The sequence below is a fragment of the Temnothorax nylanderi genome, unplaced genomic scaffold (assembly GCF_030848795.1).
Source record: "Temnothorax nylanderi isolate EJ_2023f unplaced genomic scaffold, tnyl_v1.0 TNYL_tig0101_pilon, whole genome shotgun sequence".
In the NCBI taxonomy this organism is placed as follows: domain Eukaryota; kingdom Metazoa; phylum Arthropoda; class Insecta; order Hymenoptera; family Formicidae; genus Temnothorax; species Temnothorax nylanderi.
Window position 1 is genome coordinate 566,679 of NW_027249163.1, and position 132,391 is coordinate 699,069.

General features: G+C 37.7%; 7 protein-coding genes, 1 long non-coding RNA gene and 1 pseudogene across 18 annotated transcripts; 3 read left to right on the forward strand and 6 right to left on the reverse strand.

Moving 5' to 3' along the window:
• Nucleotides 1-6,802: 6,802 nt before the first annotated feature.
• On the reverse strand, nt 6,803-64,475 carry LOC139775586 (membralin-like). 4 transcript variants are annotated; one of them, XM_071711674.1, is made up of 13 exons: nt 64,253-64,472; nt 63,197-63,604; nt 62,809-63,044; nt 62,481-62,706; nt 62,083-62,212; nt 61,620-61,854; nt 61,396-61,486; nt 58,963-59,020; nt 53,600-53,683; nt 46,703-46,835; nt 21,481-21,580; nt 16,743-17,145; nt 6,803-7,349 (listed from the first exon to the last, which is right to left on the reverse strand). In XM_071711674.1, the coding sequence occupies exons 2-13, from the start codon at nt 63,461-63,463 to the stop codon at nt 7,339-7,341; spliced, it is 1,974 nt and encodes a 657-aa protein (XP_071567775.1). In that variant the 5' UTR covers nt 63,464-63,604; nt 64,253-64,472; the 3' UTR covers nt 6,803-7,338. The 4 variants fall into 4 exon arrangements, with proteins under 4 accessions (XP_071567775.1, XP_071567774.1, XP_071567773.1 ...); XM_071711673.1 differs by lacking the exon at nt 6,803-7,349 and adding an exon at nt 12,880-15,812 and having other exon boundaries at nt 62,481-62,703; XM_071711672.1 differs by lacking the exon at nt 6,803-7,349 and adding an exon at nt 12,880-15,812.
• Nucleotides 55,650-58,057, reverse strand: LOC139775588 (cytochrome P450 9e2-like). Its single transcript, XM_071711678.1, has one exon. It carries the CDS (start codon nt 57,969-57,971, stop codon nt 56,424-56,426), a length of 1,548 nt encoding a protein of 515 aa, XP_071567779.1. The 5' UTR covers nt 57,972-58,057; the 3' UTR covers nt 55,650-56,423.
• Nucleotides 64,476-65,330: 855 nt separating the features above from the next.
• Nucleotides 65,331-68,067, forward strand: LOC139775582 (rho guanine nucleotide exchange factor 39). Its single transcript, XM_071711664.1, has 8 exons — nt 65,331-65,637; nt 65,726-65,856; nt 65,936-66,157; nt 66,402-66,588; nt 66,686-67,098; nt 67,182-67,319; nt 67,542-67,796; nt 67,876-68,067. The coding sequence occupies exons 1-8, from the start codon at nt 65,541-65,543 to the stop codon at nt 68,017-68,019; spliced, it is 1,587 nt and encodes a 528-aa protein (XP_071567765.1). The 5' UTR covers nt 65,331-65,540; the 3' UTR covers nt 68,020-68,067.
• A 398-nt stretch (nt 68,068-68,465) lies between these two features.
• LOC139775585 (E3 ubiquitin-protein ligase Topors) lies at nt 68,466-75,345 on the forward strand. Of its 2 annotated transcripts, none has more exons than XM_071711669.1 (7): nt 68,466-68,715; nt 69,660-70,118; nt 70,247-70,474; nt 70,600-70,871; nt 70,949-71,152; nt 71,777-71,993; nt 72,157-75,345. In XM_071711669.1, the coding sequence occupies exons 2-7, from the start codon at nt 69,697-69,699 to the stop codon at nt 73,295-73,297; spliced, it is 2,484 nt and encodes an 827-aa protein (XP_071567770.1). In that variant the 5' UTR covers nt 68,466-68,715; nt 69,660-69,696; the 3' UTR covers nt 73,298-75,345. The 2 variants fall into 2 exon arrangements, with proteins under 2 accessions (XP_071567770.1, XP_071567771.1); XM_071711670.1 differs by lacking the exon at nt 68,466-68,715 and adding an exon at nt 68,731-69,115.
• LOC139775594 (probable dimethyladenosine transferase) lies at nt 75,109-76,925 on the reverse strand. Its single transcript, XM_071711694.1, has 5 exons — nt 76,745-76,925; nt 76,313-76,679; nt 75,669-76,014; nt 75,419-75,525; nt 75,109-75,231 (listed from the first exon to the last, which is right to left on the reverse strand). The coding sequence occupies exons 1-5, from the start codon at nt 76,800-76,802 to the stop codon at nt 75,189-75,191; spliced, it is 921 nt and encodes a 306-aa protein (XP_071567795.1). The 5' UTR covers nt 76,803-76,925; the 3' UTR covers nt 75,109-75,188.
• Nucleotides 76,926-78,172: 1,247 nt separating this feature from the next.
• On the reverse strand, nt 78,173-104,120 carry Wun (wunen). 4 transcript variants are annotated; one of them, XM_071711690.1, is made up of 8 exons: nt 103,620-104,120; nt 95,023-95,174; nt 90,597-90,701; nt 90,170-90,372; nt 85,158-85,215; nt 84,362-84,538; nt 83,784-83,891; nt 78,173-78,817 (listed from the first exon to the last, which is right to left on the reverse strand). In XM_071711690.1, the coding sequence occupies exons 1-8, from the start codon at nt 103,678-103,680 to the stop codon at nt 78,725-78,727; spliced, it is 957 nt and encodes a 318-aa protein (XP_071567791.1). In that variant the 5' UTR covers nt 103,681-104,120; the 3' UTR covers nt 78,173-78,724. The 4 variants fall into 4 exon arrangements, with proteins under 4 accessions (XP_071567791.1, XP_071567792.1, XP_071567794.1 ...); XM_071711691.1 differs by having other exon boundaries at nt 83,774-83,891; XM_071711693.1 differs by lacking the exon at nt 78,173-78,817 and adding an exon at nt 80,478-83,694 and having other exon boundaries at nt 103,620-104,119.
• Nucleotides 104,121-105,638: 1,518 nt separating this feature from the next.
• Nucleotides 105,639-118,986, reverse strand: Raptor (regulatory associated protein of MTOR complex 1). 4 transcript variants are annotated; one of them, XM_071711668.1, is made up of 23 exons: nt 118,626-118,986; nt 116,265-116,367; nt 115,315-115,556; nt 115,070-115,216; nt 114,801-114,976; nt 114,475-114,534; nt 114,288-114,388; nt 114,079-114,212; nt 113,550-113,933; nt 113,373-113,447; nt 113,017-113,274; nt 112,521-112,664; nt 112,186-112,444; nt 112,043-112,084; nt 111,678-111,823; nt 111,503-111,600; nt 111,315-111,420; nt 110,964-111,118; nt 110,684-110,854; nt 110,323-110,567; nt 109,957-110,121; nt 109,523-109,805; nt 105,639-109,345 (listed from the first exon to the last, which is right to left on the reverse strand). In XM_071711668.1, the coding sequence occupies exons 2-23, from the start codon at nt 116,365-116,367 to the stop codon at nt 109,156-109,158; spliced, it is 3,684 nt and encodes a 1,227-aa protein (XP_071567769.1). In that variant the 5' UTR covers nt 118,626-118,986; the 3' UTR covers nt 105,639-109,155. The 4 variants fall into 4 exon arrangements, with proteins under 4 accessions (XP_071567769.1, XP_071567766.1, XP_071567767.1 ...); XM_071711665.1 differs by lacking the exon at nt 118,626-118,986 and adding an exon at nt 116,527-117,130; XM_071711666.1 differs by lacking the exon at nt 118,626-118,986 and adding an exon at nt 116,539-117,129.
• Nucleotides 118,987-119,612: 626 nt separating this feature from the next.
• Nucleotides 119,613-127,843, forward strand: LOC139775599 (uncharacterized). Its single transcript, XR_011718879.1, has 5 exons — nt 119,613-120,408; nt 120,681-120,731; nt 126,126-126,231; nt 126,331-126,455; nt 126,718-127,843. It is a non-coding gene; the product is annotated as an uncharacterized lncRNA (long non-coding RNA).
• LOC139775591 (uncharacterized) lies at nt 127,455-131,258 on the reverse strand (annotated as a pseudogene).
• Nucleotides 131,259-132,391: the final 1,133 nt, after the last annotated feature.

Below are 132,391 nucleotides of genomic sequence, written 5' to 3' on the forward strand. Positions count from 1 at the left end.
GGCACGGCGCGGCGGCGCGACGGGGGAGGTGTCACACGTTTCCTCGCGCGAATCTATGTGTCTTTCGATGAGTTTGTTAATAATTCGCATGCTTTACCATTACGTACATACATACATACATATCTCATCGAATCCAATCAATGTGACAACAAATGAGTGAGCATCGACGATTATTCTCTCAATTTGCATTTTTATTTCTTCCTTCATACAATTCATATAATTCTAATAATTAAAAAAAAATAGCTTTGTATACGATGCAGCGGTAAAGCTGGCGAATATCGATAATTCTCATATGAAAGACGTACTCATGTACGCATAAACACGTCACGTACGCACTTACGCACGCATATATACTCGCCACTCGGGAGCACGAAGCGTATAGTAGGTATGCGAGAGAGAAACGCACACGCACAGATACGCACGGTCTACTTACGCCTTACGCGGGACTCGGGACACGTTGCGGTTCACTATAGGTATGTTACGTCCGTCGCGATGTCGCGTCGCGTCACGCGTGTACTCGTATGTCGTATCGTATATACGGGCACGCGTGAATGCACGCGTGTCACATAGCTCGTACGCGCAATATACGAACTGTTCGCGCGGCTTAACGCGATCGGCCACGGCAGTTTCGCGAAAGGAAGAAGGGACGCGTTGCTGTTATAAATAAAGCGCCACACCACCTGCTACACACTGATAAACTCGAAAGGCCAGTCATGCGCGAAACAAAGGTTAACTTCGACGGGCACTACCCCTATATGCGACTCGTAGCGCTGAGAAAGAGTACGCTCTCGTACCGGATGTATCTTTCGATAAGTATTATAGACGCTTCCGCCTGATGCCATTAATCCGTCGACTATGTAATGCCACATTTATTTACGCCTTGCACTCACTCGCCGATCACTCATACAGCGCAAAATGATATGTTAGTTTCATATAGATATTTGTGAAAAGAAATATACATATTTATATTATTCATATTATACACAATGCTCCAGAATGCTCCAGAATACTACAGAATTGTGGCGATACGATTAACAGAAGGATAATTTCTAATGAAAGAATTAATCGCGAAAATAATATGGAAAATAATAGGATTTCTTTTGTGAAATTTCATTTTCGAGTTATGCTTTTTTGAGAAAGCGTCTCCCCCCCCCCTTTTCGATTCTTTTTTTCAAAGATACTCTCAAAAATATTTTCAATCAATCGTCAAGTACCAGGCAGAGCTCGCTTCACGTGCTCCAATTGTTCTTCATCTAATTGTTTAGTAATATCCTTTTCGATCGACTGTTTTTCTTCCGTTTATCATATAGTCGCTCATTTTATCGTATGCTAATAATTATACTTATCTTTTGTATTGTTATTTTTCCATTTTCTCATATTGTAGCATTGTGTCTTGTGTTTGCATAAAACTCGACAATGCATTATAGCAATAGCGCAGCGTGATTTTTCGTGACGCGTGCACTCACTTTAAAGCACTTTCTGAAATGCCACGGCCATATCGCGCCCACTCTGTCGTGAATTCATCCGCATCGCACATACGCGTATACAGTAATTTGCACGAAGAGTATGCATACGACGAAGGTTGACCACGGGTGAAACCGGTGATCGATTAATAGTAAAGTGAACGGACTTAAATTTCGTTAGACACAAGTTGGAGCAAATATGCGAACGTAGATCGTGATGCGTGAACCCTTCAAGATTACGTTTTGCCGATAAGAAATAGAACTAGAAACGAAACACCGATCGTTTGCCTAAGCGATAATATTTTCCATTTCAGCGCGTACGAGCTAACGCACGACGACGCGTCCACCACACGTGACTGCTTGATTTAGCGCGTCTCTCTATGCGGAAAACATTATAAATCGGGAATTTAATGCAAAACGCCGCTCGACATTTATGCGCAAATAGAATAAATTTGCGGTAAATCGATGGAAGAGACACTCGACGGGAGGACACAATCGCGTCTCTCGTTAATACACACATTTATAGGAAAGCTGTATAAAAATTTCATAAATTAATAATAAATTCAAACGATTTTGGATATGCGTCTACAGATAATTTCTTCTTATTCTTTTATTTTTCTAATGCATTGTACTTCGTTACAATAAATACTTTCCTGTTTCTAGTTTTCTGTATTTTCAATCTGACGTTTTTTCATATCAAAGGCACAATTATATTATAATGCATGTTGCATAATGCGCCATAATGTACAATTTAACAGCTCGATTAGCGTGACGAAAGAACGAATCGTAAAATATCGCGCGCTCTCCGTCAGTCCGAGACAACCGATTGCGTCAAACGCGAGTGTTGAAGAGTGTTGAGTACAACTAGGTGCACCATAGATCGTAGTTTGGATGCAGCATGGCACACATAATCATATTGGCATTCTATTAGGGGGTGTCTTCTCCCTCTGCCGGGGCTTCTGCTTCCTCCCTTCCATCTAACGCGCACCCTCCTTTGCCTCATACCAGGCCATCCTGCAACCCTCCAGCATACGTCAATCGATAGTGTACAACATGATTATAATATCTCGTACATCGAAATAAGAAACTGTCCTGTTTTTTTTTTCGGACGTCAATTAATAAATTAACATTTACGCAAAAGAACATTATTTTACATTATCGGGTTAATAACTGGAAAAATGGTGCAAATCGAAGATTTCGATCGTTAACTTTTTTCTCACAGATCGGGACCGATGACATGCATGCGCACAATCTTTCTATCTCTTTTATATATAATTTATGTAGTAAATAGTTGTAGTATTTATATAAATTATTTTATATAAATGATTAATTTCTCTTTATCAACACATTCAATCGTGTTTATCATGTTTGGAATCCTAATAAGAATGAGAAACACCTTCTCAACGATATATACAATTATTTAGATTTAGAATACGTTGATATATTAAATTCATTTAACTATCAGAGCAACAAATCGATATGTATGAAAGAGAAGAAGAGAAGAATCGAAACAGAGCAGTATCGGGATACACGGGGGACAGCAGAATAGACACTATAATATGCGTTAGATATAAGCGCTTCCATTACGCGTCTTCTTTCAAACAGTTCGAAATGTGGATTAACGTTAGGCGGAATTATTAGGTATAACGTGAATGATAGTGTTAACTTGCTGGATGCATGGATTATTAACACGGCTTACATGATTTACGGTTAATAGCTAATAACCACGTATTACGTAACGACGTTGATGCGGTTACCATCTGCTATTTTGGTCTTGATTGCTGTCTATGTGCCTCCACAACCAATTCAGAGGTATGATACTATAGCGTTAATAAACAACAATTACCATGGAAGATAATGTAAGATATTTGTGCAAGAGTCACAGCTTCATTTATCACTACCTTCTTCGATACGTGTTTCTTTTTTTTTCAGGTATGTAAGCTCTTTCGATCTAAATGAGACTAAATTACATAAGAGTATTATATAATTCTTGTATATTAAAGTGCTCAGTCGTATGCTAATATGAGTTTTATCTCTTACTCACGTAAACGACCAAAATGTTTTCATTGCGTAACTGCTCGAATGAAAGGAGTCGATAAGACAAATTTATCAAATCCAAAAAGAAATCGCCTTTGAACCGGAGCGGCACGAGTGCAAGTGTACGCAAATAATAGCAGCAAACATTCGCCGACAAATGGACGTTAGAAGTTTGGGAGGAAAGTGATGAACGACGATAAACGGTATTTAGTAAGATACACATTCTCTCGACCGCATCATACATAATTTAACGCAAACACGCGCGAAGCAAGATCAAAAGTCAGATACGTAATTTCACGCGATGAACGAATGCATATATAGGGATGATTACAGCCGAGCTAACATGAACTATGAGATTCCACCAATATAAATCATCTTTCATCTCTTTCATCTCAATGTACATAAGAAAATTACTAAAATTTGTCTTTGTTTGAAAAAAACTGGGAGATGCATTGAAATGATAAAAAATTCCGAGATCTATAAAGGTGTCCAAGCAGGAAATTCTTTCTCGATTATTCAGTTATCTATATATGAAATAAGGCAAAGAGAATTTCATTTATTGAACGTACAATATTATCTGCCTTAAACGTAATTGTCGATTGCATTACGAGTCCGCGTGCGTACTACGAAAGAGAGAGAGAGAGAGAGAGAGAGAGAGAGAGAGAGAGAGAGAGAGAAACAGAATACAAAGGTTAAACGGAGTGTAACACGCGTGGGTTGAACCGCGATAGAGTGGTGGAGTTGAAGAAAAACGAGAGGGAACGAGTAGAGAATAGAGAGCGAATTCATACGATCGACTGTGCGTAAAATTATTCCAAAACTTATTACTCCTGCTGGCTATGACCGTAGCTATGGCAACGAGACGCGGATATGAAAATTAATACGCACTGGGAAAACAGAAAGTTTTCAGAATGTTTTCCCATTACCGGCAGCACTCGCGATGTTCGTACCGATTCGTTTCTGACTGGCAACTAATTCGTCCGTAGTTGTGTAATTAGCTGCATTTTTATAACGATGCGACGTCGTTCGTGTCGCTTTTTTCTTTGGAGAAACACACATCATCTATGCTATATGTCGCCGTCTCAAAATCAAAACTAATACGACTTTAAAACTTAACTTCAAGTTACTTGATTGTCAATTATATATATATATATATATGTTTTAATACACGCAAACTTTGTCAAACTCCAGCCGGATAAGTTATTTATTCGTAAACTAAGAATTATCAACTAATGATCAGAACGACACGTGCTTTAAAAGAACATTATATTTATATTTATTGTTGAAATTACCTCAATCACGTTAACAAACTCGTTATACACGCTGAACATTTAATTCGTCCAAATCGTGAAATGCAATATCTTTTCACGATTATGGAATAAATCTATGATTTACTATGTAACTCCAAATATATTTCAGTGCGCATATAACGGTTACATTGTTGATTGTCAATTTTATTCTTTTAATTGTGCGGATACAAATATAATGGCTTTATGATCCATCAAAATGGTAGAAATATTTGACAATTTAAACTTTTATAATACAGGCAACAACAGCTTTCGTAAATAATTGAGTTAATATTTAAATGTGTCCTATAAAAATACCATAGATTGGAAAATTTTATTCTTTTCAACTAATAATAACAAAAATCATTTCTAATTATATATGTCATTTTATGCAACAGAAATAAATAAAAAATCTCTTAGATCTGTATAGTTTTTTAAATTAATTATTATAAAAAATACAATTAAATACGGAATTCTGCAAGTAAAAAGAATTGTAATGTGTATGGTAAAATGAAGCAGCGTTGAACAACTCAACGTGTATTCGTGCATCGTGAAAGTCGCTTGAATATTTTAATCCCGAGAAAATGATAAGTGATTTTAAAAGGCTTATAAATAGACCACGTTTTTTTTCAAAGACTGCTTAATGTTGCTACATTCTTTCTGCATCTTGGAAAATACAAAAATTTGTCGTATAATTTTTAACATAACGCCAGCAGCAGCGGCGACACCGAACAACGAGAACGAACTAAAGTGACGTGAATCGATAATCGAACGCTGAGAGAGGGTGAAGCACGTAGAAATTATATTATCTTTTTCTTGTCGCGTACTACGTCGAACCTAATAGCCTGACGTCATCGATGGGAATTTATAGTCTTTCATAACGGAAGATTTATTTTTAAAAATTATATGTCCTGCATTTTGAATAATACAGGAAAATCCATATTGATATAAATTTGTTTATAATTGAATTTATAATGTAGATTTATCTCATGATGTATTATAGATAGATTCATTTTTTTTAGTGCACTATAAACAATTTCGAAATGTATTAACAACAATCAGCTGATTGCGTGTGCAGTACGACTTGATTAATTCATGAACTTATTTAGAAAAGTTAATAGGAAGCTCAAGATTCAAGCATTGAGTGTTAGATAGAGGTGTTGTTTGAAATTTGCATACATTAATAATATAACAACGATGCGCGGCGACACTTACAATTAGTGAAATACATTATAATACGTGCGAGTTATTAATATCTAGATACTGTAAAGATTATTTTAATTGAATCTTAACACAATATTGAATATTTTCATCGAACAAATAATCGTATGTGATACGAAATATGTAAAAAACAATATAAGCAATAACTCTAGATTTTTTTAGGCCCCAGCAGTCTTTTCATATTCAGAATTTTAGCCTTAAACACAACTATCTCACATATACATATATTTTAATTTTGTATATTTCATTCATCTGATATTCTTGAATACTTTATGAATACAATGCCAACAAAAGATAAACATTCTTGACACAAGATACATGACCATGAATAGGATATTGCGGCATACAAATTTTCCATTCTAACAGAAGTCCAAGGTCCGATTTTCGCTTGGAGACAATTGAGCTATATACATTATGTTTATATATCTTTAAATAAAGGACAATATTGTCTCGCTTTGCCGATATTTTCTGTTTCCCTCTTTTTGTGTATAACTAGTTATCCTACTTACCCTATATAAGCTTTATTTCGTCGCAACTGTGCGAAGTGACGCATCTGCAGAAGGCAAAGCTGAAACTGGTGGTTGAATGGTGGCAGTAGCGAGAAAAGATATTTAGCATGCACGGGAAGCGACCGCTGCTCATAAAGGATAGGAGGAATCCACAATGAACCGATAAGCGAATAATCTCGCGAGAAAAAGGGAAGAATATGAAGGGGTAATGGAGCAGGGAGAAAACCTGTCAAGTTGAAGCAAGGCGGAGCGAGTGCTTTAAATTCAGGATCGTCCCCCTGCCCCCCTAAATTTTTTCAAAAAATTCATTAATATTTAATACTCTGAGATACATGTCATGTTGTCACAATATTACTATACTACATATAACTACTACTAAGTATATAATATCTTTTACAAAAATATGCACAACCATAATAATTAGGCAATATCGATAATAAATATAAACAATAAGACCATTCGTCTTTTACATTTTCGAATTATATATACGATCATTACAAACTCCGACAGTCTTATTACAATCAGTATGAACGAATAGTTTTATATAATATATAATGGCAGATAAATGTGAATACTTGGAAAGATTTATTCGAATATCAAACGCACCTCACTGTCGCGCTCTTCGCTTTTTCATCCTCTCGATACACAGTTTTTTGCTTACATACGCACACATTGGTATTATTCCAGCGTCTTCTTTGAAACGTCAGGCAATTATATTTATCCTTCCACATCGGCACCGAGAGATGCAGAATTGAGCTCCTTGCAGAATTGAGCGCAAAATACTTTCTCATTGGATTAAGAGGAGGATTTCCAGTTCAACGCTCATGCGTCACCTGCGTAAGAGAGAAAACGACGAGTTTCTATAGAAGAAAATTCATCCAAACACGGAACGACTTGTCATTATAAAGTCGTAAAAAGAATCTGCTTTCCAGATTTAAAAAAAAAACTAAGATTGCGTTATTGTCTCATTTTGGTCACGCGCCTGATCGCGCCGGATTGCGCCGGAAAATACGTACATTTCATTGATATTTTCAACTGCAACTAGCGATATTTAATGACCGCTACCAATGCTGACGAAAATAAATCAATATGCAATAACAAAAATGAAAATCTCAATGGAAGAATGATGTATAATATCGTTGTCGTTTAAACATGATTATTCTATATTCGTTAAAAAATTCACACGTGCATGAAGCGAGTGAATAAATGCTTTCCGTCAGTATGTAGCATAATAAAGTATAATAAAAACTTGTACGCTGATTCAATTTAGTCCATAATCTAATTAACAATAAATTATAACTAATGAGAAATATCATGCCTGTATTAAAAATTCCATCGCGTTCCGGGAACTGACGCTGTTTCAGTGCACAATGAGTACTTTATAATTGGGACATAGCGTAACATCGAACCCCATATAATTTCGCTGAGGCTGAGAGGAAGCCCGGCGAATAGAAGTTATACTTGCCAGAGGAGTACCTCGGATATGTTATCTCCATTAAAACATTGCGAGGATTCGGCGTGAAATTCGTATTCTAAAAAGTATAATTATAATTTGCATATATAAAACTCAATCTCTTGTCTATTCAATGTTTCATTCGCTTTATTAAAGGAGCGTACGGACCATAAAAAAGAATATACTTAATGAGAAGATAATAAATCAACTATATATACGGCACGTGTATGAACATTTGAATGACAGTAATTGCTTATGATGAGAGTAATTGCTTATGATTAATTCGACATAGCACCGACAAGATATTATTTCGTACGCAACTTGTCATTATCGAAAATTTCTGGAAGGCAAAGACTTTGATACGTAATTGTAGACGTGGCGATTATCGAATTCAGCACTCTTATAAGACAAATCTCTATCTGCGGTAGAAAATCAATTGGATTGATATCATCAAATTAATTACGAGTGGAGATCAGAACTCGTCTTCCCACAAACGTTTGACGCTTTAAACGATCGTTTGATGTAATTATACAAATTTACTATATTGTGCAGCTATTCTCTCGCGCTCTTGAGGGATCCTGTTACTTATAAAACTTATAAAATTACCATACGCGCGTTTTTAATGACACGTCTGTCGATATAGTATATGAATCTTTATCTCTTTCTTTTATCGTTTTAATAAATACTATAATACATTATTATTTTATGCAAAATAATTATAAAAAATTTCCTTTCATAAATCATACAATAATTTCAAGTAACAAAGAGACAATGTTAAAAGTAATAAATACAAGTTCTATGTAACTTACCTTTGAAGCTATTAAATATTTGCTTTAAAGGTATCGAAGATAAATTATAAATGTAAATCTATTATAGCCGTAGCTTGCAATATTAGAACACGATGAAACCATGTAGCGTTATATTGCTACACTGACGACACTGACGTCATTGCAAATCAATAACATTAGTGTCAAATTGCAAAACAATTGAGATAGTATAATTCTGAAGAGCGATGTACTGTTTTATTCTGACATGTTATTTTAGACCGTTTTATCTCACGCGCGATTTTTATTCATTTTCTTACAACGCTGCATATGCAGATATTACAGACGCACATCCTCTGTCATAAGAACATTACAATAGGATGTAGAACCTAACAAATTGATTCCTCGACATATATACTCGAGAATGATAAATATATATTACGTTTTATTGGATGCATATGTATGTATTATAAAGCATACGATACGTCTCAATGGTTTACGTTTTGCCAATTTGTTATCATGAATATTCGAGATAATTGGGTATTACTAGACACGTTCAGACACGTTCGAAGCAAACTGTGAAAAGTATCGATACGGTGTTCCCTGAAAACAGATCGCATGTGAAATTAGACGATTCAAGCAATTTGATTAAATTGGAAATGGATTAATTCGATCAAAGCAGAATCAGGTGATACAAAGTTAGTAACCTCTGGAAATCAAGGGTAGGACTCCTTGGTATGAGAATAGGCAGCGTAAAATACGTGAAGTTATATTATGCAATCGTTATCTTTATTTTTATATGATACCACTTGTCAATTTTAGCTTTGTGTGTAAAAATTTATTGTAAAAAGGAGAAAAATCTAATGGTAAAATCACTGATTCATTTGTCGTATTACTAACAAACGAATTTGCAACCATGACAATTTAATGACACACAGAAGTAAGAAGAATACTGATACTCGTTGTATGTACCATATGCAGCATACATATACCTGAGAAGACTCAGAAAGCCATTAGCTAATTAATGAGATCTCCTCCGGCGATGCTCGGCTTAAAGTCCGGAAAACACGTACCTAATGCCCCTCGAAACTGTGCAGCCGACTTTCGAGCACCAATGAAAAAGAGACACAGAACAAAGATACCTTTTTTTTTACATTATGCTTCCAAATGAAATGAAGATACAAACTCATAAAGAAATGAACATCATCATTCATCCTAGCAGCTAGCTCAAACTATTTAAAATATGATGACAAATTTACATCTGTAGTTAGAATTGTTAGAAAGGCATCAACCTATCAAGCATCTTATCATAGTATCTTATTATTTCTTTGCCACTCACATTTGCATTGCTTCAAAAATAATATAATTATCGTATATCTTATGCATGCGCTTACGAGGTTCGATATATATCAAAGAAAGCGGTCTCGGTGTTATCGAGCGACGCGTCGCGCCGCGCCGAAGCGTGGAAAGGAAACAACGCCCCAAATATAAAGACCCAAGAAAAGGTCAACTAACAATAAGATTTAGCGATTCATTTTTATATTTCTATACAGTTATCATAACTTTAATATTCGTTTTTATACTTGAAAATTAAATTCTAAAATCACGTAAACATTTTTAAATATTTTAAATCATTTCCATACCATACATTTTATTTTTCACACTTTATTTAATCTTTTATGACTTTATGATTTAATATAAATCTTAACTGATATTTGTTTTTTATACATTATTTTAAGCAGAATGAGAATTCAAACGTAAGATATACAAATGTATAGAAAATATATGTATGGAAAAAATAAAATGTAAAATGTAAAATACAAAATACAAAAACAACTGCAATAGCAATTGTTTTTGAAAATCAGTTTTAAATTAAAGGAAAAAATGTCTTTATCGCTAAGTCTTATTAAACAGAAAAAAAAACGGATTTGATCTGATTTATGAAACTTGCAATATCTCATAAAAATCAATAGATCGCTGGCATCTCGTATTTTTATGTGCCATCGCGAGTTTTTTCATTATGGCTCGGAGCATGATAACGCGTTTCCAAGAATTAAGTTTTTAATTGCGTCAGGAAGAAGATTTAATTTCAGGTACGCCGTGGAACTTGAAGTGGCTTCGTATTAAGATACCTTGTTTTAGCGCGTAGCGAAGTAAAGCTAAAACGGCTTAACTCTTAGGAAGAGCCGAATGAACGAGCGAGCGGACAAGGTAGGTATTCTCACGAAAGACAAGCCACGATGCCGCGACACCACGTGCTTGACGGTCCTGCGAGCGACAGTCCATTGTTTCGCGGATAAGCCGTTTTTATTAAAACGGATGATTATTTCGACGTTGAGCATCGTTGCTGGACAGGACGAAAGCCGATCGATGCCTCTGCCATTATCATTACTACCATCTTGGCCGTTTTCACGTTTTACATCCGATCAAGCAACAAAGTGACGACATAGATATCTAGATATCTTTATTCCTGCAGCATTATATATTTGACTTATTATCAAATGTTTGGGTAATTTAACATTGAGTACACATCGCGCAGAAAAATCTCCATGTAAAATTTAGTCGAGGACAAATATTTGTTATTTATTTCCTATTGAATTTTAATTTACTATTCTAAAAAATATCGGTTATCAATTAGAATTAATCAAAAGGCACGTTTGTGAATTTTCGTCAGTTAATTAAGAATATCCTCTAGATCAATTTCTTCAAAAAGAACGCTCTAAGAACGAAGCTGCTTATACATGATTCGTTAAAGTGCGTTTTTCGCGACCATCGTCGATATGATTCCGATAGGAAACCTATCTAGTGGTGAGCAAAGTGGCCGAAGATGAGAGAAAGAGGGAAAGGGCAGAGGGACAACTCCGAAGAAACAAAATGACAAGAAAGAATGAGATGGAAGAAGTAAAAAAAAAATAAGACGTGGACGGAGAGAGGGAAAAGAGAAACACAGAACGATCCGTGTAGGTTCGTCCATGTAGGGACAGAAGGCAGCCCTGCGGGCAGCCAATCAAATAAAGTAGTCCGAGGTTGCTTTGCCGGATGCAAATTTAGCCCCTGTGGGCTTTCTGTTTCCATCCTCCTCCTCCTCCTCCTCCTCCTTCTCCTCTTCCCGCTGTCGTTCTGCAACTGCTGAGCTGAGACTCTATACGAGTTTCCGGGACATACGGAAGTGGCTCTGTAGCTGTTCACCGATACACAACCCACTATACCCTCCTGCTTCTCCTTCGCGTCTCACCCTTTCGTCAGATTATTCATTCTGACCCTTTCCAATCCCGATCGTCGAAAAATCGCTATCACAAGGGATAGCGTGGAATCAGTTGCGCCTTTATATGCAACGATCAAATCTTTTTGTGACACTAAGAAAAAAATGCACATAATCAGTTATATAATTTATTTGCTTCAAAAGAGATAATCACACAACGATACTATAACAATAAATTCCATGACAAAGAAGATAATCTCTTGATAATTCCTAAAGAAAATGCTATATATATATATATATATATATATATTCGCGACAAAATTACACATCTTTGAAATATTAAGCTCAAATGGTACCAATGCGGCGTGTCACGATATGCTCCATACCTATATACCATACAACGGAACAGTGATACAACGGAACGGAGGAGGATTCGAGCGACGAATCGGATCGCGATGCGACTCACTCCTAATTATGTCTTAATGAAAATAAATCGCTACATTTGTAGGAGCACCGTGTCTCTTTGGGCATTTCCACGAATCACCCGTACCTCCAACCTTTGCCCACGCAGTTCGTCTTCCCCTCCACCTTCTCTCTCCCCCCCCCCCCTCTCTCTCTCTCTCTTTCTCTTTCCATTCTATCGTGTTATCTTCGTACTCCACGCCACCTGTTTGATTCCTTCAAAGGGATACCAGTGTCTATTTGTCTATTTCGGTTTGTCCCGTCCTTCCCCGCCAATCCCATCCACACGACTTGGACGGAATCCAACACAGTTCTCCCTATCCACCGCGCATCCTCTGCCTTACGTTCCAAGTTGAACAATCAATTTCAATTTCGCAAGAATCGCTTTTAAATCTCGAATTTGCCGTGCTGTTCGAAGCAACGCGATAGCATAGGGATGGGACGAGTTAAATGCTGAATCGATAATAAATCAAGACGAAACATAGAATAAGATCTCTGCATTTATTTATAATCTAATAATAACAGCAGCAATAGTAGCACAATAGGGATAATAGTAACAATATTATTTAATAATATATACAACCAAAAGAAATAAAATATATAAATAATAAAAAAACATTTTTTCAGAAGCGCTCGTCTACAAATGTGACTCGGGAGACAACAAACAAAACGATAATCGGAGCTTTTACAGTCGATATTCTTAAATAATCTTCTCTTTTCGAGCTTCTTTGTATCTCTTAACTGAGCACATTTGTATAATTCGCGCAATTGTTTCTTACTTTTCGTTATTATGTCATTCGTCGGAATATCGCTTAGCTCAGCATCAATATCATTTATAGTACGCTGATGCACGCCAAAATCGACAAATTACATTAACAATACGTGATAAATACATACGCATCATTTGTTCCTAACGTCGGTCTCCAATGAGTGTGCTAGCTCGTCTCGTTTTCCTTTGCACGAATCGTTTCAATATTTCATACATGTCCCAGTCCACGTAATAAAAAAAACATGCCATTTCGCTTACCAATGATACATAGTATGTATCACTAAATGACAAATCTCCGGAACGGATAAATTATATCACTGTAAACTTACATTATAACGATTATCGTTAATCCTAAGTAACAACGCATCAAGGTGGAGAATGCGGCATCGGCGATTCCGTCAGAAGCGGTTTCTTTCGCGATTTATATGTTTCCGATCCTTCTCATTTTCTTCATCTTTATCTTTATTTATATTAATAGCACGCAACGTTTTGTCATTCCAGCAAACGGCAATTGCAACTTAAGCTAATTAAACCCGCGTTAAACTGATGGGTTAATTATAAAATAATGAGTTAGAAATATCCGTGGAATGAATGAAACATTCGAAAAAATCCCAGATCCCAAATACGCTATATCATAAAGGATAAAGGGGAAAAAGGGCATGTGAAAGATATACTATCGATTTTACTCGTTTTATCTCGCTACATCCTTATATATATAGCGTTGTCGTCCGAATAATTTGCTACTATAAGCACAAGACAAGATTAGCTACATATGAATTTATACCAAGAAAATATTCTTACGCAGTCAAACAAATTTTTACATCATTACACGAGTATTCGATAATTTCAAAATGTTTATTAGTCAAAATTCGAGATTGCATGTCTATTCCATACCTATGCCTCTATCAAGGCAGAGTCTAATCGAGCGAACACAATCGAGCACCGAAAAATATTATTAAGAAAAAAGAGAAAACACTGCAATTGATCGCATAATGATCTTCATGTACGATTTTACTTATTGTAGTTATGTCCGTTGATCTAACATTATTGATATAATTAATACATTTATCATGACATAAACCGAAGAAATCGCTTTATAATATTCTCTAATGACGCGATCTTTGTTCGATACTTGTTTAAAAAAATTTACTTGCGAAAGTACTTGTTAACTACTATCTCATCTCTATTTCGGTAGGTCGTAATGTATGTGTAGAACAAACAAAAAAGGGAATCAAAGAATATTCAGAGGCATTCTAATCGTGCTGAAAAACTGCAATCTTAGCGGTCTCGCCGACAAATGCTTCCCTAACATTTTCAAAAGACGAAGAGTGCAGAGACAAGTGCAAAGAACAGTTCAACGTTTAACTATCTCGCTGTAAGAATTTGTACATAAAACTATTCGTCAAAAATTTTGGCGCGTTCCAATCAATCTCAATGTAAATATAATTTCCAGTAATCTCAATTCTAAATATAATTTCTTGTAATCTTTTACTATAGTCTTTCGAAGTTCGATAAAAGTAATAATTGTAAATGTTTCTTATTTTAACCATGTTACCTTTGCGGGATACAAGCGTAAAAATTTTATAGTCACCAAATGAATGAGACAGAACAAATACGAAGAATAATTAAATAGAAACATATATATATGTGTGTGTGTGTGTGTGTGTGTGTGTTTGCGTGTGTGTATACATACATGGAAGAAAAATGTCAGAAATTATTCACTTCATGCAATAAGAGAAATATATTTATAAAGTAAACAAATTACAAATTAACAAGAATCTTGAGACTACTCGCAAATGTGCATTTCAATCGGAAGATAATATTTATCGTAATATATTTTGCATTCGTGTTTAACATATCTTTCAACAAATAAGTACAAAAACTCTTGTATCTTGTATCATTAAATATAAAATAATCTTATGGAATATTACAAAAAAAAATTACACGTATTACATTACAAAGAATCATTATATAATTCACGTACAACCGCGATAAATTGAAAACTGAGTTAAAATGTTTTATCATTTCTGAAATTACTATCTGAATTCATACAGGTAACTTTGCTATTATACTTGACTTGTAATGAATCTAACATGGAAACGTGTAACTGCATAAAATCAAATCCGATCGAACCCTGATATTCCCATATATTACTACCGTAGAAAATTTATTTCTATAATTACATCACTGTAAAAATCTTTGCCTCTTCGTCCATTGTTTCTGATTTCGAAGCGTGATATTTATGACATTTTAAAAGAATCGGTTTCTAAGTTTATCCTCATTGAAATTAAACATTGAACACGTATCTTGTTCATTCTCTTACATAAAGAGACCATATTACTTTATAGTTAAGTTCCCTTGACAAAGTAACTGCGCCGATTTTCTACGGAAGGAAATCGACGGAAGCAGTCATGCGGAAATGATACACTCTGTGCTCTGACTGTCACGCACTTGGCATGATTAAAGTCTAATGTTTCTTGTCTTCGACAGACACTTCCTTGCATACCACTTCGGCAGACTCGATGACCTCGAATCCTTCGGAGGACGAAGTATCGGTGAAGGAACTCGTAGCTCTGGGCGCTGAGGGCACTGCTTCCGTTTTCGCAACGGAAGCCGATGTGGCGAGCACTGCCGTGTCTTCCGACACTGCGATTTAACGCAACAATTGTTTTTTATTATATACCGCCACATGAAGAAATATCATACTTTGAAGATAATACAATTTAGAAGTTTTATGATGACAAATATCCGTAATAAAAGTCAAACAATCGGTGTGGTATAAAGAGCGCGCAACTGTAAGTCAAACCGCAGCTGTAAACAAACTGGTTCCCGACGCTCGGTAACGCTCGCGCGCGTGTTAAAACGATTATCGATTATCCGAGCCACGAACGCGAAACGAGAGGTGAAATTAAAAGCCCAGAAAAATAATCAGTGCTAGTTGGATCGTTCGAATTGAAACACGATAGCGCGGTATCGCGTGCCAAACTATGTAGGCGCTCCAAAGCGACGAGTGTCAGTGACACAGGATCTACAAAGTGCTCATTCAAAACTCTAAACCGATGAAACGCGCGCGTGATTTCGCGAACCGGCACGCGGAATGCGTAATCACGGAATTATTGTCGATTACAATACGTTATACGATATCTCAAAAATTACTCAATATTTCTCTGGTATCGTTGAAGCCCCAAGAGGATCATTTTTCGGCTGTCGGCTTGTCGTGCCAACATACAGTTTTTTTTTCGTCGTTCTCAATAATGTGTAAATCTTAATATGCCTCATAAAATTAAACTCGCGAAAGCGCAAGTGTCATAGAGGAGAAAGTTTTTTTCCTGTTGTATAAAGTTGTATAAAAGTTGAAATAGCTATAATTAAATGTACCATTTTTTAATTTGTTTCTCTACATTTATAGAAAAAGTATGTTGGGTATCGAAATTTGATCAAATATACAATATCAAATATCCGATATGGTACGTTTAATTCTTTTAAGACACTAGGAAATAAAATTTTACTTGATCTAGCCGGTGACTCAATGAGAAATAACGCAAACGCAAGATAAAAATATTAAAATTGACTTACCTCGGACAGAATTGTCTCGACGGTCAGCCGTTGTCGCGGATGTTTGCTCATTATCCGCATTCGCATGTTGTTCCTCCGCATTGCTAGGTTCCAAGTCAAGCTGAGAAAGCTCAGTAATGTAGTTTTGCTGTGTCTGTTCCGTCGTCGGAGGTATCGACGGATTCGGACTCGACGAAGGTGAAGGCGAAGGCGCCGCTGACGGCGACGGCGACGACGACGGCGACGGCGACGGCGTTGGCGAAGGTGACGACGACGACCCCGGACCCGGGGTGGTTGGGGCCGTACTGGGCGTTGCTGGTTGCGCTTGAGGCTGAGCATGATTACGAAACAGGAGCTGCTGAAGCTGCGCCTGCTGCAGAATTACTGGTAGCTCATAGTGATGAAAGAAGTATAGCATTGAGTGCTGAAACAAAAAAAAGAATGACATCTATAACATGCATGGCATTTTGTCTCTCTGTCGCCATATATAATACGCTGTAAGAATTCGCCACTCCCCCTGCATCCGTGTGTCGGGCACCGTTGGAGAAACCGAAAACAAAAATTCACCTGGCGAGCTGTATCTCCCGGCACACGTGTGGCTCTATGCATTCGTTTATTCCGTGTATGTGAGCCGTGTGTGCCGCTCGCGCCTAGCAAATTTATATGGAAATTCGCCAAATTCGTTCTACATCAGCGCTCTCTTTCTCCGCAATCGCTTCGAACCTTGTCTCTGCCGATCGGTATCGATCGTGATACGTGCATCGTGATAACGACGACTGCACACACAATAACGCAGCTTCTCTTCACACGTACCGCGCGGAACCAAATCCTCTATTCCTAAATTGCAAAATCCTACTACTTTATTAGGTAATTTAGGGACGTCTCTTGATTAAACCAAGCACGCGAGCTGCGTGCAGTTGGAATTATTTATAGAATTGAGACGTGACAAACTGTGTCAACGAGAACCATCCAATCGCATTTATTTTGACGTTCTCTCTTTTCAAGATTGAAAAATCTAAAATGAACAAATAACACGGAGGTAGAGGGGCAGAGGCTGCAGAGGCTGCAGAGGTAGGAGTGAAGGTGGCGAGCGGATGAGCGAGAAGAAAAATCCTGGATATGGAAAATAGATATCTCGGGTCCGGGCACCTGTCGACGACGCGGAGGAAATGGTATTCTCGGTGATTCGTCGGCAAGAGCGGAACGATTCCGCACCGTTTGAGAAAAAGAAGACTGGTGGGAAGATTGGTGAAGAGCGGGAAGTGGATCCCCCAAGGTGGATGGGAAAGAATGACGGGGAGCGGAGTGGAGGAACGGTTGCGGGAACGGGAACGGGAGCGGGATCCGGGTATATCGAGTTTTCGTTTGGTGGATAATCAACGCCAATGACACCGATATCGAATCGGTGTATAATCACGCCGCGGGGCTAATCGGCTGAACTCCGACCTACAGCAACAGCCGGCGAGAGCTTTGCCATCCGGGAATCAAAACGATTCTCGGCCGACGTGCCCCCGGGCTTTTCGAATTTTGCCGCTGCACGGTATTCGTGAACTCGTTGCCAGGAAATAATTGTCGCTCGTTAAACGGTCGATCATGTTAACGAACCTGTAACCCGCTTGTCGAGCAAAGACTGTCATCATCGACGTAGGCTTAAGCCGCGGTCTATTTACAGAGCATACTTATATTCGATCATATTCTCAAATGTGTCGACATACTATTTTTACCTGGGCGCTTTTGAAAAATCACTACACCACATACGTTTGATAATATTCTATAAAGTAAAAAAAATTATTAAAAATTATTGAAAATAAAATTATATAATTAAATAAAGTTATAATGTACAAACAACAATAACAGATAATTGTTGTCGTAATACTGACATTGAATTTTAAATTTTAACAGATATAATCTGAAAAATTATGGATTATATCGTGGAATACATTCTGAAATAATTATCAATTTATTTTATAACGATAAAAATAATTGCGAGAAAAATATGCAATTTTTGATACACTATGTTTCATGTAGAATTTTGTCAAAATTATCGCGCTTCGACAAATCTTCTTTACATTAGGCTACTTTTTAGACTAATTTTCAAAATAATTGACAATAAATATGTTCAACAATTGAATGGCGAATACGACTTAGTAATGTAATCTTTTTCCCCAGCGCGTAATGATGCAGTATCGTGATGCATTTACACCTTTTATCGAGTGAATTAACCACTCCATTAAACTTTAATGGTATTCAGTTTTTACGCGTGAAATGTACACAGTACATATCGAATGTAGTTATTAACGTAGCGGCTATCTATCGTAACGCCGTTATAATAATACCTGTTAATACGGCCATCGCGATCATCTAATTATAAGTTATTGCGTTATCAAAGTACGCTCTCCAATCAGATTACCCATCGTATTATTGGCATAGCAGGCAAATTTGTTTCTAAAATTCCGGCGGCTTATAGCAAATGTTCTATTACGATCGATCGTTTGTCGTAACTCGATAGATATACTTGACTTATATGCAGAGAGAACGCACAATTATAACCGATGACTCGTCAACGTTGAACATGACGACGCGAAATGCAAAGACCGAAAAAATCTCAAGTATATATAAATTTTTCACAACACCTCTACGGAAAGTTCGACTTTCCATGCCTGTAGAGAGGGGCGAAAGCGGTCAATTTCACGCCAAGGCGGCATAGCGGGCGGAAAGTAACCACTTTCCTCCCTAGGGCGGAAAGTGACCACTTTCCTCCCTGTTTAGCGGGTGGAAAGTGGTCACTTTCCGCCCTAGGGAGGAAAGTGGTTACTTTCCGCCCGCTATGCCGCCTTGGCGTGAAATTGACCACTCTCGCCTCTCTCTAGGCATGGAAGTCGAACTTTACGTAAAGGTATTGTGAAAAATATCGTGTGCACCTCGGGGCAAAAGCTTTTTCAGACTCGTGTGATTGCCGCCCTCGCCTTCGGCTCGGGCGGCAAACTTCACACTCGTCTGAAAAACGCTACTTTCGCCCCTTGGTGCACAATATACTATTGTCGCGAACAATGTGATACAAACGTGATACTGATGACTGATGACAAATGAGAGCAGTAACAATCCACTTTATAGTATAGATAAAAGACAATAGTAGCGTGATAAATAAAAATAATCCTAAAGTTGCAAATGAGTAAGTTTTAAGGTCAAGAGCATTAGCGTATACATATTCCTAATGGAACAGCCAATGGGAAATGACAGTATCTCACGGTTACTTAACGGACCGTGTTCTTAATGGAAGAAACGGGACACGCCCTTCTCGATGAGAGAACGAGATTCCCGCATTAAAGTATCCTTACGCGCATTTGTATATGGAAAGTGGAAACCAAGAAGCCGCATTAAATTATTTCTATCGATCGAGCTGTCAGGAGCATTGTCCCGGTTGCGTTTACGTAACTTAAGTTTGAGCGATAGCGGCTTTAGGCTATCCAGTCAAGCGACCACGGTCGTGGCACGGCTCGTTCTTCGTCCTGCTACCGTTGCTGTCAATCGCAGGACTCCCAACGGTAGCCGACGAGATCGCATGCAAAATATGCTCCCATTCTCCCTCATCTATCTCGACGCGATTCCTAAAAGCGGAAGTGCAAACTCCGCTTTTCCCGGGTCACACAAATCGGACTCACATTCTATTCTTTATATGGGCTCGGGACATAATTACATCGCCAAAATCGATAATCAAAAGACGGTTTCATGATACGATTGTTCATCATCGTCATTTTATTATAAACGCTGCTATGCGATGGATAATTAAATATAAAGCTTTTTAAATAAACAGCATATTTTTTCAATTATCTCAACGTCTCTTTCATACAATTTCGGAATAAACTTTTTAATCCAGCAAAGTTTTATGTTTTTAACATTAATTAACGCAATGTAGAAACAATGAAAAAGATTAATGTTGCAGGCGTACCATTTATTTTATCGAAACCACACTGGACAATAAATATAATCTATATCTCTGATATTCTTCGGTATTCTCTCTTTAATGGTTCAATTCAAATGTGATATTTATATTGGAAAGCGCAGCACTATAAAATTTGATTTCTTTGTTGGCAGATTTTAATTCACTCTTACTTCCCAATGCACGAAACTTATAGTCGCTTATTTAAACAGATTATTCAGAAGTGAATGTAACGTTCATCGATCTAAAGGTCAAATATCGTCTAATTAACGACATTCTACGTAATGTAGAATGCCTATTATTATTGCTCGGAAAGATAGACAAAGAGTACCCATGACACAATTTTTCAACAGTTCAATTGCCGCAGGAGTTTCTTGCTAAACTTAGCCCGACCATATCGACTAAAGTATTCGCAAGTAGGTCACGGAATATTCGTGATCAATGTCCGTTTCAATGCAAAAGAGCAATTTTTCTTGGGAAAACTTTTCTATTTTCCCGTAGGAGTTTCTTTTCTTTTATTATTTTTGTTTTTTAACGCGAAGACGATTGATTCACGATCCGACGGCGCGCCACACTTTAATCCCAAAATACACCGCATAAATACTTGTGCCTTACCAAGTACTCGAGTTCGCACACTTTCACCAAGCAATTTATTCCCAACCGCATTCTTCCTTGATCATACTTTGCGGGACCGTATCAAGGGTAAATTTCTCAAATTTAAATAGAGATTTAATAAAAGGATCTTACCTATATCCGCCGTCTATCACTCTGACGTTTAATGAAATGACAAAGATCGATGAACGACAACGAAATACTCACCTGTATAAAAAGCCAAGATGTGACCAGCGCCAAACTGCTGTACTGTCCATTAAATCGATAATGATAGGCGTAAAAAGAGAAGTGATACAGGTAGAAGAATCTGAAACAGAAACGGCATGTACGGCTTAGACAGCTCAGAAATGAGAAAAGAGCACCTACCTAGAAATTAGTACGAAATAAAATACGAGCTTTTGTAATATTGACGAGACAAATAATAATCGTTATCACGAATGCACATCGCAACAATATATGAATAAATAGCGAATTAAAGCGCCGCACGTACATACGTAAAATTACGGAATGCAGCGAGATTTATCCGTTGATGTACGCAATAATCTCTAAAATCCGTAACAACATCAAGCCACTTAACAGGTTACATAACGTAACGATATACATGGCACGTTTCCACCCCGTGGCAACAATATGGACGAACTATCGATCAGATCGTATCGAGTTTCAGCCTATTGAAATATCGAGGGTGACGCGTTGCGCGGCTAGCGGCTATGCGCCGTTATTACGTCCGAAAAAAATATCGTAGGTAACGCAATATACGTTATCGAACCATAGTGACACGCACAATTCTCATAAAAAGTCAAGTAAAAAGTATCGAAAAGCATTGGAACAATTCTTCGATCGGCATGCAAGCACGAGTATATCGTATTATGAGTAGCTGAATAGTAGCTGAATTGGTATAACTTGGAGGTTTTAGAACTATAGGAATTAATCATCTTCAATTTGTGTTCACAGAATCCATAGACAAAATGAAGCTAATATCTAGACCTTCTTTTTAAGGATTTCTAATTAATGTGATTAAACAATTCTACAGTTCGATTTAAACTCAAAAACTTGTCGTCAATTTCATATTCCTAAAAATGAATTGTAAAACATCTCTCTCATCACGTTGAGAATTAATTCACTTTTACGGTTCTACGATTAATAAAATGTCAAAATGCGATCTCTTAATCTTCACTTTTGTTACGCCATTTTCTAAATCGCTTTTCAGTCACGAAGCGAAAAGATGCTTTCTTCGTAATCATCGTTCTACATATTATTCGAACCAAACTAGCCCGATTATTAAATCTGATTATGACCATCAGCGATTATTTTAAAAGTTAAAAAAGATGGAATTTAAACTAAAAAATTCTGTTTTTGTCATAATTTTGTCACGGTTAAAATTATATACACGAATAACGTAATCTTTTTCACTATATTTTAAATAATTATATAAAAAGAAGCGCTAGCGCCTACTTTTTATTGCAATTCTCCGTTGATGAACGACGTTTGGATGATGAAGGGAGGGGTTGTAATCAAGTGATTTTTACGAGGAGCTGTTACGGGGTCGCCAATATTTACGGATCAGGGCGAGGTTGAGGCAACGCCACCACCCTTAACCGAAGAAAGAAAAGCGATCAGCAGGGGTGTGGTGGAGGATGATAGAAAAAGAAGTCCAGGTTTGTAGGTATATCCCTTCGACGAGTACGACGAGTACGACGACTAATTTTCTAGAGTATATGACGAACCTTTAGTGTCTCAATTAACCCTTATATTGGTTACGTGTACCATAAATTATTGTTACATATTGTCACACTGAATAATATTTTACACTTAATAAAACATTTTCGCGATAAAAATACATATTATTTTGTAAACACTGTCAGAGAGATTATAACAGAATTAATAATACATATAAATAAATACATATAGTACAATATGTAAATTTAATTTCATTTATAATAGCATACAAAAACTTCTAACGACATTACAAGAAAAATTAGAAAAAAATTAAAAAATAATAGCAATAGCAATAGTAATAGAACGTATAATAATAATAATTAAGAAGACAGTTATACAAATATGCTGCATGCGTCGATATCACGAAATCCGAAAAAAAAACCGCCAACATTTATATGTATATGGTATATGCGTAAAAAAAATATTAGATATAATATGCACTTGGAAATTGAGGATCTTCTTCTATTCCTAAGTTACGATAAAATCATTTGTCCTTAAATAACACGTACGAAATGCATTTGTGAGTTCGAAATCTTATGATGTGTAAATTTATGTACGACGGGCGTTGGTTCGTAAACGTTTTGCATTACGTTTTACGACGCTGCCAGTCGTAAAGCGCAGTTTAGGCGGCTGGTGGTGCATCCTATTTTCGTTCGCGACGACACAATCCTGGACAAACATCCAATAAACCCAACCATGTTTTGTTAAGATCAGAAAGGGCCAACAAAATATCGCTATGGTTAAAGCGATGCGTTGATATCGCTTTTTAATTGGTTATTGACATAAAGTGGAGTGTTGTTAAAAACATTTAAGTAAAATATTCATTGTATTCTCTAATGTAATGTCGACAAGTTATATTTTTACACTATAATACGGCGGAATACTGATCAGGCCAGTTCATCTAACTCAATAATGAAAAACTTAATTAATTAAAAATCTATAATTTCTATAACTAGAAATAATACGATAAAAATACTATTCGAAATACAATCGTGAGTCTAATAAATGTGGCGCGCTTGCATAAGAGAGAAAGATGATTTTAATACCCAAAATACTGAAAAGAATCGCGGCGAAATAAAAGGTGGAACGAATGAAGGTTGGCAGAGGGATGAGAAAGAATGCGCCATACCGAAATCCCACGTTACGTATTCCGGGGACATAAGCTCTAAAGTGTCCCACGCTCAGGGAACCGCAACCATCCGACGACGATTCATACGTCTTTTCTGGAAAAGGGGGTGGGCAAGGAAGGAGCTGGAGACTCTCCAAACGCATTCTGAATTCATTGAATAGTGCTACCCCACCGAAGAATGGCAGGGGTTACTTTCGGACTTGAAACGGACTCTGAACAAGTCCCAAGCCGCCCGGCCCGCGCCCGATGCAACCGAGAAACTTTTCATACCGCGTAATGCTCAAACCATAGTTCCATTAATGTCGGAAATCGCTATCGAGAATGCAATAATAATTATCATTCGATTACAATTCGATTAATCAAGTTAGTAGCGCAAAATCGCTTTATCGACTAATTGTGTTTACTGTAACGATGTATCAACGCTTGCCGCGTTATTTACTTTGTTAAGAGTAGGATTCCCACTGCCGAGTGTTAATAGGAAATGTCTATCACATAAAAATGTATATGCATTTAAGAAAGGAGGATATCTTGATAAATTATATCTTCAAAACGTTTAATTTTAATACGTACATCAAAAAAATGTTTTTGCATGTCTATTTTCTTCGTCAAAGAAAAAAGCCTAGTATATAAGATGTAACGTGGAAGAAGAAACACTTATCCCCGAAAATTTACGTCATCGCTCGGAATGGTCATGAATTTATGATATTATAGGTCGCAGATCGTACGAAAGAATATTCACTAGGGCATACTTTTCTTATCCTCGCCTTTGGCCGGATGCAGTTCGTAACAATCAGTTTCGGCATACGTGTGACAGATTTACAATATAAGATTTACAATACGAAAGGTATAGAATTCAAAAGAAGCATCGTAAAATAAATCCAATAAATATATTATATTTCAAGAAGCCCTGCATTCTTATTGGAAAAAGAATTAATAAATAATTAAACTATATATTATAGTTCATTATATGTATAACAGAATTAAGATGAAATGCCGCACAATCATAATTATAATAATACTAACAACCAAATAATACGACCAACCAAGAATTCTAATAAACTCCGTTCATAATAATACAAAATAAGTTGTCGTAGGTAAGCCATATTCTTAAAACTGTTTTAACTTAAAGCTGCAGTTTGTAAATTATATTTACAAACCTACCAGCTACCACTACCAGATCAATACTATTATCTTTAGTACACAGATTGTTTCAATGAAAAGATTAGAAAGTAATTGTATTATATTTGATTAGCACATGGCGCGCATCCGATCACGAGAGTAAAACTGTACGCTTGTCTAAGAAATTGCTCGTGTTTTCTTTCGGAGAACGGTATCTTTCGAAAATCGCTTACTTTCACACAAGTGAATGAACGAGGAAGAGCGAAACGAAAGAAAAGGAAGAGTAGAAAGATTCCGCGGCGATGTTCCAGCGAACAGAAGAGGGTCGCGCTTTAACGGCGGTGGCACAGGGTGGAAACAGGAAGACGGAGAGGGTGTAGCAGTCTCCATAACTGTACGGTCCACTCGGCTAACGTAAGTATATTGTCAATCAATCCATGGTATAAAAGCAATCTGAGCTTCGGACGACGGGGTGGCGGGTTCCCGCGGGGCGTAGAACCAAGGGACTAAGGTGAAGCGATAGAAGAGAGGTGAGTGCAAACAATCCCCCACGCGTTCGTTTCGAAGAAAAGGAAAGAGGATGACGAGGAGGGAAGGAAGAAGGAAGGAAGGAAGGAAGGAAGGAAGGAAGGAACAAGTCCTTTCCTCTGGCCACTCGAAAGACCCTATCCAACAAGTAGGATGAAACGAAACTCGCAGCGCCCCAGTATCAGTCTCGTACACATATATGTACACACATACGTCTGTGTACGCGTATATCTATATGTATACAGGATGCCTCAGAAGTTATACGCTCTTCTCGACCATAAATAAATACATTGGATATTGTACTGTATGAACAAATGTTCACGATGAATGTTAACAATTACGGGGATTAATAATTTCAAATAATTCTCTGCTAAGAGAAACTAGGACAAATTAAAAATGTCTGAGAGAAAAGAGTGAGTGATTCCTGAGCGATCCTGTATAATGTACAGGTTTACGTTAGTGCAAGCGAGTCTGTATGCATGTGTACGTGTGCGGTCAACCCGGCGTGACCGGGCGGATGTGGCCGATGCGCGATGGTAGGATATATCCGAAGAAGCTGGTAGAGGGTCCTAGCGTTCTCAAGGCGACGCGGTGTTCTGTTCACGGGAAAGCCCCGAGTGCTGAGAAAATATATCGGTCTGACCGCCAAGAGACGACGACGACGACGACGACGACGACGACGACAACGTCGCTGTCGTACGATCGGATTGATAGATCTTTCGAAGAATCTTCCTAAAAGTTCCAAAAAGCAAGATACTGATATAAAAACACGAAAGAGACTTTTGGCAGAGTCTATCTATATTTTAAACGGAAATATGTCATTAAAAATATTAAAATCTTTGTTATTAATTATATTGAAAAAATCTCATAAAAAAATGTAGCGATAATCTAATTTCAAACTAACTTTTGAAAACCGAGTAAACGACCTCGCGCGTTCCTATTTAAGAAAGTCGCAGAGCGATTCTGCCAGTCCTATAAACGAATTTACAGTTTATCGATCCTCGAGTGTACATCGGGAAAACACCAGTAAATGAACACAGCCTTTATCTTGGTCAAGACAGCGGGGGTGGTCGTGCACCGGTAAATAAGGTTACGCCCCCATTGTGGTCCGATGGGAGACCGCCGCGTCGCGTCGCGTCGCGTCGCGTCGCGTCGCATCGCATCGCATCGCATCGGTCCCGTTGTGTCCCGGGACGGCAGGACTAGCGGAAAATGAAATAATATCGATGTAAACACATGGGATCGTACGGACGAACGCCAAAGAGGTCGTACGTAAATAGGTAAGAGAGTTTACGGCTATAATACAGAAGGGAGAAAGAAGAGGGACATCGAGGGATAAGGAAGACAGAGGGTGGAAAGGAAACGTCGTGGGACACCACCATGTGGCGAATATCCCCGAGAACCGCAGATTGTCGATAACAAATCTGGATAATGTATTTACAAAATCCCATGTTCGATCCTTCTCACATCGAACCGACCAAGAGGAAATGATCAAAGTAACGTATCGAACAAATTGAGTTTGCAGATATTTGGTTAAATACTGGCGGGTGTTACCTTATTTGGTCATCCTCGACGAGCTCGCGCGTAGATAGTTGTTCAGAACAAAAAATTGTCACGCATCCCGGATTACTTGGATCAAAAGTCATGGGAGACACACAGTCCATTCGATTCTCAAACGACCGAGAGCCCATGAAAATTCTAACGCGAAAGGGAGCCGTCTTAACGACACACGGAGAATGCTGGCATATATTGTTCGGTCAGCATTGTCACGGTATTCTCCCTAACGCATCCACGCGGCATTATACAGCGTACGATAATCCCGCACTTTGCGGAATAAGCAACGATTTTCGAGTCCTATTCTATATTATTGCGGCACGGAGAGAAATGTGTGTATAAGCAGCATAACGCGGCGGACGCGATGGGCTGCATTAAAGGGCGGATAAACCTGCCAGGCATACAATAACGCGCGCGCGCGCACGCGGGCTTTGGAGATCTCCTCTCAATGCCATTCTCGCTCTTCTTTTTCGTCCGCAGGTGGAATCGCATGATTAACGATCCTCAACGACGCCTTACTCGGCCGGCTCACTCGGAAGGGGATCATTTTATCACGCTCAGCGGATTTCGCCGACCGGGAGTACGTATTTTCGTAATTCTCGCGTAGGAAGCACTCGGCTAGGAATTCAATCAGCAATTGTTGAAAAAGCCCGAGTCCATCTACGACTAATATAAATACTAGTATAGAGAGAATTCTGTTTCCTAACATACAGTATCTATAATATTAAGCTTCAATGTTAGAGAGATTTTGCTTCTTTTATTCGTAATTTACGTGTTTTCTTACGTGTACCTCGTGACTAAACGTCTTCTTCCGATAAGATTCCTGCACTATCGAACTAGGCGTCAGAAACCCGCGTAACATCTCGACGTGGTCATCGGAGTTACGACCAGTTACAACATCCAAAACTTTCTCGAGATTATTTGCGATCGTCGACGGACCGTTCGTGTCCCCGCGGAGTGCGTTGATTACATGGATATGAACTCGTGACAGGCCGGTAAAGCAAATTTCGAAAGGTCGTCGGAAGGTCGTACCAATCCCGATAACCGGACTAGATATCGTTAATATTTCATTTTACACCGGCGAGAAACTTGACGGAAATACGTTCGCTACTAACGATACCGATTTTCGTGCTTCCTGACGGCGCGGCGCCACGTGGTCACGTGGCTCGTAACAACTCATAACCCGCGAGCTGTATTTGCCACGTGAGTACTCGGCGAGATCTACATTTGTAACTGCGCTCACTTTGTCGGTCCTCCTTTCGAGAAATACTCTACGATTAAACTATTAACTACCGCGAGTTAGAATACCTTTACCTGACTGCCCGCCTAAGGGGATAACGAACATAGTTTCCTTTATGAGTTCCATTTGCATTCACGCGTCAGTTAGTGTATAAAATATATAATTAGTATTAGATGATAGATATATGACGTTACAGAATTTTTCGCGCTGATCTTTTCACGCGATTATTTGACAATTGATCGCGTAACGAAGTTGCAGGTTGCAGAATCGAAGAATAAATTAGCGTAGGTCGGACATAATACAAGCTTGTAATAAACATGGGAAGGACGCGCTAATGGTCTCGGAACGTTATTTAATCATCTTTAAACTTTTGTGCTATTCAATTAACGAGAGTGTACGGCTTTGTAGCTGCTTTAATTATATCGAAATAAAATATTGCACATACCGCGCTGTTTTGCAATTTCATAAACACCGTACAGCTTTGAATCGAAAAGATCACTCGAATTACGAATTACTGATGAGAAATGTAAACCAGTCGCCTTCCATCCGCGGGGAAATGAGTATTAATGTCGAAGCTTGACTGCGAATTGACCTCGCGTTTCGCTCGGATCGACTACGTCGCGACCGAATAAAGAGGGAATTGCTTATTTTCCTTCCACAGTGGCGGCGAAACGATAAAATGAGTCTTTTAGGTGCCATAGTGGCCACTTTGCGGCGCGGGCGGCCACTATATGTGGCTGAATTAGAGTTTAAGAGATCGCTGGCTATTGGCAGGCAGCTCGTGTAAGCCACGGATGGTCTCGTGTAGGTCCGAGGACCTACACGAGACCGCGCGCGTTCTTTTCAACTATTAAAGATACCAATACCCGGACATGTACCTATACCCGGGCTCCACGTTTATTATTATAAGTATAACGCGAATTAAAATCAAAGATAAAAGTATTTTTTTCTTGTAGTTTGAAACTTCAGTTATAATATCCAAACGTTTATTTCCATAAATTTATATTTTTTTAAAGGTATCCAGACACAGGTACGTGTCCAGGTATTGTTACATTTCCTACGCTTAAGTGTCCGGGTATTGGTACCTTTACCTTAACAATACTTTGATGTTCCTTTCACGTTTCCGTTCAGAAATGTTCATTAAAAATGAACATTCTCGAAAATAAAAGTACTGCGAGGAAGGGGAAAACGTAAAATTTATATCATACATTTTATCCGCATTTAATCTGCGATCTTCGTGTCGTCGGTGCGCAAAACAATGAAATAATATTGGTTAAGTTTCAGCGACGTTAAAAGAATACTTAACAGTCTCTTAGACGTGGCGCGCTATATGTTATTGCCCGCACAGATAGGCGTCAATCGCGCGCTTGTATCCAGATTGAAATGAAAAGAGCCGATCGACGGGTGGCCGATGGAGTGACACGAATGGTGCATTACCTCGCACCCCCCGAAGTACTTTCTCCAAGGACTCCTATTGCGCACGAAATCGATATGCTATTCCTCGGAAAAAAAAGACCGTCTTTTACTTGAAACAGTTATTGCAAACGAAAAGCCCACATATGCTATAATTAATATATATGTATAATTGCTACAAGTCGTTATAAAAGTTACGCGACATGATGTAAATCTTAATTTAATAAATATTGAAAAATATAGATATATATCTTTCTTATTAATTATTATCACCGTCGACACAAATTCGAATAATTGACGAACGGCAGTATTACTACATAAAATAAGGTACGCGCATGTAGATATACCGATCAAAGAATCAAAGAAACAATGATATTATCGAGTACAAAAATGGATAAACATTAAGAAGCGAAAAAGAAACACCGCGCGATCTCTCCTCCGCCTAGTTACCGCTGGCGCTGTGCGAGTTATTTTCAGGATAGATGAGTAGAGGGATAGAGAGTCGGCGATAGCAATGGCGAGAGCGACGATGGCGATGACGATGGCGGTGGCGGCGACGACGGCGACGGCGACGGCGACGGCTACGGCTTTCGTCGCGACGCGATACCACTCCACTAATTAGGCATTAGCGCAACAAACAACCCCGAGGTACCGTGTACCCTGCCTGAGCTCCGCCGTTGCCCCGCCACCGCCCTGCCGCCCTGTTTCCCTTAGCCACCTCTAGAAACCACCCCGATCTCCTGGACGGAATGCTCAAGTTACAAATTAACTTGTAGAGATCATCCGTTTCCACCTCGTGCGGTTCCACGAACCCGCCCCCGTCCACGGAAATTCAAATGCCGAGATGCAGAAGAAGGAAAAAAGTGAAAAACAAATGGAAAAATTCCCTTTCTACCCTGACAACGTTTGAACCGTCGCGGTCGAAATCCACAGATGCTCGGATTACAAATAAACTTTGTAGAGTACATGATTTCGAATCTAACACAAGCCTTGTTATCTCGCAGCTCAAATAAAATCCAAAGCTGCATGATAATAATTTTTGACTTTGTGAAGAAAAGAAAATTCAATTCGGCATTCTCCATGACCATAAGTTACAATTATCACGATTCCTATATCACCTGTATCACCAAAATAAATCGTTAAAATAACGCAACATGTTTGAAAAGGGATAAAGATAAAAGGAAGCTATAGCATTTTTTCCCACAAGCGGAAGCATTAGCGGAAACTATTCGCCCCGTAAACGTTAAATCGGCTAGATGAGATACAGCGAATTTTCTCGCTTGGAATCTCACGACCGTTGGCGCGAGCATTTCTTTCGCGTCCTTTATTTTCGCTTCTCGTTTTTCTTCGTTACGCGAGCCAAAGGAAGCACTCGTTAAGAAGTATCGAGCTAGGAAGGTCGGCCTCTCCCCGCGAAATGACGAATCAGCGAGGCGTCTCGATTACGTAAGAAATCGGGAAAGTAACGAGGTCTCGACGATACACTCTGATCCCATGGTAACGCCGCCCAATAGACATCCTCGTACGCTTCGTAGCTCGAGGCGTTTCGAATCGTCGCAAAGAGGAGAGGAAAACCGGGATGAAGCGTCGCGTCGGCGTCGCGGCAGCGAGCCGAATGTTACCAATTATGAGGAATCACGCCTGATCGATTTCAGGATGTGAAATCACGCTGTACGGCTCTTGCTACATCTTGTTAAGGGTCTGAAATTGAACGTCGCGAGAAACACGAAAGACAGAGAACAAAGAGATAAGACGCGGAGACGAATTCGGGGACAGATTCGTCATGTTCTCTAATCTTATTAAGTTTGATTTTTACACATTCTAGAAAACAATCCGTCACGGTTCCGTCGTCAATTTAAAAATATCTTGTTGTCAAATAAATAATTCTCGAAAGGAATCAAACATATCTATATGTATATACATACAACCTTAATATCAGATCTCTTTCATTTTTTATTAGACTGAATTTTTAAATCTGCACGCGATGTTACACGCGATATACAATTAAAGTTTCGCAATTTAACTCTATCTCTCGGTCTAACTAATATAATAAAAGTTTAATAAAAAAAAATTTACTCCAAGAAAAACTACATACAAATTTCCAAAGTCGAGTCGGATTTGTCGATAGCTTTAGAAGTCATCGCCGAAACAAGCAAGTAGATCATAGAAAGTCGAGAATAACCCTTCGAGAAGAGTCACGAAAGGCAAGAGTTTCCGAATCGAGTAAATGAAGTCCTTTAAAGTTCGAGTCCCGTCAAGGAGTAAGAAATTCGTACTTCCTTGGCTCTCGCCTCGAGAAATATGCTAGTTGTACGGCGGCAAAGTGCCGAGCGCAGACAAGTAGACGATGTAATTCCACATTTCGCGAAACTTGCTACCGCGAGCAGGCTCTGATTCCGTCTATGATACGCGAGAGGAGTTGTAATTTCTTGGCGATAATCGCGAGTAAAATTTCCGTCTACAAATATGAGAAGCTTTCAGCTTTATTTACATCGTTAGTCTTCTCAATGTTCGGGCATCGATTATGTTATAATTGACTTGTATACCATAAATATAACATAGATTTGATGCCAGCGACTTGTTGAAAATAAAATTATATATGCGCACCTATTGTATTACCTATATAAATCAAGTTTATTTCCACATTACAGAAGGAAATTATCGTTATTAATCGGTTATAACATGCATAACATTTTTATGTATGATAATTAACTAGAAAGTAATTTTTCTTAAATTTATTATATTACATTATTGTTGCAACGTCTCTTCAAAGTTTTATTATTCTACGCTGCATCCTAAGACGATTTTCACTCGCATAGAGAAAAGCGGATTAATAATGATATTTTTTGTTATAAATTTCCCAATAAATAATAGCCACAAAATTTTGGAAAGTTCAGGATTATTCGTCGATTCGATGCGGAAAGAACGTAAAGTATGAACAACGTTGATAGCGGAATTAAAGAACACGAGACGACCGAGTTCTTATAATTGGAGGAAGCTTCGATTCCTTTGGGTGTGACGGTAGCTTGGCAACCAAAGAAGACGCAGAAGATGAAGGAAGATAGTATGGAGAGAGAGAGAGAGAGAGAGAGAGAGAGAGAGAGAGAGAGAGAGAATACAGGATTTCCGATACTTTTTTTATTTCCGATAATCTTCCCAATCTTCGCAATCATCCCTCCGTAATTAACCTCCATTATGGTTGTTTTCTGTGTATTTTTTCTCTCTCCGTTCATCGGCCCGCGTGAAAGGAGTAAAGTAGCTGGTTTTCTAGAAACATCACAGAGAGAGCGAGTTATCGGTCATAGTTCATTGTCGTCATAACAAAAAGCGAGCGCATCGTTCCTGCCACCTTGATCGCCGTTTCTACGTTTCCCCGTTCGACATTTTCGCTCCTTTCGAGCTCCCTAATTATTGCGAACTTTGTCCCGGGATGTGCTCTCATGGGGAGCTAAGACGGAACATCGCGGATTTTCGCGACGAATCAAAAGTGAGAGATAATTAGGATTACGATGAATAATTGGAGATCGCACCTAGTCGCTCCAGCGAGCACCGAGTCTGACGTTCTGTTTCTTGCTCGAGGAAAACCGGTGCCGTTTTCAATAAGATTCTAATTATCACAAATATCCCGCTTCGCGCGTCGCGTCAGGTTTGTACAACTTCCTTCGCTCGACTCAATCCTAAACTCTCAAGTGCCGGAACTATAACTGGAACGCATCTCCCGAGACAATCTCCCGAGATAGCTAATTTCCATTCACGATTATTTCGAATTTACGTTGTTTAATTTCGTAACGCGAAAACGATGCTCGATTTAAATCTTGAGCCTTTTTCAAAAGGACCTGCACATCACGCGCACGCGAGTGTTATTATAACGATAGTCGTTATAATAGTCGTCATGATGTTCCGATTTGTCATTAAGCAGCACAATAGCAGCTTCAAAACTCGTTGTAGCTGCTATCTGATAAGATAAAGTTACTCTCTTATATTCGTAATCACAAACTGTTGCTAGATACGACCAAAGATATCATATTTCCAAGACAGCTTGTCTCTTAACAAACGACGAACGACGTTTTATGAGAGATATACATTTCGAGCAGCGATTACTGCAAATAAGCAGCTCATATCGAGAAATTCTATCGAATCGTCGCGAAGCAATTAGCAACGATCCTGTGCTATCATCTACTTGTCCATATTCGCACATATATTCACTGTCGGCAACATTTCCCAGAACATCCTGATATTATCAACTCCTGACGTTATTAATACGCTCGTTTGAGTTTCGGGCATCTTCCGTAAATTATCGTATCCTATTACGAAATGCTACTAACTGATAACTAACAAATGCGCCATCAATCTCAAGATCGTTAGCGTAAAATGATATACAAGGAATGGAGAATACACAGTATACACAAACTAGAAGAATCTGACAACAACTATTTATATGTGTTTATTATAAACATGATAACTTGATAAGTTGATAACTTGATAAGGCATTGCTCGAATTGAAAATAATTGAGAATGATTCAGAAATTCGACGTGTGCAAAATATACGGTAGGACTTAAAATCTAGAAAAACCAGATTAACGCTGATCCCTCAAATTTATGCAATGAGTATTCTCGTAGAGTGTTTTCCAGCGAGGAGAGAAGCAAGCGCTTTCGGAAATCTTTCACGGCCACGGGAAGGAACGAGGAAGGCTTCGTTTCAGACGGACGGCACTTCCTATGACAGTCCGCAGCGGTATTTATACGTAAAGGGGTTGGAAGGAAAGCGACGCGCGGCGCCATTACTATGCAAATAGATTCGGAGTGACACGACGAGAATGGGCTATACCATGGTGCACCTAACTGGCGCCCGTCAGGACACCATTTAATAGTGTAGTTTCGCCTGCACACGCCACTGCGCCCTCCACTACCACCGCATACCATCAGCAACCCCCCAATACGAGTAATGAAATTGTCCATGCGCGAACCAACGGGACGGGACGGAACGGGACGCGAAGCGAAGCGACGCGACGCGACGCGACGCGAGGCGAGGTGAGGCGAGGCGGATGCGACGCGACGCGACGGGCTTCCGCGATCGAGCGAATACGTCGTTGCGTGCCTTTTGCGCGCCGAACCAGATTCACGAGGATTTGTTGGAATTTCAGGTACACAAATGAGTGCAGGTACGCCTGTACATTCACAATGGATACGCAACATGTACGACACAACCATACCTCGACCGCGATACGCAAGGTCAAAGTAAACGTAATGGTGATACGAATGATATTATAAGCGCGTGGAATTTCTGATGGCTCAACTACTATTTATCTGCGATAAAGATATTCCAGTTTTACGAAATCACAATTATAGGTACATATAAAGATCAGAATGCATGAAAGGTAAAACTAATTATTCCAAGCTGAATTAACGTTCTTACAAGTTCTTACAACACAATGGAAAAGCTTGGAGCAGTTCTAGAAATTATTACATACAAGAATAGATCTAACAAAAATGGAAAAATAATTGTCATGCTTGTCCCTCTCTCCTCGTAAAGAATAAATATCCCATTTAGTGAAAACAATGTAAAGAACACAATAATCCCAGAGAATAATTCATTTAATATTCACTATATGTATAAGGAACATTGGAAATGGACGTACGTCCCTCTAAAAGTGTCAGGATTAAACAAATGAGTTCTGTAGCAGATACGCAGACACGCAAATACGCACATAGGCAAATACCAATTAAACTTATAATCTCAAAACGTACGATCTCATGTGAAACTGTCCACACGTGCCATTTGCGTTCAGCGGCAGATTCGCGAGGATTTGCTAGAATTTGAGATACATAAATGGCTAACTATATGCGCGTACGTTGTACGATGGTAGTGGGCGAATACGCATCGACGGGCAACGGACATGCGAAACAGACGAGGTGAAAATAGATGTGATAAAAATACAAATGGAACGACCGCGACGAGAGAAAGGAATCACGACCGGTGAAACAAATATCGTGGGAAATGTTTCCCGCTAGATTTATCGTGTATTTACGCTTGCATTATATTTTTCCGGTCGGTCTGCTTTTATTTTTATATATATTTACCAGCCGCAATTTTTTATCAATTTCGGTATTCGATTTTACTCGAATTGCAATGCGTCCTTAGATTTTCGTAGCGAAACTTAGGGAGATTTCCTCTTATATATGAGTTACTTTTATATCTATAAAAAAAATTAGCACGTCACTCATATTATCTCTTGGCATTTTGACATGTTTCTATTTTTTCGCCATAATCTTCCGATAGTTACGAACAATAACAATTCAACGCGATATATAACGTAACAAGGTCTTCACTGTTTATTAATTTTTATACATAACACATTTTGAAAGTCCCAAGAATTGTCGCATAGCATCGCGTAGCATCTCCGCATAATTCCCGCGAAAATTTAACAGTTCTCCCTTTATCTTACGATATTAATTAAGCGGAAGATATTACCATTCCTTTTCCTAAAATACGCTTCGTAAAATGTTGACAAAATATACGTAGCAACGACCATTTATGTTCTGTTCAAAAACCCGTTTTGAATTACATATGCCGAATGAAAATTTCATTTTGACAACGTCATAAAACCAACCTTTGGCAAACATGCGCTGAAACCCAGTTTTAATGACACGCTGAATTAATACCCGCATGACGCATCCGTCTTCTCTCTGTTGCTTTTTATTGCCATAAAAACCCGTGTATGTTAAATCTCACATATGAAGCTTTGCACACTTACGGAAAATACAATTATTACAAACATTAAGAAAAGAATAATTTACGTATCATAAACTATAATTATTAAAACTGTATAGGGTAAACTAAAATAATAAAACCCGTTATAGTTTAAAAATGAAAGTTAAGATGTCTTATTTTAAATAAGTTTAAGGTATGCTCCTCGATATCAAAATGTGGAATATCAGTTATCCTATACGAAGTAGAACTCAACGAGTAGATTTACTCACGATAGAAGCATCATATTTTGCAAATTAAGAAAAAAATCAAATGTGTTACGCGAGTCGATTTACTTTTTGTGTGTGTGTGTGTGTGCGTGCGGAACATGTCGAAATATATTCGGTTCGCTGTTTCGTGCCTTTTTAGAGTAGCTTAAAAGTTACTCAGTTGAAAAATGGGAAAAGAGTCAAGGACGATCAGAGATTTAATATTAAGTGGCGAAAGGATGCTTAAAAGTGCACGAGAAAGTGTCGAGAGTGCTTAAAGTGCGGTCGGTCAAGAGTACGCCCAAGTTTCGAGAGTGATAAAATTACCGTGTTGAATGGCGATACGAGTTGGCTTAGGCGACCTAACCGATCGAGTTGAGCGAGTGTGTATAAAGTGTATAATACGACGATAATAGTCATTTATATAGATCACAGAAGAACATAAAATAAGTAACGCTTACGATAGGGCGCCTAAGTAAATAAACTAGCAATAAGACAGAGAGAGTTTATTCCTGAGAATTTCTCGCATAGTAAACGTATATATATATACACACCGCGCTTTTTGTAATCTTTATTGATAGTTAAAGCAATGCAGATTTGTATTCATTTTACAGCAGCATAGAGAGCGGTCTGTTCGACCGATCACACGGAGAAGGCGGTATCAAGGCGCGCACAGATTGCTGTCATCGTCGTTAATTCTCATTATCTCTTAATTTTATAAGCGCGTCTCCCGCGCCTCCCGCCACGTTGGCGCGGCGTTCAGTGCATACAACCGCTTCACTTAGGATACAAAATTGCAAATTTCTTTGTCCTTCGTTTCACTCTAGACTCTAGACTCTAGACTCTAGACTCTAGACTCTAGACTTTAGAGTCTAACGGAATATCTCGGTCTTCTTTTGTTAATTTCTTTCGCCTCTTGTTTCCAGGATATTCGACAACAACTTCCGCAATAAGTGAACTAAAGTCACATATCGTTTCTTTCGATATCAAGGAATTAAGTTTTCACAATAAAAAAAATAACGGTAGTTTTATCACATTTCTAATTAAATCCGAGGAAATGAACTATTAAAGTGTAGAAGCGATCAGCTGCGAAATATAGCCAACTTATTAGAATCTACCGATTACTAAAGGGTGTTTCGACTCAAGATTGATGTTTCTTCGCTCTGTAGTTCCAGCAGATTGAAACGTGAAAGCAACACCCACTGTTACCGCCAAATCACTCTATCGATTAACCCTATCTCGTATCAAAATATGATTAGTCCGCCTCGATGATGAACAAGTGTACTCGTCCACTTATTCCGTGCATTTTCCTTCGTATTCGCATGTTATCGATCAATCTGGTTATCGACATAAGGAAAAACGTGAGACGAAAAGCATCAATAATTCCAATGTTTCGTAATTGAAACTTAACTTTCTCTGCTTATCCGTAAAAAGAAATTCTAAAAAATCCCAAGAATAAAGTCTTTCTCCTCCTCCTCCTATATGTAATATAATCATGTACATAGATACGTAATACAAATTTTAAGAAAGCTTGCGTTTTAATAGTAGAAAGAACAAATATCGAAAAAATTGTTGTATGTACGTAAAATCTTTTCATGTGCGTATTTAAAAAATCTGTTGAAATACAAATATTAATGCAAGATTTAAAATTTAGGTATAACTCTCGAAAATATATTAATTTGAAGTAACAATGGCAAAAGAAAGATAATGAGCCTTCAGCCGAAAGACACATTTTTCTGAGCACGGATGACAGTCTGTTTAGTATTCCAAACTGTGTGGTTGGGAGTCAAGACGATTAATTATACTGGTTAATTATCTCACGAGGACTAATTTTCTATCCGCTGTTTACGATTAATCATGCACCTTGTCACGTGGCAAATACCATCCCGACTTTTCATTTTGGACGGAATACCGTAAAACGTACAGTGCCGTTAAACGATATTAATCACGAGTTATAACATAATTGTTTCTTTCAGCGCGTTTGGCCAACCATTAATGGCAGAAAATATATTTTCGAAATATATAAAATATTTCAAATACGTTATTGATAAATAAATAACATAAAAAGATAGATTTTAAGTTAACGTATAAATTTACGTATGTATTGTACATTTCCAAAAGCTAAATAATTGATATAAATAGTAACAAATATGCAAAATATTCTTTAAACCATTTTTTTATTTGTAAATACACATCGATCCCAAACAAAAATGTTATTTGATATTTCATTAAACTTAAGATTCGTAACACTATGAGTTTAGCATCAGTTTTGCATTAATATGCAAACTAGCGTTTTTGTGATAATAATGGGTCTTTGTTATTACGAATAGACGAATCAATAACAAAATGTATAATATTATAACAAATGTTAACTATTCTCTAGTTTTATATACGTCATACTTTTATGAAATAGAACCGCGAATGCTGATTTCAGACTTATATTGTTGAACTGGCGCGCAAGATATTAATTTATTTTAAAAAAATTCATGTAATTTTTTGTTTCTCGCATAATAATTTGTTTCTTGCATAATAATTCAATGTGAGTGAGACAAGGAAACAAAGGTCTTAATTTTCGATTCTCTATAATTTTACGAACGATTTGATAACGATTTGGTTTATGACTCGGCCTCTGATTATTCCGTTTAATGTTTTTCAGTTTTTGTTTTCTGATGGACATACTAAACAACAGATATTCCTTCTTCAAGCGTCAAACGTAAATGTAGATCCATATATAGGTATCCATATAAAGATAGCATGAGAAACCTCCATAGAGACATTGTACTGTATTTCGGCACCCTGTCGCGAGGACAAAAGTGGCGACCGATCGCGTACGGTCGACGGAACGGGAGGATGAGAAGACGGTCCGCGGAAAATAAAGTCAGTTCTCGGTTCCATCAAGCGGCCGTCAGGGAGTCGATCGCCTGTACCGTTCGCCTGGCGCCTGTCTGACGCCCCCTTTTTACCACCCTTTCGCCCATCCTCTCCGTCCCTTCGCCCCTCCCCACCCCCCCCTCTCTCTCTCTCTCTCTCTCTGTGTTCGAGATATCCGAGACCGAGACGAACGGGACACCCTGATTAAAACGCCAACTCCCAGGATATCGAGCTTCGCGTCTAGTCTTCTTTTTTTTCTCACCTCCGTCTTTCTTTCTTACTTCCACAGTGTCCACCTTCGGAAAGTAAATATCGATAGAATAGAAAAACTAATTATAGTTCCTCAGACGAACGTTCCCGCGCAGTCGAATAAAGAGACATGGCTTAAGGTTTCACTGTTGAAATCCGGTTGCCGCAACGGGGTGTACTCGTAAAATAGAGGAGTGGCCTAAGATCGCTCGCGGGATTAAAAGTAGAAGCTAAAAGAACCCTGAGACAGAGACCGATTGTGGGTGTTCCAGGAAAATATTTTCCTACGTTCGTCTCGCTTCATTCTCTTCGAAATACTAAGAGCGTATAGAATCTCATCGCAAATGTAACGAAATTATATTATTTTTCAGAGAGAATTATACGTGTAACGATATGATTCTATTTCTATTTTACTTGGGCAGAAAATCCGTTGAAACAAATTGTCCAATCAACTTTTACAAAAATCGATATCATAAAGCAGCTCTTAAATGTAAAAATTATTAATTACGACAAAGTAGACGGTATATACGTAATTGATCTTATTAAAGTACGGCGTGGAAAATATCATAATCGTATGATATTTATTACCTTAACTTGACCAACGCTACAATATCGTCGAATCCTCGAATAAAGTCCCACAGTCTGGAAAATCTCTAGGAAATTATTCGCTGATAGACGAATCGGAATCGACAAGACGGTATGACAATCGTGCATGACGCAACGTGCAATTTCGAGCCAACAATCAGATCAGTTTGTCATGACAAACGCGATAAATGTTGAACGGCGGACACTATTTTTTAATCGATTTACTCCGCAGCGTGAGATATAATTTGGCGATGCGGCCAAGATTTTGTAAGCGCGAGCAATTGGAGATGATCGGCCCCGCCTAACGCGGTACACCGACAAACGCGCGACGTACCATGGCCTCACGTCACGATATATAGGTATATACGTTATGTTTGCACTGTAATTTTCCACCCAACTCGTGTCGGGGCGCTCCCGGTCGACGGAGTGGCGGAGCCACCCGACCATCCACCCTTCACCCATAACGTTGAAATAACACCCCACGCAGCCGCGTCGCCACTCGTGCTATGTGTTTACGAGTGCCTACATCCGAGCGTGAGCGCGTGTGTACTGGGTCGTGTGTTATTTATATAATTGCTCAATAGCCTCAATTACGGACCTTATTCAATCATAATCATCCTCCGGTGTTATTTGCGGACAAGCCCAGCTGATTGTAAGCACTCGACGCTCCGCTCGCGTCGCGCCGCGCCACGCCGCGCCGCGCCGTCGATCGACGCGCGACGCGTGGCGTCGTCGCCGACGCCTGCGGGGCGCGAATATAGGCCCTTCTGTGAAACCCTTCCAGGGAAGGTATAGAAATTTATACGCGTCATCCCGTCGTTTCACTATCTCGTTTTCACCAGATTCATCTTCGTCTCGCTCAATCTCCTATTGAATAGTAAGAAGAATGCTGTTGCTTATTATTCATTACTCTGTACTATACTTCATTTTCTTTTCTACGCAATTGTTTATCATATTCAAAATGATCGTTCACTCGCTCACTTTGGCCTCGTTAATAAAGAGAAATTAATTTGTTGACAACTCATCCCTCCCGTGTTCATAGGACATTCCATGTTCTATTAGATATGTCCGTGAGACGGAATGCGCGAAATGATGCAGCGAAAGATATTCTCTCTACCCAAGTTCAAAATGGAACTGAACGTGCATGCGTTCGAATCAAAACGAAAACCGTGAAAGATCCTGGTCTGCATTATGGATCTAAAGTGCAAGTCCCTCTTGGTTCTACTCTTATGGTTCCACGTATCGCGAAACGTTTCACTCTTTCTTTTCCCTATCTCCGACCGTACTGCTGCCGTACTCTCGTAAAATGGACACGTCCTAATTCCATCAAGGAAGTGAAATAATCGTGGGTATAGAGAAACCGCGCACAGCCGGATGAAGAAAATATTACACCGCATATACATATGTGTGACGCTGAGATAATTTTCCTTAAGAGGAATGCTCCACAATACCAACGTGTCGTTTCGCTAATACCGATGAGAAAAAACACACACACATACACGTTCGATATTTACTCGGTATATATTACTCAATACTCACAAGTGCAAACGTCATCCTTTATACTTGTTCATTTCTGCCGAATTTATTCGCAGAAATATTTCTGTTTATATAAATTTATTCGTAACCTCGTTACGTAAATTTATAGAAGAATTTTCAAGAATACTAGTCGTACCGTTCGGCGATTAAGAACGCAAGAGTGTACATACCCTGGCATCCATCATATTCAACGATCCATTCACTTCAATCCTTTGTGAAGGATCGTCTGACTTTTCTTATCCACTATTCACTTGAGCAACTTCACTTGAAATTAATTTCAATCCTTAGATCTATTAGCAATTACATCTATTTGCAATATATTAGAAATTTACAACAGTAATTTTCAGGTATTCAGAATACTGTAACTTGATATTGTCGCGTTTTGGTAATCGCAAGCACGATGAAAACAGAATTATATTTCTACGAAAAAACAAGCGAGAAGAGAAAACGGCTGAGAAACTTGCTTTGGCGAAAGATAATAAGAAAAAGACTAAAGAGAGACCTATAGCGAGAAGCTCTGCTTGAATTAAATTAAAAATACATTCTTTTCAACTACCGAGCACCTAAGACCATCTCCGTCTTCGGACGTCACAGTGGTCGTTTATAAATTCTTGGTTGCATCGCAATGCATTCGGAAAAAATTATATTTCTCATGAAATAAATCCCACTTCGTGCTCTACTATCGCCGTGACGTAATACGCCGCAAACGAGCAGAAAAGTGAAGAGTCAAGTCAGATGATTGGAAATTTATCATGATAATGCGCGCACTTGTCAACATTTTTGTTAGCTTTTGTTGTGCAATGTTTCTCAGCAAATACGAAAATCCACAAGTGCAACAACTTCCTAACCGTGCACAGTTTTTTATCTTTCAAAATAAAACTCGATCTAAAAGGAGAAATATTTAACGAGAGATACAGAAATCATAAAACACAATAATTATTGTATCAATATCAAGAATAATCTTCCAAAAGTGTACCGAGTAAAAGAAAATTCACTGTGTGTGTGTGTGTGTGCGTGCGTGTGTGTGTGTGAGAATAAATGTGTGAAGTGACAGAGACATTAATCCGCCGAGTTTATTTCAATCAAAGTCGAGATGGTTTTTTTAACAGATCTCGTGTAACGAAAGGCACGTACGATCAAAATATTACAAAATATCTCAACAGAATTGTTATTTATAATTCCGCTTTTCAATCCATGATGAACAATAATAAATGTCTCGTAATTTATCACGTGCAATCTTTATGAAAGCAAACATCGATGTTATATACAATTAACTTGAGTAAGATAACGATGGATTCGAGATTATCCAACGAACTCCAGCGAAACTTTAACTTTTCAATAAAGCACTTTTCTAATTGTTTTCGAGGACGAACTCCGCGCGGCTTCGCATGTGTGGTATAGTGAACCTCCGTCGAACAAATGGATGAAACTCTTACTACAGGGTTGAGGTTTTAATGCCGATCGTATAAAACCAATTGTTCAATTGCATTTACCCTACAATTTCTCGGAGAAATAATTCGTAAACATTCAATAAACAATTAGAATGTCGTGCCTTTTGTCCAGCATCTTGCAACGCATCTTTGATCAAAATAAGACGAAATAAGACGAAAAAATTCTTTTGGCAAAAAACTTTAGCAAAAATTAAATCATGACATTCCCGACATTTCCTATATTACATTGTAGTAATGTAGTTGAATAAGAAAAACATAGGAATTAGGAATGCCTAACTCGCATATCGATATCAGGGGACGCAATCATTGAACTTTCTCAGTACTATTCGCCCTTGGCAATATCTAGCCGCCACATCACGCATGGTACACGACTTTTCCTCTCGTATGCTATTCTGACTTCACTTCAAGAGTTTTATTTTAACCCATAAGAATGACGTCGGCAGAAAAAACCAAACTTACCAAGTTTTCTACGATATATAACGCATACAAGTGATATTCAAGAAAAAAATAAGAGGAAAAAATCGATCTGACGTTCTTATCGTATGTAATTGTAGTGCAAAAAATGTAACAAAAATCAAATGTACGTTCCACACAGACTTTCATCAAAATCTATATGAAACGGCAAGTTTCAGCTGTCAGCGTGAATTAATCCAAAATATCTGCTGCATTCGACATGCATATTAACGAAGATCGTTATGCATTTTCCAGCTTCTTTCCGTTCAACGCAATTTTTCCTCCGTCGTCTTTGCGCGGAGATTTTAGTTTTATAAACAGCAGCAGAAACATAATAGGAACTAAATACGGACTATTTGACAAACCGTTCGTAAGCGGAAGTCGGATTTCTAATTAAAAGCGGATGACCCGTGAAAACAGTCGACGGATAGTATTCATTGCATTGGCATCCTAATGCACATTTAGCGTAACTCGCGCCTAATCCGTGAATCGCGTTTAATGCAAAACGCCGTGTACGGAAAGTCCGCGATGCAATTACGCAAATACTTCAAACATGGGGAAAGTCGCATTAGTCGACTTACAGAAACGAGTTGCCACAGATACTATAACGCCAATCTGACAACGTCAGATGCTCATGTCGGAAGATGGTACTCAATAGCTTCTCTGCATGTACGAAAGATGTTGGTGTTCGGTATTTCATAAACCTTGAGTGAAATTTATCATTTATTTTTAATATTATAGTATGTTTGAAAAAATTAGTGTAAATCAAGATATAGATACTTTCGTTATAACTGCTAAAACTGATGATACCAAAAATTTCAATCCTGCTGAATGTTATAAAACGTTTAAGGTTATTGTTGTCGGCATAATCGCTGCTCGCGATCAAACTAGTTTTCTCTTGTTTTTTTTTCTCTCGCAATCAGTCTTTTATATATCGCACAAAGTGATAGTAACATAATGATCGTTTCGTTACGTGAGTGACAACACGTTTCACGAGACAATTCGATTTGTCTTGCAGACACGCGTCGCCCTCGATAACGATCTCGATTACTCCTGCCCGAGACACAGCTTCGCTCACGCGATTAGAATTGATTCTAATTAGACCTCAGTGTAAATCCCGTATTAGAAGACTACGAAGCAGGACGCGCGACGCGTACTTGGGCTGTTCGGAGACTCGAATACTATTACCGGCGTCAGATCTATTTAATTGTTGCTAATGCCAGTTCTAATGATCCGTTTCCAATCTCCAGTCCGACTGCACATCCAGGTTCCACCGATTCTCACCAAGCCCGAATACAAATCGAAAATAGATCAAGCGTAAATTTCTCGTCTCGCAAAATTTTGTGAAACGTTGCGTTGATAATTTTCCAACGCAAAGATCCAACGAGAAGATGTGACTTTGGTGACATTTTTAAAACAGTACTCTCTTTAAAATATTTAACTAAATATTTAGAATTAATTGCATTTTTTCATGAGATGCAAGCAAAAAAGTCAACGAGAGAATGAGTTTAAGAATTTCTTGTATTTACTTCAAATCTTTAGAAGGATCTATTTAGGACTCGTAAAAGTAGCTTCGTAAAAGCGGACCAATAATAATAATCCGTATCATAGGAGTTGCGTCCGAGTGGAAATACAGGATTCCTGGACCAGTGTAAGTTTGTCGTTGGTGACGGCTTTGTTTAATCGTCACCTAATGTCTCTAATGTCCCAGTCTAACCCTTCGTTCGTCCAGGGAAATTGCCTCGCGGTATAGTCCTTCTGGGAGATCTAAGCTATACCGAGCGTAAAGCCCGATCTCTATTGTGAAGTTCTCAGCTCAACCTCGCTTTGACGTCTCTACGTAGGATCAACTAGATTGTTGAATCAGCGAATTGCTGTTCGATGTTTGCGGAATGTACATCGATCGTCGTACGTTTATAACCACAGATCAACGGGCAGCCCCGTACAGAAAGGACGTTCAAATCCGATCGAACTCGACGGTTAATCGCACATCATCAGAATACATCAATAATCAAATATAAAATACATTCGTATGTATTCAGCGAATTGTTAATATAATCGTAGTTTTAGGCTACTCGAATGTTTACGGAATCGAGCAAAGCTCAGGAAAAGCAACAAAGAGATTACGGGTAGATAAACACATTAAACATTATATTTTCTTTCGAATATAACTATATATATAACGCAAGACATATGCCTCATGTTTCATATTTTCACATAAAATGCCTCTGTTGTTCAAAATATATGCACCTCTCTCCGTTTTGTGCAATCACAATTATAAGAAGGATTCAATTCCCTTAAGATATTTCAAATATATAGTTTTGAAAGCCTGTGCCGGAATAGGTCGTGGCAATTTTAGCCGTGCTATTGGATTAAAGCGAAAAAGGTTGCTCGCTAGCAGGTTAGCTAACATATCCGACACGCAAAGCTCACTTTACTTAGTACAACTTAATCCTATTTAATTAAATGCCCTCCCGATCATCTTGTTTTTCTACCGAAAGCACTCTTTTAGAGATTTTTCTTTTTTACCAATAAACCTTCTACTGCTCGCGATAACCGAAACGCAAAATACGAAAAAGACATTCGGTGTTACTAAAATTGGCGAAATTAATCATAATCACATACCTTAGCCAGTGTCTCTTTGTAAGAACCGTGTGACAGCAGATAGCATCGTATTGATCGGCAAGCCACACTATCAAGATTATGTAAAACGCAGTGGTTGTGTCATTGAAAAATTCAGACATAAGCGCCTCCATCCCTAAAAAAATAAGCAGAAATATCTAATGTAAGTAATAACAATTAATGAAAAGCTGTCGCTCTTTTCCGATATTTTATATTAAATAATTTCTCTTTTTGATATTTAAAAATGGTTTAACACTTATAAATTACAATGATATTGTATTTCGAATTCAAAAATGCCCAAAATGCCAAAAAGATAATCGATCCCGACGTTATCGAATGGATACGAGCATGTCCTATTAATATCGGATAGTTTCCACGCAATTAAAACTCCGACAGTGTGTGAGATTCGTTCTACGTAAATTTACCGTCAATGCATGGCCGTTATGTTCTAAAAACGATGTACCGCATCGATTCTTCTTGTCGTTTTACAAGCGCTAAACATTCAATCTTTCTTAACGAGTCAAACATTATTGTGAATTAGAATATCTACGGAAACACAATGAGAATGCAAATGGAAATACATATATGTATACATATACAATATATTTGTCAGGATGTTTTCTAATGGCTATGTAACGATACCAGCATTCGTGGGAAATCATGCGAAAGTGACAAAAAAGAATACTTAATATGATCAACAGCGATCAACGGCGATTAAGAACGAGAACCAAAGGAAAGAATTCGTCCTTGTGTGCGATTATCGCCCTTTATTTTCGCTGGTGCGCATGGTCGAACCGGTATTGGAGTTAGTCAGACTCCATTTAGTCGATTTTCGAAAAATGCTCTCGTAAGTCGGAAAGGAGTAGACATGCGCGTACATTACGCGAGAGATCGTCGTGGCAGTGCTAGATGAAGGCGCACCAGGCGCGCGACCAGGAAGGATGGATGATCCCGAGACTAAGGGCGCGACGTTAGATAATTAGTTTCTCGATCGGACACAACGCGACGGAACATGGAAAGAAAACAACGCCGCGGGAATGCTAATGAGCGGGGCTCACGTCGCTCGTATCCGAGCCGGGACGTACGCAACACGGGCCAAGATACAGAAGTACAAATCGACGAAGAGACGTGGTCTGACAGCGCTCACGGGGGTGGCCCGACAACGTGAGAAATTACTTCTTAAGAGAGCAGGGCGGCCGATTGTTTCACGAAGAAAAGGAAATCACTTATGCCGCTATTGTAACAAAAAAGTAATGTTTGCATTGAGATTTTTACAAATATACAAATGCTCTGCCTACAAATTATCGTGTTTATTTTTATCTATAGATCCTTCGATAAATCTGGGGTCGATTTATCCCTGTCAAAAATTCACCGAAAACGATCGCTCAACGCGATCTTTTCATTTTTTTTCTTTTTTTCATCCCACAATGTCAAGCACCTCGGTGAGAAAGCCACAAATAAAAAATTTCTGTTAATCCTTAATAAAGTACCCTTGATAAAATTTCGTATATATATATATATATATACCCTGGAGCTTAAATTTTATTTTCCATCTCTCGTTTATATGAAAAGTAAGTAAATAATTAAAGATAATAATTTCAATGCAATAATCTTTTCGCCTATTTTTCATGTTTCCCGATATCTTAGATAAAGTAATAAATATTATATTCGAAAATTGGCCGTAAAAAGGATAGAGAAAAGACATAATTGCATCGACTTTTTCCACGTTACACCAAACTAAGGATCGAAGCAACTTTGGGATCCAGTCATCCGACTTGGTTAATAACAGGATGCGCGTGAATTAGTTACATATTGACCTGTGCCGAAAGGATCGTTAACATCGGATAATGCGCGGATAATGCACTCGTTTAAATGCATACTAGTCGAGCATTACCTCACCGCGTAGGTAAGCCTCTAACCTTTAACGCGATATTTTGCCGGAGAACCATCTAACTCTCGATCACTCGATCCTCATTCTCCTTCCCCCTCAATTTTTATAAAGACGCTCAAATTCCGGATACGACGAACAGCGACTACGTACGATCTACGTAATGTCCCAGTAATCTTTCAAGATTGAAATTGCACTTGGTAACGTTATAATTTATATCTGCCGGTATTTTTCTTGCGATAAAACGTACTATATTCACTTGTGTGTAGAGCGTCTATTTTCCTTTTGACAAGAGCGTAATTCGCCCCTTGTATTCAAATCGCAGTCAAGCTTGAAAGCTTCAAACAAAAGACTTGAAATTTATGGTATCACCGGCGGAACCGGATATTGCTAATGAACGTAAAACATTGCGCAAAACATCGTGCTCCAAATTGACGACGGAACGGCACAGTTACAGTTATAGTTTCCCAAAACTGCTGACTGACAGCTGACAGCGGGTTCATGAGTCATAACTAATTCGAGGCCGTGAGAGCGCGCACGGCCGACACGGGCTCACGCGTAATTGAATGCGTGTATGCTTCACGCGCGCCGTCCACGGCTCGCCGACGCCGACGCCAACGCCGACGCCGACGCCGACGCCGACGCCCAACGTCGATGTCGGCTGATCGAGCGTAAACTTGGGCCTTATAAATAGGCAACAGTTCCAAATTAATACCTCTGTTCATTTTATGTGACAATACGAGAGCGGTGGAAATGCCAAACGCTTCGAACACGAAATCTTTATCTCGTCTCATAAATCCTATAAATCTATGGAAAATTTACAGATAACAGTGAGGTAATTTCACAATTTCCGAGTACGGTTATACTACAACGACTTTTGTCATCTCCTTCCGTATCTCCTTTAGGAATGTCACGTTTAAGATAGATGTTTGAATATCACAGGCTATCAGATTTCGAAAATAGCTTCTATTGGTAATTTTTATAAAAGTAAATTATAAAAAGTCAAATGTTACGTTATCAGGCTTCTAAGAAGGAAACAAAATATCAGTGAAATATTATTATTTAATAGATAGCACGCACCGTTGTCCCAAGCTCATCCATTAGTCGTGCGATTAGTCGCGCGAAGAATTATGCGTATTCGTGTGTATAACACGTACGTAAATACATATCTGACGCAACGCGAAATAATACTGGAATGTACGTCGCGCGCATATTTTCTGAAGAGGCGGTAGCTAATAATGTGGTTAATCAATGGTCAACTGTGTACGGCCATCGCTCACGTGTCATCAGCATCGAATCGAACTTGGCCGGTGCCAATATTGCGCGCAACTCGGCAGAATTCACTCCCTCTCCCTGCCCCTCCCCCTTCGCTCTTCCCATCTAATGGACATAATATTTCCCGTTGACCGACCACTGCGAACACGTTTGAGCCTGATCGAACGCGAGATTCGATATATTTGATCGAATGCGAATAAATACGAGCGGGTGGATCCTTACGGAATTCTTTTGCCAAAGACTATACTGTCAAAAATGTCAAAATTTCGACTCGCTTGCCAATGTTACTCATCGATCTCTTGTTTTTACCGTATTAATTACCGTATGAGCCGTATCCCAGACGAAAACTAATCTCATTGTCAGATAAATTCGCGAGTATCATGTGCGAAAGAAGGAAGCTGCTGTTACAACATGTAGGACGGACCTTGACTTATTCGATCTCATAATCCGACGACATAAGCTGTAAATTTCTTTGAAATGAGTTTACAAAGCTAATTGCGGATCTGTTACCTAGATCTACTGGCGTATAATTGTTAGCCGCTGCTGCGACTGTAAACTATACGGGTTCTATCTCCGTCGAAGACACGTTCGCATCTTGTATAACGCTCGACTGTATAAACTCGCAGATCTCCTTTCGCCAAGTGACTGTTGACGAGATAATTAGGAGCGAAATCGTATTCGTCAAAGCATGGAAGATTTAATCAAGGACCAATCAGGACTCGCATTAACCGTCGTATGTCAGAAGCAGAGAGCGGTATCGTGGAGCGGCGAATCCCGGCCAAATTATCCGCCGCTATACCAGGATGTACCAGGATCTTCGCCGTTGATGCTATATTGTGCTTTCAGCACGGCGCGGCGCGCGGGCGGGCGGCAGAAGCGGTTTTAGAGGGAGGCAGAGGGCTATAGACTGCCGAGGCAGGGGGCTATAGACTGCAGTTTAATCTGCTCTAGCGCCATGATCTAGCCATCCCATTGCATACGTCGGCACCTCGCATACGCGGAACCGTAATCACGCTAATTTGCCTAATCGTAGCATTACAAGAGCGAACTATATTTTACATTACTAACATTACGCGTGATATTGTGAAAATCACACGAAAAGCAAACTTGGGGAGCAAGCTTGCTTGATACGTCATCGGTCATATATATGTAAAGAAGACGCGTAAAGATGCGCGCCTGGAGATATCCTGCTTTCAATCATTTTTGGGATCGTTAATTTTTATACCGTTTACACCATGACTCGTTACCGCATAACCCGTGATTATGCCATATCCTAAGCATACTTGGGAATTTTGTGATCCTTTTATCGCGATGACAGTCAAGCTAGTCAACTTTATTAAAAGCTATTTATCCCCTTTAATCCACAAAGGTTGCGACGCTCGCGCAGACGCTCACGCGCCTGTACAAAATATGCTAATATGTATACGGCAGCTTCGCATCGACGTTGTAAGCAGATAAACGGAATGGCTCGACGTAGTGCAACGTGTTCTGACCGTCTCTGAAAATGTGTTTACGGCATGTTAGGCGGTCGATCATGCGTCACTGATGCACAGAGGCGCCGGTGTGCCTTCGTTCTTTGACGTTCCATTATGCAAAATCGTCTTCCACGTCGTACCTGATGCCAAATGCCGAACGACGCGTGGACGATTTGACGTGAATTCACGCTGATGATGCCGCAGGCACCCGCCAGACAAAATACTGCCCATCAACGGCATAAACGCAAGGACGAAAATTGAAAAAGAATATACCGAGCGTTTTGAATAGCGTTGAGAAAACATTACGCAAGATATGCGATATCGAATGTAACGTGTAATCTAAATGCTAACCCGTAAACAATGGCATACATTGTAAGATTATTTTGAAAATTACTAAAATACAAAATACAAAGGCGTCGATGATTATAGAGTTATTTGCGCTCGAAAGTTCAAGGGCTTTTTTATATTATAAGGCGTATTATATTATTGCAAAGACATTTCAAGAATATTCATAAAACTCAAATTTTTTAACCAAAAAAATTCTACAGCATTGCTGGATGGTATGACTATATAATGCTTTCCAACTTTCCATGCTTCTGATTATCATAATAAATTGGGAAAAATTGAAAAAGAATTTAAAAAATACAGAAATACGAGAAAGAAAAGGAGTAACGATATATAGCCTCTTTGACCGAAAAGTAACGTGCGACGAAGGAGTGAAGGTTCAGAAGACTGAGAGAGTCACGGGATGACGGATGGAGAAAGCAGGAAGCGACATAGGAACCGGAACCTATTACTCCAGATAACAACTTCCCTAAGACTCCCTTCCCTTTTCCTACTACTCCAACTACGTTACATTCGATGTACATACGTGCTTGTATATATGGAGGGGTAAAAACCAGGGGTAAAAATTTTTTAAAATATTTTCTCGTGTGCATAGATGCAATCTCTACAATATATAAATTGCATCTAAGCACACGAAAAAATATTGTAAAAAATTTGACTTACACCACTCTGATTTTTACCCCTCCATATATACATACACACGCGCGCGCGTAAAAAAAATATATATATATATCGATTTTTGTACAGACGATCCTCTTGGCAATTCCCGCAACAGAGGGAGAAGAGTGCGGATCCGGAAATTTACCATTTCTGTTGCCATTTCGCTTGGCTGCCTGCTGACCACGCAACTGGTGGTATACGTATAAATGAATGGATTCCCTACTGGACTGTATATAAACAGTTTTTATCGTGAAATATATAGATAGAGTTGCGATCTTGATCTTTATTTAATCAAAATTAATGACTAGCGTTGTTATGACATTGATAGATAAGGTAGAAGAAAATATCATCGATAATGCTGCGAGCACACAAGCTGAGATGTATTACACTTGAAATATATTACAATTCTCTGTGCTTGTAAGTGTGCAGTTTTATCAAAGATAAGAAATAAGAAGAGTTCAGATTAGATGGTAAATTGAAATAGTATCTAATGTTTCAATATATTATGTCGAAACAGACATGAAAATTCGTGGGATAAAAACGGATTAACCAATTGAAACTTGAGAACTGGAAATGATATATTTCTCGAGAGAAATAATTTATTGTGTACAAAAGTATCGCGATGCTTTGCGTTGGGTGGGCAGAAGGATTAGAGACGTCGTATTTTATGCAGATCAATTGGACCATTGGTACCAGTGGACACGCGAAGCGTGAAGAGGAGATATTCAGGTCGAAATGGAAATGGGTGTCGCGCAACGTCGGCGCCGCGGCCACCGTCACTGCTGCTAAATGGGCTCCGAGCGGGTTACCCAACTGTTGCGCCTTCATCAGAAATTTATGCAGAATCCTGGGTTAACCGTCCCGGCCAATCAGCTTTGTAACCGAGCTAACGTTCTACCGGCGAGAATACGAGAGAGCAAGGGCAGTCGTGATTTAGTAAAAAGGTATTTAATATTTCACTCGCACATCGTGCGTACCAAACTCGCAACGTTTTCGCTCGAGAATTCGCGACCGATTGATTATTCTAGCTAAAACGAATCACCTCTCATCGAACCGTTTTTCACTTTCAAAAAATTCGCAGTATAAGAAATAAAAATAACGCACGGAAATCTAAGAAACATGTTTGCATATAAAGTCCGATGAATGTAAACGCTATTCAACAATATTTCACTTTCCATGAAACATGACAAAAACAAGAGTAAAATATACTAATACAACTAATTAAAACTGAATACCTAAAAGATATATGAAACTTACCTACTAATGCCAAGACCACTGTCAGTAGGGAGGCAGCTGGCAATGATACAGTTAAATTAAACTCCAGCATTTGTATGAGATCAACTGAAACAAATAGAAGAAACGAGTTTTTAAGATATTTTCTATATATATATATATATATATATGTATACACACGCACATGCCGTCGCATAAGTTTATCGCAAGGATAGAACGCTATGTGGAAATCGTTATTCCGGTCGAAGAACGGCTTGAATTTAATATTTATCAGGCACATCGTGGCGAAGACTTCGCGAGCAGAAGGTTATTACGTAAGTTTAACAACACCGTGAAGGAATCGTGTCGCGTTCGACGAGTCGACTCAAAGCTTGATACGAATTAATTTCGAAACTTCATCAATTCTGATTTAAATTCCACGAAACTTTCTATCGACGCTTTAAGCACTCCTCGCACACTTAGTATTGATTTATTTCTCGCGCCCATCTTGCCAATAAATATATCAGTAGGTATACGTGCGTAATCTCGCATAATCGTTCAAAAGCATTCACGTAGATATTAATAAATCTAGAAATTGATGCTGATTTAGGGGCGCGACAATTTTGTGTTTACAACCTGTTCGGATAATCTGCGACACCGTCTTGCAAGTCGATGGAACCAAGACTCGAGGATAAATTAAAAATTCATAATCGCATCGTTCCGTGCCGCGCCCGCCATGGGTGCAACAAAGCAATTAAAAAGTTAATACCGTCACTCGTCCTGTGGACGACCCACCGCGAGCCGCGCCTTCTTTATAGGATACGCAGTGTCGTACCTTACAAATTTGCGCGACACTCTTGGCGGTTCAATTTAATGAATTTTAGATTTTAACTTATCATCTACTAACTCTCTACCCTCCGGTTATTAAAACTTCGCCGCAATCCTTCGTCCTGTCCCGCATAATCCCCTCTCTAACCAACGCCACGTGTATCTCTTACGTTTATTTCCTTTTTCTTTTCTTTTCTTTTCTTTTTTACATTAACCGCTCTATCCGTTTCGCTTCCGCTCTAATTAGACCGAATATATATCATTGAATACATTATACATTGTACATTATTATATGCAGAAAGCAGTTGTAAAATTCATGTCTTAAGCAGCTAAATTATATTAAGCTTCAATTCATCGATACCAATAAAATCGTAATTTGTTCAATATCGAGGAAGTTTAATACAAAGTTTACATAAAATTATGTTTCTTTAATTTTTGCAAAGAACATACATTTGACTTTTCGATTCAATCACGTTTTGCATTTGACAATCTAAAGTAAATTTCTTAAAGAAACATTAAATACGAAAAACAAAAAAATAATAAAAAATAATGTATTTCAATATATATATCCGACATGAAACACCCAAAACTCGCAAATGAATGAAGGAAGCATACCGCCTTTCACGCTGTTTTTCTATGCAAATTTGTATTTCAAACGATTAACCTGCGAAAATAACTTCCCTCGAAGCTCCTGTTTAAACTTTCAAGTTTCTCTTTCTTTTTTTAAGCTAATTCCCGAACTGGCCATGAAAAAAATCATCAAGCACACACCATTTTATCAAACTTACCAAAAACAGCGATTAAATTAAAATCAAAACTCTTCGATTCATCGATGATATTAAGTCTTTTCAAAGATCACTTAATAAATATTGTTCCAGAAAATCATATATTACAAAAAATATAACTTACCGATTACTTTCAAACATGATTTAAGTACAAAGTGACAAGTTTTTGAAAGTAATTAAAATTGAGAAAACTTCATAGTTTATGGAAAGTAATTAAGAAAATGCGAATGTTGAACGTCTTATTATTTAAATTACAAAAAATATTATCTGAAAATATTATATAAATAGCAATAAATTATTATTTTTTAAACCGGTTTTTAAGTTGATATATCAGGCTAAATCAAAACAATTGAAATTCGCTCGAAATTAATTTTAACAAAGTGACATTTTCAATAAAGAAATAAAAAAAGTACGATGTATACATGTAAATCCTAATTACTAAAAAATAAGAATGAAAAGGAAGATAAAATATACAACGTATATTTACGAAAGAATAAGTTGCATTTATATATGTAGGTGGCTTTCCAGAACATTGTTGCGATAGGAAGTCTTAATTTGGTTCATCTTATTTTCATTACCTTATCATTCTCGCACGATATATCATTCGATAACAATATGACAAAATAACATTATATTTATATAATCTCATAAAAAATCCCTATCAACATTAAAAAGATATCTCAGAAATATCGCAACCAATAACAAATTTTTATTTGTAACGTTTGTACTGATAATTAATTTAATTTAATGATTATCTGCGCATTTTACACTGATTAGATATAATGGGTTGTTTTCCTTTATATATATATATATATTTTTTTTTATATAATTTAAATAAGAAAATTTTTTCGAAAGAAAAAATAGTGCGAAAGACGTTTGTGCGATAGAGATATTCGTTCTTACGTAAAGAATAATATCAACTCTATTATTTCTACTATACTTTTGGCGACAAGAGGAAGTTATATAAATCATTAAAAATGACTGACAGTTAACACAATCGACTAGACTTGAGAGTCTACGCAAGCTATGATGTTTATCGCAAGTAATTAATATTTAATTTTTTTAATTCCTCATTAGCAAAAACTTGGTTATTCGCTTTGAACATAATGACGTAATACATCGCAAATAAATCTTATTATATCCTTCAATCATCTTCCAAAGTGCATACACGCGTTGAATATCTTGAAAGTTAATAATGCGGCAATATTGTTCCAAACACAACTATATCACACGATAATGTATTGCGTACAAGATTTTCACGTTTCTCTCTTCTCCAAGCCGATCCAGAATCCGCCAACAGGTTGCAATGTAAATTCCTTATCGTATACGATTGGATTGACGGTTCGTTCTGTAGCCTTCAGAGTAAACTTTTGTAAAAGATGAGCTATCAGAATCTTAGCCTCCATGAGAACAAATCGATTGCCGATACATTTTCTAGGTCCATGACCAAATGGTAGATAAGTGTACGGTAAAATGTTGTCTTTGTTCTCCTCGCTGAACCTTTCGGGATCGAACTTATCCGGGTTCGGAAAGTACTTCGGATCGTGATGTAAAGCATAAACGGGTAACACCAACACATCGTTAGGTTCGACGATCACATTCTTGCAGCCTGGTTGCGACGGAGGCAGTTCATATCCCTTAACGCAAAGCCTATCGAGGAAGATCACCGGTGGATGCTTTCTGAGAGTCTCGGAGATCACCATATCCATGTAAGACATCTTCGACAGCGACTCGTAAGAAATCTTACCGTTTCCTTCAGCAAGATGCTGTTGTACCTCCTCGCGCAAACGATCTTGTATATCTCGGTTAATTGCCAGCTCCTGAGCAACGAAACACATCAGCGTCGAAGTTGTGTCGAAGCCAGCGAAGAAAAAGCTAAAAGCTTGCGAAACAATGTCATCCAATGTCATTTTGTGTACATTGGCACCTTCTTTGTCCCGAGCCTGCATTAATAAATGAATCATATCTGGTCTGACGATATCTTGCTCTTCCCGCGCTCTAATGGTTTCCTCCACGATCTTCTTGAAAAACTTGTATGTAGCCGACGGGAAGAGGGTCAGACCAATGGATTTATTAAACCGTGGACACGTACGTATAAATGTAAATTTGACGATCGCTAGCAGTCCAGAAAAAACTTTGCTAGCTTCCACTCCTCTTAAGTAAAACTCATTGTTTCGATCTTTCATAGAATTCACGCTTATGCCAAATGCTGCTGTGGCGATTACATCATTGGTGTACCGTCTGAAGGCCTCCTTCGTATCGATCGTATGACAGATTTCCGGATGATCGACCAAATAATTAACGAAATCGTGAGAGCATTCCGATATCAAATCAAACATAAACTTCATTTTGCTGGCGGTGAAAGAGGGGCTTAATGTATTCCTCATTTCTTTCCAACGGTCTCCGCGCAAGAAGAAGGTGTTCCTGCCAAATAGCGGTTCCACGCTTTCGTCAACGAAACTGCGATGATCCGGGAAATATTCAAAATCCTTCACCATGACGTCCTTAATCAGCTCAGGATCGCGCAATAACACATTAGGCGTGGTAATATCCATCATTCCCACATATTTTGCGTCCGGGAAGTAATTGTATATATATTGGCTATAATCGACAAAACTGATGCGACCCAGAAATACTTTCCAACCCGTTATAGAAGATGATAGCGAATCTGGCAGGTAAGGTAGACTCTTATTCTTCCAGTAAAAAAACATATGACGCAGCGCAGTGAAAACTTTCAGGATGCCGATGACGACCAGAGTAGTCAATAATAGCGCAAACGGCGACGAAAGCAACGACGAATCCATCGTGATATACGATATACGACAGTATAACAGACAAACGAGATACTTGGTCGGCCGTCGGGCGCGGCGTAGAACGTTATAAATACGTGTTGCGCAGATCTTATCGTGAATAAAACGAAGATGGGAGGGAGAAATTATCGCGGTATCACCGCGATGATACATGTTGCATCAGTAATTGCGCAAGATTTATTAGTCAGTTTAAACGCACGAACTTTTGAATATATCGTGACACAGAAAAATCAATCATTAATCTAATTCAAAAAAATTTATTTCATATTTCAATAAAAAATTAACGACGTTTTCGACGCGAAAATAGTTCCTAATCCTAATAATCATAAACACATAATCGTTACTAGATTCATCATGCGCTTCTTGCACTTGCGTATAGTGGATTTACTATCTGACTGGGCCATAGAACGAGATAGAAATAACCAATACAGATTAAAAAATAGCGAAAGAGTATGAAATAAAAGGTTTCATTCTCTTGCTTCATTCTCTAAATCGTCAATCGTCATTGTTTGAGAAAAGAAACATAAATATGCCAGATGACTTTTTTATCTCTGTGAATTTAGATTAATTTTTTATTCGAAATCGCACAACGCAACGTACACGCAAAATACTTATGATGAGCATCAATGTTAAGCTTTATAATATAATCCTTATAATCTTATTAATGTACTCATAATATAACTCGAGTTACCTAATCTCAAGTTTAGAATCACGCGGATTTTAAATAGCTAAACCCATTACGAAATAAGAAACGTCATTCGATTAACTGAAAAAGGTAAGCTCATAAAATATGCTAACTAAACGAATATAGAAATTATCAAACTTGGATCTTTACCTCTGTTACTCATATAATAAAACTTTCAATCAATTGTCATCAATTTGTTTTGCTACTAAAATACACGTACACATTCTCTCTGTTTCTCTCTCTCTCTCTCTCTCTCACATGGCAAAAATAAATTAAAATGTTTAAAATTTTATCACTCACCGATGAAGACAAAGATCTGGTGATGCGAGTAGCGCAGTAACATTGAGATTGACACCGTCTGAAACAATAAAGAGTAAAAACTTTATATCAAATATATCTGAAAATACAATCACGTCGCAATTAGCACAGACACGATTGATATTGATTAAAAATGTCAATCGGCATTATAAATTACTATTTTGAAATTTTGCCCGAGTAACTTTGACAAAGTTACGGCGTCACGTAAATTGCGAACTGGTCGCTCGTAGTCGGTTAGCGCGTTGAGCGAATGTTGAAATTGAATTGCGATCGGTTCAGATTGAACCAGCACCTGACACCCTCGAAGATAATCCGTTATTTGCAACAGGCAACCTTACTACGGTCGTTCGATTCCATCTTATACGAATGCGCAGATGTTATTTAAAAAAAAAGGAACAAGAAGAAAGCAAAAGCAAAAGAAAAAGAGAGCTAATAAAACCTATTACCTTCTCCGAAAGAATGATAGCGATGTAGTAGCTTGGCAATTATTTTTCCACTCAGGCAAAATATCATATTATTAATATACAGAGTAAGTGGTATAGTGGGATGTACTAACAATAAGTAGATACTTATATACATAGATACACGAGGATTTTTGCAAATCAAATTTTCGAAGTAAAAATGTAATTCGGAATAAATATCTTTATCTCTCCGCGTCATATTTGATTTGATGTAAACTGCATTCTTCGTATTCTTCGTATATCTTTTTATGAGTTCTCATTAAATTAATATTGTTCTAAATTAAATCCTCTTTCGCTTTTTTTTATATCGCGCGACTAATAGACATCTCTTTATGGTAAATCTGAGTATTCGATGGTATCTGTCACGGTACGGTCAATCGAATTCGATATTAAGAGATGCGAATTCACCCCGGAGGATGGAGCACGAATGCGAGCGACAAACGCGCAAACACAGAGGCAAACAAGGAGAAAGATAAAGGAAGAGGGAATAGTATTTCATACTGGATCATATTGTAACGGAGCGCCGGACGTCGCGTGTACATGACAGAGGAGATACACGATGATACATGCACGACGACAGTCGTGTGCACGTGACTCGACGGCGGGCCAGCGGGGGGGTGGCTCAGGGTGAACCCTCCAGGCAGCCGGGGCTCGAATTCACGTGTCGCGGCACGAGCGCGCAACCCTTTATCCGATATCGGCGCCGCATTCGCTCCGCTCCACACTGTAAAGCGAACCACATTGTTCGATCTAAAGAACAAAATATCTCACCGCTGAGCGGCAATCCGAGTCACCGAGTTGTACCGTGGACTGTGGAGGCGAGGACGCGAACCCTATCATAGTCTGATGGGGACAGCGAGGAGAATGAGCTCTCCCGTGACGTTCAGAGGCATTCAGCTCTTATAGTTAGTATGATAGAAAAATCTTGGAGAGAATACCTCCTTTTATAAATGCCATTATTAGAATCTGTGAGTTTTTTTTTTTTGTTGTAGGCAAAAAGCAGAAAAAAAGAAAAGAAAAACTCGCGACTGATGCGTAATTGTAAAGAGTAATGATTTTAATTATAATCGTTAATATATCGCCCGAAAAATATACATTACTATTAAAAGTATCGTGTCATCATTAGGAGTTTCACACCGGTGATCTCGACCATAGTATGCCGCAATCTATTCCACCACAATTTGATACAAAATTACCGACATGGGGCCACTACGACGAATACGATGCCTCTAATAACCTTGATTTATACCCGACGGTTCAGCTCCAAAGGGATCGCGCGTGGATGAGGACACTGGGGATAGGAAAGCTATGCGCAGACAGGTTACTTTAGTGGATGGTTAGCTTGGATTGATTGCTATATCATTTTACACGTGTTAGACTGTCGTATAGGTGAGCGTGAAATCGTTTCTCTGATGGCGAGAAATTTATTATCGCCAAAAAAAAAAAAGGACACGAACTTGCAATTCGATGGCACAATGATCTTAGAGTTTCGTATTTTCGGCAAAATATACCGTGTACTTGGATGTACTCATTAATTTTGTACAAAAAAATCATTGTATTATATCAAGTAAAAAAACTCAGATTTGTGTTATCGAACATAAATGATAGACAGCTTTCGTTTGCAAACTGATAATTTAGCCATGCAAGCATGCAAGCATGCAAGTGCGCGCGCGCACGCGCATATATATATAGCCTAATGATAAATTAAACTAGAAAAAAAGACTGATATGTAAAAAAAATTTAGATTCCAAATTTCTAATGACTATTTACTATGGTTTGGACAATTTCTTCCATTTTATATTTTTTCGCCAATGTAATGTTTCACGTAAATATTATTTAAATATTTAAATGTATATATATATATATATATATAGGTATATATATGTCAAATTCTATAAATATATACACATACAACTAATCGACAAGTCAACCATAAAATTCATAAAATACTTACAAATACGAGCATAACGAAAAATGCAGCTAAATATGATGTTCGTGCCATCCACATGCTCACAAATCGATAATGTTCTCCCGTTACCACGTTCCTGTCAAAGTGATCAAAGTTTAAACAAATTACTTTTTATCTCAATATCTGTGAGTTTCTAACACGTTTTAATACATTTTTAAAATGGTTAAATAACCATCATTGTATGTATTAAACGTAAAAGTCATGCCTACCGTAAAAAACCTTTGTTGTCTTCATGTTCTGCTAGCGTCTTGATACTTGCCATCAACAAATCGTCATATCCCAAAAATTCATCTAATATCAACCGCGAAAACGCATCACCAAAACATTTGTCGTTCAATGGATCCAAAGTGACAATTTTGACTGGAATGTTTAGTCTTTGTCGAGCCGCTGGTGATAATCGTAAAAAACCATATTCCAATGAATATTCAACGATATATCCATCCTCTGGAATATAATAAAAAATTTGCGTTAGTAAAAAAAACATTAATTTATGTATCCCTATATATATATATATATAAATTCTTGTTTTTTTCATATGTAAAGTATTTTTGTATTAAAATAATGCCATTTAGAATCAAACACACATGCGTAACTTAAATGTTAATTACATCTGTAGTAAAAATCTCGCAGTTAAAATTATAAATAATATATTTTACGTCCGATGTTATTTACCTATCCTAGTTGTTTTATCAACATCTGAAGTACGATCTTTTAACTGTACAACATTATCTTCATTTAAATGATCAGGCACTTCCGTGGAGTTACCTTCCACATTCGTAAAAGATGACTTTTCTCCGGATGACTAAAATAAGATGTATATAAATATTATTTCATATTAGCAATTTATATTTATTGTACATATTGCTTTTCATATAAAAACGTTACATGTTTATCTAAGTTTATAAAAAATAAGTATCAAACATTAAAAAAAATGATTGTGTTCAAATTGTTCCTTAATTATAAAGTGCTGTAATATTCCAAAGTTTTCAATGTTTCTATAAAATTAAAAAATCTTTTACTAAAGTATCAAGTATCGTTGTTAATATCTTTAAGACAGAAGACATACGTACTATTTTTTTAGCTATATTTAAACCATCCCAAAGCTTTGTTGACAACGATGGACTCATTGTTGTATTTGATGGGCTTAGGTCAGGATTTTGCGTCTCTCCAGAGATTGTCGCACTTCTCATCAGATCTTGCTCAAGTAATGTTAAATTCTCATGATTCCCGTCGTCAGAGGTGTTTATAGTGTCCCGTTCTTCATCAACAGCCGATGGTTCAATATTTATAAATCTGCTACAACAAATAAACAAAAATACATGTTTACTCTCTATACACAAAATTAACAAAAGCATTAATGCATTTTTATATCTTGTAAATATTTATATTTTAACTTACCCATTTCTGGTTAATAATGCTAAAGCAACAGAAAAATCATGAACATTTCCTTGTCTCAATTTCTCCTCTTTGGCATAACTTTTCTCTATGCTATAATCTTCACCGCCATTCCTAAGAATTTCGACTCTCAATATACCATCCCGTGGCCAGGCGTCTCTCATATGTTCTAAGCAATTAGTTGGTGCGCGTGAAAATACTATATGGATATAAGCCAACACAAAAAATGCCAATATAGCCTGTAAACAAAAGAGATTTATGAAATTTTTTATCAATATCTGTCTAGTTTATCTTGTCCACTTGTCTTATTTATTTATATACAGAAATTAGTTTGGTGTATGTATATACATATATATAATACAACTTTAATAATAAATAATGTGTCTCGTACCTTTAAAAGGACTACAAATTCTATAAATCTCCTGACAGGCCTTGGAAATGTCCGTGCATAGGCTAGCGCCGCTTTGACAAATAACGTATGAAATAACCTATCCCGTACATTAATCAGCGGATTTTGATTATTGTTATTTCTAGCTATATTCATGTTATTGTTATTTAGGACTGGTCCTATGACACCAGCAAGACTGTGAAGATTATGTGCTATCGCACCGTTTTGATTATTAGGCACTGCGACAGCAGCACCATCTCCTTGCGACATTTTTAAATATTACATAAGTAACTCCCACAAATATGAGAATTCAGAAGAATTCATATAATCGAATTATTATCTACATAGAAATCACCATATTTACACATACGTAATTTGTCACTTGCAGTTAATGCGACAAAGCATTGTATCCTGAAACAAATAAGAGATTTCCAATTAACAATTTAATTAGCAATATCAATAAATTCCTTAGATACATGTGTGTGCGCACGCGCGCGCGTGTGTGCGTGTGTATAGATTAAAGTATAAAATTTGCGAGTACTAAGATATGAGAAAAATTCATTCCCGGTGAAACAACTCGTAAAATAAGTAATGTTCACGGTGCATAACCTTGTTATTTTGCATCAACATCAAAATATTTGGAAAAGAGAGATAAGAAAATCTTGAGAAACGACGCTTTAGGAATTGATCTTTAGGAACAACGAGATTATTTGTATAACCACATTGAATACCATATACAACGAAACATAAGAAGTCGCATATATAAAAACACATATGCAAAACAGTAAGTAACAGTGACTGCTGTTTATCACGTTTGTTATGTAATTTCCTGGTCGAGAAAAAAGAAAACCCATCAATCGTCCAGACTGAATATCAATCGTACTATACTATCTCCTCTCGTATGATCTTCTCAGTGAATATTCCATAGAAAGAAAGAAAAACCAAAAACCGTGTTGGCAATCAGCATATGACATATGACATTTGGCGCTTGTCAAGACATGGTCAATCGTCGCGAAATTTTCAGCCGTCTTTCAGAAGAACGAATCTGGCATGTCATACCTCGTGACGAAATCGCGATAGATACGTCAACGCCGTGATTCTGAATTCCGATGGAGCACCGTCGCGTCTTCCACTACTGTAAATCGAATCGTCGCGTCGGTGCGAAAGTCGCGTCTTTGCCTAGCAGCAAATAGCGTTATTTGCGAAATTGTCACTTCATCGTCGCATATGTTTTCATCAGTTTTGATGTGCCCCGAACATACTATATACCATAGATCGTATTCGCTAATTCCTAATTCGCTACACGCGCAGGTCTACCAATCGCGAAATCGAGACTTTACCAATAATTTGCAAAGGGAACCGGGAACCTTGCTAAGTTGCGTTCCAAAATTCACTCTGGATTACTGAAATCTATAGTTTACGCCACGTATGTAATACACTATAGTATTTTAGTTAACTCTAGAGTGAATTTTGGAACGCAGGTTCCAAAAACCCTAGGTAGACGGTTCTGGCGATTTATGTCGCTCATTGCTCATTGGCTACAATTGGCTTGCCTTGAGAACCTTGAGCTGCCTTTGAGGGTCTTGAGCCTTCTTCCGTATCGACTGTCGAATAAACATGTCCAATAGAAGAACGCGTTTTCCTAAAGCTCGTATCAGGGGGCCTATTACGTATCTTTTCACGAGGTGAAAATGCGAAAAGTGAGAGAATTTACTAGAGTATCTACGATTTCATTGGTCGAAATCTAGTAAATCTATTCACTTTTCGCATTTTCACCTCATGAAAAGATACGTAAAGCCCGTATCAGACTATGGATTAGGATTGAGATTGGATTGAAATTTAATCAATCAGAACAGAGAAAACTGATCTCAAGTTTAGTAAATTTTGCTCTGATTGGTCAAGTTTCAATCCAATCCCAATCCCAATCCGTAGTCTGATCGGGGCATAATAGGCCCCCAGACTACGGGATTGGGATTGGGATTGAGAATTGAGATTGGATTGAAATTTGACCAATCAGAGCAAAGTTCACTAAACTAGCAGGTGTGTCTGACGAGCAGTCGAGCACCATTTAAATTTTTACCGGTTGTATGCACATACATACGTACATTGCATACATACATATATACACATACACACTGTGTCAAACTGTAGTATAAAATATAAGTAGTATTATTGTGTAGTAACGGACGTAACGGTAGCGAGTTACGTTTACTCGAATTTTGGAAGGAAACTCCATAATACTACTCACTCGTATTGTATTTTAAGAGTCATAGAATAAAACACACAAAGTTTTATCATATTGCTTGTTTATTTACTTTCTAAATACACGAAAGTAATTGGTACGATTATGTATTCACCATTGTCGCCTCAAGCCAGCCTCAGTTCAGAATTAAGACAAGTTATAAATGAAAGAAATATGTTGAGCATGCGGAGTCGTATGAAGGGTATAATTTATTTATCATATCTCTTTTATGTATATTCTTTTAATTGTTATTATTCAAGTCCAAGTTCTATATCATGATTTTTTTTCAGTTCTACACGCTTTGAATAAGGATAATGAGAGGTGCGCAGAGGAAAAGGAAAGAACTCTGAGGTCACAAGCTATTCGAGAAATATTAACCACCGAAGTTACTTATTTACAACAACTGGAGACCTTAGCAGAGGTATAATTCTTAGTACATATTTTTTATTACAAAAATTATATAATATTATTATATAATATGTATGTGTGTGTCCCTTCAGTTTTTTATACAACCTATTCTTGAGAGAAAGTTGTTGGATCACCCATTACTCGCTACTCTGGGTGAGAACATAAAGACGTTGTATAATGTGAGCGGCGAACTGGTGGCAGGATTAAAATGTAATCCTGATAATATAGCTGGAATATTTCACAAACTCGCACCATTCTTTAAGTTATACTCCGTTTATGCATACGATTATACACAAGTACTAAATCTACTACAGGTAATAACCACAAGTATTATGAAAAAATTATTTGTCAAAATTTATTTGCATGCGATTTCTTGAAACTCACGGTGCAACGTATACTTTACAGGTGCTTATATCTTATACATACCTATATACATTTTTTTTAAATATGGATATGAATATTTGTCCAAAAATTTTAAAATAATATTTTTATTGAGAGTAGAAACAAAAAGATGGACTTTGATATTAAAGTTTGTCTATAAAAGTTATCCTTTTTCAGACAAATCAAGAGAATGATCCTGCCTTAAAAAAATTTATTTGCGATCAAGAAACAAGACCAGAGGTAGGAAGGAAATTGTCTTCATTGTTAATTACACCAGTGCAAAGAGTACCGAGATATCAGTTACTTGTTAAACAAGTGTTACAACATACCCCTTATGGACATAGAGAATATAGACATTTGCAGGGTAATTATATCATTATGATCATATTTACCAGATAACTTATACATATTTGAGAGTGTATATTTTTTATCTATAATTTTAACTCGGCCCTTATTTGTAGCATGTTTGGTTGAAATTGAAAAATCTGCGAGACACATAAATACTTTAATCGCACAAAACGAAGAAACACAAAAATTGTTAAATCTTCAGAAGTGTATTGCTACTTCGATTAATCTCGTGAAGCCTGGTAGAATATTAATCAAACAAGGACCATTGATGCGTGTTTCAAGACGAGGCAATTCAGCTTATAGGAGATATTTTGTTCTTTTGAATGATACTTTACTATATTGTAAAGGCGAACCAGGAACATCGTTGAACATATCTTGCGTTCTACCGTTAAACAAATGCAGTTTAACTTGTGTTCTGAGTAAAAAGCTGTTTCGTATAACGTGCTTACATGAAACATTCTTACTGTACTCGGAAAAAGACGATAGCGACGAATGGATACAATCTATACAAAGCGCTATTAAAAAAGTATTTGTTATGTTATTAAAAATGTAGATATCTTGATACTTGACTTTTCTATTAAACATATTTATGTACTATTTTGTTTTCAGTATACCGAATGTAGGCAAACCTTGAGAAAGGAGAGTAGTTCAAGGAAGCCACTTAGACATAAGAATATTAACGAATTTTCGTCAGATAATATACCAAAAAAGTCTATTAAAAGAAAAAGATGTATGAAAGATGAACAGGTAAACATTATTATTTCTCGTGTGTATGTTACTAGTACTACTTTTGAAACATTTAATACAAAGTGCCAATTAATTTAAAATAGAGTGCGTTACAGATTTATATATATATATCTCTCTCAATCTGTAACGCACTCTATTTTAAATCAATTGACACACACACACACACACATATCTTCAGAGAATAGTAAACTCTAGCATAGATTTTTCTATATTACGTATTAGGTATCATTGGACACTTCCAACATAATATATTTTAAAAAGGATAATGAAATGGACGAGGATGTTCAAAGCGATAATACTTGTTTACCTCGTTGTACTAAAGCCAAAAGATTTAAACAAAATGAGTATTCCAAAGTTGGCCAAGTTGCTCCTGCAGTAAAAAATACGAAATTAAAATCATGTAAAAACGATAGAAATAAACGGTACACATCTGCATATAGATGTTTAAAAAAGTCAAGTAACCGCAATTATAACGAGGTGAGTAGAAATTTATTTTATATAAATTTAGAAATGTACGCTACGCATTTACTGAAATAACATTCGATCCTTTCTTTAGATTCCAACGACAACGAGGATATGTGGAACCAGTTTATGTTCGATCACGTCCAGCGCCGAAGAACACACATCGCCCTTCCAAATGATCAGTGATTTTTTTACATTCATCGGTGCGACAATAAAAGATTTTTTCACATTCAAATAATACAGATGTTATATATGTATAAAATAAAAGAAATTATTTGTGTCATAATTTATAGAATTATAAATGAGTGGGTACATTATATTTTATTTCAGATTCACAGGTAACTAAATTTTTTACCTGATCAAATTTTCAAGAAACTAAAATGAATGTAGCATTGAATAACATCCATACGAATGATACGAAATAACTGAATTGGACTCGCACTAATTTTATTCATTGACACTCACTCAAAAGTGATTCAAAATACGTAGCGAAAGAGACTCTCCTCAGTACATTTGAATTAAAAGATTTTTATTTTCTATAATTTATAAAAGAGAGAGAGAGAGAGAGAGAGGAAATATCTCCCTAGATTGAGACAAAATGCACGCATGCTGCGCATGCGCAGTAGCGTCAGCTCGTCGGACGTCGTCGAGTAGTGAAGTTTTTTCCTCGACCCTGGGAACATTGCGTTACACGATACACGACTATCATCGTAGTCGTAGTTTTCGCTTATGGCTAGAGGCTGGAGCGGCTGGAGTTACCGTATAAAATTACTGGAGGTTACGCGTTACTGTGAGACTGTGAGAAGTGTGAGAACGTATTTGTTCGCGCAGGTAGGCAGGCATCACGGTGAAAACGGAATAATCGACATTTGCGAATTTTTACGCACAGTATCGTATGCCTAACACCGGAAACGAGAGACGAGAGCAGTAGCAGGTAAGGAGGCAGAAGGGTGGAGAGCAACGCTCATATACAGAATACAGAAAAAAGTCAGACACCGACGAGAAAAAACATCGACGATGACGATACGTCATACATCACGAACAGTCAGTACTGTCAGGTCTGTCAGTCACTGTCAGTAGATTTATAACGCTTCTTCTCTATGAGGATTATATTCCTCCTATAATTATCCACGGTGCGAGAAATTATATACATGGATGATCGTTCCATATGATTTCTAATCGGACATTCGCTGCATCAAATCTGTCACTTTTTGTCTCGTTATGTCTGCCATAAAATGAGAAAACTCTTGTGATGCACAGATGAGCATGACTAGACGCTCTATAAGCGTCCGTCTCTGATATTGTTTCCCTTTCACGCACAATACAATACCAAGGTATGTCGTAATACACGCGAGATATAGGCTGACTCACGCGAATCAAAGATTTGTGAAAGAATCTTGTAGAATTTTTTATGCTGCAATAATTGTAAGTAAGTTTTGAAAATCAACAAACAAGTTAAAAATAGGTTTTACTGATCGACTCTATGATTTTTTTTAATAATCAGATTTACATTTTATTATCACTAATTAATTAATTAATTATTATTTTGATATATATATATATATATATATATATATATATATGTATATATGTGTGTGTATGTATATTATATTATACATATAGATATCAATAATGACATTTTATGTTTTCACAATTTTAAATATACTAGTCATCTTTTATTTATTTGTATACAACTTGGTTTTGCACATGTCTACTTAACATCTTAACTTATTGTGTATTAATAGTTATGTGATTTATTTGTATGACTGACTTTTCTACAAATGTCTTTCAATATTAACTTGAATTTTCGATTTCTAGTATTCTTGAATAAAAATTACCGTTGTATATTTATATATGTGCACCTTCTTTATTTTACAGAAATTTCTTTACGAATGGACATTTGTAATAGATAACGATGGAAGGCCCATTAGAAATAAAAAACTCCAATGCAGGCATGGAGGAGCCTATAAAATCCGAAGCTCCCGTACAAAATTCTGATAATAGCGAACGAAACGACAGTGCAGCCTCTCCACCTCCAAATTGTAGCATTTGCCTGGGAAAGCTAATTAATACATCCTTCACGGATAGTTGTCTGCATCAGTTTTGTTTTACTTGCTTACTTCAATGGTCCAAAATTAAAACGGAATGTCCTTTGTGCAAGCAAACATTCAAATCGATTATACACAATGTGAGATCGGAAGAAGATTACGATCAGTATCATGTACCGCACGAATTGGCATCGCAAATTCCTCAGCCACAAGTGACTGCTACTTTGGATGTCAACTTTGATGTCGATTGGGATGTTGCCCCTCTTGCCCCTCGTCGATTTGTTTACAGGTACAATTCATATTGCATATACCAAGTATGATTCATGCACCATAGTAGAATACTTGTACTGTGCATTATAATTTGTTATAATTTGAGTGCGCATTTATAACATAATTCTATATAATACAATGTCTCAGAACAACGATGACTGGCAATCGTCGACATGGAGTGTTGTTAAATCCAGAGCAAGTTACAAGACGCGAGCAATTGCCCAGTATAGCACTTCAAGTCCCAAGGGAAGAACGTAGACGTAGACGTGCTAATCCTACAGATTATCGTCGTACTATTTATAGGCATGGTATATGGGCTACTTCATTACCTGACATATTTGGACGTTTCCGCGAATGTAGCCCTGAATATTATAGGTAAATAAATATTTCTTATAACTTCATTTTTATCATTCCTTAATCCAAAATTATAAATCTGCATCTAATATTTTAAAATTCTCTTACGCGTAATACTCGAATTTTTTTTGTCAATTGTATTACAGAAGACAACCACAAGAATTAGATCGCCTTATACCATGGCTAAATAGAGAGTTGCAAGTTTTACTTGATAATGAACCAACCCATGTTGCATATGTGTTGAGCATAATAATGGATGCCTTAACTCAATACGATATTAGAAGTTCAGAATTTCGGAATATTGTGCGGCCCTTTTTCGCTATACATACAGATCATTTTGCACACGAACTGTTAAATTTTGCCCAAACTAACTTTGATTTGGTTGGATATGATCAGTCTGTTACTTATTTGCCACGTGGTTCGTAATTATTTATACATATACATATTAATAACTGCAAATATCAAGGTACATAATTATATACATCATATCTATAGGTTTATCAAATGAATATGCGACTCGTATTGAATCACCCACAACTAGTAGTGTTAGCAGTAGCAGCAGTAGCAGTAGCAGCAGCAGCAGTAACAGCAATCTTATTATCTCTGATAACTCTGATGTTCGAATACTCGCTGAAGCGATCGATTTGAGAGTAAACGCTGAGATGCCGAATACGTTATCACATCCTATTAGCATGCCAGGTGAGAAATAAATGACAAATCGCATCCTGCGTTACATTTTCTATGCCTAACGTATGCATAAATATAAACAAATCAAAAATTTACATTATTTAGTATATTTAGTCGAATCTTAAGGGTCGGCAGGAGTCACGGTGGAGGCCTCGGGTTGGGTTAGCTGCGAGTCCGTATTTTATTTATTATAAATTTTTAAGAGCAAAAATGCAAAATCGGGCTCTTTAGCTGACTGCATTATTATATAAAGAGTATATACAAAAAAATTCACGAATCTATGTAACTTATTTTATGAGAAATCTGGATATTACGAATCCGTAATTCGACATGTCGGCCGGCCGGAATTACGGATTCGTAATATCCAGATTTCTCATAAAATAAGTTACATAGATTCGTGAATTTTTTTTTATATACTCTTTATATAATAATGCAGTCAGCTAAAGAGCCCGATTTTGCATTTTTGCTCTTAAAAATTTATAATAAATAAAATACAGAGTTAAAGTGCAGTTTAAAGTGCACTTAGTGCATAAAGTGCACCTGAGTGCACCTGAGTTCGGCCGTCGCTCCTGTCGACCCTTAAGATACTTATATGTATTATGATAAATGCATATAATTGCGTGTATAATTATTTAGGTCCTAGTGCAGTAGGACAGATGTTTCGCAGAGTAGAAATATCTAATAATATACCAGAGCTCTTAATCATTTCATCGAGTTCCTCCGAATCAGATGGAGAATGTGAAATAGTTGGCTATGTAAAACCACGCCATGAAAGAACACCAGAAATCATAGAGCTACTTTCTTCTGATTCTGAAAATGTGTCTATTCCTCATACTTCGAATGGAAATACGCAGTAAGTTATAAGTTATAAAACGATCATATAGCAATGCGTTCACAATTTTTTAATCGTTTCAACATTGATATTGTAATAAAGTTTTTTTTAGAAATTGTTTTCATATCATTGATATAAACGTAATTTGCAGCTTTAAATGTTTGTTATCATACTTTTTTACTAGATTGGCCGTAAGAAGACATTCGGAAAATGTGTCACTACCAAGCACGTCTCATGTCACAAAAGGATCGTCTTCGTCGTCTTGTTCGGCAACAAGTAGCGATGCTACTTCTGACAGTGATTACAATCCAAGACAAAATAGGCGAAACCCTCCGAAGAAATCAGAGAAAAAGACAGTTGCACAAAAACATAAAAGATCGTATGGAACAGAAAGCCGGAATAAACTATCTAAGAAAAGGAAAATATTCAGTTCTAGTGAGTTCTATTCCAGCTCGTCTGAAAGTTCAGTAAAGAAATGTAACGAAAAACGAGTAAGAAAGACACGATATAAGGTACAGGCTAAAGGTACAGGACGGATAAAACTTATTAAAAGACAAGAGAGTTATTCAGATGAGGATTCATCTAGTAGTGACAGTAGTAGTAGCACGGAGACCGATAGCAAGACGAAAACCAAGAAGTGTTATAGAGAATATAAATCGAAAAGGGATTGTCCCTCTAGTGCAAATAATCATACAGCGAAAAGTGGAAAAACAACGAGAAGCAAAGAGAAGAAAACATTGATAACTTTGAATCTGGAAAAGTTGAAGTCTAAGAGCAAAGATTCCAAGTGTAGCGAAAATGGACAATCTAGATCTAGAAGTAACAGTATATCTTCTAATACTTCTGAACGAAATAAAAGGCCGAGCTGTAGGCACCGGGAATCTCGAAATACAAATGAGTTTGGAAGTCAAGACGACAGTGCCTCGATAAATAAAGATATGTCAAGAAGTGAATATAAATCTAAATCAAAAAGGAAAATGTGTTATTCTTCGGACTCGGAGGATGATCGTTTAAGGTCTAGTAGTCAGTGTAGTAATTATTCTAATAAATCCTATTCGCTTTGGAGAAAATCAAAACGTAAAGAAAAACATAAAGATAAGGCGCGTCATAGATCCAGTGGTAGAATATTTAATTTATCGCAATCCAATGTAAGTACAATTTTAACGATATCATCAAAAAATGACGTGTATCCAACGAAACATTCCGATTGTAAAGAAAAACACAAATCACGCAAAGAATCGAAGTATAGAAAGTCCGAAAATGAAAAAAAGTCGAGACCAAAGAAAAAAAGGCGACGTCTTCAATCTTCTTCTACTTCGGGATAATATCATATTGTGCAATTTGTGTTAGTTAACATCATAGAATCAATTTTGATTTAACAAAATGACATTCAAATTTTTATAAGAAAAATGCAATGAATAGTATTTAATCAGATGAATTTCACATTACTGTAGATTGTGTCATTTTGTTCGTACACATTGCTCTCCATCATGATGCTAATGTCACTTTATGACTGTCATAAATTTGTTACATAATTTCAATAATATTTTAAAAAGATAAGATTAATTAAGATTATCTTTTTTTTTCTTACAAATTAAACGTTTATATTTCATCATTTTATTATATCTATTTGTGGTACGAAAATATTTCCATTTATATTAATAAAGCAAGCAAGTAACATCTCATTCTTCATAATGAAATGTGTATATATTAAAATAAATTTGTATTTGCACACTGCAAATTTCAACATAAAACATTGTCTTGTTATAACATCCGATGCAAAAATTGTTACTATATAATTGCAATACGAAATATGTATTATATTATCACGCTACCTTTCATGGGAATATAATATTGCGCACAGTGATATATATACATATGCATGCAATATACGTATGTGCGTTGTGTATGTATGTGTACATGCGTGCGTGTGTATAATACCATTCATTATGTTGGCAATTAAAGAACAGTTTGTGCATATTTTATCGGAATATTGTAATAATCCATATGGAGACCCAAAGATTGTAAATATGTGTATCTCGTAAATTATTAGTTTAAATAAGATTTGCACATTTTATACATACCATGTGTACACGTACATACATACGTACATATGTATAAGATATGATAAGGATAATGTTCACACATCTAATAAAATTAGAGATATACGTTTATATATTTTTGCTATGTATGACAATGGCTTTTTATAAAGTATTAGAATAACTTTTATTTCTTTTCTCCAAAAATTTCATTAAAATTATTTTTCATAAAGATAAATTCCAAAAGAAAGGAGAAGAGAGATTCTTCGAAGCATTTGTAGTGTTAAGCGGACCGCAGCTATAATGATGAAATGTTTCATTATTGAATTATTGCTTTTTCATGGACGAGCTGAATTTTAATCTGTTTTGCAAATCTCATGTTTTATAATATCTGAGATATAACTGAAAAAATGAAAGATGTAAGACTACAATAAAACAAAAAGATCAATGTGCGTAAAGATTATTATAAATTTGTATTGTACAAACATTTACGTGTATAAGATTGTTTATAATATGTGAACTATAGATAACAATTAAGTATAAATATATTGAAAAATAGATCAGTAAAAGTATTATATCATGCCTGTGAAATCATATAAAAAGAATATAAAATGATACCTAAGTAATTCATATATTTTATGTATCAAATATACATATATAGGATGATTCTCAATTATATATCAATATTTCACGGGGTGAATCTAAAGTCCGAAGTAAAAAAGAAATGTCATAAATATAGGTCCTTCAGATTTTATATTTTTCAAGTTATAATAAACAAAAAATGCTTCAAGAGTATATATATTCTATATACGTACTATATACGTACTATATACTCTATATACGTAGTATATATATATATATATATAGGTATATACTACGGTTTTAAGATGTGCTGCAGTGCGTATTTTATAGCTGGTACTTTTAGCATTTTTTATACGTATTATAACTCAGAATAAAACCTAAGCGACATGAACAGTTTTTTTTATATGCGCATGATTTTTTTGTTTTATTCTCTGAAACATATAAGAATTGCCTTATATAACAATGAAAAAACCAATTACAATTCCAAAACAAATGCTTCTTAAAAAATAGACCAATTTATTTCCTTAACAAATATTTATTTGCACATTATTTATAAAAATTCGTTTACAAATAGTGTATATCCTAATAAGTAAATTTATGTAAAATGCACACCTTCCGCATTAAATGCATGTAAAAGGCTGAAAAAAAGGTACATTTTTGTTAATTTTGATATTTTAGTATTTATGAAGTAACTGTATGTGTGATCATATATATATAAAATATCGAAATATAAATAAATCTTTAGATTTAAATTTTGGATAATGATTTCTACTAAAGTTGATATACACACGACACATACTAACTCGTATATTAATTTGTTTATACCTGATAAAATCATCTATGTCCATAGTCCTAGCTCGTTTATTCTTAGCATCAGCTTTTTCTAGTACATGATTTATCAATTGCTTGATATCAAAATTTTCTGATATAATCTGTGTAAATGTGTGACAATCAATATAAAATACGATAACAAATATTTTAATATAAACAAGCATTTGGTCCATATATCCAGACTTAACGTCTGGAACATGTATTTTCACATCCTGTCTTGTTTATAATAATGTGTCAAATTTACCTTGTTGTTCAAACTACAATGAATTTTATAATTTTTCTCTAACATAGTGACAACTGTAGTTTGCTTGAAAGCTGCAGATAACGTTTTATTTTTTCTCATGAAAGCGATTCGTGTCAGACTATCCCATTCTTGGTAATTGATCGGAGGTGGTGGATTCCTCGGCTCGATTCTCACTACGTTTGATTCTACCTTAGGTGGAGGTCTAAAGTTATTCTTTCCAACCTTCATCAACATATCTACTCGTGCCAACAATTGCGTGTTAATGCTTAAGCGACAATACAATTTGTCACCAGGTTTAGCTACCAAGCGTTCTGCAAATTCTCTTTGGAACATAAGTATAGCACATCTGTAAAAAAAAAAAATAACGTGGACATTGACTCCATTCCCTCTCATGTTGTTCGCATATTAAAAATTTACTAGGTCTACCTAAAATATAAATTGTCACAATATACTTCTCAATGCTGTATAGTTAATAAATTTGTAATCTATTACTCTCAGAACAGAAACAAGTATCTACCTGAGAAGTAGAATCTAAAATATATCTGTATAGTAGAAAAAGTAATGCCTGCTTTTAGGAACTCGTATTTCACTTACGTATCTACGAAGATCTATGCCAGAATAAATGTTCACAAATATATAATTACCTGAAAAGTTGTTTATGCGAAAGTAATTTAAATACTAATGGTGACGATATCTGATATGGGATATTAGCGACGCACAAATCGAAAAAAGGTAGCTCTGATTTTAATACATCTCCAAGTACTATTTGTAATTTCGATTGATGTGCAGTTCCTTGAACGCGCTTTTGTAATTCTGCTACCATTCTTGGATCAATTTCGCACGCTATTACTTTCTTTGCTTTCTCAAGCATTTTTACAGTCATATTGCCGGTACCAGGACCGATCTCCAGTACGACATCGGTCGGCCTGAGCGCAGCTTTTTCAACCATACTTTGAATAATTAAAGGATTTTTCAGTATATGCTGACCCTTATCCTTATTGAATAAAATTCCTATAAAAAAAACACACAATGTTTGTGTTAATTTGTAGATATGTAGAATATTTTAACAAACATACCTTGTCTCGCTACTTCTGTATGGATGCGAGAAGTAATTTGCGTGCGAACTTTCGGCATTATGTCCGATTAGAAATCAGACGGAGTATTTGAATTATGTGTAAATAAAATAACAATTTGATAACCACATGGTCCACTATAAACAGTACATAAGCAGAGAGAAGCCTGAGAGACTAGAGAGGCCATCCCGGCCAATCCCGGCCTTTTTCGTAGGACTGTATACACTACCGCCAGTACATCCATTTTCGAAATTGGTACTACGTAGCCACGTTCATTTTCCGACACTGCCGATAAAACATCATGCTATATCTGCAAACTGCACGGACGCGCACCAAAATGATGTTTTATCGCGGCAGTGTCGGAAAGAGAAAAAGTGAGAGAGGGAGAGAGGGCTACCTATTAGATATTTAACATTAACATATAATATAAATATATAAAATAAGTTAATATTTATATATCGATACATGTAAGATATAAATATTAAACTGATTCTCAACCAATTACAATCGAGAATATTTATATCTTACATGTATCGATAAATATTAACTTATTTTTTATATATTTTTATTATATGTTAAATATCTAATAGCCCTCTCTCCCTCTCTCACTTTTTCTCTTCTTTCATTTTCACACTTCCCAGACAGCACAATGTCCAAAATCGGGACATAAGACGTCTTTTAGCCATCTTTTCGTAAGAAATTTAAAAGATGTCTTTTAGACGTCTTAAAAGTCCCGCTTTTGGACATGTGTGTGCTGTCTGGGTTATTTCAAATAAAAGACATAATAATATCCAATTTAATATCAATTGTGCGGGAAGTTTCTTTTCCGGATCTCACGTAATTTATTTTGCCTTGATACATTTTCGAGATGCGTGCCGCATGAACAACATGCACAATCACGCATCTTCATATAGTCGTGAATCGCTTTTGTAATTCTCTCTGGCCAAGATCAGAAAGCGAAGGCTCGTCGTAAAACCGGTAAAACAGGTGGAGAGAGGAGAAAAGCTAGGGAAAAAGAGCTGGTAAATTGGTTAATGGCAAACCGGACTACATTCAAACTTATTTATCAAAAAATGAAAATCAACGGTTGATAAATTTATCGACAATCGATAATGTTAATATTCTTCAAACATCTTCGGATATGTCTTGAGCCCTACCAGACCTACTGAGCCCATTTCGTAGTCACGAAAATTTATTCAGGGCTGACAAGGATGTATTAAAGATAACAACGTCTCACAAAGACATTATAAATCGTAATGGGATATAAGACAATTCAAGAACATATTATTTTTATATCGATGTAATAGACGTCCTATGTCCGTAATAACTTACAATTAGATGTTATAATAACACTGAAGAAATTTAAAAATAGAGGAATAATTCGATCGGCCCCTCATCAATGATGTTCCAAAATAGAGACAGAATCTATAATTACATGATAATAAATTTATTAGACATAAAATACATTTGAAGTACGTCAGGGTTTTAAAGTTTATATATATATATATATTTTTTTAAATATATATTTAATTTATTTTAATTTTATATATATTATTTTTATATATATTTAGAAGCTAAAAATTTGTATATTGCTGTGTATTAATTATAAGCATATCCTTTTCTAGATTTGTACATATAATATAATATATATATCACTGATTATTTCTGTATCTTGTAGAAAGATATATATATAATAACTACTAACTACATTTACTTTCATAAAGTTTAGTTTTAAATATATAAAACAGATTTATAATAGGAAACCCTACATGTATATGTATAGGTATGAGGTAAGATAAATGTACCTAAATATATATCGAAGAAGGTCTTAAGTACACTCAATAGTTGTCTTGTTTTCTTATATAGAGAGATCCTTGTCTTAGTTTTAATTAATTAAAGAAAAGTTCGATATCTCTAAAAGATGTAATCAAACGTATATATTATATAAAGTCATTATATTGAATGGATCATTTATGTGAAATTTTAATTAGAATCGCGTCTGCGTGTGAGATCTTCCGTATTTCTATTAACTCCGCCATACGTTTGCATTCTCATTTGCAGCGGGCTTGTTTCGTCCTGCAATTAATAAAAATAATTGGTCAGAAAAATTTAAAAATTATACAGTAGTATCATAAAATGTGTGAGAAATGTATATATAGAATTAACGTATCGTATACATTTAATGATGAATTATTATTAGTGCAAAATATAATGCGTTTATACAGTAACAATTATAACGATTACTAATCAATTTATTTAAAAGTTATAATTACTATACAATTGTTTTAAAAAACGTTATAAACTTATTATTTATATTTATTTGATTAAGAAATATATATGAAATGAAATATGAAATTAATAATTAAATGAGTAAAATGGGATAAAATGGGATTATATTTCTATATTTTACGTGGAAAAATAAGTATATTATGTGAATAATATAGAAGCATGTAATAGCATGTATATATATAAAATGCGTCTCAAACAATAAGATTATTACCTGGAATAGCTCAACAAAATTATAATGCCGCGAAATAGAAATACAAAAGTAATTTATCGTAAGCAATCTGCGATAGCGGAATTTAAAATGCGTTTTACATAAACAACATTTTAATACAATACATATACGTTTATTTCAAAATACTACTGGTATTATCTATTATTGCCAAATTCGTATACTTACAGTTACTCCGTGGTCAGTTAAAATTAAAGTAACTTTGATTTATTGCATGCAAAAGTTGCCAAGATATCTCTCTCTCTCTCTCTCTCTCTCTCTCTCTCTCTCTCTCTCTCTCTCTCTCTCTCTCTCTCTCTCTCTCTCTCTCTCCCATCCCCTCTTTCTCCCTCTCTTCTCTCTACCTATCTACCTATATTTTCAATATTTATTTTAATATATACATACAAAAATTTAAGTGTTACAAGAAAAAATGGAATATTTATAATTGTGATGCCTGGATCAATTAGGTACAGGAACTTTTACAGCTGTTTGTTTGAACTTTATATTTCCAAGAGATTCCGTACATTCCATGCGTGTAGATAATAATAGCAGGCATGTTGACACGTATATAGATATACATATATAAGACAAACATTTGATGATCCATATCTATTTGATGCAACTCACATTCCTTCTTTCCTCAAAAGTCTCAAAGCTGATTGTTTCTTAAATTTTTCCTATTTTACTTATAATTATTTAATGTTTAGCATTAAATATTAATTGCTGTGATAAAACCGTGAACTAAATTTCTGTTAAAAGAAAGCCGAAATAAAATTAACGAAATAAAGTACTTAATTTTCTTTTTATACTTTAATCGCTGAAATTTACTGCAAATGTGCAATTCTTCTTTTTACATATCTAATTTGTTATAATCTCTTAGTTTATAACATTCAACATTTTTATATCCAACAACTTTGAAGATAATCACTGTTTTTTGTTCAACTTATAGAAGTAATTTATCGTCAGAACAGCGCGATTGAAAGACTGGTCAATAAGTCTAGGACACTTTGTATAGCCGTGCTGAAACTCACGTGTACAGAAACTCTACCACAGCGATGAACAGCTGTAGAGATTAAATCGACTAAATGACTCGCTTAAACATTAATCACGAGTAGCCGGCCGTGAAAGGTGCTCGCTTTCTGACTTGAAGGATGATGCGCGGCTTATCCCACGATCGCAGTCGCCGCGGTGGGAATGTCTTTTTCGGTGGTGTGAATGTAAATCAAGGACACAACATGATGCGTGATTCATAACTCAATAATTTATTTCTACTATACAGCATTTATCAACGAAGCTGCCAAATGTGGCACTTCGCGTGATTGGAAAAAAAAACAAAAAACAAAAACAAAAAAACCAATGACGGTGAGTTTTGTATAACATTTCTTACAGAAATCAATTCGTAATACAATTTCGACGTATGTTTGACGAATTTGTGTATATATATATATATATATATATATATATATATAGATATATAAGTGTAAATCGCTGAGAGTTGGATCGCAGATTAATTATTCAAAAATTTTAGTCTTGTAATATAGTATGATCCCGTTTCAGTTTTTCAGTTTTATTATTTGTGCTATTTCTTAATGCGATCAAACGTGTAATTTATCATGTGCATATCATCATCTAAATAAAGAGAAATAATTGATCGCGGCGATCAATCGAATCGACGCGTAATTCGTAATAATAGACGTTGATAACCTAACTTGTGCTAAACATAGATTTAATATTAAATAGAATATCAAACAAATCTTAACTTTAATTTTTGCTCAATTCTTTGATAAATCTCGAATTAACTTGCTCTTTATTTATAGTAACTTTCTAATATTTTATTTTAAACATAGTAAAATAATTAAACTTGCAATTAATATTTTGAAACAAAAACTTTACTTGTCCATTTTAAGTAAATAATAAATAACGTTTTTTCACAACTCGCGATTTATATTAAATGGTTCAGTATTTTAATTCGAGATTCCTGGTTGATCCAAGAATTGATTACTAAAAGTAAAATTAAGAATTCTGAGATATCGTGTATATCACGCACTTATTAACAACATTTGAATGCAATATATCATTCAAAAGATAAAAGAAATATCTTACATATAATACAAATATTATAGGAGCAACATATAGTTATAACAATCTTCGATTCAATTGAATAATTAAAATTTCGTTATCGAGATTTTTAAAGCTCTGCTCAAACCAAGATAACAACAATTAAAGTATCGACACGTGTGTGTCCATATACGTTTATATACCTACATAATATGACGTGTAAATACAATTTTTCATAAAATAAATAAAATTTTATATATGCGGCTAGTCTTATCATGTGATTTTCTATACCATTATTATTGAATAATGAATACTTTCAATTAAACTATAATATATTGCCATTGTACACTTAATTAGAATTTTAAAGCACCATATACCATGTATATTCGACTACTTTAATTAAATACATTTCAGGATTAAGATTACGTATACATCTTCAATATTCGCGCATCGATTAATGCCGTAAAAAGTCGTATAGAAAGTCGACCCATGGCAACAATTCCTAAATATAAGAACCTACCTTCTATTAATCAATGTACCTATATATTTTAAAAAGTCTAGCAATAAATTGACCGAAATTGGAAGTAAATTAGTCTTCCTCTCAAAAGTCAGATGGATTAAAAAAGATTGGTACAAATTTATTTCATAGATTGTGACAATTAGATTCCTAATTGTTGGAATTAGCGAATAGCTTCAATATTGAACTTCATCTTATCTTCATTTGTCCATTTCATAATTATCGCGCGAAAAACAATTAAATTCTAGAAAAAAATTAATTCCTTATTTACTTTCATCATCAAAGAAATATAACATTATAATATATTATAGTAATATTAATATAATTTTTATTTAATACAATTCATTGTATAATATAATATTGTTATTTAAAACAATAAATATCTATTTCATTTATTATTATAAATTAAATTTTATGTCAAACTTTTTCGTTAAAAATGCTTTAAATACATATATTAAAAAGAAAGAAATAAAATAAAAATTAAAAAATTATAAAAAATCAATACTCCTGATGCCGAAGTTTAAGTATTTATTGTCACATAAATAAAATTTATCTCATCTGGGCTTTAGTTTATCTATTATTCGCAGTCTTAAGATACATCGAATTATCTTGGGACATTACAAAGTAAAGTCATGAGTAAAGACTGTGATACTTTGTGGTACTTTTACACTAGACAATGATTGGTGATAATTCACGTTAATTATCGTAGATAATCCGCGTTAAACCGTAACACGTTTATAGAGTGAGATCGAGAACGATTTAAATCTTAAACATTATCGACATCTCTTTCCAAGTCTCTTTTACAATCCGAATGCACCGTCATGGCGATTCTACTACAATCTATCTGCTTTGCAGATTAGGCCAATGTAAAACATAATGAGGAGATTTTTGCTGTTTGTAGAAAAACGGTCGTCTCCTCGATGTATATTCGAAACTTTTTTCAATATACCGAACACATTTTAATTATCGCACAAAATAGGCGAGCTATTAGAGTAATAAAGTGAAGAGAATAATATAAATTGTAAGAAAAATATACATATATTAATATAATACAAAATTGTACTTCCGATCATCGAGTTTCCAGTACTCATAAATAAAGGAATACTCATATAGAGGATGATCGGTCTACATTACGCTAAGCGTAAAAGGATCAAAAGCACCGATCTATCGATTAAAAATAAATATGTCACAATAAAAAAAATAATAAATACACCTTTATCGTTATATATCTAAAACTCGGTAAATATCGACTATAAAAATAAGAGACATTCCTCTTCATTTCCATTCAATGCAAACTGATTCTTCGTAAGATATCCTGATCTTTCGCTAACCAGTCGCGAAAAACGTTACACAAACATAGGCTTCTAGAAACATACATCTATCCTTCGAGCGCTACTAAAAGCTAAGAGATAAAAGCATAATAAAGTAAAAGAAAAATTATCACTCCTCGTTGCAACAAAAGTCACTGCGTTCCATATCAGACACGTTCGCATAATAGATCACACTAAGCTCAACGAAAAACAAACAGTATTTAGCAAGCCGTAGCTACATTGCACTCTAATTCTTTTTTCTTCTCTTTCTCATGATCCGTACAGCAACAACGAAACTCAAATTATTTATATAACAATTAGAAAAAAATACGGCGGAAATGCAATAGTTGGGAAACGAATTCCAAAATAGTAACATGATTTACTATTTTGGAATTAGAAAAGTATTTCCTGAAGGTCTTCTAAAGCTCTCTCTCTCGTCGAGAGCTAAAAACGTCTGAAGAAGAAACGCTGGAGAAGGCTACGTCGATAGACATGTCCGGACTATCTGAGATCTAATCTCATCTGATGTTTCATGAGAAATCCAGAGATCTTTTTAGCTTCTCGAGGACAACTAGAAGACAGTTACGGCCTTGTTGAGATCAGCAAGCGAAGAGCGAGCTCGTTATGTCAACAGTTGCGATTACCAGTACCATTATTCACCTGTATGCCGGTGACGCCAGTCTCTGCTTCGTAATCGGTAGTTCGATGCTTCTCTGTGGAGCAGTGTTTCTCCTTCTCCTCTTTGAAAAGATCTGCCACGCAGTGTGCCTAGGGAAACATTCATAAAAATCTCGATCGCTCTATTTTGCCTTGTTAAGTAAGTTTATATATGTACATCAATCAATCTGACAACATCACGATTAATTATATTTATATATTAAAGGGTATGACATCTCTCTCTCTCTCTGATCAGATTTTGATAGAAAAAAAATTATTTTAGTCTTCAACCAGAGGAATATTGTTGACCAAGTGTTTATATTAATATTTTAAATTACTAAACATCTAAATATTTTAAAATTTTAACCACACAATTATCATATTATTTTCGAATATTAAATAATAATTATATATATATTCAAACATCTTTCATAATTCGTCCAATTATACATATAAGATCTTAAGAGATTGATTTCAAGAGATTAATTTTTAAAGATAATATTATAAAATCATATACTTCAGAATTATGTTTTGCAATTAATCTTCTGCCATAGGAATATTGAATAATATGATCGACTTACCATCACTAAAGCGCTGATTATGCCGAGGATAGATCCAGCGAGCACGTCGCTCCAATGATGTTTATAATTGGAAATTCGTGTCATCGCGGTAAACCAGGCCATGAGCAAGCATAGAAGTTGAAGGAAGTGTCTAAGCAGTTTACTGCCCTTCCATTTCATTCTTAACTGTAGATACATCTAAATAATCCCAAATTCGATTATCCCAACATATTATTATCAACTTGATCAATTAAAAACTTGATCGAATCACGCGGCAGATAGTTTTAATTAAAGTTTCAATTAAACAGGAAAAATCAGCCGAAACATTTTCCTAAATGCTATCTTGTTATTGATACAGAATAATAAAAATAACATACCATATAAGTATAGATAAAACGCAAATAGAAAATTTCAGAGTGCAAAAGAAGAACTCAAACAATTTAACAAAATTCTAAAATTCAATTAGATAATTCGCACTTTTACTTTATTCATTACAATTATTTTCGTTCATTATATGTTGATAAAATATAAAATCAAATAATTCAAATTTAATTTAATATTCAGAGTATAATTACTTTTATAATCACCAATATTATTATCGTATTGACTTAGCTTCGTCACGAAAGTGGATCGAACTGTAATCGAATGTAATCGATGCTTCACGTATTAAATTATGTAAATTGGTCCTTGCGGCCGGAGATTTTAAAAACCGTCCGCAGACTGACACGCTCGTATTAGGTCAGTTGAATGATTACGATCCGACTCGCACGAATTGTATAAATCAATGCAACACTTGCGTAACATGAGGATTACTTACCGCAAGATAGATCATGGTGTAGGCCGAGAAGGACGAGTGACCGGAGGGGAACGATAATCTGAAACGATCGATCGTGCTGCGTCAAATAAATCCCATTTATCGATCGGAGTATATTAGAAAGAGTGGAAAGAAATTCTTTCCTCTCCTTCGATCTCTTCTCACGATCCTCGCGTATGTACGCGTATGCACTCCTCCTTGCGCTCTCTCTCTCTCTCTCTCTCTCTCTCTCTCTCTCTCTCTCTCTCTCTCTCTCTCTCTCTCTCTCTCTCTCTCTCTCTCTCTCCGCCCCTCCCCCTATTAATTTTATCGCGATTAATTCCGAGGCGTATAGCGTGCCGATTACGATCGACGGGACGACGAAGAGCAGCGTACAGCCGCGAGCGACGGAGAATACGAAGAAGAGGAGGCCGAACCGCAAATAATACGAGCAAAAAACGTCAGAGAAAGGGCGGAAAGAAGACTCGATACTTATATCTCCCTCTCGTCCTCCATCTTTTCTCTGTTCCTCTCGAGAGACTTGCTCGTAAAAAAAATTCCGACGGCGCATTATATTAATTAGGACCTGCAGCTCGCTATTCGGCAGCGACTGTTGGTTTGAAACTGAAAATTATGACAGCTCTGTATCAAAACCCTTGGGTCACGCATAAGAGTGCGTGAAAGGTTTTCAAGACTTGACAATATATTTACTTTTATTCTTTCAATAGTTACAAGATCAAATTTTCACCTTCCTTTAAATGATTTTCAGGAAAACTTTAAGGCGCTATTTTTCGACAGGATCTAATTTAAAATTATAAAAATCATTCTTCTACTATTTTTTTGCGAGTTTTGAGAAAATTTATTTAAACAAGTCACGCATCCAAGATTTAACCAGATTTAACCAGATTGTAAGGGAATCTCTGTCAGAGAATTTTTCGTCGTTAAAATTAACATCTCCTGGAGTTGTACTCTATATATCTCTCTCAACACGCTAACGTAAATTCAAGAACGTAACGATATTGGTAGAGTTACGTTTACCTTACGATATTGGTGGCAGCGAACGAAGAAAAAAGTTCTTTCAAAGTGTATTTCTGCGCACTTATGTACTCGTAAGTCTCAAGGAGCTAGACAACATTGGTAAATGATGGATCAATGAAAGATACTGCTCGCCCTTTTCGTTTATTCAAAGCTCCCTCTCTCCTCTCTCTCTCTCTCTCTCTCTCTCTCTCTCTCTCTCTCTCTCTCTCTCTCTCCGATTCTTTCACTTGGCGCGGTCCCTTCGCCTGCTACCGTGCGGAGAAAGACGACCGAGGGCTCGAACGCACCAAGGGATCATGAATGAATTCTCTGTGTGGCGTCGCCTCTTTATCGTCAAGATTCCTCAAATCTCTCTATATACATAAAACTGTCCCTGTGGCGGCCGGGCCACGCGAACCAAGAGCGGATGACCTGTGATACGGTCGAGTACGCGTGTACGTGGCACCGAAAGCGCACCGGCTTCGTTAGAACTTATAACGCACAAACCGTCCCTTCTTTTTGTTCGCTTACACTTACACGATAACGTCCGCTTCATCTCCCCGTCTTCCTCGAGGGCGAGGAAGAAAGGAGGAAAACGACGAAAAAGAAGAAAGGCGAACACGCATGACGTAAGCTCGTATAGCGCTACAGTATACAGTATACGCTACGCTGATCGCGACTCGCGACGTTTCGTGGACTCTGGAACCTTGGAGTCTGGAGACTATATACTGAAGACGGAGACTACCGAATGCGCGGAGAGAATCGAGATCGATCCCCTATGTAGCTGTAGTTGTAGTTGTAGCTTTTCTTCTTGCATATTCGACCTCGCGAATCCGAGTTAGACTACTTTCACACGATTTCGACGTAACATCGGTGCTATGTGCGATCAACTTGAATACACACCTACAGTTCATGCGGACTAAAATGATGTTAAGAAGAATTTGGCGCAGCTGGGCACTGTGTATTCCATCTACTTGCCCCAGAGAATTTCAAAAGATCAATACAAGTTAAGCTTGTTGCGAATGAATGAAGAGTTAAGAATGAAAAAAAAAATATATATATATATACTAAATATATACGATATATGTTATATTGAAAAAATTAAGTTTTCTAATATTAATTTTCTTAATTAAAAGAACGGCTAAAGCTAACAATAAATGTCGGCAGTCTTTCAGGAAAGAAGCAGGGGGGTTTCGAGGAACGCTTCAACGCTTCTCCTTTCCAACCGTCTCTGTTCAGCATCCAACATCCGAATGTGGTCCGTCACGTTAAATCAATTTCGCGAGTCGCGGGCGTTTATTTCTTACGCATTTCCTTGACTTCTAAAAGATAATGACGTAGGTAGGTATGCGTTAGGATGTGTTGGTGGGCTCGGGGTTATTTCTAGTAATAAGCCGTATGTAATCCTTCGCACGTCTCCTCGAATTCACGCGTGTCTAAACGTCCTAAGTCCTAGGCGCGTCTCGCGAACCCCTTACTTTGAGCTCTTCGCACTTCGTCTTTGAGACTGTCCTTTTCGCGTTTCGCGTTTCGCGTTCACTAGCACGGTAAATCGGAGGAAATTGCGGAAATTGCAAATGTACAAAAGAAAGACTGACTGAGGCGCTTTTCAGAAACTCCGCCTTCGTTTCTGCTTTCATTGCAGTTTTGTAAAAAAAAAAAAAACAACTTATATGCTCAGCTTATTGTTAACTACTCCTCGCGAATGTCATCATGAAAAAATATTTATCGTATTTTTTATACCTTAATCCCGAAAGTTAATAGTGAATGACGATAGTATTTCATAAACTGTAAGAATTTCTAGAAATTCAATAAAAAATGTAAATCTCGTTAAACCTAGTTAAATTGAAAGAGTGTAAGATTTTTTCATCATTTACCATTGATTGTATTCACTTTCGCATTACGAGTTTTCGAATCGCCGATCGCTATTGTGTGCTGGCGGCAATAAGCGGGATGCATATACGCGGATAATTCGGGCGTGTAATAGCATTTCCGTTAGCCAAGGGGAAGAGAGAAGAGAAGAGAAAGAATTGCACGATCTGGCATGAATCTCGTTCATGCGAATCGTGTCGGCAAAGCCAGCAGGCGAAGCGCTGCTCATTGTCATTCGCCATTCGCCATTCGCTACCGTGGCTCTTTTTGTGTGCGCGTGCCCGTATCCGTTAAAACCGGCCTTCGGGGTATGTATGTATGTATATCCGGAATGCGCAAAAAGGTTTCCCTACCCGACCGACAACAAAAAGCTCGCACACGCGAAATAATCAATTCAGAAAACGTTATGAAAGCTTGAATTTTATCCAAACTATAAATAATGCGTTAAATAACATCAGTGATGTTAGCAAATATTTTTTTCAGATACAATTTTACAAGAAAATAAATTTCACTTTTTATTTGAATAATTCTTAATTAAAATTTAAGTTTGCTTCAATTTTTTATAATCTTGAAAAACTCCCATCTTTCTGCAATATTAATGAAATAATTTAACATTATTTCAATTATATTTTATCTCTTTAAAATATTTAAATTTTTGATGTTTTAAAATCAAATTTTTCTCATAGAGCCTAATTATTATTTTTATAATATAAGCGGAAATTTTCTTAATTTTTCTATCCATGGACAAATGTATTTTAATTTCAAAAATTCATATTTCTTATTCTTCTTTCGAAAGAATCAAATTTCTCAATGATATTTCATTTCAGAGTTACCGCCTACAAAAAGAAATACACAAACGAATACTGCTATAATTAAACAGAGAAATGCGTACAAGTAACTCGAAAAGACATAAGCGGGATAAATGAACAAATGACTGATAATTCAATAAGCATTTCATAATGAAAATCAAGCGTCAGCGTATCAAATCAATTCAAATGACAATCGCGACCGTCTTTCTTTCCGCCCCTTCTTTTTCCCTCGTAGGGAGTCCCCAAGGGGGTTTGCTCCCTTAGACTATAGCGAATTCGGTTAGACGCACCAGTGCGCACTCAGTGCACATATTAAAGCCGTCGTACGCACAAATCAACGTAAAGTGTATGTTTAATATAAACGAGTCAAGTCACGAAATTCTCAATATTCTTTATTGTGCTATTTGGTAAAATATGTATTGGGCAATTTGGGCATTTGGTCAGTCGAAATATTTGCGCATTTTACTTTAAATATTAGAGATTAAATCAGTGTACAATGGCTTTAGTGTGCACTGAATGTGCACTGGTGCGTCCAACCGAATTCGCTATTTTAGATTATCGCAAATTATCGTTTCGTCTCGTGTTCATAAACTTGTTTCGTACAAGCGCAAAGTCCGTAGATCATTAATAAAGTAAAAATAATGAAATACGACGATTTCCCTTCTCGCTTCTTCGCTTCAATCGCACGCCTCGCCTGTAATTGTTGGCGCAATTGTCACCGTCACGCGATCTAAGTGACAAGTAGCCTTATGTCAGGCTCGTATTGTCAAACACCATCATTTCAGGGTATTGCCCTGAAGATCCATCGATGCGGGCAGCCGGCTGGCTGCTGCCGACCGCATCGAGACCGAGAATAAAACTGCGAAAAATCTGCGATATTTGTATACCGAAAACCGAAACCATATATAACGCTGGCCGTATCGCCTAACTCTGCACGATTAAGCTTTATCGATTTGCCACGAGCAAGTTCACGTCGCGATTCATATGTAGTCGCCGTGTAAAGAGGATACTTTCTCCCCGATCGATTATGTAACTTCAAAAGAAAGGAAAACTTTACCTCGGTAGCGGTTAATTGATGTTAATGAAGAAAATCGCGGACTATGTATTATAGTAATATAAAAAGTTATATTTCCACGTAAAATATAAATATACTAAATATAATAACAAATTTCGAGTAACTATTTGTCAAAAGATTATACGACGGATAGACACACTTCGAGACACGCGGGATTACGATCGAGAGACCAGATAACATTCGTGTTGCGGCAGATTAAGATACTCTATCTCCCGTTAAGCTGATGAGAAATTCAGAAATGTTTCTCGCAACAGATCTCTTACCTGACTTCCTTTAGCAACTTGGCCGAGATTTCCGATGCAGTACAGTGGAAATCCTCAATATATTTGTGTTGATACTCAGGCAGGTTGCAGTCAACATTGGGTACGCAGAGCTTCATGAAATGTGGCCGTAGCCGACCTATGCTGTACTTGGCGATGTCCGTAGTTAAAACGGTGCAGGCTGCACCGAAACCGAACACACCAACCTGCGAATGTTACGTTATTTTGTATAGTTAATTTACATTATTTTTATAGAGAGATACGAATTAATGAAAAATTAATCAACTTTTAATGTAACTTTTAATTAATAAAAATTGGAAAGTTAGGGAAGGAATCTGGATAAAAATCTAAATTAACTTTATATGATTCTTTTAATTCATAAACATTTTTAAATAATACACACATAACTTTTAAAACTAATAAAACAAACCTTTTGATAAGCATTCCACAGCCATGGAGGTATGGTGTATCCAAAAAGCACATTCGCCGTGTGTCCAGAGAAATGCCTCCAGTGCAGATACTCCCCTATGATCATCTAAGATCAAAGAAGATCGAAATTGCGTAATCAAAGATTGCGTAATATCGAGCATCATTTATACAGTTCTTGATTTATTAATACGTTTGCGACGTTAAAAAATTTCCCGTTGCAATATTTTCCTAACATTGATTATATACATGGGTATTTGTGAATACTATAACTTATATGTATGACGAAGAATCTATATTTCACAATTGTCGTAAATAATTTAAGAAAAGACCGACTTCAGCTTCGTGAAAGAATCGCTACTCGGACATCTGACATGTTCCAGACAGATGTACGACGTGTAATCTGATATAATCATTTTTCAACATTTTATAAAACTTGGCATTTGTGTCAAGAGCATTTTGTGAAACTTCAGACCACGAGGAAATCTCGATCGAAAAGGTGTTACAGTTCTTGAGAGAGAGAGAGAGCGAGAGAGAGAGCGAGAGAGAGAAGAAGAAAAAGAAGAAAATCAACCCTCTTTCTCCTCCCTAGATTCTACCGATTGGTCATATTTCTGACGAAAGCGAGTTAACTAGGCCAGATCCCGGCTAAAGGTCTGCCGGGTGATACAGCGATACAGTACCCAAAGTTCACGAGGCATGCGTAAAATACGACGGTGAGCGCGCGGCCGTCCTTCTTTCTACCTGTTTCTACCTGAACCTGAACCCCTCCTTGATCCCGAGGGAATATATCGTGTAGAGCGCGAGCAATCTGTTTTCCCTGCGAGTGTGAGTAGGGAGAGATAGATAATAAAGGTAGCCGGCTCCGCGAGAGACTCGACATTCTCGACAAGGACGAGGAAGGGGTGAACCCTTCTCGGATTGCTGCGCGTCCAGGTACAGGAATGCGTATATCTATAAAACGTATAAAACTGCACCAAGGAACGTCAAAGTAGAAGGTGCAAGAGAAATAATAAGAGAGATGCTGAATAGAGACAGCCCCAATGTCAAAAGAGAAAAAATGATGGATACAAATAAACCATCGTAAAATCTATTTATTATGTGGTCAAAACGTCAGAAACGTCAGGAAATAATAAATTAGCCTTAAATCTTTTCACAATTGTTCAGATAGGTTTAAATACATATATATATATATAATTTTAAATGTAAAATCGTACAATACATATATATATCGTATATATATATTCATCTATTTTAGTAGGATTCTCAATTGCATTTTTTAAAACAAATGTTTTCCACTTAACAGTTCTTGAGATTTTGTGCATTTCGCAAGATCGTATCTTGCGCGCAGATAAATGAGATTGCGTTAGACCTAGCTAGACAGTTGGATTTTTGCCCGAAGGACGATGGCTTGTCCATTCCAAGGAACTCTTTGAAATCGCGGAATGGATCTCACAACGTGTGCAATCCCACGTGCATGAAATAAGAGGGTTGAGATTTATTTCGGCTTTGATCACGACATATTCTCTCGCGCGCGATATAATCACTTGTCATTCTTTCCCAGCATAAAACACGCTCGCTTAACGAAGTAAAGACGATTGTGGAATCGGAGAAGGATTCTCTTTCATCTTCATACTTTCATACTGCTACGTAAATAAGCGTGACCATATCCCCCGAGAGAGAGAGAGAGAGAGAGAGAGAGAGAGAGAGAGAGGAGAGAGAGGAGAGAGAGAGAGAGAGAGAGAGAGAGAGAGAGAGAGAGAGAGAAAGTCAGACGCGGCATAATGTGGCGAAACTATTACTTGAATAGACGCTGTTTACCGTTCATTTTAGCAATTATATCTGCCAGATTTATAACGGCCACGCGAGAAAACGTTTATGAGGCGCGCGAGCGGAACATTACATGACTATAATCCGAGACTGATTAGATATTCGTGTATCAAATTGCGAAAAATAAAAGACTGCTTCAAAATCGCGGTAGTTCCAGAATTGTTTAACCGCTGAAAATAGCAAATTTCTTTAACTTCATATTTTCATATTGATTTCATTATCGTTCTAAGTGTATAATTAATTTCATAATTATTATTCTCTTATTAGAAAAATTATTTAAGATTAAAACATAATAGAATTTTCTCTCTCTCACACACACACATACACACACATTCTTTATTTTTTGTTTACATACACACATACACATATATGCACGCAATTTCACATGCTTTGAATTATGCACGACGTTTGAAATTATTTGCCCCGCGGCGACAGCGTTAATTTGAACTTCACGCGACGGTCGAGAAGAGAGCAGAAGAACGGAGTGGGCACCTGACGACCCTGACGTCTGAAGAACGGCAAGTCTTTCGTGGCCAACGGTGAAATGAGAAACGCCGACAAAAATGGAGAAAACCAAAACGATGTGTTTTATTCTCGTGTAAATCTGATTATGGCAATAACTTCCAGCTCTTCGTTTTCGCCTAACAATAAGATAAAAAAAAACAAGATTGCATTTATATTTTACGCCTCGCCGCCAAGAGCAGCACTCGTTCCTCGACAAATAATATGAATATTTGCATAATTTCAATAATAAGACGCAAAAATAGAAATTTTCCCTAAGTAGCTAGCTTAAAAAAAAAGCTACATCAGCAATGTTGTAATTAGCCACATTTTCAGGTATTTAATTATATTATTAAAATATACGTTCATGATAAATCATTATTTAAAATGGCCATAAAAATGACCACACAAATTGTCTCGTCATATTCTTAATAAAATAGACATTAAAAAGCCAACTTATTTTAAAATTGAGAAATTCCGCTTTACTGTTAATATGTCAAAATAATTCTTTATACATCGTAATAACGAAACTTGGATTAAAAATTGGTTATCATGTACAATATAAAATGAGAATTTTAGAATTATGAAACAAGATAAAATGTTTGTGTAAGAGTATGTGTAACATCAAGTTAAAAGATAATAAAATTAGACAACCACGAACGTATTTTTTTATTTCTATTTTTCTGACATCTTGCAGTTGAAAAGTTAATTTTGGAGTGATGGAATAGACTCTAATATATTAGAAATTAGAGCAAAAATTTATAGAGTAGAAATTCGATGCATTCGTTGAAGCTGATTGAACATAGATTTCTAAACATTCGAATAAGAGAGAATACGTGAAATTTATAAATAGCCGCAAATTACGTATGGAAACGTGCCGATCTCATAAACAAGTCACGTGATGACGATACATGGATACTCGCGAAAAAGGGAGAATATATTTGCAAATAAACAGTAAATCATAAACACACATTCCGTTCCCTTTGGTCGAATCGACGACCTCCTTTGGCTTCGTCCCTATTCGGCAAAGTGCATGCAGATTGCAGTCAGCCTCTTCGAGGATACAGTTAGAAAATACACGCACGAAAAAGATAGTTTCCGTCTCTTTCACTTTTTTTTCCTTCCCTTATATTCTCTGAGAGCTCGATAAAAATAGTGATACTCGGATAGTGGTACATGTGCTGCGAATTGTGTGAACCCCACCGTCCCCACCTCCACCGTAATTGGTACCGTAAAGTAAATTGATTCCCACAACCCCAGCACAAGCACCGAAAACGAGCGTACTCACTTCCCGCCAGTCTACTCACATGTGCAGGCAGCGAGGCGCGAGCCTGATATCACTCGTGTGTCTCTCGTATTCTTAGACCACCACCTCTGTCACCCCTCCTTTTGGGAAGAGTTTTAATAAAAGCGGCACGCGACAGGTCCTTATTCGAGTCGCGTTCGTTCGCGATCGCATCTGCTATTGATCATTGTGTCAACGCGTAAACTCAAAGCACTATGTCATGTCGTGAGAATTGCACAAAGACACGACACAGATGGTCTCCTAACATTTTTATTTTCGCCTGACGTGAATAGAGAATTTTTAATTTTTAAACCAACACGTTAAAATATTAGTTAATTGTAATATTCATAATTTCAGATTCATTATGTATTTAATGCGTATCGCAGAAGAATCAAGAAAATATTTCTTTAATACAAATGTTAAACTTCTGCGCATTAATATATTTCTTATTCAAATTGAAAAAAGAATATCAGTACAAATTAATTTATATTTTCAAGATACATGTGATTTCTTTAAAGTAAAAATCTCGGAGAAGAAGAGAACATTACGCCAATCCCTCTTGAAAATTAAATACTACTTCCTTTCTGAGACGAGAGAAACGTTCAACATTAAATTATAATAACTTGCTAAACGATGGATATATATTTCAAATGTCCACTTTTACATGTTGTATACAAGCGAGTAATGCACGTAAAAGAATGGTAATGAGAGAGATGAGGTTCTCGCTGTAATGGTAAGTTATCAGGTGATTTCTCACGTGTCTTTTATCGCGTGCGTAAATCACAGTCGCAATCGCAAACGCAAGGTGACTCACCGTGCATATAGGAAGGAAAAGGCCGATGATGTACAACATCGTGCTCGTAACCGTAGACTCGTGAAACGGATGATAGAGTGACTCATCGTTGCAGAAGAAACCGCGTTTGTAAGGTTTGCCGAATAGGAAGAACATCAGCACCGAAATGCCCACTGAAAAACATAAGAGAAAAACAATCTCGTTATACACCGCGTTGATCTCACTCACAATATCAATAACAATCCATACAGTAATAATGTTATCGTTCGAGACGAGTCGATCTATGTAGCGATCGATTGATCCGGATTGAACGTCGTCTCGTCAACTCCAAATTAACATGCAATTTATTGCACTTGCTCCTATACAGCTGTTGCTACTGCTGCTGCTCAGTAGCAACAGCTGACGTACGATAATGTTGTGACTACCAATCAAGATGGCATGCGTTCGCATGAATTCGTCCAACTAACTTTCAATGATGCTCATCTTTAATCTTCGACCGAATCGAAACCTTTCCAATTATATGTTTCTGTAAGTATATATCGAGAATCATATATCTATTGTATTTTTATTTTATAGCTACATTTTTCACGAATCTCGAATAAATCTTATGTAGCTATATAATTGTTGCTTTGATTAAAAATTTAGGGAAAAAATAAATAACTGTTTTGTCTAGGCTCTAGGCAATTATTATTTCTCACGACTTCTTAATTTGCGTATTTCGATCATCTAATCATAAAAATATGAATTTTTATTAAAGTAAAACCATCGAAATTTTCTGAAAAATATAATATTGTTTCTTCTATATTTATGCTTTCACAATTTATATCTTGAGTCAAAAATTTATACTTCTTGCATGTCAAATATTCTATATGTTTAAATGTGCTTTAATGTAAAAAATATTTCATTAAACTAATATTTATTTTATTTATTGCAACACGATAATTATCTAAAGATAATTATCTAAAGCTTAAAAATATAATTGGATTTAATTTTATATGAACGATACCTCTCTCTCTCTCTCTCTCACACACACACACTCACACACACACACACAAATACATAAAATTATTTTAATCTTGAACTTTTTAACGTCAGTTATTACAACGGCTTCGTTATACGGTTATACAGATAATTTCCGCCATTTGCTATAATTTCTACCATGTGTAGGTATGCAATACTACATTCATAACTATATATATCGATACTTCTCATGTAAGACTTTATTAATACTGGAGGTCCACACCCTGCTGTTAAGGCTTGTTAACGAAAACGGTGTATCGTCTAATTATCGAGGGTGTTTTTCTTCTCGTATACGATATAATTTTTTTCAGTCGTACCTGTCATCGACGCATAAATTAAAGTTTAAACGCGCAGCTTTACGGAAAATCATTGGGAAATTATAGACTACCTATCGGACTGTGAATTTATTTGCGCACGTTACACCAATATATGAAAATTACGAGCGTAGCCGGTTATTGAGATAATTGTTACACCGCTTTCAGCAAGAACGAAGTAATACACATCAGTGCACAGCGGCTAAAGTAACAGCTCGCGTGATCGCTTATTATTTATATAGCCCATCAATCGGCTGTTTTGCAAACCAAATTGCGCTCCCGAAAAATTCCAACATAATTATAATCTAGATTTCTAGAAAAAAAGAAAAAAAAATGCCACGTAACGGTATCGACACGATCGAAATTTCACATTACTCTTTCTAGTCTAGTAAATTAAACTTAGAACTTGACGAATTATGCTCTTAATAACAAAAGTATATTACTTGCGACTTGTAAATAAAAATAATTCAATACTTTTGCTTGGAAGTATGCATGCAATATCAGATTCAAAGATATTTCATAATACGTAATAATTCATAACCATGAGAACTGTCTGCATGGTAGTTCTTTGACTCTGTGAGTCAAGTGTGAACAATAAAAGAAACTCGCGTCCCATGGCATTTATGGTTCGTTGCGCCTTATATACATTTATATTACATAATAAGAAGAAATTATCATCAGTATGCTGTCAAGCGTAACGTCGTTCGTAACACGACAGAAAAGGGCCAAGGACGATTTATTCGACAATTAAATAATACGAAGTCAACGTTTATAATTGAAAACTTGGGGAAATTCTGGAAATAATTTGTGTATTACAAACATATATGAAAGATATTCGCGAAAAAACTCAGAGTGGGCGCATAAAATACAGAAATGTCGCAAAATATGATGTCACAAGGATCTAGCAAAGATAACGTCTACAAAATGGTTACAAAATGTCAAAGTTTGTAAAAACAGGAAAAGTTTCGTTGTACTTTGATTATTCTCGCGTAATTAGGCTGCATACAATTATTACACGGATGCAATGACTGCAGATGCGTTACGTAATAACTAATAAGAGATACATACTTTTTTAGTATGTATACTTTGTGTGGACATCTGCATATACATCACTCTATCGATGGATTCAGATTTTTAGATTACACCTTGACATCCATTTGGTATAGGCGTTCGTGTTTTGTCATCATTACAAATTTGTATGTATACGTCATTGTTAGTGGTGATGACTCAATGCGAAACCGCTGCCTTTCTCGATCCATGAGTAAAGTACTTCGTATTCCATTAAACCATATCTCTCTTTGTGAAATATCGTTTTTCTTTTGGCTCCCGAAAAAAAAGATAAAATACCTTCAATATTTTAGTCTTTATTATTTATAATTTATCTCGTAATCATTGATCAAAGTTTGTAATTATCTTATTATGATACTCGTATTTTATGTTTCGTTAATATTTATCGAAACAAATTAATTTTATTATATAGCAGTTATATTGTATGTGTGTAAATATATTGCGCGCGCGCGCGCTAAACTCGATAGTGAATATATCAAATTTTTGCAAGTTGAAAACTTGTTATGTTTGTTGCATTATAAACACTTCTCCCGCTAACATAAATCTGGTTTTCTCTCCCTCTCTTTGGTATGCAAATATAAGAGCCTGCGGCTCATAATAAAGGTCCGAGAGTCCGTCCAGTCTTAGTGAAGAATGTTTTAGCAACGTTAAATTTCAAACTTTTCAATCTCGCAACACACGAACTCTTCATCGTTATTTTTAGATTGTTTTATTGAACATTTTCAATTTTAAGATGCCATAAATGTAAATACTCATAAATTTAAAAACTTGTAAAAAATTTGTACAAAAAATATATGAATAGCATAATAAATCCATCATGCTTATCAACTTTGACAATTCAAAAAAAAAATGGATCATCTAGATTCTAGGTATACCAGATTTATCTATTTTACGTAGTAATTAATTTAGATTAATTAAGAAAAAATAGTCTTAATAAGTAGTAAAAGCAGTAAAATTCAAATGCAGTTAATTTAGGAGGATATAATTATAGCAAAATTATAATTACAAGTATGAGAAGTTCAACATTAGATTATAAATATATATAATATAATAAAATTCCAAAGAGATGGAGGCGCTTTAACTCTCGCATTTTATAACTGTATGATTTTTATTCGTACACGTCCGATATGATTACGAGTAAAATTACGAATTATTACGAAATTTCAGAAAAATCCTACGTATTAGGTATGCGAAATCATTCGATCTGTTACGGAGAAAGAAACTTGTCGTAACACAAAATATTCTCCTCATGTTTACGATAAAAATATCGTACAGTGTATAGCAGCAATACCGTTACATCTATGCCGTATAGTCATCACTCATCACATATCTCATTCTTTCTGTCTCGTTATAAAGGGTTTGTTTCTTTCATTGTCATAATACTTCCATAAGCATAATGTCAACGCTCCTTCAAAAAAAAAGCCATCGTCTCTGCTACTGATCCAAGAGACCTTATTTCAGCGCAACACGCGCTATATATCACACGGGAAATCGCCCGCATAAATCTGCCTACGAACAAAATTGCGATCCATAAGGAATGAAAAAGTCTACGAAATACAAACACCATAAATCTTGAGTCGATTAAGATGAGAAATGAAAAAGAAAAGGAGAAAATATTATGCGTACGTGCGATTATGCTGAAATTTTGTTATTATTAATTCCTCACGCAAACACACGAATCGCGAATAATTGAAACGATATATTTCATTGGAGAAGAGAGACAACAAAAGAGAGATCTAATTTAATAATTACGCGTATTCATTAATGCAAAGCGCGCGCGATCTCGGTCCCGGGACTAGTCACCAAATCGAGAGAAATCGACTTATTTTAATTGTTATAGCTCTTCATGAATGGACTCGACACACACTTGCCTTACAGGGCATACAAGTGCCGTAGGTTTGGGCCTTTTCACAACCTCTTCCTTTTGACTGGTCGAGACCGCCAGCTCTTAACGAACTCTGAAAGGAACCGATTATTGAGCCGGACGCATGAAAAATGGTCACGTTTCGCGTAACACATTACGCTTAAAAGGAAAGACGACCCGATGTGGCAAAATAACGACCAGCCTAAATTGATTCTAAGCAGAACGACCTGCACTCTGTGTGCATGCAATGTGTGTATATGCGTTGTCTGTACGTCTATAAAAATATATTAATCTTTCAATCTGTTCCTACGGAGGAAGAGAGAAGAAAGGCTCAAGGTTTCTTCATCGCGGACCGATATTAAATTGCTTACTACACGTTTATTTTTACCTACATGTAAGCTCGAGAAAACAGTTTACGCGGCTGCTCTTGTGATTTTTTTCTACGAAAATACGTCACGACACGCCAACGCACACGAGTGCGACCTAATCGGGTCATCTAATTTGATTCGGGCAAACTCACAACCGAGCTCACAACTTATGATAAACAGCGTCGTGCGATGATTAAAGATTTCATCGCCACTTTTTATCGTTCTTGATATCTATAAGACTTCGCAATTATTCGTTGATAATCGCATAGGCTCTCAATCTCTTCAAATTTTGTAAAAAGAGAAATATTTATACATTAGAAATTTATATAACTTAAATATGAGGATTAAGTTCATAAATGATACGATTCTTATAATGATAATAAATATACTTTTTATTATGATGCGCTCCATAAAACTTGTTTTTTTTTTAATTTTCTCCTCTTTCGAAATATATTATAAATTACGATAAAATTAATGTCCATTGCATTGGATGCCAAGACTTGATTTTGAAAGCGATATTTGTGTGTAATTTTTTTTTCCAAGTAAATTCACTTATCAAAACTTTGCCGAATTTTGATAAGGAAAGATTATTTCATTGATTCACATACTTCAATGATAAGCTTTTCTTGCGCGATGACATCATTTGTCGCTATTTTAACGTATTAAAAAAACACGGATATATATTTATCTTCATTCTGCGTAATGTGACTATGAAATCATTTAAAAATAATACAAAGTTCGACCATCATTTTATGCGATTATCAACGAATGATTTCGAAGTTATAGATATCAAGAACGATAAAGTGGCGATTTTTGATATGCTCTGTTGTTTTCGATCCGGTTTTCCCAGTGCATGGTTCAAATTCGAATCAATAGACACGGTAGTGTCTCGCGCCAAGTACGCGCGGAGCGAGACCGACCGTGACTCATTTTGCGAGTACTCGAGATGTTGATTAACAAATTCGCGGATTCAATTTTTCTCAGATATCAAGACTCAAATTATTCAGACAATATCCACGAATGGACTTGAATCACTATTCACATTGTATATTTCTCAATATGTAGATAACAATTATCTTTTTCTTAATATTAAATTTATATTAATCTTTGGATATTAACAATGTTGATATCGAGAACCGCCCTAAAATTGATGCAGCATATTCATTTATTTGCATCTCATTAAAATTCAGAATTACATTTGCGTTTTTTTTTCAAGGTAAACGAGTCACCTGTTGAGATAACGGCAAACATTTACATAACTGATTGCACTAAGATACATGAGAGAAACTATTTAATCGATTTTATATATATATACATTAGCGATCAAATAGATTTTACAATATCTCCGTAAACTTAAAGTTTACGAACTTCTTTATGCGCAACAACTCGAAAAGATAACGGTCTAAACAAGTAAGTTGATCCCATAGGTTAGTAAGCAAGTGTAATTTGTTATAGGTGACAAAAGTGGTATAATGAGCTGTTAAAATACGCGTTTCTGAAATACAAGTTATGTAAGCGAAACATAAAAGATCTTGCCTTCCGATAACGTTATCGTAACTTCGCGGAACGATTTGCGGCTTCACGCACAATTTCCTCGTGGCTATAACAAAATTGCGTCATTACAGGTTGGAAGCAAAAATAGATGTATTTTAAAATGTCAAGATAGGTCGATAAAAAGCAAAAAGAAAAATAAAGCGTCCTTCAAGTCTGCGACATCGCTGCGGCCGAAATTCACCACGCTGGACGTGAATACCACGCTAGAGAACACGGTGAACAGGCCGGCGATACCGAAAATGTATTTGGATCCCATTTTTTGCAAATTGCGGAACTGATGATAAGTGAATAGCACCGACTTATCCACTTTAGTTAAAAAAATAAAAGTGTTATCGTTCATAAGAACGATATGAATTAAACATAAATTAAAAATCGCTCATCAAAATCAAAGATCGCGATAATGACAAAGTCACTAGACTCATGTTTCTTATCTGTGCAAAAAATAAACTTAATAAAAAAGTAACTGATTAAAATTTGGTTTCGAACTCTTTGTAATTAATTAATTTAAGTTGATCTTGTCATCAAATATTACTAAATACGAAAAAATGACTAAAAAATTTACGACTTTATCAAAGTTATTCGTTGTTCTTTTGTTCTCTCTCTCTCTCTCTCTCTCTCTCTCTCTCTCTCTCTCTCTCTCTCTCTCTCTCTCTCTCTCTCTCTCTCTCTCTGCGGAGTTTTAAGTAATAACATTCTTCGCTTCATGTAGTACTCAATACTTGCATATTTTTTCCAAGAATGTCGTACGTTTTCATGCTGAGGGTAATATTACAGATGTAGTTTCGTGATGGACTGTATTTTAACGGGAGTGACGAAATGTTAACGTAGTTACGTAGTTGTTTACATCGCAGTTTCGCGAGGTAAAGTTGCCGCATCGTCTCTCCGTATATCGTGAAACTGTGTCACCGCGGTACCGAGACCGAGAGTCGCCGAGAGATGATATCGATCGAGCAATAGCGATTCTATACATCCCGTATTTACCGGATGCACATTCGCGAGATGTACTACATTTTCGCGAAACATCGCGTGCTGCGTTAATCAACAGTCATGCCGCTATTATGATGAGAACTGATAACGATGGAAAAGCATGCGGAGTGTGCTTCCCCTCGCGAAACGAAATCACACGTATTTAGGCTTAAAACGCGTAAAAGGCTGACTCGTGAGTGTTAATCTATTAAGACACTCGCACTCGAACGATTTATCTTTTGTTTCTTTCGACAGTATCTATACGCTTACATTGTTCCTACTCATTAATATGTTATCATTAATCCACGTATACGCGGTCATGGGGATGGACGAATTGCCGCGATGCGGCAGAAAGAGATGTATCGCACGCTAATATTCTGTGTGTGTGTGTGTGTCTCTCGTAAATCAACATTCGTAAATCATAATTTAATTATAATATACATATAGAACGAGGATAAAAATATATCTATTAACAATAAGAGAACAAATATTTGCAAAAGTTTTGTAAATATAAATGTATTATAATTTTTGTGAGTTTGTGAGTTTACTTTTATTACATGATGCAATATACACTTTTTTCACATCTATTAACTGTGTTAAATATAAAAACTGTTTGCTTCAAGTTTCTTGTATCGCTGCAGGTCGCGCAAGTCGCCTTGTAAATTTACACAAGTACGAATCCGTTTACGGTCCTTGGAAAATCTATATAAATTCCGAATGACTAATAAAGTTTTGCGATAATAAACTTTATCTCCGAGAATTTAACAATCTTTTTACACGTATATATACGGATGTTCCGGCAAAGTATATTATTTTGAAAATTCCTTCCCGAGAAAAAGCGCCTTTTAAGTAACACCAAGATTAAGACCATTAGAGAGCTCACGCGGTATAAATACTAAAAATTGAGCGAGAGGATTCCATTAAAGCCTAAGTGCTGCTCCGGAATGCATAGCGCTTAAGAGTTGAAAACCCGCGTACTTTCGAAACGGAGTATCGCGCGCGCGCGCTCTTTCTCTCTCTCTCTCTCTCTCTCTCTCTCTCTCTCTCTCTCTCTCTCTCTCGCTCTCCCCCGTATCTCGCCACGCGCTATATAGGTATCCGTCGAGGCAATTCACGGAAACCGCGCTCGTATCGCAACGAAGAGAGAAGCGGAGAGAACGGTGCTTTCGCACGGACAAGACGCACCTGCCAATTTAGAGGTTACACCCTCGCATCACAGCCCTGACTTGGCGCGGCCGGAGTGGCCGGACATGAAACGAACCGCGTGCATACACATTACACACGGCGCGGCGCGACGCCACGACTGTCAATGCTGTCAATGCTTGACAATGCTGACAATGCTGACAGCCGGTCGCTCGACGTGCGACGTGTGTGACGTGTGAATCGTGTGATGCGTTCCTTGTTTGAAACATTATCAAGTTTATAAGCGACGATTCCACACATGAATCTGGTACTTTTACTCACCGACGAATAGGCAGAGGAAGTCTATGACGAGCTTTAGAATCAACTTGGACGATCGATCCATGGTGCCGCGCGCGCTTGTTACGGCCGGGGCCCGTCAAAGTTGAATGCCGTATGCCGTTGCCTCCTCCGTGGGTGTCTTCAGGTGTCTTGGGCCGGTGACGATGACGGTGACGATGACGGTGACGGTCAGATATCTGATAGTGGTTGACAGAGTCTCAGGTCTCAGGTCTAAGGCGCGCAAAGGCGGACGCGACGTTGACGCTTCACAAAGCGTAGGCGCGCACAACACCTGCGCGCGACAAACGTCACGCGACACGATTTCTCAGAGCAGACTGAGCCTACTCACTGATCTGACTGATGACCGTATCACTGAGAACACTGAGCTCGGAGCCGACGGTGCAACGTGCGACGAGTGTGGCCGAAAGCCGACTGAGCGTGAAGCGTGAAGCGCGAGCACAGTATATACTGTGGCGCGAGCCCGCGAGCCGTGAGCGACGCGACCACGCCGCGCGCCGCGCTCTTCCCTCCCCCCCCCCCCCACCTTCCCGCCCTTTCGTCTTTTGCCTCGGCCGGCTCAGCCTCGCACCTCGCACTGTCTCGCATTCTCGCCTCGCCTCGCAGTCGCACTCCTCGCAGTTGGCGAGGTTCAGCGACGTTCGCGTTCGCACACAACTTCTCCTACGGCCCGTACCTTCTCCCTCCGGGTGAAGGGATGGCACCCCGCACCCATCGCTATCGGCCATCGCTGGGTCGCGATACTCGCGATTGTCGCGAGTCAACTCGATCGAGAGATATCTGACCAACGACCAACGACGATTGACTTCTCGCAGGCCTCGCAGCTGTGTTTTGACAATAATGACAATTGACAAGAGACATAGGCCTAGTTTACCCCGATCTCTTGATATGCGTATCAAATATTATAGTATACTAGTTATTTACTATTTAATACGCGTATCAAGTGATCAAGTGACACAGTACATACATATTGTGTACATACGTACGATTCCATTCTACTCTGATTTTTATTCATCCCTCGAATCATGCGTTCTCCGAGAACTGCACAAACAAGATTATTAATCTGATTTTCTGTTTATCTAATGAAGAGCACATTCCCTGATTCCCTCCTACCCTCCTAATAAAGTTCGTTATACGTATATATAATCGCGAATAATGGTCGCTCTGTGAATAGCGGAAATTTTTTCAAAGAACGAGGACAGATAAGATTAAAATGTGAAAGCGAAAGCAAATATTTTCGGTGCAAATAGGGGCGCCCTATATATCGCCCGTCGCGGTCGGGCATAGGCCATTAACCTTGATTAACCTGCAAGACCTGCACCTCCACCTGCCTGCATCCTCAGCCGGATACTTTTATTCTGCAGAAAATGCTCAAGTTCTCGACAATCATTGTTGAAAATACTCGTTCACGACAACGCCCGCGCCTTGCGGTCAAGCGAGAGAATACGAGGTCAACTTATTGTTAGCGAGACTTGCCGCGGTGCAACGTGAATAAGGGAGGCGAGGGCGAGGGCAAAAGAACGAGCCTAAACGATATGATTAATGCGACGCGAACGATGACGCACCTATATTAGCGTAAGGTGCATTATCGTTCTCGTGCAAACTATTGAATTATGTTGCTCTCGAGGCACCTGTCTTACGCGCAACGAGACGAGTCGGGTCAGTCGGGTACGTGTCCGGAACGTGAGCTGAAAAAAAATACGTTAGAACAGCGTGGATTAGCGTCACGTTTACGATCGCTGATAGCGGCCAATTCCACGTCACGGCGAAAAATGTTCGCCGATCGGTAGGATCGTTCCGCCCGCTGATTCTATGTTGATTCTACCCTGATTCTACACTGGACGCGATGGAGCGACGAACGGCAAGTGTATCGACGACATCGACGTCTGATTGTGAGCGGGATCTGCGGAATACGATGATTAAGATTATTAAGAATACAGGAAATATACGAAAAAGAAAAATGAAAGTTACGAATTTATGTTATTTACACAAGATCGGCACAAGTAACGTCATCATATTGTATTTTACTACGAGGCAATTACATAATTACACGAATGTACAATAGCATACGGTGCCAAAATCATTGATACTTGGTATTCTCGCCTTTTCTCCAGCCTTATCCCCTAAGTGTCTGCGAATCCTTAGCGCGATTATATACCTATATATTATTGCTAGCTAACGATATACATTGGTATATAATAATAATAATAATAATAATAATGACGGCGCGATCCGTCGAGTTATATCCGTACATAGAGTAGAGCAGCTATCGTGCAAGCAACTATTTTGCATTATATTATATTTACATTTACCGAAAAAAGATATCGATCGGTATAATTTCGCCGAGTTGATATTTCGAAAGAACGCGATAAACCAATTTGTTGCAAAAGACGTATGTATCATAACGGTGCAAAAGAAGGAAAGGATTTCTTCGATTTCTCGCTACTGACACATCTAATCATAATTTTCAGTTAGAGGGCTACAAGGAGAAAACGAAAGCTAAAGCTTTACCAGTGTTTAGACGTTTAGAGTTTAGAGATTGAACTTGCCGAAATTATACTGGTGTTTGGTTTCTTACGTCTTATTTAGATCTCAAGATTCCGGAATGGAATTGGAAATCGCTTTTTCAGAACCAGTCTGCCATCGCTACGCGAATAAACGATAAAACGAAATAGGTAAACCTTTTTAAATCCGTGTTTTCAAGTCCACATTTATATGCATATGGCATATAACTAAATGTGAAAATTAATGTAACTATAACTAAAATTTACGGGAAGAAAAGGTTATTCGTGGAGGCACGGACACGAGACTATAGAATTACAACTATTCAAATTTTTTTGCAATTTAGGGTAATAATTATGTTTTTGTAGCGTTGGCTGCAACGCAATGTATTGCTAATCTCTGATGGCGCTAAAATTAATATTGTTCACTCTAATCTCGCGTCCATGTCTCCTCCATGCCTCCTCCATGCCGTCTCCTCTTCTCTCGAAAGTTTAAACTTAAAAATTTATAGCTATTACATAACCGTAGCAAAATTTTCAAATCAATCTTTCTCGTTATTCACTTTACTTTAGTACTTACAATTAATAGCATTTTCCTTTAAAATCAACCAAGATATGTTTTTTTCCATAGCAACATTTCCGCGGCAACATAGCTTAAAATGCTAAAAAGGGTTCCTGACTGAAGCATCATTTACTGCTACTCTATTTTTGCCCTCATTTTTAGTTCTATTATTCTATTATAATTGAAATGACTGAAAAATTCACTTGCAAAACTTGTTTGCTACTGGCAAAAACGGGAGTCAAACGACTAATTTAGCAGGCACAGGCACAGTGGAACGTACTAAAAAAATAGATAGCGTTTATCGAAATAATCGCGCAATGGATAATGTTAACGCCCAAATTCGTTAGTAGCGAAATGTAGAACGAACAAATCGTTTTGATAAAAAGAAAAAGCAAAAGAAAAAAAAAGAGAGAAACGTATGGATTTCTTTCCACAATCGACGGTGAGCGATTAAGTACATCTAGCACTACGTATTGCATCTACATATCTATACAAATCTGTGATCGGTTACAATACCGTATGCAAATCCATCGATCCCCGTCACTTTATCACACATGCCATAAATTACGGCAACGTATCAATAACAAAATTATCGTTTAATATTAAGTGATACAAAGCTATCTGTGCACTTCTCGCACCTCCTCCCTATTTCTACGGCGAGAGTTTCCTATTACGTATTTATGTATTTACGTATTTACAATGTATTTATCATTACATATTAATATAACCGATTTTTGCTCGTATAACATCAACGTGCTCTACTTGTACTCTCCTAGCTTAGCAATAACTTGTCCTATATAGTACGCACCGTAAAGAAGCTAAATTGCTCTTTCTTTTTTTCTCTCTCTCCCTCTCTTTCTGTCCCCGTAAATATCGGCATATATACATTTTTCGCGAAAACGGCAGCAGCTTCCACCGAGAGTTAAACGGAACAAGCTAGTATATTAATAACATAATTGCTAAATAATCATATTGTTTAAAATAAATTAACGACCTTGTCGTTATTTTTCGACAATGCAATTGCGCAACTGCGATCGCAGATGCAGTCGTTAATATTTTCTAATAATTTTGCTACATACCGTTTGATGCATCAGAGGGAAGAATTGCGGTAATCTCTAAATATTTTACATAATTCTTAATAAAACATGTGTAAGATGGTTAGATTTTTTTTCCTAATGGCTCTTGAGAGGTAAAAATTCGAACGATACACGCTTCGTTGTAGCCGCAATGTGTACAATTAAACATTTACAATTAAATGCTTTTGTAAAATAAACTTATATAGATAATAAGTATAATTTTGTTAGAAAGTTGCATATTTATGTAAAAAAATATGCGCTTTCCGCTCTCTCCCTCCATAATTTTCGCGTTTTTTTTTCTTTTTAAGCTTTATAAATATATTTTGCAATTTCTGCTGTGCTGTTGTGTATCTAGATCGATATATCTAGACGACGATCGATCTATAAATATTGCACATATACATACAGTTTATATCTAATATTGCCACGCGAATAAACATATAAACGTAACAAATATGTTCTTCGTCAAAATCTTACCGCTTACAAAATTATACTTATTTAAGCAAAGCTTTGTACGATATTGGTAATGGCTAAAATTGTTCAAAACGGAACTACATTGTTTTATTGGTCAGGAACACGATGATAGAAGTAATATTTAAAAACGAAAGATGATAATATTATGTCGACAAACAATAGCGTATACTCTAGCAACAATTGTCACTCACGTAGTTTATAAAAATGCATATAACGCGAGCCGTATTTACACAGCCACATCGTGCTCGGTTCGGTAATTAAAATATCTTTGTTACATCAAAATCTGTATGGAAACAGCTTAATTCTGCTGCAGTAGGAAAAGATATTACATGGCACAATAGATGAGTTTATCTCACCGTACAGTTTTCGTAAAGTTTTCGTTAAACGTTAATCTTTCTCTCGCTTACACAAACTCGCCTTAACCTTTTATCACAATGTACATATATTATTATGCAATTATGCATCAGCATTTCCCGGTACACCAAAGTTCTGTCGACAGTCGCTATCTTATGCGCAAAAATCGTACCAAGATGGTTAATCGTATCTCATTCTTTGGTCGCCTCGAAATACTTTGGTTAACCGCCGGTCTCTCACTTTTATCACAAAAGCTACAACTACGTCTTCTCTCGATCTTTTGCGCGTGATAGCAACCAGATTATCGATTTTCTAACGAGAAGCTAGAAAAAATAGCAGGAAAAGGGAGGCTACTTTATCATCGTCATAGGAATTATTCTGTGTTTCTCTCGCGGAAACACCGAGGACAAAAAGCCTTAATTTCGTCGATAATATCGCAACAGCGTTCGCGCAAGGACGGACGCAAACAAAAAAAAGGAAAAATATATATATATAGCGCTTTTATAAATTTACAAAATTCTACAAGGCTCTTACACGAGTTCCATCTCTAATAGTCATCTACGTGGCTCGTATACCGTGAAGGTACTGTCCACGAAGCCGGCCGCCAAAGATACGCGATATGGATGAAAATTCAGACAGCTTACCGGACTGAGGCGCGTACCCATAAATCCTTCGTGAAATTTTATCGTATTGAGATGTTGTCCCGATGTATTGTAGACGCTGATGCAATGATTTGTGGTGCCACTAAAACAAAAACATATCTTTCTATAATTCAAGACAACACGAGAGATATCGTCATTAAAATAATATCGGGAATTACAGCTAATAAAATCTACAATGGTCATATTGACACACACACAAGCTATAGACACACAAATAATACTAATATAACTAGAAAAAGATCAAGTTAATCGCGCTTACCAGGCGAAAACATCAGCTATTTCGTGCACAGTCAATGCCGCGATGCCCGGTGTTATTTGAATCGTGTTCACGGAGGAATGTTTCCTAAGATCAAAGATTTTTATGTCGCCTGTGGAGGATCCGGTGAACAATTGCGGTGCGGCTCCTTCGGATTGTCTTAAAAATGTGCCCAACACCCAACCGGTGTGTTCCCTCCAAGTCATAACTCTTGCCTCTGCCGGAGGTAATCTTCGATCCAAGAGTCGAACTGATCCATCGCCACAGCCCAGTGCCATTATTGCACCTGAAAAATTTTGCAGAAAACATTTTTAGATGGACAGGATGCTCATTTTACATTGTTACTGGCGTAACAAAAAACGATATACAGTAATATATAAAATATAAAATGTCTCGTAATGTGAGGATAGAAAATATCTCTTCTTTAAACAACCAACCTGTGCCGTCAACGTCGATGCATGTGGTACAACAATCGGCGCCTGTTGGAATATCTTGCTTCTTCAATTCAGTTTCCGCATCCCAGAGCCTTACAATGCGGACATCGCCCGTTACCGCTAGAGTGAGCGATTTCTGTTCCCATTTTGTGACGAGTCGTGCTGTCACTGTCAATAGGTATATATTATTGACTATTATTCGCTACAATACTGAATATAAGTATACTGTACGGAAGTATACAGAATTATTTTTGAGTAAATATAATGTAAAAAGCTAAAAAGATGTAAGAAGCTAAAACAGCGGTTATATTCTAGGCATTCTAGAAGTAAATTTACAACCGAGTCTTAAACATGCTCGCTGATATGTACCACTAGAAGTCTTTGTTGCGGGTTGCACGTCTGCCAGCGCCTGCCAAGCTGTGAGTAAAATCGGATCGCGACTTATCGTGCCACTGTAATTCTTCCAGATTTGTACGGAACCGTCGTCGGAACCTGCCATCAGCAGAGTCAAGTCGTGAGAGTTGATGAATTCAAGTGCCGTGATGCGCGATTTTACTTTGTTTCCGTAACTTGTGCAATAAGTCAATTTTGTGCCGCTCTGATAATCCCATATGCTGAAAGAATTTTTAATAAATGTTAATTAAAACATCCTTTTCGTATGTACGTTAAATGCTTATTTATTGTATTTTAGATATCAATTATTTATTACGGTGACAGAAAATTCAAATACCCGAAACAATCTTTCAGCGCCACGGCCAAATGTGGTTCGAATGGATGAAAAACCAGAACTTGAGGTGCCTGGGAACACCTCGCGTGACACACTTGCGATTCCATCTTATTTTGCGGCGCGCGTAATTGTTCCTCCCTTGCGTCTTGTCTTTGCTTCGCGTTACGTATAAATCTGCAACGATCATGTATAACATTTTATGTAAAAACGCAAAGCTCATTTTATAATTAGAGAACTAGCATTTTAGTAGAGACTTTTATATACATATATAAAAGTTTCTTACCGCCATTCTCGCTCGAGATATGGTCTGCTCTCTACATCGTCCATTTCGTCCTCTAGACTAACGGGCTGAGCAAACTGCGCGCAACTCCACTCAACAAATTGGGAGGTGGTCAATGGAGTTTTAGCTCCAGGTGCTTCGTCCGTCTCTTCGGATATCTAAAATTATAAGTGGATGATTTTTCATTATATGTCAATATTTCTAGTTACTTGGAATATTTTTTTAATTTATTGTAACTTTAAAAATAAAATTTAAACGATTTATGTTTGTACGTCATTACTTTGCTGTCTTGGATCGGTTACAAAAGTTAACGGTTTAGAAAGAGATAAAAAAAAAAGAACAATCGATTCTTACCGTATTAGGAACAGGTTTCCTCGACCGACTACTGTGCGATAGAACTCTCGAAGAACGCAAGAGATCCGTTCCAGAGTTGACAGTCGGTGGTGGTGATTCTCCTTTGCTATTGTTAATACGTAAAAATAATTGTTAGAGTTAGAGATAAGATAGAGATTAAGTCTTATATAAGGTAAATCTTGACTGACCTCAAATAACCAGTCCGATTTGACGGAGACGGCGGGAGAGACAATGACGAGGAGATTTTCGTTTCAACTACTTCCTTAGGGATGGACGATGCTTTTACCTGAAATTTTTAATGACGTTCTATATAACGAAAACTTTACAGCCGAGTTTTAAGTGACACAAGTTAGATATTAATACCTTGTTACGAATATGATTGGTAATTTTTTGAGACATAGCACTGACTACCGGATGAGGATCGTTGTCGAGATTGCACAATCCATGCCATAATTTCATATATACACTACCATAGGAGAGACTCGGTAAGTTCCCAAGAGAACTGTGACCTACGATGAACAATTTGATAAAATTCACGAAACGTCGTTATCCTTTATTTTAATAAGATTTATTTTAATAAGAAAGAAAAAAAAAGGATAAATGTCGCTATTATATACAAAGCTTGTGCAAAAAGCACTCTATCAGAAATTGCACAGTTGCAAAAACAAAAAGCATAATAATAAACTATAGGTACATGAACATGCTATGAAACTTCCAATCATTATTACCAAGTGACTCGCAAGGTTTCCTCACGAACTCCCAATTATTACCTGACACACGAAAGAATCAATGCAAATAACTGTTCGATCCAGTGCTCAGACAGAAAGTATTAATTGATTTTCGACTTTTCTCGAAAATCGGCACTCCTTACCTAGACTACTAATGGACGACGAAGACGATACTCTTTTGATGCGATCCTGCGGTCCAAACCCATCGGTCGTATCTACGGTGTATGTATTGTTAGGGGATAACATCTTCAATCTGTCGCGCGAGTTAATGCGTCTCATACCACTGAATGGGGATAGAGTTTCTACGACGAGATCCTTCCGACTGTTCTCCTCGGCCATAGCTAGCGTAACGAAGGAATTTTCAAAATGTAGCACCATCCATTGGAGAGCCACAACCAATTCCTGCATAAAAAATTTCGTAACAATTTGTCAGTAATTTGTCTATGTTTACCAATTCCATATTGCAATCCTGACTTACTTTTCTAACCAATGGACACATATCGTGAGAAACTGTATTGATAAGTGTCATAGCGATAATTTGATCGATATTATTCGCGTGCTCGCTTCTGGTCGTAACACTGTTTATAAATGTGCCCAATGCGTACACACTAGCTGCCCGGACCTGTATCAAACAACATTTCTTTAAAATTACGAAATTGATACGTAACGTTATAATAAAACTGCCATAAGCTTTCTGGCTCGTTATCGCAATCATATTAAATTTATATTAGAAATTTAAAAAATTATATAAACTCCTTTTTTGCGCTATAAAATGGCGTTATAAAGTAACTGTAAAATAAATTGATATAAATCACAATTATCTATATACATACAAGTCTAATTCTGCAAATTTATAAATATATGCAATTATTATAGAGTTTGTGTGTGTGTGTGTGTGTGTGTGTGTGTGTGTGTGTGTGTGTGTGTGTGTGTGTGCGTGCGCGTGTGCACATATATATATAGTATCGTGTAACCTCTGGGACGGGATCCTTTAATAAGGTGAATAATTTTTCATGAGCAATGTCCCTGACGCCGCACCATCTCGCTTTATCGAAATTATGCCAAAGCCGCGCTAGGCACAAGCAAAGCCATTGCCGTAGCAAAGAATTTGTATCTCCTAATTGTTCCAAACATATCGAAACGAGATTCCCTTGATTTGCAGCCACTTGACCCGGCCGATAATCGTTTACGATACTGGCCAATACAAACGCAGCTAATGTTCTGTGCTCACTCTGGAATCATTATCAAACATACTTTCGTTACGAGAAACTTTAGCCGTTGTAGTCCGGGCTTAGTTACCGAATAACATTAAGTATAATATATAAGCTACCGGGATAGAAGTGTCCTGCAGCACGGACAAGAAATATTTATGACCACCATCGCGTACAAGGTCTGCTTGGCAAGTCTGCAATTGAGAATCACATCTAAAATTAGAATTGTTATATATGAGGAATAGTGTGTCACATTATATGCATAATGAATAATAATACAAAAATATAGGACTCACATTATCCACCGCTAGAATTTTTGCCCATATAAAAACAAGCAGGGGTCGAAGTTCTCTGGCGTTGCTTTGTAATAATTTTAAAACATACGGAAAGATGCCGACGCTAAGTGCTAAGTTCACAGCCCACGGACCAAGGTCAAGGAAACGCCCTAGCAGCTCTAGCGCTCTCAGTCTATGAACTTGACTCAATAGCACTTGGAGGACAATTGGAAGCTGCTCAGGCGGACTGCGATTTTTCGATCCTAAGTTGAGCCATACTTGGAAAGCTGTGAGTTGATCTTCAAAGAATGACGAATGCACGTATCGGTCTTCATTTTCCAGAACCGTTGGCAATTGTGCCAAGCACAGATCAAGCGCCATGTCCCAAGCTTGCCACATACGGTGCTAAAAAAAATGTGTGTGCAGGAAAATATTAGTTTTATTCCAAATTTAAAAGCAAGAAATAATAATTCAAAATTTTGGCACATTTAAACGTTACAGCAAAGAAATACATTTATACGTTATTTTTAGGGATAACGAATCAATTTACCTGATAAGTTGGTGGTAATTTTGGGGAAGAAACTGGCGTGCAATCGTAAGAACGAAGTATCCTCTCTGCTAGCAAGAAATTTCTGAAGAGACTGGCAACCAATAAATCTTGTCTAAATAATCTTTGAAACAAATCTGTAAGACATTTTTATAATTATTTTAATCATACTTTCAATTTGCGTTAATAAACTTGTAGCTGAAATCTCTTACCTCTTGGTAAGGTATTCCACGCTATCGTGTCGGTAATGGCGGTAAATATCCAATTAAGCTCGCCTAGCATTGTTCTTCTATCGGTCAATTGCCCAGGAATTCTAGAACATGTATATATAAAGATATTTATAGACTAGTTTCTCTCTACAGAACAATAAAATTTAATAAAAATTTGACATAATCTTACTTGTCAATGAGATCAAGCGATATGTTGGGAACTAATTTGGATGTGGGCTGCATTGCAAACCTATGTAAAACAAAAAATGTATTGCACGTGGGTGTGAGTGTGCGTGTGTGTGTGTACACACACGCACACGTACACATATATACATACATGTATTAAGTGTATATTCGGTCTGTTTTCTATTGCTGCACTGACTATACTAGTTCCAGAACTGTACATACACTAAAGCGCGAGTCTCTTAGTACGTTTCTCACGCTTCGATGTATATGCACACTTCTCAAACTAGTGTAGCAATAGAAAACAGTCCCATTATTTTTAAAAATTCTTACCAGCGTATTGCAATTTTTATGGGTGTAGTGAGACACGAAGTAAATATATCTGCAGGTAGATTCGGATTCATAGGTAAAATCTGATTAGCCGCACATGCTGCTAATTGAATACAATTTTTATAACATGGTGCTGCAGGACATGTCACCCCGGTCGCGCGATTTTGCTGCTTTTCCATCTGTAACGCATAATCTCGCTCAATAATTACATTTACACTCTTTATTAATATTTAGAATTTTTAATTAAAGAAATTTATACACATCATTTTTACCTCGTACTCCTTTTCATGTTGGTCGGCAAATTGCTGGAAAGATTCTACTATAATACCCGCATTGGAACAATCGTATACATAAATACTAGGCGCACCCATCCAAGTCTGCAAATCGTACACCGACAATGGAATGTATTGTGTATATGTCTGTAAAAGTGGATAAAAGCAACGTTGTTAATATAAACCCGAATTGCATCAGATACGACGGACATAAATTCATTTATTTATACCGAGTCTGTACTGACCCTATTAAATACCCATATTTCACCATTAGTAGTAGGTTTGGGCACTCCATGACCGTTATAGTGAAACAAAACTCTTTCTTCTTTGGCATTTCGCCTTAAAGACGTACATAACTTTTTAACTTCCTCGACGGTTGGATCCAAACTTTGTTTATAGCGGGCTCTTGGCTGCCATCGTTCGTATTGTTTTTGCAAATTCGAACCTATAGTCTCGAGAGCTTTTTGAGGGCTCACCGACAACGGATCTGGAAAGATAGTCAGTCTTGAAAATTTTGCATTCAACTTTATCGTAGAATTATATAGATACATAAGAAAATACATTTGTCGTAATTTGCATATGTTTATACGTTGTTCAATCATCATTCAGTTAATATTTACAATTATTTTGCAAATAAGGAAGAAAAAAAGCCTTATTCCACGTAAACATTTTATGTATGATAAATAAATGTTATAAGATTTTTACATACGTTTCTGCTTTACATTATAGTAATTAGAATATTATCGTTATAACAATAAAAACGATTCTACTTTATATCCTATACAGAGTTTGAAACACAGTTTGGAAAAAAAGAACGACATTAGGGTAAAAGGATCAATTATATTATAATTGATCCTAGTACATTTGTATATCAAATAAAAAGTAAAGTGTCAAATTTGAGTGTTTCTTCTATGAATGTGTCTCTATGCCGATATATGCATACTATACGCAATATTTGATTCTTTTTCTCATTTTTCGAATTTTTTGGTGTTGGCATATTGCATCATTCCGTATTGTATGTATATCGCGGTCTAGCTCTAGCTGCTCCAGTCGAATCACTCGGCACTCGGCACACCGCGGGACACACATACCTAACAACCTAACCTAACCTTAAAATCGCAATTACATAACGATAACGATAACGATAGAGAAGGAGGAATGTAAATAAACTAGGAAGGCTATTTAATTCAGTTACCTATCCAGCATTCGAGGCGAGCGCATGGCTGCGTCTTGACGATGTCCGGGGGGTCAACGCCAACGTTTAGGCACAATACCAGAGCGACGCTCACCGTTTTCATCTGAAGAGAAAAAAGCACATGTATATACATACGCGATCACATAGCTTCATTCGCGCTCTCGTTTCTCTCTCTCTCTCTCTCTCTCTCCCTCTCCCTCTCCGAGATGAAACGTCGCGTCGTAGCGATCAGCGATCGCGGAACGTCGCGTGTAGTACGTACGTATGTACGTACCCGCTCCTTCATGCGCCAAGTCTGACTGATACAATTGACGTATTCGATCGTGGCGTTGTGACGGGGCTTGCAGAACGCCAGCTGCATCCGCCAATCCTCCTCGTCGCCGGCACGCCTGGGCGCGTTACTTGGCGTAGTCGTCGGCGACGACGTTGGCGAGGTCGGCGACGTCGGCGTTGTCGGCGACGTTGGCGACGTTGGCGACGATGCCTCGTGGCACGATTTCATCCTAGCGTAGCTGACCGACATCGTGGCCGTGTCGTGTCGCGTCACGCCGCGCCGCGGTCACAGGTCACAGCCACAGCACCACACAACACCTTACACCACACAGCACCACGTGCAGAGGCGGGAGGACGCGCGTCCTCGACGTCTTCGCAACTGCACCGACAAACGACCCTCGACCTCGAGCCCCCGAGAGCCTCGAGATCCTCGAGTCACACGCACGGCGCGCGTCAACGTCAACGTCAACGTCAACGTCAACGTCAACGTCAACAAACGTTCACCATGCGATCGCGACCGCGACCGCGACCGAAAGGGCGCGACTAACCCAATTTACCGCACAAGTCGCCATGTTGATATTCCCTCCCCCCTCCCCCTCCAACCCCCTCTAGCCATCTCTCTCATCACGGTATGAAGTATCTGCGTTCCAAAATTCACTCTATTAAGTTCATTAAAATGCTATAGTATATGTGACGTAAACTATAGATTTTAGTTACCCCACTTATGGCATAAAGCCCCTTAAGGGGATCCTAGTTAAAACAAAACCACTTTTAATTGGCTTTACGGAATTGCAAAAATTTGGTCTAGAATTAAAGTACGCACAAAAATGTAGAGGGCTAGATCGGTTTTAACTTCCAAAACGAAAAAAAATTAAAAATTTGGGCACATAGAGCTGTCACTGACGAAGCCTGAGAGAGGCCATCCCGGCCTTTTTCCTGGGACCGTCGAAAGCCCCTGTACACTACCGCCAGTACATCCATTATCGAAATTGGTATTACGTAGCCACGTTCATTTTCCGATACTGCCGATAAAACATCATTTTGTTGTATATATATATATATATATATATATAGATTTCATAACATTTGCGATGTAGCACGGACGCGCACTAGAATGATGTTTTATCGGCAGTGTCGGAAAGAGAAAAAGTGTGAGAGGGAGAGAGGGCTATCACACTATTAGATATTAAACATACAGATAATATAAATATATAAAATAAGTTAACATTTATCGATACATGTAAGATATAAATATTAAACTGATCCTCGACCAATTACAATCGAGAATATCTTACATGAATCGATAAATATTAACTTATTTTAAATATTTATATTATATGTTAAATATCTAATAGCCCTCATCTCTCCCTCTCTCACTTTTTCTCTTCTTTCACTTTCACACTTCCCAGACAGCACAATATCCAAAATCGGGACATAAGACGTCTTTTAGACGTCTTTTAGCCATCTTTTCGTAAGACATCTGAAAGACCCGCTTTTGGACATGTATGTTGTCTGAGTTATTTCAAATAAAAGATATATGTATCTCCTATCAATTTAAAGATCCGAATACGAGACAATATAGGCCTTTATGGACAATTTTGTAAGCAAAACGAATAATATTTGGGGAACAAGCAACAGGGAATGTTTTATAATTTTTAAGTATCTTGACGACGGTTTATCGTCTTTTATGGAATTTATGGTATGCGCGATCACCGCGCTGCAAGAACGATCGCGACGAAATTTTTACAAACGATCGATTTACGAACATATTAATGTTAATTTTCTACAAAGTTAGATTAGGAGCACATACAAATAAATTTGAAACATTTGTAAACAAACGCGCGATCATTCTCTTTAATTACTTAATAGATTATTAATTCCCGTGCTTAGTGAGAGATTCGAGCTATTCACCGAAGCGTCTTTCCACGCGATTCACTCATTCGCGAAGTAGAAATCGAAACGGAGGCAAGAGACACGACACGAATTCCGAGGTTATCGTCTCACTGCGACACGCGGGACAACGATTCTATTAAAGATTCGGATGTGTCGCGCTTCGAATCATTTGTCTCTCATGCACAATTCACTTACCGATCACGGCACATTGCAGGAGACCCGTCAAATCACAGCCGGGAGGAACGGGAGGGTGATACGACGTACGGGCGTCCTTTCGGCCATCCCACTCGTTGCAGACGTTGCAGTCGACACGAGAAGAAACAGAATACAGAATATTCGGCGTACATTCAACTTGCAACACACACACACACACACACACACACACACACTGTAACCTGTGAGGATTTCTTTTCGTTCACGAAAAAGAAATTACACGAGCAACAACGTCTCGCCGCGACCGCCGCGTTAACGTATTAATTACTTGCGTGCGCGCCGCGCCGCGCGGCGAGTCGAGCCGGGAGCCTTCGAATCCGGCCGAATGCCGAATCACGTTCGGCCGCTCTCGCCGCCCGCCGGCGCGCGTCGGCGAGGCACGCGGCACGCGGCACTCGGCAGTCGGCACCTCGGCCTCGGCCTTGGCAGTCGCAATACCGCGACCGCGACCGTTGAATGAGTCCGCCGATTTCGCAGCAACGTACGTGCAAAGTCGGCGCGCGGACGATCATTTCCATCGGCGAGACAGCCTTGATACTTGTTTTGCCGACGCTCGGAGTACCCTCACCTGCGGATATTACTCACAATCAGTCATTCTCCCGATAAATTTCGAACAGGTGTCAAGTGTTTGTGCTCCGTGCCGTGGGTGCTGATTCGGAACGCGCGCTCGTTCGTGCGATTGGCATTCCTGCTCCTCGTTTCGCGGGAATAATCGACGAGGCGCTCAATAATTTGCATCAAGTGTGTATCAAGTGTCGTGAATGAATTAATGTGTCGCTCGCTCGAGACGGAGATGTCGAGGGCGTCGAGGCGAAGGTACCTCGTACGGCAATTGCGAGTCGTGACGTGTCGTGAGTGATTTGTAGTTTCGTCGTGATATTCGCGGGCGATAATCGCTCGTCCCGGCCCGGGCCGCCATATGTCGCTGGACCATCGAATGTGCGTGGCATTCATTTACGCGGCATATCTCGAATCGTGTCGTGCTTTGAACGTGCTGTGTGCTGTGCCGGAATTGTCGTGCGATTATCCCCGATTCTTTTCGAAGAGCGGAAAGAGGGCCGAGTGACAACGTGAAATCGTATCGTGATTCAAGTAAATGATTCAAGTAAATAGCACGCTGTGATACAACGATACAACGCTCGTTCGTGAATATTTCTTATTTTTGTGACTCGTGTATTTCGTGCCGCGTATAATCGCGACTCCTTATCGTGCAAAGCATGCATTAATAGTACTTACCTTCGCGAGATTTACGTGCTCGATACCGCGGCGTAATGTGCATACGATATTCAATCTTAATTGTGGTTTTGTTTAATCAATCTATGTTACCTGTTTTTATATTACTACAGAGTAAAGTACTTCCTTCCCATGGGTACGACCTTGGCGAGGTGGGAAGGCCCAGTACCCAGTACGAGGATTTTACCCAAGCAAAACTCTTGTTCTGCTTGGATAAAAATTCAAAGACGGGGAAGCTAACGTACCCTCGTCCGCCGATTTAATTGAATAAACGAACCGCAGCCGGTTCGTCGCGTTTGCTTCGGGAGTGCCGTTCAAGTATAATCGGACTAAAGGACTTTTTTAAACGGGAGTGCCGTACAGTATCGCGCGAGAAAGACTTTTAATGAAATTAGTCCGCGCGCGATTGTAGTTTATTATCCGCGAGTGTTTCTCGCGAGTGTCCTGTGCGCGATGAGAGGAGGAAGCCTGACGTCCTGAGAGGAGGAGGAGGTCTGAGAGAGACATCGGGCCCCGGCGGAGCAACCTTGGGGTAAGTATCATCTTTTATCTGCATAAAATTAATAGTTTTTCCTCATTTATTCGGAGTTTTATTTCGATAAGCTAAAACTAATTAGAAAAAAAGAAATTATTTAAAATTTTATAAAAATTTATTTTTGTAAATATTTTTTCCGGAAAATAGATAATTATATCAGTGAATCTAATTGAAAGACGAATTTAGATGCGCGTAAAATTATGTGTATTTTTTGAAACATTTATCATTTTCAGCGCCTCTTTAATTTATATCTTTCGTTTTTGTTACAGTATCATCGTAGTTACGTGGCCGAATTACTCCGCCCGTTGCGCATCGGATCGGTGAGTGACGAATTTTTTACAATAGTATGGGGTAACGAATTTGTGAGACCTATATTAGATATATTTATGTATTGTATCCACATAATAGTACTATAGATAAATGCGACTTCTTACAAATTCGTTGCTCTAAAATGGATAGACTAGATCAGACTAGGCTAAATAATTAATCCTGGAGCATCATCATTATTTATCGATTTATTGTGCTTACGGGAGAATGCATCCATAAGCACATACGTTATGTCGATGCATTATTTATTAATGCATCTAATGTTATTTGTATCGCAGAACATGCGAAGTATACCAGTCGCCTGAAATTTATAGGCAATTATTTAAATTTGGCAAATATACACGGAGAAAAAAATAATGTTGTATCAACAGCCTGAGTCTAATTGGAAATAATCTTGTTAATTCAATACATTATGCTTTTGTTTTAATGAAATAAAACAAGATTATTTCCAATTAGACTAATGCTGTTGATACAACATTATTTTTTCTCTGTGTATATTTTATTGAGGACGAGCATGGCCTAGTAGACAGCGCACTGGTCTATTGAGCCAAAGGTCCCGGGTTCGATTCCCGGTAGAGCTAGAAAAATTATATTCGCTCGTTCTCCTCTTCCGGGAAGATATAATCACGACGATTTTTATTAGAACGCGATTAACATAAAATTCTTTCATTTCTTGATAATATAATTCTGTTTTACTTTCCATTGCTGCTGTGTATTAATTCTTGGACGAATACATTAATTACGCGTATCATTGTAAAATTAAAAGCAAAATTAAGTCACTTAATTAAGATTTTATTAACGATCCAACGTAGTTGTTTATTTTTTTCCGATATGATTAACGCGCGCTTATTAACGATCGCAACGATTCGTAATCAACCGCAACATTATAATCATCTACCGGCGCTGTGACACGCGGCGCGACCTCCCCCCCTGCTCGCTCGACCGTATAAATCGGCGCGTTGTCTACCGGCGGCAGTGACACGCGGCGCGACCTCCCCCCCTGCTCGCTCGACCGTATAAATCGGCGCGTTGTCTACCGGCGGCAGTGACACGCGGCGCGACCTCCCCCCCTGCTCGCTCGACCGTATAAATAGGCGCGTTGTCTACCGGCGGCAGTGACACGCGGCGCGACTTCCCCCCTTGCTCGCTCGACGCGGTGTTACGGTCACTCGTGGTGGTTTTAGCCGGTAGGCTGCGGGGAAATGGCGGAACTTTAATGTTCTGCTCTCTGCAGAATCCGGCACTCATGACATTACGCTCGAAAAAATTAAGCGTGTAAAAAATCTTGTCTATAAACGACGTCACGCTTATAAAGTTAAGCGTGTAAAAAATCTTGTCTATGAATGACATCACGCTTATAAAGTTAAGCGTGTAAAAAATCTTGTCTGCAAAAGACATCACGCTTGAAAAAAATTAAGCGTGTAAAAAATTTTGTCTGCTAAAGACATCACGCTGATAAAGTTAAGCGTGTAATAAATCTTCCCTCCAGGGGGTGGGGGGAGTCCTCCCGGACCCTTTAGAGGCACGGGGGAGCCCTCCACTACGGGTTTTGCGCACCCGGAGTACCCGAGCACACCAGTACCGCAATCTACGGCAGCCCTACGGGTCTGTCGTGGACCGGGGAGTCCTTTTAAGGACTCGCGAGGTAAGCGGCCTCTATAAAAAGTCCGCTCGGCTGGTCGGAGCCGTGAGGGAGGAGCTTAGGCTCTCCTAACCGACCTAAGGGAAGGAAAACCCTGACAGAAAACCGGGGGTCCGGCTGCCCTGCTTAGGAGTCTGTCGTTGGCTTCGGCCACCCAGACTCCCGCGTCGCGTTGTCTGCGGAACGACACCACGCTTAGAACGTTAAGCGTGTAAGAAATCGCGTCGCGTTGTCTGCGGAACGACACCACGCTTTTCTCAGTAGTGAGCGTGTAATAAGTAAATCCTCCTAAGGGTCTGCCTTCGGCGACATCACGCTTTTCTCCAGTAGTGAGCGTGTAATAAGTAAATCCTCCTCCTGTCTGCCTTCGGCGACATCACGCTTTTCTACAGTAGTGAGCGTGTAAAAAGTAAATCCTCCTCCTGTCTGCCTTCGGCGACATCACGCTTTTCTCCAGTAGTGAGCGTGTAATAAGTAAATCCTCCTCCTGTCTGCCTTCGGCGACATCACGCTTTTCTCCAGTAGTGAGCGTGTAATAAGTAAATCCTCCTCCTGTCTGCCTTCGGCGACATCACGCTTTTCTCCAGTAGTGAGCGTGTAAAAAGTAAATCCTCCTCCTGTCTGCCTTCGGCGACATCACGCTTTTCTCCAGTAGTGAGCGTGTAATAAGTAAATCCTCCTCCTGTCTGCCTTCGGCGACATCACGCTTTTCTCCAGTAGTGAGCGTGTAAAAAGTAAATCCTCCTCCTGTCTGCCTTCGGCGACATCACGCTTTTCTCCAGTAGTGAGCGTGTAATAAGTAAATCCTCCTCCTGTCTGCCTTCGGCGACATCACGCTTTTCTCCAGTAGTGAGCGTGTAAAAAGTAAATCCTCCTCCTGTCTGCCTTCGGCGACATCACGCTTTTCTCCAGTAGTGAGCGTGTAATAAGTAAATCCTCCTAAGGGTCTGCCTTCGGCGACATCACGCTTTTCTCCAGTAGTGAGCGTGTAAAAAGTAAATCCTCCTCCTGTCTGCCTTCGGCGACATCACGCTTTTCTCCAGTAGTGAGCGTGTAATAAGTAAATCCTCCTCCTGTCTGCCTTCGGCGACATCACGCTTTTCTCCAGTAGTGAGCGTGTAAAAAGTAAATCCTCCTCCTGTCTGCCTTCGGCGACATCACGCTTTTCTCCAGTAGTGAGCGTGTAATAAGTAAATCCTCCTCCTGTCTGCCTTCGGCGACATCACGCTTTTCTCCAGTAGTGAGCGTGTAAAAAGTAAATCCTCCTCCTGTCTGCCTTCGGCGACATCACGCTTTTCTCCAGTAGTGAGCGTGTAATAAGTAAATCCTCCTAAGGGTCTGCCTTCGGCGACATCACGCTTTTCTCCAGTAGTGAGCGTGTAATAAGTAAATCCTCCTCCTGTCTGCCTTCGGCGACATCACGCTTTTCTCCAGTAGTGAGCGTGTAAAAAGTAAATCCTCCTTCTGTCTGCCTTCGGCGACATCACGCTTTTCTCCAGTAGTGAGCGTGTAATAAGTAAATCCTCCTCCTGTCTGCCTTCGGCGACATCACGCTTTTCTCCAGTAGTGAGCGTGTAATAAGTAAATCCTCCTCCTGTCTGCCTTCGGCGACATCACGCTTTTCTCCAGTAGTGAGCGTGTAAAAAGTAAATCCTCCTCCTGTCTGCCTTCGGCGACATCACGCTTTTCTCCAGTAGTGAGCGTGTAATAAGTAAATCCTCCTCCTGTCTGCCTTCGGCGACATCACGCTTTTCTCCAGTAGTGAGCGTGTAATAAGTAAATCCTCCTCCTGTCTGCCTTCGGCGACATCACGCTTTTCTCCAGTAGTGAGCGTGTAATAAGTAAATCCTCCTCCTGTCTGCCTTCGGCGACATCACGCTTTTCTCCAGTAGTGAGCGTGTAATAAGTAAATCCTCCTCCTGTCTGCCTTCGGCGACATCACGCTTTTCTCCAGTAGTGAGCGTGTAAAAAGTAAATCCTCCTCCTGTCTGCCTTCGGCGACATCACGCTTTTCTCCAGTAGTGAGCGTGTAAAAAGTAAATCCTCCTCCTGTCTGCCTTCGGCGACATCACGCTTTTCTCCAGTAGTGAGCGTGTAATAAGTAAATCCTCCTCCTGTCTGCCTTCGGCGACATCACGCTTTTCTCCAGTAGTGAGCGTGTAAAAAGTAAATCCTCCTCCTGTCTGCCTTCGGCGACATCACGCTTTTCTCCAGTAGTGAGCGTGTAATAAGTAAATCCTCCTCCTGTCTGCCTTCGGCGACATCACGCTTTTCTCCAGTAGTGAGCGTGTAAAAAGTAAATCCTCCTCCTGTCTGCCTTCGGCGACATCACGCTTTTCTCCAGTAGTGAGCGTGTAAAAAGTAAATCCTCCTCCTGTCTGCCTTCGGCGACATCACGCTTTTCTCCAGTAGTGAGCGTGTAAAAAGTAAATCCTCCTCCTGTCTGCCTTCGGCGACATCACGCTTTTCTCCAGTAGTGAGCGTGTAATAAGTAAATCCTCCTCCTGTCTGCCTTCGGCGACATCACGCTTTTCTCCAGTAGTGAGCGTGTAAAAAGTAAATCCTCCTCCTGTCTGCCTTCGGCGACATCACGCTTTTCTCCAGTAGTGAGCGTGTAATAAGTAAATCCTCCTCCTGTCTGCCTTCGGCGACATCACGCTTTTCTCCAGTAGTGAGCGTGTAAAAAGTAAATCCTCCTCCTGTCTGCCTTCGGCGACATCACGCTTTTCTCCAGTAGTGAGCGTGTAAAAAGTAAATCCTCCTCCTGTCTGCCTTCGGCGACATCACGCTTTTCTCCAGTAGTGAGCGTGTAAAAAGTAAATCCTCCTCCTGTCTGCCTTCGGCGACATCACGCTTTTCTCCAGTAGTGAGCGTGTAAAAAGTAAATCCTCCTCCTGTCTGCCTTCGGCGACATCACGCTTTTCTCCAGTAGTGAGCGTGTAATAAGTAAATCCTCCTCCTGTCTGCCTTCGGCGACATCACGCTTTTCTCCAGTAGTGAGCGTGTAAAAAGTAAATCCTCCTCCTGTCTGCCTTCGGCGACATCACGCTTTTCTCCAGTAGTGAGCGTGTAATAAGTAAATCCTCCTCCTGTCTGCCTTCGGCGACATCACGCTTTTCTCCAGTAGTGAGCGTGTAAAAAGTAAATCCTCCTCCTGTCTGCCTTCGGCGACATCACGCTTTTCTCCAGTAGTGAGCGTGTAAAAAGTAAATCCTCCTCCTGTCTGCCTTCGGCGACATCACGCTTTTCTCCAGTAGTGAGCGTGTAATAAATAAATCCTCTGTTAGGGTCACTCGTGGTGGTTTTAGCCGGTAGGCTGCGGGGAAATGGCGGAACTTTAATGTTCTGCTCTCCGCAGAATCCGGCACTCCCCCCGCCCCGCCCCGGGGAAGGGGGGGTCTTCCCCCCGAAAGGGGGGTCACTGGTCACTCAAACCCCGGAAGAATGGAGGCACTCCCCGACCAGTGGTGCTCCCCGATCGGTGGCATAGCCACCGTGACTGGTTGCCACTGCTGACGGGTTGCCTCCAGGACGTCGTGGGGATTCCAGTGATGGAAGATTTCCACCACGTAAAAAAAAAAAAAAAAAGCTACTTAGTTAAAACGTAGGGAATAATTTTTAATTCCTTTCAGCAATTACATTTCCATTAAGCGAGAAGAGTCAAGAAACATTTCGACTATATTGCAAAAACGTTGTAAAATTAATGCAATATAGCTGAAATGCTTCTTGATTTTTCTTGCTTAAGGGATGAAGTCACACTGCATTGCCACGAGTCTCAATGTGGCTCGAGACTCCTATCTGACCCGGAGGTGGAGGTGGATTTTGCGGCCGGAACAGCCTGAAAGAAAGTGGTGAGTGTAATTGATTTTTACGTACTATGTCATTTATGTTCACAAATTTTCTAGTTCTTCTGTCTTTACTTAATCGAATCGTTCATTTGAATGTTTCAGAAAATAACGACGCAGAAGGTGATATCGGAGCAGCGAGGGAATCCTGCGTAGCTGACATTCCAAGCAGCCTGAGAGGAGGAGGAGGCCTAGGATAGGCATCGGTCATCGGCGTACCAACACTTCTGGTAAGTGTTACTTTTTATTTTTTCTAAAGATATTATAGAATCTCTCTTTTCATTTAGTTTTATTTAGTTGCTACATTAAACCGTGTTTCGAAATATAAATTAGTAAAAAGAAATAATTATAGAAAAATTTGATTCAAGCTGATTGTAACGTAGAGACCTTTTTGCGAAGAAGTAATTTAAATGTGTATTAATCTGAATAACGAATAAAATGTTCAATGCGCGTGACAATTACCTAATCGATTCGATTATTTTTATGTTACAGAGAATATCCACGCGGGAAGAAGATCAGCTTCGCATCGAGGGAACACGAGGGACATCCCGAGCAGCCTGAGAGGAGGTGGAGGCCTGGAAGAGCCATCAGCTCCTCTAGCCATCTCTCTCATCACGGTATGAAGTATCTGCGTTCCAAAATTCACTCCAACAGAATATAAATTTTTAACCTATCGGAAGCCGTGTACCAATGGCCGCGTTCAGAAAACACAACTGTTGAGTGAGCGCTCATTATGATTGGTTCTTGCACTTGGATCCGGAAAAGAACCAAAGGCAAGAACCAATCATATTAAGAATCACTGTGCGCTCACTCAACAGTTGTGTCGTGTCTGGCGTCTGCTGAACGCGGCCAATGCTACAGTATTGATACATGGCTTCCGATAGTTCGAAAATCTATTGCCGGTGTTAACATGGAAGAGAGAAAAAAAAACGAAAAGTAGAGATAAATATATCTTTACAAAATGTAAAGTAACATAAAAGTATTTCAATCTTGATCAAAATCGCTATATCGATCGATAGTTTAATGCCCGATTACAAAGCTGTTTTACCTGTTTACATCATGTCTTATATATCAAAATTGGGATACTATTTTAATGATATAATACAATATTATTACAATAATTTAACAAGTTATATAACTGCGACGAGCTCGATGTAACGTATCGATAATACCATCACAATCCCCCAATAACGATAATGCAGAAACGGCAACAGCATAACACTTATCCGTCCATTAACACTTGTCTTTATTAAAGATATAGCAGATAATTACTCTTACGCCACAATAATGCGATTATTACATTTCCAGAATTCTTCTAGCTTATAACGTCTCATAACGTGTTCATAGTAGTTCATGCTTCATCTATAAATGAATTTCTAAAACAATCTAAATTTCTAAAACGATTCTATTCAGATCGAAATCTCTTGAAAAATCTACTTGTTAACAAATAATAAATACAATGTAATATTTAAAAAATTTCTTAGTACGACCCTGATTTTACTCTGCTTTTCAATAAAGCCTCTTCATATTAGCAACTTCTATGTATACGCGTGTGCGTATATATGTGACATGTGTGTAAAAATGTTAGACAAGTTAATAAAGTGTACTTTACTTACTATTGTTTTTTTCTTAAACTCATAACTATTGTATCCCGTACGTGCGAAACATATACAATCGCTAATAAACAATAAACAATTGAGAATAACGCATGACGAATTATAAAATGGGATGTGTAAGTTGAGATAACTCCTGTTGCGGTTTTTTAAAAAAATATAAAGTTCTCCCGTGTATCATGTTAAGAGCGACTCTAATATATCGTTGCGTACTATATTCACAGCCTATATATACATCGTAACTTCCTCATCTATGTACAATCTCGATTTGATCATTCGCTAGTTGATTAATTATCGTGCAACGTTGTCTTCTTCCTTTCTTTTCACAATCGCTGTTTATCTTCATTAAACGAATTTGCCCAATATTTATTACCACACAACATTCGATAGACCTCTTCATTAGTAGTGTCGTCGAATTTGCCAATGGATATTTCTGCTTGGCGCATTACTCGTTTCCGCTCGTTCCTCACAAAACTTTTATTATAGTTTAGTGTCGTTTTTAAGAACATTGCTTCTCGTTCACGCATCACTGAAGTGTTTGTGGATTGCTTAGTGGTTTATATCCCTACAATAAACATAGTTTATATATTAGTTACTAGCCGATCGATACAAATCGATAGAAATTTGCGATCAAAAGCGGAAGAAAGTTGTCTGTCATTGAAAAAATTTCGTATTAGTCGTTCTAACCATTTCTCCCCCACCCCCCCTCCCCCATTAGACTAAATCTGCGATAAGAAAATAAAAGTTAAGCATATTAAGATTAACCAAAAGATGAAACGAAAAAAAAATAGATCATACTGCATTTAAAGGTAACGGAAAGATTAGATGGCGATAGAGGTCACATAGCTTCGCACAGCCTGTACATTTCAGTGATTCATGCTGCCATAATAGCGTACGCTTAGCCGTTTGCTGCCAGGTCTTACAGTGTTATTAAACGAGTCGCGTAAGCGTTCCGTAAACGTTTTGTACTCCATCTCTGGATTACTTTGCCCAAAATCAAAATCTGCGACTTCTATCGTGAATCTTGCTCTGCTTTGGATGTAATACGCCACGCCGAACACTATCAGCACCACAGCGACAACTGAGCAAGAGACTGGCACTATGATAACCGATAACTGCGGTTTTGTCGTAACTGTAAGAATGTTAAATGCAAATATTATTGTAATCGTGTCTATAAATTATAATAAGGAAATTTGGTAAATTTGATAAATACATCGCTAATAGAAATTTACCTTTGTAAATGTTTATCGTTAGTGGATAAATTTGCGTACTAACTTCGTTGTTCAATATGATTAATATTGTGTAGACACTGGGCTCGAGGAATAATGGACGATGGAAAAATTGCAAAAGTACAAGTGTTCCATATTGTCACACGTTTCATTTCCCGTTGCGTTATACTTGCCACGGTGAAATTGAAGACACTTGGAAAACGGACCTGACCCCTTGCAAGTCACGTTCAAAGATAGCATGTCCCATGGTTGGATCCAATTCGTACCTCCCACTGAGATATTGACACGGGAGCTAAAGACATTTATTGAAAAATTGAAAAATTATAGATTAGATTCACACATAAAAGTATATTCAGAATGATTTGTCCTCTATAATAAAATATTAATTGCATATACTAACCACGAACATGGATCTTCTTAGAAAAGTATCCATACGTTTTGTTAGGATCCGGTAGAATAAGAGATGTGTTTGAGCAAATGTACGGCAACGATATGTTGCCAGCATCTATTGTACTTGTGTCAATTGGAAGCACAGTTGGCGTAGGCTTTATCGATGGTTTTGCACTCGTAACAGGTATTGGTAATGTTACCGCTGTAACACGAGTCCCATTGGAATTTGCCGTAGTAGCATTTGGCGCGATTGTTGTCACGTTAGCAGGTACGGCCGTAGTTGTAGGTGTCAACGTGGTTGTGGTCGTTGGCAGATCGTACGAAGCGATCACTAAAGCTCCTATTTCGTGCGTTACGCCAGGACTGGTAAAATTATAAACGAAAGCGAAATCATTTGTCTGACCGTAATACTTGCAGTCGATAAACCAATACGTCGATATCGCTGTTGCCTCTTGCGTTATAAAGTCATAATCTCCCTTACGCATGCCTATCATTAGTTTCGTCTCGTTTGTAGAGGAAACGTATTCTCCTGTTATGGTTTTATTAGCCTGTTTTATCGTTACATTGCCATTGAGACATTCTGAAATTAAATGATGACAACGATAAGACGTGACATTTGAAGAAGAGAAGCAGCAAGAGAAATTTTCTCAACAAAGGTTACCAGAAATCTCGAACTCGATACGAGCACTTGCATCAAATATCCACAAAATTGAAAAGCTGAGATAGGAAACTTCTAACTCCACCATATAACTTCCAGGAATGTACCTTTGCGTGGATAACTTATGCTCCAAAATGTTGTTGTATTTGATGTATCTTTGCTCTAAAAGGTTACGCAATGTAAAAATGTAGAAATGTTTATATAAAAAATAACAATTTACAATATCAATATGAAAAAACAAGTAAACGGATCCATGAAAAGTCACAAAATTAAATAATAATATTATTAGATATTAATGTAGCTCTAAATTCAAGAATCTTTTATGCCAAAGGATAAATAAAACAACTGTGTATAACGCAATTATATATCATCGTGATTTAATTATAACCTGATATTCATGTCTCATTAACGAATCGTCAGCCCATTTGTATCTGAAAGTCCCTCTTGGTCGCTGGCCGTCCTCTCTGTACAAATCCGCTCTAAAAGTGATCGTCCCACCCAGCACAACTGGTCCATCGTGTGACAGTTTAATATAGTCCTTGGCAGTAACTGAGAAAAAAAAGCACACACATACGATTGAGAATTGAGAATTGAAAATTGAAAATACGATAACGCTACGTGTCTACGATGTCTCGCCTGTCGCAAGCAATTGACAGTTCTTAATCTATAAAGGAGAAGACTTCCTTCTCCTTTAGACTGTACAACGCGGAGGCTGACGAAGGAAGTAGACAGGAAATAAAGGAAATATCGATGTAACAGAACGTGACAGGTGACAGGTGACAGCTGACAGCTGACAGCAAGACAAGAACGGGAAACGTGTTCTACAATAGGCGATGTTTGGCGTGACTCTGGTATAAGCAACCAAAGGGTACCAAACTGCACCAGAACCAATAGAAACCACCGATAGCGCAACTTTGGTATATGTACCAAACCATACCAAATGATCGCCAAAAATCGCCTAATGTGGCGTAATCAAGCACGCGTTATCACCTTGGAAGAAACACCAAACGCTCCAAACAAGATGGCAATAAAAACGCGCAGTTTGCATTCTGTACGTTATTACTATTATCGCGGCGCGTATCACATTTGCGATCGCTTTCAGACTACTTTCATCGAGACATTCATCGAGAAAACACTGACGATAATCTCTCGCTGATGCTCATTGCTCCACTCATGCTCACTGAGGACACTGAGTCGCCGTCATCGCCAATCGCCATTCGCCATATTTATTCGCCATTTTGCCCAGGGATTCCAGGGAATCCAGGGATCACCAGTTCGCCACTGTCACAACCTTCGCCAACTAGCGGCATCTATGATCTGTCCCTTGGATCCGTGGACGGCGTGGACACGGTAACAAGCAACAAGCGGTAAAGAGATCGATAACGATGGAAATTGACTCGATGAATAAAAGTTTTATCCTAATATATATATATAAATACACACGTCACGCGGCATTCTTCGATTATCCCGGATTATCCTCGAGTCCTCGAGTATCCTGATTATCCAATGGTCCACGACTTCTATATCCAAGTGGATATAACCAATATAAAATAATTACGATTTTACCAACAAATCGAAATATATATGTGAAAATCTATAATGACTGTCCCAGCGTTCCGTAACGCGAATATGCGCGCATTTATCTATAGTATACGTAACGTTTACTATAGAAAATGCGCGCATATGCGCGTTACGGAACGTGGCAAAGCAAGTCATTCAAGTCACATGGACATCAGTGATGTATGTATGTATGACACCTGTTGAAAATTAGTATCTAATATCTGCTCTAATTCATCTCGAGATATAATTGAAAGCGCAGGCAGATAATTGGATTACGATTTACGATCATGTTAGGAAAGCTTGCCTTCGAACTCTTACCGATTACTCGTCGTTGCAGACCGCGACGGAATTAAAATTCGTCAAACAAGTTGAAGCGCAACGTTAAACACGAATAGGAACGTCATCCATTTTACGTGCCGAAGTGAACGTGAACGGCGCGTTACACGTGGACGAGGAACTGCGGGAAATTTTGGTTTCAAGGACACCAAGATCAGCAAACTGGATTAGAGGTTACAAAGCGCAGTCTCCTTTCTACTTTCTTCTTGACAGAAATGTATAAATGACAAAAAGTATTTGCAGAACAAAGCACGTGCGCTGGCGCAGATATACCGAGAGCAACAAGGATAATCGCCGACGGATTTTACGCACGTTAGCTTCGCGGTATGCCGTACAACACGACGATATATGCAAGTGGCCAAGAGATTGGTCTGCACCGA

Excerpts from the sequence above, each read along its gene's own strand:
- LOC139775588 (XM_071711678.1), bottom strand. The coding sequence starts at position 57,971 with ATGGATTCGTCGTTGCTTTCGTCGCCGTTTGCGCTATTATTGACTACT.
- LOC139775586 (XM_071711672.1), bottom strand. The coding sequence starts at position 63,463 with ATGTCGCAAGGAGATGGTGCTGCTGTCGCAGTGCCTAATAATCAAAAC. Across the intron at positions 61,487-61,619 it reads GACAACAAAGGTTTTTTACG|GAACGTGGTAACGGGAGAAC; the intron begins GTAGGCATGACT and ends TCACTTTGACAG. Across the intron at positions 46,836-53,599 it reads AGTGGTCTTGGCATTAGTAG|GGATGGAGGCGCTTATGTCT; the intron begins GTAAGTTTCATA and ends TTATTTTTTTAG.
- LOC139775582 (XM_071711664.1), top strand. The coding sequence starts at position 65,541 with ATGTATTCACCATTGTCGCCTCAAGCCAGCCTCAGTTCAGAATTAAGA. Across the intron at positions 65,638-65,725 it reads CATGCGGAGTCGTATGAAGG|TTCTACACGCTTTGAATAAG; the intron begins GTATAATTTATT and ends ATTTTTTTTCAG. Across the intron at positions 66,589-66,685 it reads AGAATATAGACATTTGCAGG|CATGTTTGGTTGAAATTGAA; the intron begins GTAATTATATCA and ends CCTTATTTGTAG.
- LOC139775585 (XM_071711669.1), top strand. The coding sequence starts at position 69,697 with ATGGAAGGCCCATTAGAAATAAAAAACTCCAATGCAGGCATGGAGGAG. Across the intron at positions 70,119-70,246 it reads CCTCGTCGATTTGTTTACAG|AACAACGATGACTGGCAATC; the intron begins GTACAATTCATA and ends ACAATGTCTCAG. Across the intron at positions 71,153-71,776 it reads ACATCCTATTAGCATGCCAG|GTCCTAGTGCAGTAGGACAG; the intron begins GTGAGAAATAAA and ends ATAATTATTTAG.
- LOC139775594 (XM_071711694.1), bottom strand. The coding sequence starts at position 76,802 with ATGCCGAAAGTTCGCACGCAAATTACTTCTCGCATCCATACAGAAGTA. Across the intron at positions 76,680-76,744 it reads TACAGAAGTAGCGAGACAAG|GAATTTTATTCAATAAGGAT; the intron begins GTATGTTTGTTA and ends TTTTTTTTATAG. Across the intron at positions 76,015-76,312 it reads TCGCATAAACAACTTTTCAG|ATGTGCTATACTTATGTTCC; the intron begins GTAATTATATAT and ends TTTTTTTTACAG.
- Wun (XM_071711690.1), bottom strand. The coding sequence starts at position 103,680 with ATGGATCGATCGTCCAAGTTGATTCTAAAGCTCGTCATAGACTTCCTC. Across the intron at positions 83,892-84,361 it reads TAATCAGCGCTTTAGTGATG|GCACACTGCGTGGCAGATCT; the intron begins GTAAGTCGATCA and ends ATGTTTCCCTAG. Across the intron at positions 78,818-83,783 it reads CTGGCGTCACCGGCATACAG|GACGAAACAAGCCCGCTGCA; the intron begins GTGAATAATGGT and ends TATTAATTGCAG.
- Raptor (XM_071711665.1), bottom strand. The coding sequence starts at position 116,787 with ATGTCGGTCAGCTACGCTAGGATGAAATCGTGCCACGAGGCATCGTCG. Across the intron at positions 114,535-114,800 it reads ATAAAAATTGCAATACGCTG|GTTTGCAATGCAGCCCACAT; the intron begins GTAAGAATTTTT and ends TGTTTTACATAG. Across the intron at positions 109,346-109,522 it reads ATAGCTGATGTTTTCGCCTG|TGGCACCACAAATCATTGCA; the intron begins GTAAGCGCGATT and ends TTTTTGTTTTAG.